General features: G+C 37.5%; 13 protein-coding genes, 2 long non-coding RNA genes and 1 other non-coding gene across 20 annotated transcripts; 9 read left to right on the top strand and 7 right to left on the bottom strand.

Annotated features, from left to right (window-relative positions):
• Nucleotides 1–4,685: 4,685 nt before the first annotated feature.
• LOC125187165 (protein SODIUM POTASSIUM ROOT DEFECTIVE 2-like) lies at nt 4,686–5,922 on the bottom strand. The gene is made up of 3 exons (XM_048083696.1): nt 5,361–5,922; nt 5,203–5,278; nt 4,686–5,112 (listed from the first exon to the last, which is right to left on the bottom strand). Exons 1-3 carry the CDS (start codon nt 5,856–5,858, stop codon nt 4,901–4,903), a joined length of 786 nt encoding a protein of 261 aa, XP_047939653.1. The 5' UTR covers nt 5,859–5,922; the 3' UTR covers nt 4,686–4,900.
• Nucleotides 5,923–11,073: 5,151 nt separating this feature from the next.
• LOC125190966 lies at nt 11,074–13,419 on the bottom strand. Its single transcript, XR_007171007.1, has 4 exons — nt 13,288–13,419; nt 13,126–13,208; nt 11,945–12,006; nt 11,074–11,480 (listed from the first exon to the last, which is right to left on the bottom strand). It is a non-coding gene; the product is annotated as an uncharacterized LOC125190966 (long non-coding RNA).
• Nucleotides 13,420–14,362: 943 nt separating this feature from the next.
• LOC125186530 (60S ribosomal protein L35-like) lies at nt 14,363–16,305 on the top strand. Its single transcript, XM_048082906.1, has 3 exons — nt 14,363–14,520; nt 14,615–14,907; nt 16,132–16,305. The coding sequence occupies exons 1-3, from the start codon at nt 14,517–14,519 to the stop codon at nt 16,204–16,206; spliced, it is 372 nt and encodes a 123-aa protein (XP_047938863.1). The 5' UTR covers nt 14,363–14,516; the 3' UTR covers nt 16,207–16,305.
• Nucleotides 16,306–28,544: 12,239 nt separating this feature from the next.
• On the top strand, nt 28,545–30,681 carry LOC125189005 (exocyst complex component EXO70H1). The gene has a single exon (XM_048086169.1). It carries the CDS (start codon nt 28,629–28,631, stop codon nt 30,522–30,524), a length of 1,896 nt encoding a protein of 631 aa, XP_047942126.1. The 5' UTR covers nt 28,545–28,628; the 3' UTR covers nt 30,525–30,681.
• Nucleotides 30,682–33,110: 2,429 nt separating this feature from the next.
• LOC125190630 (cytosolic enolase 3) lies at nt 33,111–39,933 on the top strand. 3 transcript variants are annotated; one of them, XR_007170945.1, is made up of 13 exons: nt 33,114–33,606; nt 35,011–35,185; nt 35,397–35,468; nt 35,545–35,661; nt 35,782–35,862; nt 36,375–36,451; nt 36,519–36,622; nt 37,122–37,220; nt 37,690–37,775; nt 38,296–38,382; nt 38,766–38,963; nt 39,432–39,640; nt 39,749–39,933. XR_007170945.1 is itself a non-coding variant. In XM_048087979.1 (12 exons), exons 1-12 carry the CDS (start codon nt 33,347–33,349, stop codon nt 39,498–39,500), a joined length of 1,425 nt encoding a protein of 474 aa, XP_047943936.1. In that variant the 5' UTR covers nt 33,114–33,346; the 3' UTR covers nt 39,501–39,933. The 3 variants fall into 3 exon arrangements, 2 of the variants coding, with proteins under 2 accessions (XP_047943937.1, XP_047943936.1); XM_048087979.1 differs by having other exon boundaries at nt 39,432–39,933; XM_048087980.1 differs by lacking the exons at nt 39,432–39,640; nt 39,749–39,933 and having other exon boundaries at nt 33,111–33,606; nt 38,761–38,927.
• Nucleotides 39,934–40,552: 619 nt separating this feature from the next.
• LOC125186875 (proliferating cell nuclear antigen) lies at nt 40,553–42,352 on the bottom strand. The gene is made up of 4 exons (XM_048083354.1): nt 41,965–42,352; nt 41,284–41,436; nt 41,087–41,184; nt 40,553–40,994 (listed from the first exon to the last, which is right to left on the bottom strand). The coding sequence occupies exons 1-4, from the start codon at nt 42,281–42,283 to the stop codon at nt 40,770–40,772; spliced, it is 795 nt and encodes a 264-aa protein (XP_047939311.1). The 5' UTR covers nt 42,284–42,352; the 3' UTR covers nt 40,553–40,769.
• A 12,562-nt stretch (nt 42,353–54,914) lies between these two features.
• On the top strand, nt 54,915–56,648 carry LOC125186497 (3-ketoacyl-CoA synthase 12-like). Its single transcript, XM_048082864.1, has one exon. It carries the CDS (start codon nt 55,035–55,037, stop codon nt 56,445–56,447), a length of 1,413 nt encoding a protein of 470 aa, XP_047938821.1. The 5' UTR covers nt 54,915–55,034; the 3' UTR covers nt 56,448–56,648.
• Nucleotides 56,649–63,584: 6,936 nt separating this feature from the next.
• LOC125190310 (E3 UFM1-protein ligase 1 homolog) lies at nt 63,585–72,196 on the top strand. The gene is made up of 20 exons (XM_048087582.1): nt 63,585–63,843; nt 63,957–64,268; nt 64,355–64,621; nt 64,910–64,957; nt 65,075–65,140; nt 65,277–65,380; nt 67,536–67,629; nt 67,714–67,770; nt 68,599–69,031; nt 69,102–69,256; nt 69,578–69,643; nt 69,718–69,786; nt 69,870–69,962; nt 70,036–70,101; nt 70,642–70,688; nt 70,783–70,846; nt 71,199–71,276; nt 71,379–71,441; nt 71,762–71,854; nt 71,982–72,196. The coding sequence occupies exons 1-20, from the start codon at nt 63,670–63,672 to the stop codon at nt 72,072–72,074; spliced, it is 2,442 nt and encodes an 813-aa protein (XP_047943539.1). The 5' UTR covers nt 63,585–63,669; the 3' UTR covers nt 72,075–72,196.
• A 206-nt stretch (nt 72,197–72,402) lies between these two features.
• Nucleotides 72,403–75,225, top strand: LOC125190312 (probable LRR receptor-like serine/threonine-protein kinase At1g05700). Its single transcript, XM_048087585.1, has 8 exons — nt 72,403–72,691; nt 72,771–73,308; nt 73,379–73,842; nt 73,923–74,055; nt 74,164–74,232; nt 74,305–74,376; nt 74,453–74,524; nt 74,597–75,225. Exons 1-8 carry the CDS (start codon nt 72,637–72,639, stop codon nt 75,057–75,059), a joined length of 1,866 nt encoding a protein of 621 aa, XP_047943542.1. The 5' UTR covers nt 72,403–72,636; the 3' UTR covers nt 75,060–75,225.
• Nucleotides 75,226–75,361: 136 nt separating this feature from the next.
• On the bottom strand, nt 75,362–81,465 carry LOC125190311 (probable NOT transcription complex subunit VIP2). 2 transcript variants are annotated; one of them, XM_048087584.1, is made up of 15 exons: nt 81,338–81,465; nt 80,519–80,655; nt 79,887–79,995; nt 79,632–79,810; nt 79,081–79,462; nt 78,513–78,523; nt 78,317–78,359; nt 78,132–78,227; nt 77,332–77,420; nt 77,052–77,237; nt 76,206–76,628; nt 76,073–76,125; nt 75,951–75,992; nt 75,672–75,816; nt 75,362–75,557 (listed from the first exon to the last, which is right to left on the bottom strand). In XM_048087584.1, the coding sequence occupies exons 2-15, from the start codon at nt 80,534–80,536 to the stop codon at nt 75,498–75,500; spliced, it is 1,836 nt and encodes a 611-aa protein (XP_047943541.1). In that variant the 5' UTR covers nt 80,537–80,655; nt 81,338–81,465; the 3' UTR covers nt 75,362–75,497. The 2 variants fall into 2 exon arrangements, with proteins under 2 accessions (XP_047943541.1, XP_047943540.1); XM_048087583.1 differs by having other exon boundaries at nt 78,317–78,523.
• Nucleotides 79,887–79,967, top strand: LOC125191454. The gene has a single exon (XR_007171137.1). It is a non-coding gene; the product is annotated as a small nucleolar RNA snoR35 (small nucleolar RNA).
• Nucleotides 81,466–93,068: 11,603 nt separating the features above from the next.
• On the bottom strand, nt 93,069–98,123 carry LOC125190314. 2 transcript variants are annotated; one of them, XR_007170898.1, is made up of 5 exons: nt 97,954–98,123; nt 97,806–97,877; nt 96,593–96,655; nt 95,316–96,135; nt 93,069–94,629 (listed from the first exon to the last, which is right to left on the bottom strand). It is a non-coding gene; the product is annotated as an uncharacterized LOC125190314 (long non-coding RNA). The 2 variants fall into 2 exon arrangements; XR_007170899.1 differs by having other exon boundaries at nt 95,316–95,816.
• A 245-nt stretch (nt 98,124–98,368) lies between these two features.
• Nucleotides 98,369–99,314, bottom strand: LOC125189689. The gene is made up of 2 exons (XM_048086942.1): nt 98,610–99,314; nt 98,369–98,446 (listed from the first exon to the last, which is right to left on the bottom strand). The coding sequence occupies exons 1-2, from the start codon at nt 99,312–99,314 to the stop codon at nt 98,369–98,371; spliced, it is 783 nt and encodes a 260-aa protein (XP_047942899.1).
• Nucleotides 99,315–102,640: 3,326 nt separating this feature from the next.
• Nucleotides 102,641–105,159, top strand: LOC125189688. Its single transcript, XM_048086941.1, has 3 exons — nt 102,641–103,085; nt 103,145–103,585; nt 103,670–105,159. The coding sequence occupies exons 1-3, from the start codon at nt 102,641–102,643 to the stop codon at nt 105,157–105,159; spliced, it is 2,376 nt and encodes a 791-aa protein (XP_047942898.1).
• An 8,222-nt stretch (nt 105,160–113,381) lies between these two features.
• LOC125190309 (receptor-like protein kinase HERK 1) lies at nt 113,382–116,088 on the top strand. The gene has a single exon (XM_048087581.1). It carries the CDS (start codon nt 113,518–113,520, stop codon nt 115,987–115,989), a length of 2,472 nt encoding a protein of 823 aa, XP_047943538.1. The 5' UTR covers nt 113,382–113,517; the 3' UTR covers nt 115,990–116,088.
• Nucleotides 116,089–116,149: 61 nt separating this feature from the next.
• On the bottom strand, nt 116,150–121,731 carry LOC125190308 (calcium-transporting ATPase 4, endoplasmic reticulum-type-like). Its single transcript, XM_048087580.1, has 9 exons — nt 121,508–121,731; nt 119,864–121,341; nt 119,458–119,530; nt 119,252–119,373; nt 118,862–119,143; nt 118,365–118,748; nt 118,005–118,114; nt 117,053–117,281; nt 116,150–116,970 (listed from the first exon to the last, which is right to left on the bottom strand). The coding sequence occupies exons 2-9, from the start codon at nt 121,289–121,291 to the stop codon at nt 116,389–116,391; spliced, it is 3,210 nt and encodes a 1,069-aa protein (XP_047943537.1). The 5' UTR covers nt 121,292–121,341; nt 121,508–121,731; the 3' UTR covers nt 116,150–116,388.
• Between the last annotated feature and the right edge of the window lie 12,320 nt (nt 121,732–134,051).

The following is a 134,051-nucleotide window of genomic DNA, read 5'->3' as shown; positions in this document are numbered from 1 at the left end:
AACTGTGATTATATTTTATAAAATAAAAATACCACTAGTTCTATTTTAAATTTTTTTTACTTTTTATTTTATTTCACTTAACACAAAGTAAAAATATACTGAACACCAGAAAAGGATTAATTATTACCCATAAGTAGGTTTGTGTTGTTGCTTTTGATGGTTCTTTGATTATTTGGTGTTTTGCGTTTAGCCTATCTGTTGATGTTTAACTGAGATATCATTATACTCTTCTGTTTTCGGTTTTTGCGGCTTGACATTGGGCCATTTGTCTTGAACCTTTGCTTGCTCGCTGCTTGCCGGCTCGAGCCTTTTTCAATTTATTAAAAAATAGTTCGGTAATAAACTAGCAGCAGCAGCAGCAACAACAATAATAATAATAATCACAAAAATAATAGTATAATAATAATAATAATAATAATAATAATAATAATAATAATAATAATAATGTTATTGTGTTTATTACTCCATTATTGAACAATAGAATCTTCTTGAACGCGGCCAATTCCTACCTTTTTTACCTGTAATTAGATTTTTATTTTGTTGAAAGGTTTGGTCAATGAAAACCAAAGCGGATACGATTAAATTATTCAAAAAGACTGTTTTGGATTAATGCTTTCATATTTTATGACTAAAGCAAAGAATTCGAGTTTCTCTATTGCTCTCCAGACCATATATACAGCTTTCCTAATGCTTGGCCTAATTTATTAATATACTTTATTTTCTGTCTTCCAATCACTCTTATTTCCCCGATAATAATATATAAAACATATTATATGTGAATATCATTTATGAGGATGACTTTTGTTTAGATCATATATTGATTTGTTATTTTATTTTATACGTTTAGTTTATTCTAATAGAAATTGATAGTACGTACCATCATTAATTTATATGATAATTTTAAAATTTAATAAAAAATTAAATAATAATAATAATAATAATAATTACTCCCTCCGTCCCCTATTAGGAGTCACTCTTTCACCGGGCACGGGTTTTAAGAAATGTAAAGAAAAATTGGTTGAAAAAGTTAGTGGAATGTGGGACCCATTTTTTTATATTGGTTTTATAATAAATGTGAGTGAATTGAGTTAGTGGAATGTGGGACCTACTTACTATTTATAGTAAAAATAAAGTGTGACTCTTAATTGGGGACGGACCGAAATAGAAAAATATGACTCTTAATGGGGGACGGAGGGAGTACATCATAAATATTTTTAAAATATAAAACAATACTAATTTTATAACAATATTATATAATTACACCACATGCAATCCATTAATCTAATAGATTCATTGTTTATATCAACCAAAATAACGACAAACATCAACGCTATTGAGCAAACATAATTGTTAATTTAGTTAAAAATTTAATGTATTTGATTTTAAAGTCATAGAGAAAAATAAACAAATCGATCTTTGATTTAATGTGATTTGTAAAATATTTTGAGGTACTTATATATAAGAGTAAAATAATGGATGAAACAAAACCAAAAAAATTGAATATAACCTAAATGAGAATTATACTTATGGATACTATTCATTTAATATATAGGATCAATATTCAACAAAATTTAAATGTATAACTATGACCAAATTTAAACCACATGATTTTTTTATTTAATAGTTAATAAGTTATCACAAAATAGGAGATAATATTTTAAAATAATAATAAAGGTAATAATAATAATAATATATCCATTCAATGCTACAAATTTGTAAAGGCAAAGTAGCTGGAACAACGTTGATGTTATTCGAATTTGTTTGACACTTACAGCGAAAAAATTGAACTATTTGATACAGTTAAAAAGAAAAACTGAAAACATAAAGTGACTCTTTGACACAAGCAAAAATTGTTAGTGAAAAATTGAAGTGGCTCTTAAACATAATAAAAACTACTTACATCAGCTGTTGGACATGAGTTAAAAATGTTTGAATTAGTTCATTGACACGAGTTAGAACTGTCACTGATGAATTGAAAAAGCTCATTGACATGAGTCTAAAATTAGACCGAAAATTGATGAACTCTTAAATATGAGTATAAATTATTTACTACTAATATTTAAGATTATAACAAGGTAAGTATAGGAATATCCGATACTCAACTTGAAAAGAGGAATATTAGAATGAAATAAAAATTGGTAATTGAAAGGTATGATTAAGATTACGATTAGAGTCTATTCAAGAAAGAAAGGAATAAATCAAGGTTACTCACATTGTTAATGTAGAATAAAGAATAAGAATGTAATAGAGTTTATATACAAGTACTGTCGGTACAATATACTTGTATGATAATCTATTACTATACGACTTCTTGTTTGTTGTCGGCTTGTATTTTATTTGTTGCTAAACGACTTACTTCTTTCTGATACTATCCTTACCATCTTTTGTGGTTGGAAGCATTTTACCTTATAATAAACTTATGAAAGTAAGCAACTTGAGTTCTAGAAATACCCTTGAAATTGCATCAGTTCAGGTTTATGATTAAAAAAGAAACTAACAAACAAAAGAAACCATTAATAAATCTTGAGGTGGGGTAGTACTATAATTATGAAATGTTAAGAACTTGATGCTACTAAAGAAATGCAGGTGTAGACCTTTAGTTTCATCTCAAACCTACAATTGTACGACCATACATGAAACATCTAACTCAAGACCAATTAGCAATATGCTTGTGTCCATATCATATCATTTCCTTTTTCATTACAAATCATATCATATTCTAACCACTCTGTACTACATATGAGCTACATTGAAAACTAATGGAGTTTAGATTTTGCTGAATGTTGGTAACAGTAAAGAGACATGTACACTTTCATGCTTGTTTATTTTAAGTGCTACGTGCTATGTGTGCTATTTATATTATCAAACAAAAATATTTATAAACAAGTTTGAATATTTATGTCCAGGAAACATAATCAGATTTTAACAAACAGTAAGAGAATATGATAATGCGCAGACTCTTGAGTAGCATGACACGAGCATGATCATTTTTTTTTATATTTCAAAACTGAAAAGTGAAATTAATTTGGCATATGGCACTTAAAAATTGAATTTATTGGTGTTGTAAAATGAAGCATTTTGAAAAAGAAATAATTGGGAAATTTAGAATGTGGGAAGAAGACACTATAATCAGAAACGTGGTAGACATATTTATTTCGTGAAGAATGTAATGTCTGCTTCAATAAAACTTAATAGTGGTGCGGTGCGGACCGCATGCGTCGCCTACTGCCACGTCTTATTATCCTCACACATTTCCCGCCGATTTTGGAGCACATATTTCATATTTGGCTAATTTTATATTAATACTATAATGCGCCGTAAACTTTTTTAGTACTAGTATTATTTTTCATCTCAACTTTTCCCTTTAATTTGTGTATTTAAATTTTAAGCTGTGGACTTCGTTTTGTTTTCTTTGTATTTTACAGTTTAATTCAATATTGTTGACAAAGGAAAGAAAAATAAATAACAATTACTGCTATATAACGTAGCTGTAAAGAGTGATATGAAACCGGAGTATTATATAGTAGTAAGTCTTGTGGATTACTCTTCTTATCAATAATTAATTGCAGGATAGAATATATGATTTTCTACGGTAATATTAGAATGGCTCGCCGAATTCGGACTAAATTTAATTGACTAAAAATAATATATCTAAATCAAAATTGCAAAATAAATGAACTTTAAATTTGGATCAATTTAATAAAAGGCTATGCCAATCAAATTAGAAAAAAAAAATTCTAACCCCTCCAAAATTCATTTAATGGGTTTAGGAATTGTGTTGGAAAATAAAAGAAAAATAAATTATTGCTCCAATATCTCAAATCAATAAAATAAAGAGTAGTAATACTATTTTAGTATGTCTAATTCTTTCTATCACCAATTAATTATAAGACAGAATCCTATTAGTTTCTCCTATCACTAATTAATATTAACATAAAATTTGTTAATTTGTATTCAGTTATTTCTATGTGATAAGCGTAAAATAATTAATTTACGCATCTTCTCGAAAAAGCTATATTTCTATATGATGAGCGATAAATATAGAATTTACACATCTTCTCGAGAAACAGCTTTTTAAAAGTATACTTACAAATTAGACCCTGTATGTTTGTCCTGACTAGCCTAATATATTTATCCCTTGAAAAATGGAGTATAAGAATTCAAATATACTCCGTATATATATTTCATAGTCGCTTTATTATGAAATCAACAATTACTACTCGCAGTTCTAGGTGCAATCGATAGAACCCTTTACTGCACTGTGTATTTAAACATTTATCATTTTAATTGCCGACACCAATATACATCCTTGAACCTTGTCATTTGATTATATAATAATGATTCCAACTACATCAACCAGCACAATTGATAATTAGATTTCTCTGTCTTGAGTAAGTCCCAAGACCAAGAGTAGAGTGTGTACATAGTAATTTAAATGATGGATTTAAAATCCGACACAAGAACCGTGATCCATCTGGAAAGCAATAAACAAACATTATTTCCCAGACATATAGCCCAGCCTTACCAAGTTTTTAGATTATTTAAACAAATCAAATTCGGATATACTCGTGTTTGTTCCCAATAAATATATAGCAAGGTCACGGGACACTAAAACAAACTAGTAGTAGTAGTACACTAATTTTTTACTACCAAGAAAAGGATACTGTTTGAACTTTGAACAAAAATAACCAAATTAAACCATGTGTCAATTGAAATGCAAATTAATAGGCAATCATAATTATTAAGCGTTTTGCTATACACAAACAGTCACTCACAACACACTACAACCCAAATTTAACATGTAATTCATTAAAACATCGAGTTATTTCAATGAAATAAAATATGATAGTCCAGAACATAAACCCTAATTCAGATTAATATTACTAATATTACTAGTAATCTATCTTGTGACACTGACTCTCGGAGACATGAGAGAAGTAACTCTCGGTGACGGCAATGGTGACTGCGAAGACGATGATGACGACGACGCCGGAGATGGCCAAAATTGGGCATTCTTCACCTTTGAAATGCTACTCAACACACCTAGAGGCGTCACCCTCCCAATTACCGTCACTTTTTTCGTCTCCAAATCTATGCTAAATGATGTCACTCCTGCATATATACACCAAAAGGATTATCACTATATTATAAAAAATTATTACTAAAAATTTTCAAAAATTACGTAAAATCTTGCTCAATTACCTTCCATTCTGGAGATATGTTTTCTGAGTTTTCCTTCACAGCCCTTGCAGTGGATCGATACCCTCAACTCAACAACCTGTGATTTAATTAAACCATAATCAGAAACCTTTATGAAATGATTAAATTAAATACACAGACGAAGCAGGATATGATGAAACCTGATGGCGATTTGATGGAGTGAGGGAAGATCTGTGAGCATTGAGATGATCGATGAGTTTCCCGGCGGCGGCGGAATCCGTGGAGGAAGGCCTAAACACGGGCGATTCGTGAGGGCGGGCGGAGAGAGACCGAAAGGACTCCAGATTCAAGCGCTTATCGCTGCTATCTCTGACGAGGGGCTGGCTAGGAACGATGGCGGTTTGAGAGTCGGAGATGAAATCCAGGAAAGGCTTGTTGCTGAGGAGGCGGCGGGAGGCTAAATCGTAGACGTCGGCGGAGCTCTTTCGCCGCGAAACATCGCCGTCTTTGGCGGACTTAGTGGAAGGTTCGAAGGGGAGATGAGAGGAGCAGGGAGCGGCGTTTGATCGTCTGCTTCGCGGCGTTTCTCCGAGGCGGTGGACCGATCTCATTCCGTGCCGGATTATGGTGCGGTGGTCCGTGCTCGAGCATATCGCTGTTGAAGCTGGGGAGGCGCAGAATACTTCTATGGATTTCATGCTTAGAGAGAGTGAGAGAGAATTAAGAAGAAGGGAATGATGAAATATCTTTGGAGATGAGGCCCTTCAATAAGGATATAAAGAGGAGAGGAGGGTGTTTGACGGTTAGGGAAACCAAGATATTGTAATTCATTCGTTCCAAATTACTACTCCCTCCATCCCCAATTAAGATTCACGCTTTGTCCGGACACGAGTTCTAAGAAATATAAAGAAAAGTTGGTTGAAAAAGTTAGTGAAATATGGTACCCATTTTTTTATATTGGTTTTATAATAAAATGTGAGTGAATTGAGTTAGTTGAATGTGAGACTTACTTACTATTTATGGTAAAAATAAAATGTGACTCTTAATTGGGGACGGATCAAAATGAAAAAGTGTGACTCTTAATCGGGGACAGAGGGAGTACTATTTAAGTTGTACTCCCTGCTACACCCCACTTTAAAAGTCTCGGTTATTCATTTTAGTTTCTCCTATTTTAAGAGTTTTAGTTAGAATATTTCATAATTAGTAATAGGTCCTATACTTTTTTCTAATTTTATTTATCTCACATTTTATTATAAATTAATACTGCATATAAAAGTGGACTCGCATTCTAGTATCTTTTTCACCAACTTTCCTTTACATTTATTAAAACACGTTTCAGACTCAAATGAAACTCTTAAAATAAGACGGAGGGAATATTTTATTTCGGAGTTGTCCAATAAAGTTTGACTGATTTCTATAAAGTAATATATACTCACTTCGTTTTAATTCAGTTGGGATAGTTGAGTCATTTCTTTTAAACACATAAATTAAGAAATTGTGTTAAATAGAATGAATAAAGGTATAATAAAATTGGAGAGATAATAAAGTAAAAAAGATAAGAAAGAATAAATTAGAGAAGATAAGAGAGAATAAAGAAAAGATAACGCACAATAAAATGATTAGATCTTTTGTTTTTGCTAAAAGTGAAATAACTCAATTAAGTAAAAAAAAATATGACTCAATTAAACTATGATAGACGAAACGTCTTTTATTTTATGCTTATTTTAAATTTATTTCTCTCTACTTAAATCGTTAAATGTCACATTTATAAATTGTGTCTAAAAGATGTGGGAGCGAAAGTCCTGCTAAAAATTTGTGAAAGGAAAATGGATGAATAAAAAATGTTATTTTAAGTAGCAAGGGAGGGAATGAATAAATTACGAGTGACTTTAGATAAAGTGGTCGATTTTTCAATGATTTTCTTCTGGTCTTTGGGTGGGTGAGACAAGTTGGTTAAAATAGACTTTTAATTTGTTCTTTGTGAGTGTATATGTGATGATTACGAGCACTATTAGCGGAAAAAAGTAGGGGAGAAATATTGTGAAAGTGTGTGTCCGCGAGCTTTCCTCTTATTATTGACGCATGATTACTATATACCGTTATTAAATATGAGGGGCTAAGATATAGAGTTAATTAGGAGCCGTAGACAGCCGAAAGTAGCCTTTTTTGTCCGTCCTCAGGTAAATATTGGTGAATAATCGACTTTTGCATGCTTGTTTTGATTCACATTCTACTTATGAAATTACTACTACTACTATTTAATTTAAGGTCTCATATATAATTCGAGTGAACATGCAAGAGAATATTTTAATTCATATATAAGTAGTACTGTGCGCAAAATAATTGTCCTATGAATTTAATTACATTTATTGAGTGTTATCAAAGTAAAAAGGTGGACAAAAATTCACTAAAATGATATAATAAGAAAATCAACATAGTTGGCATGGTGGTCCAACACCTCATCGCTTAAGTCAATACCTTGTTCGATTGTTCCTTAAGTATGAGGTTACAGGTTTGAATCCTGGCATGTGAATGAAGCAAACCATTTGGCCAGTCATTTACTGCTTAGTGCGCTGACTATTGGGACGAGGGTTAGTCATGAATAATTTTAAGATGCCTTAAAAAGCCATATTCAACGGAAAGATTGCCCATTTTATACAATTATCATGATGGGTAATTTAATTACATATTAGCTGTCCGTTTTATGTTTCAATGAATCATATTTACTCTTAATTGTACATTAAGGACCTAATTAAAAGTCTAATTTCACTCGAATTGTACATTAAGGGTCCAATTAAAAGTCAAATTTCAATCTAATGCACCTATACATGCAATCAATTTGTCTAGGTTATGGTTACTGCTTAGTTACAACTATAACACGATCATATACATTGATTTGCGGAACCGGGATTGTGATATTGTGGTCTAAGAAAATATTACTACTCCGTATAAATAAAATTAAACTTAAATTAAATTACAATGTTCAAAATAAAAGTTGAATAATATTCTGGACTCTGCAGATAGTATATCTATATATGGATGTGTATAGATATTGAATTATTGATGCTATAGTATATGCATAGATGGTCCATACCACTGAAAATAGGTAATATCACAATTCACCAACGATCCGGAAAGATATATATGCCTAGAACTTAAGACAAATTAACATAACAGAAATCATGAATTAGTCAAGTAAAACAAATTAGTACTCCTAATTTACACTGCAGCACCATGTGATATTATACATGTGGGGTACAATTATCAAGGTAACTCTTGTATGGTTTAATTTATTAATTATTTTAGTAGTATTAGAATTAATTACACATAGTATTAGGTTAAAGCAAACCGCGATCTGTTTCATATTGTTGTTATTGTTTCTGATCAGTAGACGTGATCGACAAATACCCGTGATCGACATGATGTTTTTCTCGTTTAGTTTATTAGCCTTTTCATGTGGTATAAATACAAATATAATTATATACTAATGGTTTTAATTAATTACTTAGTGAAGGAGAATTTATTTAATTATTAAAAATTGAGCGAATGCAAACAAATATTCCCTTATTGTTGCTGAAAAAGAGCCATTGAACATGGGACCTGACAACAATGAAGACTGGAATTCCTTGTTATTAATTTTTAGACGGAATAGTACTACTTAGATTAATTATGTATAGTTGAGATCCATCTCTTACTTGGCTAGCATGCGGTATATTTTTGTTTAGCTCATATATGAAAATTAACTTCTCCGATTTCATTTACGGCTAGATCTTGTTTAGCTCAATAGGAAAATTACCTTATCCTATTTTATTTACGGCTAGATCTATATATTGATCTTTATATTAATATATATCTAACCGACCATGCATATAATATGATAAAGTATGATATAATATCCTTTTGGCTATATGTGACTTGACTTGCTGATCATCATATGTAGAAATTTATCTATAATCACATTTTTTCTACAAACTATATATTTATATAGTTACCCAAATCAATCTTTATTTGTAATATAAGAGAACCTTGTCAATTTTTTTGTTTAAACCTTAAGTATGAAAATCAGTTAAATCAATCACCAAAATAATAGAACTACTAGTTTGAGGCAATTAAAACATTTTTAAGAGAAAAAAGAAAGAAAAACTCGAAAGAGATGGTCTTCCCATATTGCCTGCAAAATTGGAGCTTTCTTTTGGGAAGTGGTTCCGTGATTTGCTCACAATCACACTTAAAAAGTAAATAGTTTCATCTAATTATGACAGTAATATAAATAATAAAATGAATTCTTTACTCGCAATGGCTTATTTACTTTTGTATAAACAAAAATACTAGCATTTCAACGAATTGTCTATGAGTTTGCTCTTAATTGGCTTAGCTCATTTTTTCCACATTCAATCATGTTGATATATATTGATATTGGCAATGCAACTATCATTAATTTGAATTGCACCTTGAATAAAGTGTTACGGTTTTTTAAGTTTTTTATTAGAGAAAAGAGGAATCGTGAAATTTGAATCATTTCTCACTTTTAACGTGTCTGAATTACCACTAACCATTTATACATATCCAAAGGAAAATTAATATAATCATTTTGCTTGCTTTGATCTCATTATAAGCTCACGATATAGTAACAAATTAAATTTAAGATGAGGTTCGTAAAGAGAGACGATCGATCAAGTGTAATGCTAATTGTTTCATTAGGGTCTTCTATAGTTTGTAGATCAATTAATCAAGAACTTTTGGTAAAAAAAAAGCCCATTGAATATTTCATTACACACCTGAAAAATGTTGGATTCTTCATAGTATCAAATTGTATCGATGTTGACAAGGAGTATAATTTTTTTATAACAAGGCTAACCAATAGTTGTTATTTAGATCCATATATTAAATCTCATACTGTATTTTACAATAGCACGCGGGTCCCATAAATTTATATATTTCCCATCATTAAATATCACATATTGTCATTTTAGGATGTCCACTATTAAACATTGTATTTTATTGTTATTATTATTTTTAATCACATTACACTAACTCATTTTGCACACATTTTATCATTATAGGATGTCCACTATTAAACATCTTATTTTATTGTTACTATGTTTTTAATCAACTCATTCTACACACATTTTATCATATAATAATAGTACCCACATTATAATGATATTGTTTTTTCACTTTCCGTTACATTTCTTAAAATCGATATTGAGTCAAAATATATAGGACATTTATTCATAGATATACAGTGAGTAGTACTTTTTATATATGTATGCATATAATTATAGAATACTTTTTATATATGTATATGCATATAATTACATGTATATAATACTCCAATATCAGTTTTTATATAATGCATATTTGCAACATGAGAAAGGAATGCATTTTAATTTATTTATGTAGTTTTACACCTTCAAAACTAATACATTTTGTTGTCTCAAAAGATAAAGCTGGAGTATAACAATTTGTTTAATGGAAATCATAATTTTAACTTTATCAATTAAATTAAGGCCAATGCAAAGAAGTAAGGTTGTGTCTGTCTCAACCAAAGTATATATTTAATCACGCGATTAAAGGTGTGGGGTTGAGGTTAGTGAAAAAAGCTTAGTGATCTCCTTTCATATATTTCAAGGCTCATACTTTGTTCTGATCTTTCTTTTCTTCTTTATCCTATCACTCGATTATGATATGATTACTTTGCCTCCACACACACTCACACAGAAGCACAAATGTCATCTGACTTTGCTCATGTATATCACATCTTTGATTGTTATGAGTTTTGATTCCATCGGTAACGGAAAATATCGATTCACAAATAATGAATTGCAACTACATAATCATCCATCCCAAATTAAATTAGATGTGAAGATGGCACTAATTTCAGAAAATGTTATTTACTGTAGTAGTATCAAATAGAGAAAAAATGTGAATATATTGATGATACTTTATGTCACGCCCGTATTTTCTAAGGATAGAAAACACGGTTGATCGCGACTATGGGAGGATTAAAGAAGTGGGGAAGAAAGGGAGAAACACACACTTTCGACCAAAATATTTTAATAAGTGAAATAACTTAGAAATCAACGTAGTATCATTTCAACAAAGTACCAACTCTAAAGAAATAAAGACTAGAAAGTAAAAATTTTGAAAAGAGTTCGACTCTCAATGCTAAAAGAATTTTAAGGAAAAGACACACCACGGAAGCGTTCAAGACACGAAAAATGCCGAGTATGAAGACACGACATATCCAACGATACTAAGCAAGCCATAAATAATCCATGAATTCTGCTCAACATCCTCCCCGTCCGTCGCCGCTCAATCTACACATCAAGAAAAACAAATATGCAGGGCTGAGTACTTGATGCACTCAGTGGACACATCCCAAAACAGTTTGTCAAGCCATAGCGAGTGATAGCGAGTGATCTTGGGGGTTTTAATTGAAAAGAACCCAAGTCACTAAAAACAATTCACACAATATTTGGTTGCAACCATTTTCCATCCACATCCACCATCACCATATCTGAACATACATGACAAGGAACGTGGCCACGAACCAAGTCACTAGACCGGCCAACTCCAATGAGATAGCGCACGATCTACTGGGTGTACACCAGTCCGAGCAGGGTTTGCGGCCCTACTAGGACCCGAATTCGTTAACATACATGGCATAGCCACTTCAGATAGGTTCATTCAAACACAAAACATGGCAAGACAAACATTTTTCACCTCCTTTCACATAGTAAAAATATTTAGGACATAGTCCTTATTTAAAAGGAAAGCCCACCTCACACGCTTACTCCTCAATCACTTCTTATTCCAACTGCCAACAACGTGCACAAGCTCACCCTTTTCGAAATAATATCGTATACATAAATTAGACTTTGCATAATAAATTAATTTAACAACGATGCATGCATCCTGTGTGCGCTCAAATTATCTTCTTTCTTTCTTTCATAGAGAAAAACATATATATATGAAAATCTCGTACTTTTCATCTTTAATCCATTACTCAAAAATTTGCCCAACAACAATCAACTAAGCCCAACTAAAAACAAATAGGCCCAACAAAAGAATCAAAGTGGCCCATTTCTAAAGCATTACTTTGGCCAAACTTGCAAACAAAAAATAATAATGAACCAAGCATTATCAATTTACTAGCCATACAATTAAGTCCTAAAAGAAATACTTAATACTCCAACTGTCACTACACGTATATACTCCCTCAACACCACTTTATTTAACAACTCCCTCAACACTACACGTCAAACTCTCTATCACAAAAGAACTACAGAAAGCTTATTATAAAAAGAATTTAATGCAGAATACTCCCACATCTGCACACGTATATACTCCCCATTCCAACGCATTGCAAAACAAGATAAAGAAGTAAAATTAGTTTTGTGTGTACTGCCCATCCACCACATATATGTATGTATTAGTACATTCTCGACTCAACACATTTTTAATAAAAAGGATGGAAAGTAAAATACTTATGTTCCCTTCTCTGACTATCGAAAACAACTTCTCTCTACTGTAACTCACGCCTTCCCTCTCCCTCTCAGTCATCGTCCACCACTTACAAAACAAAAACCAAAACCAACTCCCATACGCATATCTCGGCTATAACTCTCTCTCCAGTTCTCCAAAATTTTCGTCCAAAATCACAAATAGGAGGTACCCATCTTTCTCTTCCAAAACTCACGTCTCTCATCCTTTTCCCAAATCTAAATCTTTCATTAAAAATTCATAGTTGTTCGTTTCAAATATTTATGGGCAGGCAGATGAATTCAGAAATTTGGAATTTAAGAGAAACACAAAATGACATTCTAAGCGTTAAATACCGAAGCTTTAGGAGGGAGCGTCATTCAACAATTTCAAGGATTTCAAAAGAATTTATTCTCGTGTGCAAATATGTGATGTACGTCATGGAATGATGATGAGATGATTTCAGATTAAAGGAGATACCTTTAGGAAGAATCAAACTTGTTAGAAAACTGGGGGATTTGAGATCACAGCTCTCTCGATTCAGAACTGCAATAGATTCAGAACTGCAATACGATGGAATTGACTACAAAATTAATATGATTATGCGAAGGTTTATTATTCAAGAGATTGAGGAGAATTTACCTCCGCGTGGAAGAGAAGAAAGAACTGCAGCACGTTTTTGAAAAGGATCGTGAATGTGTATTTTATAAGCAAAACTGATAGAGATATTCATGGATTTGGTGGTTGGAGAGATTTTAGGGGGTGGGGGTTTCTGTGAAGAGGAAAACGTGTAGAATATGATTAGAAGAAGGAATTGTATTTAACTACAGGAATTTAAATAGGGATTATGAATAAATGGCTATATCCCAATTGAATTAGGATAAAAGGTGTAGGAGAGAATAATAATAGACAAATGTGATAGGCGCAAAAATATATGAAATTTAGTGCTTAGATTTAATTGTGGTGTTTTATTATTTTAGTACTTTGGTGTTATTCCAAGTACTTAGACGAACGCCCAACTTTCCATCGACGATTCTCACAACAATCTCGTCAACTATTTTCACCACACAATTAATCAACAACAAAACAAGCATTCGAAAAAAATTCCATTCGCAACTAATCAAAACGAAGACGGTATTTTAATCAAGGTCTATCACTCGCTCGTTCTCAAAACAAAACTCATCGTGAAAAGGTACTAAAAAGACGGGTGTTACACTTTATTTTTAGAAAATAAAATATAGTAACATTTTTTGCGACACAAAAAAAAAACTATATAGTATAATATTACACACACAACACATTTTTAATTATTTTTTATAGCAAGTTCGTGAACCTATATATCTCGATCTACCACTTTATGCATTGGTTGCATTGGTGTAGGGTGGTTCACCTTGCACTCGTCTATATTTAACAGTAGTTGTTGTTAGCGAGCTAGAATTTTTGAAATCCAACCCTTTTAAATTGTAGCAGTAAACTCGTCGTACTAATATGTAAAAAATAAAACATGTGTTCAAGATTAAACAATTGACTAGACCCACCCAAGCTTTTCTGTGATTGTATAAATTTCATCTGAATGCATACTCTTTTAATTTTATTTTTTTTGTAGGGAAAAAGCAAATTCTCTTAAATTTCTAAACAGTGTTGAAATTTCGTGTAGCTTTATCTGGGCTTTTTTTCTCAAATTCAAATACTATTTGTATCCCTTGATTAAATTAAGCGTATCAGTAGTTAGCAATATACAAGCCCAATTACTACAAATTCAAAAATAACCCTAAGCCCAAAATCCTACATATATACACTGGGGTTTTTTTTTCGATTTAGCAGTTTTCTCCTCGCCCGCCACCCCCAATCCCTCGAGAAACGAAGGCGAAATGGGTATGCGACTCATCAATTTTGGCAGAAAATCGTGTTTTTTCAATCAATTTTCTGTGAATTCATAGATTTACATTGTCTATTCGATTAAATGCAGCGAGAATTAAGGTGCATGAGTTGAGGGAGAAGAACAAGGTGGATCTGCTGGCGCAGCTAAAGGATTTGAAGGCGGAGCTGGCCCTGCTACGGGTGGCGAAGGTGACTGGCGGTGCCCCTAACAAGCTCTCGAAGATCAAGGTTGTGAGGCTGTCGATTGCACAGGTACTCACCGTCATTTCGCAGAAGCAGAAATCCGCTCTCAGGGAAGCCTACAAGAACAAGAAGTATCTGCCTCTCGATCTCCGCCCTAAGAAGACTCGCGCCATCCGCCGCCGTTTAACCAAACACCAGGTATATCCCTTTTGCCGTTTTTATTCTGTTAAAATTTTGCCAAATTCAAATAGTTGAATTGTTGGTCTTTATCTCGAGTTATTGGTTCACTTTGTATCTGTTTATACGTTTTTCTTTAGCAATATATAATTATGAACTCGAATAAGCTTACTTGGATTTTATCTTTCTTCAGTAGTGTGAATTGTAGTACTATATGTTTAGTTTTACTAGTTACAAATTGGATTATTGCCCTTGCAATCGTTTTGATCAAACAGTGACATTATCTTGTCTAGGTTTAGTTTGATGTAACTCTACTAGGTTTTATTCTGTGTATTGGCTTGTAATGTTTGATATGATCCACAAGAATTCATCTCGGTTGCTATGGTACTATTACTTCAACTTTTAGCTACCATGGCCTATTACTGACAATGAGAAAATCCTGGAATTGTAAATCATACTCCATATTACTTTCGTTCTGCGTGGTTTTTTTGCCAAGATAATGAGAATTCCTTTTTCTTTGTGTTTTCCTCTTATAGCTTGACAACCATCTAGGTTAACCCCTTTGAAGTAATGCTAGAATTGTTGCTATGCAATCAATTTTCTTATTGACCTAAGGTGGTGTACGGTTGCCTAGATAAAATAGTAATTATATAATATAGGATATTAAGTTTGTAAGATTATTTTAGTTTGTGGGGTTTGGCTATGAGTCTATGACTAACCAAACATAATATCGCACGTTTATATTTAATCATGAGATATAATCCTGCAAACTGAACAGCCTCTAAAATGTTAATAGGTCTCTGATTTAGGTATTTTTATATTGTTATTGAAATGCATTTGTCTTTGTTTGTACTTCCTACTGTGACTGCTACTGCCTAAATTTCTAAATGTTATTTGCATAGTGTAAGTTGCAATATTAGTAGTACTTCCTCTGTCCCGAGAAAAATGACCCTTTTCATGGGTGGCATGAGATCTTATGCATCTTTATTTTGTTCTTAAGTGGAGAGAGGAAAGTAAGAGAGGAAATAAAGTAGAGATAAAGGTGTTCCAATTTTAGTTGGGTCATTTTGGTCTGGATAAACCAAAAAAAAAAGTGGGTCATCATCTTGGTTGCGTAACGCCATTGATTACTCATTTGTCAACTCTTGGTGTCTTTGATTATACGTTTGTGTGTTCTCTAGTTGATTCTTTTCTTTGCCCATCCTTTACTCACACATGGCTGCATTGCTGTGTTCTCTTTTGTAGGCATCGTTGAAGACAGAAAAACAGAAAAAGAAAGAGATGTACTTCCCCCTGAGAAAGTATGCCATTAAAGTTTAAACTAACTAGTTTATGGAAGATCATTTTTGTTACTTGTTGGAGTCTTTTTGATCTGTTAGAATATGCGATTCAGTTATATGCAGTTGCTATTTCTAGACATGAAATTTTAGCTACTTTTTTTATACAATGATTCCATTTGTGTTTCCATCAAAACGCAAGAAACTTTCTACTCAACTGATAATTATGTGTTGATTTTTAACAACAAAAGGGAAAGCAATGTAAATCCTCAAAATAAGAAAAGTAGTAGTACTAAAATATTCAAGATTCAAAGATTCTTAACTTGTATAGGTGCTCTAACAACATACTACCTTTAATTTATTTCAGTTGGTTAGCATTAGGTCAATTTAAGTTTATGATAGTTTCTGTGCTCCACTTTATTCAATGTTTTTTTCTTCGATTACAGCCCTAGTCGATTTAAATTGTGATTTGTGATTTGTGATTTGTGAAGGCTCTTGGGAATAATTGGAGCTTATGTAGGAGCCTTTAATATCACATACTCTTTAAATTATTATAGCAACATTCAAAATTATAAAATCATTTTAATACTCACACCGTCCCATATAAATAATGACACTTTCTTTTTCCGTCTTATAAAAATAGCTTATATTCATTTATGGAAAGTTCTTTCTAATTTATACTACTAGGTCCCATCATTAAACACTAATAATACCCACTTATATTATTTTAACTTTCATTCTCATCCTTTCTCTTATTTTACCATTTTCATGTCGTTTCAAATGTCTTTATTTTTTGGGACGGTGGAGTAATAATGAGCATCTTTCAAGAACTTGCATTGGGCCCGAATAATTTTGTCCAGTCCGTATATTTGTTTGTTATCAAACTAAAGTTTCATAAAATATATGTAAAGAAACACAATATTATTGCCTTCTTCTACTAAAATAAAATATATCTAACCAAACATATCGAACTTCATCTGATATAACTATTAATTAACCAATCTTATCATATAAATATAGTGTGAGGTTCTTCTTTTGGGATTGATGTGCCGTTCGGTCCCAACTATTCGAATAAACAAAAGATTAGGCAACACATTCAATCGAGTACCGAATCCACTCAATAAACTATAATTGCGTCCGCTTCCATTTTCTCTCTTGACTTGATCAGCAAATTATTAAGAAATCAATACAATTATTTTCCTGGGTATTTCAAAAGTGTGATGTTAGTAATAATTATTGTTTGTTAAACAAAATGGATTTAGTTTTAAAGTCGTAGTCAAGAGATTCCCTAGATTTTATTATATAGTTATATTGTTTTAAATATTTGGATTGGATGACTTCACGTGGGAGAGATAATAAATAGTCAGTACTGGAGTACATAATTAAACATAAAACATGGCACGATTTTCATATTCGGTGGACTTAAACTAATGTTCTTTAGCATCCAAACCTTTATTGTGAAGGAATAAATTATGGATATTCTGATTAATATATATAGCTCTAATACATTGTTTAATCTATAAAGGCGATTTCTTTTAATCTATTCAGAATTCCCCTTGTCTTGGGATGATCCCAATATCTGTTACTAAACAAAAGTAATGATTTTCAATAGTTCGTGAAGTACTATACAAGTTGTAATTAAGAAGCTTCACATACTTCATGTGCAGCGTATTCATCTAAATTTGCAAGTAGGGAATTAAGTTTCTAAGAGCATCTTAACGCAGGAGGGCCGGGCCGCAACTCGCGAGTCCCGGTCCGATTTTAGGGTTGGGGGGGAGATGCGTCACGGCTCGGGACGGTCCCGAGGACGCAGTTGCGTCCCTGGGCCTCTCCCGAGTCCCGTCCCGGCCCGACCCGGTGTTATACGTGCCCGTGCCGCACCCCCTGCGTCCCGTCCCGGCGTTAATTGCGTTCGGGCCGGGCCGCAAGTCCCCACGAATTTTCTTTTTTTTTTTTTCTTTTTGTTTTTCTATTTATACACTAGATTTGCTCCATTGTAATACTCTTCCACACAAACTCTTACTCTCAATCCTCTAGCATTTCAACACTTTTTGAGTTATATGGATTGGTTTAACAGCGACCAACGCCAGATGGACGATTTCGTCAACTCCCAGAACTGGCAATTGCCGCCGACACCCCATCCAAATGCAACGCCTAGTCCCGGGTTGCCTACCAATATGGACATGGAATCGCCAGTTAGCACTGATGATTACGAGATCAGCGATATGGAGCCCGCTCAAGGGAAGGGGCAAGAGCAAGGGCAAGGTTGCCGATGAGGATGGGCCGAAGAAGTATAGTCCGCAGGAGACAATGTGGCTGGCCAAGAACTTTGTCGACGTCTCCGAGGACGCTGTGGTCGGCAACCAGCAAATCGACAAAGCGTTCTGGCAGCGGATTGCAGAGAAGTACAACGCTGGTCGACCTGTAGGCTCGTTCGAGCGTACCTACGTGAAGCTACGCAAGCATTGGGGTCGGGTCCAGGCGGAGATGAACAAGTGGAATGGCAAGTGAACTAACGTAGTCCGGATGTTGCGAGCGGGCACAACGAGATGGACCTTGTGGACAAGGCCAAGGCAGATTACTTCGCTGACGGGAAGAAGCACTTCAAGTACTTCGACGTTTGGAAGCTTGTCGAGAAGAGCCCGAAGTACACCGGTGGGGCTGAAGCGGCGGCGAAGAGAACCAAAGTCGTCGCCGGACACTACACTTCGAGCGAAGGAGGTCAGCCAATCGACCTCAACGTGACAGGCGAGGACTTCTTCCTCTCATCTCCTGGTACTCAAAGCCGTCCGATGGGCACAAAGGCGGCAAAGAGGAAAGCAAAGGGGAAGGCAACTGCGAGCTACTCCGCTATGCCGCTGCCGCCGCCCAATCCTTCCCTGGACAAGATATCGGACTCTATGTCGGATATGAGTATTACGTTGCGGATGGGCTAGCTGACGGAGTTGACATCGAGGGATACCTCGAAAATGTCGGAGTACGAGCTCGAATTGCATCGTGAGATGATCGAATACCTTCGCGCACAAATGAAGAAAAAGTAGTTCTTTTTTCTAGGATTTGTAATTTTCTTTTTCTAGGATTTGTAATTTTCTTTTTCTCTTTTCTGATTGAACAATGAATTTTCCCGGTTTTAATTGTTGATTAAAATATGTTGTAGTTGTGAATAGTGCAAATGAATAGTTGTGGCCTAAGTTGTGGCCCGAGTTGTGGCCTGCGGGGTTAATGGAGTTGTGGCCAGGGTTCCCAAATTTAGGGGAATGATGACGTGGAGGGGACTTGCGGCCCAAATCCGGGATGGGGTTCCTAAGAGCATCGATAACGCGTAAATCGCGAGTCCCGGCCCGAGAACAGCGTTGGAGGGGAGAGCGGCACGGCTCGGGACGGTCCCGAGGACGCAGTTGCGTCCCTGGGCCGCTCCCGGGGTCCGGCCCGGCTCGGCGTTACACGGCGTGGGACGTGCCGCAATACGGCCCGGCCGGCGTTGGAGGTGAGCTATTTCCGTCCCGGGCCCCAATTTCAGGAGGAAGAAGAGGGAGGGGGGAGAGGAAGAAGAGGGAGGAAGAGGGCAATGGAGCCTCTCAATTTCTGATTTTTTTTGCATTTGGAATAGAAAGAAGAGGGATGGGGAGAGGAAGAAGAAGGGGGCGACGAGCCTCAATTTTTTATTTTCTTTGCATTTTTTTTTTTTTTTGCATTTTGAAGAAGAAGAGGGGCTAGAGGAAGATGACTAATAGTAAAAAAATTTGCATTTTTTTTGTTGTTCTACTTTTAAATTTTTTTTGTTTATAATTAATTAATTTTGAATTAAAAATGATTTTTTCGGTTTTAATTGTTCAACGTATTCTATTTTACGATTAAAATATATTGTGAAATGAATAGTTATGGCCTGAGTTGTGGCCCGAGTTGTGGCCTGCGGTGTTAATGGAATTGTGACTTGAAACCCTTAATTTGAGGGAATGATGACGTGGAAAGAACTTGTCGTCCAAATCCGGGCCAGGGTTATTCATGCTCTAAAGATACGTTTTGTACCCTTACTTCCTTCAATATAGATACGCCATCGTGGTGTAATTAGATATCTTTTTTATTGTTGAAATTGTTACAATATTCTAGATTGCAGCCTAGCTTTAATTTAAATATTCATTATCAAAAGACCGACCAATAGCTCTCTGTCGAACTCACAATTTGTCGCACTCCATATTATTCTAGAACTTACTTGCATCATAGGAGTACTAGTATATATTGATCGTGTTGTAATTTAAAGTATTCATTTTATAAACTGTACAATATACCTAAATTATTATCATAAGAAAAAAATCCCAAATCCCAAAAGAACAACCAACCATTGTTGAGCGACTCTAGACCCAACCCGACGTCGTCTCCTCCTTTGCCAACTCGGTCACCTCTCGCCACCGCCTCCCCCCAAGAAGCAACCATCGCATGCAACTACAACCTCCATTCAAGTACGACGTCACTCTAATAAATTGGTTGAATCCTATTCACGTTTAAATTTCCTAAAAGGTCATTCGGTACAACATAGGGCGCATTTACACTCTTGAACACTATCGACTAGCTTGATTACTTAAGTGGATTTTCTATTTGTTGTTATTTTTGAATATCCGATCTTTTGTGCATATGTTATTCGATTCTTCATGTACTTATGTTGTGTACTTTTTGTGCATGGTGAGGGGGCGCATCCCAGAGTGCTCCCCTACACATTAATTAATTTTATTAATCTAATTAATTACTACAACCAATTATAATTATCTCTTATTCGGTGGAGCGTTTGGTTTGCGCGGTGCATACCTAATGTTTTTTTCTTCATAAGAGGTGGTCTCCTCCCCATTGAGAAACACTCAAAACAGCATTGATTAAATTTATTAAATTTTACTCCCTCCGTCCACGATTAAAAGTCTTATTTTTAAATGGCGCAGGTTTTAAGAAATGTTAAGAAAAGTGGGTAGAAAAAAGTTAATGAAATAGGAGTCTCACTTGTATATATTAGTTTTAAATTATATGCAAGTGGAATGAGTTAGTGGAATGTGGGGTCTCTTTACCATTTATGGTAATTATGAACTGAGACTCTTATTCGTGGACGGACAAAAATGAAAAAACGGGACTCTTTTTCGTGGACGGAGGGAGTAATTAATTATCCGAAAATTCCCAAGTGTAGTAGTATTGCCTAAGTATGCACCACGTCATGGTCGATTATAATTTATAAAACTTGAATGAAATTATATAAACAATAAAAGTTTGATCATATATACGTAAAAGTAATATATTATAGTGGTGTTCGGTTTTCAAGATAAAATAATATCAAGATACAATCTAAGATTGAGTTGTGAGATTATTTTAGACATAGGAGGTTAGCTATGACCAATTATCCCATGATTATCCATCTAGGATTGTGTTGTATGGTTAAATCTCATAAACTAAACACACTATAAATTTAATTCTGAATAAAATCTTACAAACCGACCCCCCTTACATGTCTATATCTCTATCCGAGTCACATAGAAACTTCACCAGGACGGCAGGAATCGGACTATTTACAATTCTCAATGATTAAGCAACGTAGATTAACCTCCACCAAATAGCAATTGCTTTGATAAAGTCTAAAGTTGTTACTACAACATTTATTATACTTTAATACACAGTAGAAAGCGTCATAGATAATTACTCGTATCACTTGTTGACCCACAATTTGAATTGAATGAGTCTCAATCAATTATGCAATTCGTATAAACTTGCATGTAACAGAAACTTGGCACGCAATGAATGCGTGGGTGGGCGGAATGTTAGTATTTCGTATTTTCAAATTACAAGAATATTAGTATTAAAAATAAATTTCGCATTTTTTTATATAAAAATCAATTTCGTAATTAATAGAGTCGAGATGTAATTTTATTTAATGAGACTAAAGAAAATGTCAATATTTGCCTATATTACTTTATTGTTATCAGTATTAATTTGCAACCACAACGCGCAACCTTTAGAATCTTATTATGATTACAATTTACAACATAGTCTTGGTATTAATTATAGATTTAATAGCCCAAAATTTCAGCAATACAATGTCGTTTTAGAAAAATACTTGTTCGTCGACGAATTTTGCTAAAACACTTTCACGTAGCAAATAAAAAATGAAAACACTGAAAAGGGAATAAGAGGTTGGTCTTGATCAATAATGATATGTATCAAGTTTGCTTTTGATCTAAAAAGTTAAACGATCTTGTCTTTATAATAATGATACTGTATCAATTGAAATTGTTATTGAGTTTTGATTTTAATCTTTCAGAGGAATAATTTTTTATATTAAATTAAAAACGATGTTGGTCTTTTATAGCAATATTAATCATTCTAGTAAATATATATCACCAATACTAATTATAAATTCGAATCATTCAATAATATGGATTGACATAATCTGGATGCTCGATTTACAAACTAACGATTGCGCTACTAAAATCATCATTGACTAAGACCAAAATCATTTTCCCCCTTTTAGAGTATCAAATTACTTTGTCAACTATACTGCCCTTCAAGATCATTGCAATAATTACAGGCTAATTGCAATAAGATCTGCTCCTCCTTTATTGCCAACTGTGGTTCAAAGCTTCAAATTACTTTGTTATCATTGTAAAAGGACTTATCAACGATAGTGTTGCACTTATCTATATATTATAGTGTAATACAACTAAATTTCTATACGGTATGAAAAATATATATTTTTGAATGCAAAAATATTGTATATTTTTAACTAATACTATATTGTAAGAATATGTTTATGTTAAAAGAACAACACCTCTTAAAGTGATACCATGACATCACATTTCCAACAATATTATAAACACTATACAACAATATATAGATTGATGTATAGCGTGTTGAATATTGTTGGCCGAGAAAAAATTGTTGTATACAGTATTATATATTGCTGGCCGAGATTTTTACACCTGAGCATATATTTTTTTTATTGCCACATGACAGCTTATTATCCGTCCACGTGTACAAATGATTGACTAGGAATAGTGCTATGGTGTTATTTTAAGAGGTGTTGTCATTTTAACGCACCCCTATAAGAATATCAACTATATATAATCACATATACTAAAATTTAGTGTTTAAATATAATTAAATATGAATAAATGTAGATAAAATATATGAATTAATTCAAATTTAATGAATAATAAATACAATTTAGTTAATTATAGATAAATTATTAAATTTAATTAATTAAATATAGAAGATACAAATAAACACGAATTATTAATTAGTGTAGAATTATTTTTCTGATAAATTATAATTAATTCAAATTTAATGAATAATAAATATAAATTAATGAATTATAATTAAAATATTAAGATTATTGTTTATTTATAAGAATATATAATTAAATATAAATTATTATCTAGTGTAGAAGAAAAAAAGAATTAAAAATATAAACATAGTTAAAGATTATAGTAGTATTATTTACAAAAGAATTTGGGATAAAGTGTCCTTATTATATAACCTAAGGTCTACGATTAAGAGCATCCGCAATGCTGTCCTTCCCGTTGGAAGTCGGAGAGGCTTCGGGGAAGGGCGTGCGGGACGTCCAGCATTGGGGCGGCGAGGGGCAGACGCGGACGTCCCTTGCAGACACGGGAGGGGCGCGATCGTCGAGGGAAGGGCGTGCGGACGTCTGCCATTGCGGCGACTCGCGGACGTCTGGCGCGGACTTCCCAATTTTTTCATTTTTTTTTAAATTCTATATATACGGCTCGTTGAACTTGATTTCATTTGCATCACTTTAAATAATTCCATAATGTAAATGCATATTTGTGAATTTGTGAATTTTTTTTGTATTGCGGGAAGTCCTTGAGGATGTCCGTCATTGTGCAGTGGGAAGCCCTTATGACGTGGTAGGAGTTATGACGTGGTAGGAGGGTGGAATGGCGGATCTAGGGGGGGGGGGAGGGGGCAGTCGCCCCCTCCGTGTGACTAATTTTCTCTTATCCGGACGTAAAATTACCATGTCCGCCCCCTCCGTTTGTCCTGACATCGCCTGAAAATCGAAAAAAATTGTCATTTTTGCCCTAAACCAACCTACTAATGTATATTTCGCTCCCTCCGTTTATGAATCTTGGATCCGCGACTGGGTGGGAAGTCCTTATGACGTGACAAGAAGTGTTTTTGGGAAGTCCTTCGAAAAGAGCGATGGAAAGTCTGCAGCATTGCGGATGCTCTAAATCCCACCAAATATAAATTTCATGCATTTCTTTTGAAAAGTAATATAGAGACACAAATCGGAGAAGGCTTTGGTTCATAGACGAACCAGACAACCAGTTCGCTTTAAACATTGTGTTAAATCATAGTCAACGAAGTACTAACATATGAATAAATTCAGAGTATTATTATTAATGGAAACGTGGGGAAAAAGAATTAAGAAGAATTTTCTCTCTATAAGACATAAGATTGTCTTTTCTCATTAATTTATTCAGGCTAAATAATTGTAGAACCTTTTTCAAAATATTGATGCGGTCACAAATCACGAGGGGATTCGAAAATACAACTATAGTATAACACTCTAATTTGACTAATGTGTTAAGCTAAAATTTAAATAAATGTGTAATGCAAACATCATGAATTTAATCAATTTATAACAAATATTTAATGCGAAATAAAGATAAATAATATGTAAATCTTAATTTTATAAAAATGCTGTAAATTAAATAAATTCTGAAACAAAAGATGATGTAAAAAATATTAGTAATAAATTTCAATTACTAGATTCCACAAAAATTAGAAACGTTATTAATTTGAAAGTTTAAGTTGAGTTAAACATTAAATAGGTGCCGCACTTACTTTGTTATTAATTCGATGTGCCAATAAATCTCCATGTGGGTCATTCTACCTATAAGAATATGTAAAAAAATTAATGTTTAATCCATATTTCAAAGTCAATCTAAGGGCGTGATTAGACTATTATAAGTTTGAAAATTACTTTAAAACATTCATTCTAAAAACTCTATAGATTGAATATTTTTTAATTTCCTATAAATATTTTTAAATAAAATAAATAGTTTTGGCATGTGACATATGTATTATATTTATACCGAACATTAGAACAATATATAGGGTAGGTAATGAAAGGAACACTATTATTGAGCGAAATTCGAATTTGAATTCCGTATTTTGTCTACTATACTCGACCAAAAATATACTAACGGGCAAACATTAGAAGACAATGGACTTTTTCGTGATAGACATATTAAAAAAGTCGTAAGTCATAAACAATATTAGTACTACTACTCAACAATGGTTGACCGGTCCTACCTATGTAAGCACCTCATCAGGGTCAGAGCAATAGGCTGACTAATCTAGATTTTTCCTTTTTTAGAATAAAATGGTAAACTCTTCTTTGATCGCTTCACCAGCCAATTACTTGTAAGAAATAGTAGTACTCTAATTAAACACTTCAATACTCATACTACCATTTAATAATTAATAGGTTTAATTATTAATCAAATTATCGTATCGTAAAATAACTATTTCGTGTCTAGTGTTCAAGAAGCGAGCGCATGATTTTGGATTAATATTGAGTAGCTAGACTATTTTTACAAATTCATTCTCTTAGAATCAACCGAGATATTATGGATGGATCAGAATTAATTTAATAATAGCATTCTTCATTAGCAACTAAGCATCATAATTACCAAATAATTATAGCATGATATATTTTTTGGTAATAAAATATGTACATAAATTCTACATGATTGAACTTTTTGATATTTTACATCAAACATCGATTTTTAAGTATCAATTAATTTCATATAAAATTGCAATAATTTTGTAACAATCTAGGAAAATGTTAAAAATTTTAAATTAAAGATTTACATACTTAAGAAAAAATTAGTTTTTTTTATTGAGTATTGTATAATACTATAATTATTTCTAATCAAGCTCGAAATCATGTGAAAATTTGTGTTAAATTTTCCATATCATTTTTTTTATTATTGTAGAATAATTAAATAACAACACTAATTCATAACTAATTTATACTACTAGTTTATAGTTTGATATAATATATCAAACTTAAAATAGACAGAGTTTTGAAAAATATAGAATTGTAGTAAAAGAAAAAGTCTTGGACTATTATGGACACAATAATACAAACTGTCTATTATGGACAATAAATACGAAATGTCAGACCTTACAAAAAATGAGACTTGAGGGCCTAAATTTCGCTTCACCTTCATCCATAATAATTTCAAATATGAATATATGATATCTAAATAATTTAAATTGGTGGATGCTATAAAGTATAAACCAAGGCTCCATGGTGAAGTTGATGTGGTAGAATAGCAACTACGACGCTCGGAAAATGAGAGCACGAATGATGGCTGTTGAAGGCTTGAAGCCACGCTGTCGAGATCTATCCAACAATGATGTATGTGTACCAAGAGTATGGAATTGTTGTCAACCGATTTGTCATGGATTATTGTAAATTACGGAGTATTACAATTTTTTTGTATTTATTTATTGTAATTTTGAATTTTAATATTGGTTTTTAGTCTTTTATATCGATTTCATATATACACATATGTAAATTAATACTAAAATTACTAAATATAATTGATAAGTTGAGAAGCGGCTGAAGTTGTATTGGATGACATTGCCGCTAAATATAGAGTAGTTGTTGAATGAGGCTAGTTTAGGTTAATAGCGTGGCTATGCCGACAAAATATGTACTCACTCTGTCCCAAGGAAGTTTATTCATTCCTTTGACAGCACAAGATTTTATGCAATTTTATTTTGTATGTTAGATGAAGACACTAAAGTAAGAGAGAGAATAAAGTAAAGATAAAGAGATATTTATTTTTAGTAATAAGTCATCTCAGTGATAAAAAGAAAACTGAGTAATCTTTAGTGCGACGGAGGAATACAATTTTGTATGAGATAATATTTATAGCCTGCACATTGCAAGGCTAAAAATAGTAACTTGACTTGGAATAAATTGAGTTATTTTTGCTTACATGGGATTTATTAGATTTGGGGGTCAATGGTAAATCGATAACCATTGCTGGCCTAAGAGGGCTGGAAAAACACATTAACTTAGGCTTTAGGAGCTCTATTGATCTTGCGGTGCGTGCGTGATTCTGTCCCAACTTTCTAATCCTTTAAGGGTGGGATTTACTTCCATTTTTCGTTCGCCTTCTATTATTAGTGATAGTTATTGCGGACCATTGACTTTCCCCTCTCTTACTTTATTATCTCTTTATTTAATACTTTATAGTACATCATTTTTTTAATCTTCGTGCTAGAAAGAAATGTCTTCACTACTATGGAACTGAGAGAGTACTACTAATACGTGTCTATGTTGATTGTTGGATGCAACGGTTTGCTGGATTTAGCATTCCTCAACCACATAAACATGCTGATATTGACACCTTGATACGTTAATTAGGAATATTTGGTTTGGGAAATGCTACACGAGTGGTTTTCTAGTCTTCAGCTATAGGAAACTTCAGCAACTCTGATTAAGATACTCTAATTCTGCGATCCAGATTTCCTGGCTAATGCCTACTTACACTTCTATTTTCAAACCTTTGAGTTTACGTAGATAGTCATAGATATTTGAACTCGCTTTGGTTTTTAGTTTATTTCAACTTGGGCACATGAGTTTGTCCACATCAACACTAAAACTACCAATATTTTTCATTTTATTATTTAGTACTCCTATAATCTAATTCGAGTTATAGATAATACAGTATAATTCTAAAACAATCCAAGTATTCTGCGAGTAGGAGTATCTTGTTACTCGAGCTTTGGGATCTACTAACTCAACTGAATCTATATTTCTATCAAGCAAATTAGGCAATCATGTTCAAGTTGTTAATTTCACGCATTCATAAAATATTCCATTTAATAAAAGTTGGAAATTGTAAGTGAGTTTTTCCCTTATTCAATGTCAAAATGTCATGTATATACATTTTTATTTTCCAGTTTAGACATGGAATTTTCCTAGAAGATATATAGAGCCGTTGTAAATTTAACATCTTTATAAAGCATAAAGCAAATCACAATACATGAATCTTGAAACGAGTCAACGCGGATTGCATTTACAAATCCTAGCTTTTAGATGTTTCACCTCGGTTTTAATGTACAAACTGCACACATATGTATCAAATTTTACATGAGAGACGACCTGGTAACATCGTCCAAATGTATTCCCATGGTAATTAACGACGTTGACAACAACACGCCCACCAATCCCCTGCCCCCAAATTATTACTACCACTAGTATTGTTTTCAACGTTCAAACCATTAACACCCACACCGCGTAATCCTTTTCATCCCCTCTCTCTATATATACCCGCCCTTCCCCCTTTTGTAAACCAAATATTCTCTCTCGTCCAACAACAAAACATCACCAAAGCCTCTCAATTATTAAATATCTCTCTCACTATCAATCAAATTTTAAAAATGAAGGCTTCGATTTTTTCCAAGAGAGTTTCTTCTCCGTCGCGGCATTCTGGCTCTCCGTCCTCCACGCCGTCACGCTCCAGCCACCAGTCCTTCTCCGAGACGATGATGGAGGAGAATCTCGACCTCGCTGAGGTCATAATCACGGCGTCGGCCATCGATGCCCACAGACACCAGGAATTCTCATCGCTCTTCGTCGAGGACAGAAGAGAAGCCAGGAAATTCCTCGATACGGTGAGCAGCCTGCAGCACGCGATGCACTACTACGTCAAGCTCAGCTCCGCCTCCGATAGACTCGTCCGAGCTCAGAACTTGATGCAGATTGCCATCAAGAGATTGGAGAAGGAGTTCCACCTAATTTTATCTTCAAATAGAAAAAATCTCGACTCCGAATCGGTTTCCTGCCGCTCGTCCAGGGCTTCCGCCCGATCCAGCGTCTCCGACTACTACTACTACGAAGATGAAATTTCCGATGAAGGAGAGGAGAGCACTAGCACAACGCCGCCTCGAACTCCACCTCGCGGAGAGAACGCGGAGGCGGATCTCGCGATGGCGGATTTGAGGAATATCGCTGACTGTATGATTGCGTCTGGCTATGGCAGAGAATGCGTCAATATTTACAAACTCGTCAGGAAATCGATAATTGATGAGACTTTGTATTATCTCGGAGTTGAGAAATTGAGCCAACACCAGATGCAGAAAATGGAATGGAGTGCTCTGGAGCAGAAAATTAAGACCTGGCTGCACGCTGTGAAAATTGCCGTGAAAACCTTATTTTGCGGCGAGAGGATTCTCTGCGACATAGTCTTCTCCTCCTCGGAGAAGATCGCCGAATCGTGCTTTACCGAGATCTCGAAGGATGCGGCGGTGAGGCTCTTCAGTTTCCCGGAGGTCTTCGGGAGATGCAAGAAGATCCTTTCGCCGGAGAAGATGTTCCGCACCCTAGATCTATTCGAGGCGATTTCCGATCTGTGGCCAGATATTGAATCGATCTTCTCTCACGAATCGGCGGCGGCGGTGAGGATCGAGGCGGAGGCGGCGCTGGTAAAGCTCGGCGAATCGGTGAGGATTATACTGACGCAATTCGAGGCGGCGATTCAGAAGGACTCGTCGAAGACACCGGCCGGCGGCGGCGTCCACCCGCTCACGCGCTACGTAATGAACTACCTCGTCTTCCTGGCGGACTACAGCGGCGCGGTCTCCGTCATCATAGCCGACTGGTCAGTGGCGGCTGAGACGCCTCTGCCGCAGGCGTACTTCTCGAGCCCCACCTCCGCCTTGGCAGACGACCCCTGCGTGGCGGCGATCACCACCAGGCTAGCGTGGCTGATTCTGGTCCTCCTCTGCAAGCTCGACGGCAAGGCGGTGAAGTACAACGACGTCGCATTGTCCTACTTGTTCCTAGCCAACAACCTAAACTACGTGGTTTCGAAGGTCCGGAACTCCAAACTGGGGCTCCTGATGGGACCCGAATGGATATCCGAAAACAGAGCGAAAGTGAGCAAGTATCTCTCAAATTACCAGCGGATGGGATGGAGCAAAGTGATGGGTGCACTGCCTGAGGATCCGACGGCGGAGATTTCTCCCGAGCAAGTGACGGATTGTTTCCAACAGTTCAATGCTGCTTTCGAGGAGGCGTACAAGAAGCAGGCTTCGTGGCTCATACCCGACCCGAAACTGCGCGATGACATGAAGATATCCCTAGCGAAAAGGATCGTGCCGAGTTACCGGATGTTTTACAACAAGCACAGAGACGACTACGCGAGGAGATTCAGATTCGGAACGGACTCAATTGTGAGATATGTCCCTGAGGATTTGAGCAATTACTTGTCGGACTTGTTTTTTGCTGCGTCGTCTGATAACGACACATCAGTTACCTCATCGCGCGGCCGTTGATAACAATATTCAACGGACGGCTGCCGCCTCTACATGTACAGTTTGATAGCTCAATACTATTGTTTATCTTGTATTTTTGTGGATGAGAAACCAACGACAATTGTAATTTCTAGAAGGTGATAAATGATGAACTGACTCCTTGAGAAGGACTTATGTATATTACGAAGATACACGCTACTTTATTTGATAATTTTGCATTTGTATTATGCACATCGATGTTACACGAAATAACGACAAATAAAGGAAAAAATGTACATGTTGCCACAAAGATAATTAGATAATGAAACATGTTGTATTCTTGTTGTGATTGAAAAGTTTTCAAACTAATGGGTGAAATTCTTGAGAAAGACATACTCCTGCATGTGAAGACAAGTAATACTAGTTTTAAAACATCAATCAGGAAACACTATTACGCTCAACTGCTGGACCTTAAAAATCTACTGAATTGCTTAGTTTAATCATAACCACATCAGTCCAGTTAATCATCGTACTCCGCCAACTCCAAGACAATTGATTCAGCAAGCTGAACTCTAGCCTCATTCTTTTGAACTTTTGGTTCATCACCATTCTCTACCTCTGTTAAACATGTGATTGAACACTCAAGATAAAGCGATTCTTTTATTAAAATTCAACAAAAATTATATTTAAAATAAGAATAATAAGTTCATCCTAATATAAAGTGAATTCATTTACTAATTACTATGACCATAAACACTATGCAAAGTTATTTCCATCGAAACTAGCTAGATGTATGTATCATTCTTTATTGATAGGGTGTAATTTCCTAATCTTTCTTTGCAAGGATGCTTGTAACTGCAGACGTTTATGATGTGGTAGTACCTTGAAACGCCAACACAATGTTCAACCCATGAAGCTAGTAACATAATGATCGATAAAAGATTCATGAGACGATGATGGAATCAATATTTAAATTATGTAGGGCAAGATAAAATTTGTAATGATACTAGTAGAGCTAATACAACAAGGTAAGATCAACATATCTCATCTACCACATGAGAAAGCTTGTGAATCTTTAGACCATTCTTGGTTTGGTATGATGGAATGTTATGTGATTCCTTTGGTAAGATGGCATGTTATGTGATACCTGGTTCCATATTCATTTACTTGGTAAGATGAATTGAAGGAGAGAATTGGATGGAAATGCAATTAAATTCATTTCTATATTCATTTCATTTCCAATCTCATTCCATTTCACCCTTATTCCACTCCATTATACCAAGAATGGCCTAGAGATTTGTAAAAATATCAGTTGACATAATAGAGGTTATTTGTCGAAAAGGGAGACAATGCATTCAGACACACTAAACTGAATATAGTTGTTAATAAAAAAAATATAACTTGTATGAAAAAATACCTCATACACCAAGTAATCCAATAGAAGAACTACATAAAAAATTAAGATGTTTGCACAATTGCACTTAAGGCTGCAAAAATAGGTACATGCAGGTACCCGAAACCGAAAAACTCTAAACTATAACTCATGTGATTTCGGGACCCTAAAACCCAATGTAGGTACATGAAAATCCAAATTAGTTTTTTTTTTTTTTTTTCATTTTCTTCTATTTATATAGTAGTAGATTATACTGTGATGAGTATAAAAGTTATGAAAACTAACAAAATACTTATGGTTCAAACTTCAACTTTAGTGTTTTAATTTTCTCAAATGTATGTTACTCCTCCATCGTAAATAAATATTACTAACAAGCACTACGTAATTTACAATTTAGAGCATTTGTTATGATTATGTACCGATTAATTAGACTTGGACATGAAAAAAATACAAGCTTCCACCATTATCGGAAAAAACTGAACGAAACAATCATTCGTCCCAAAACAATAAACAAGAAAATATCCACTGCAATGCACGTGTAAAAATCGGCCATCAATCTATCTAACATAGCAGGAAACACGAGAAAGAGTTAAGAGAGTGTAGGTGGTGGTGAATAGGGATAGTTGTGAAGAAAACTTCAGTTGAAGAGTTATAGACATTACTCTATTAAAATTAAGAGAGATTATATAAAATATCTACCCTATATTAAAAAACACAATCCCATAATCGGATAGTACTACTCGGATACCTGAAAATCTTCAAATTACGAGTATTGTGCAGCCCTATTTGCAATCTTAAGTTGACTTCATTTATAATAGCCTTTCTTCCACTTCTTTGAAACTCTTGGGCTTCAATCTGAAGATTTAACTCTTTTGGGCCTTATTGGGTATACCAAAAGTTTTAATCACACTTATCTATTAGTATCATCATATGCTGACTCAAAGCATAATGTGGATTTGGATGGATTTATTTTGGGGAGGTAAATACATAGTAAAAGCAAAATACGTAATCAAATACAAATTCTAAATATCGTATAAACTTCAATAAAAGTAACCAAAAATGTCAATACACTATTAACGATTGATGTTATGTTAATATTGTATTGACATCTTTTATTGCTATGATTTTGTATCTGTTGATTTTTTTAATAATCCATATTCTAATTTGAAGTTTGCAGAAGATGAATTTGCATTTGATCAGTGCATATAAAATAAAAATAAGGATATTAATCCTAAAAAAATATTGAATCACCGCAAATTACTGTGAGTTTGGAAGCAGGAACAGTTTTCTTGCTTAAAACCCCATTTCTGATTTCTTCCTCGATCAATTTCCGATCAATTATAATTTGTTCCCCCTTCCAATTCATATTCATATTCATATTCATATTCCAATCGCCGATCTTGAGCTGGCAGTAGCTGCAGCAGAAGCGGGAGAGGAAGAAATTTGAAAGCTGAAACCAATTCAGAGGATAATGTCGGTGCAGGAGTATCTGGACAAGCATACGCTCTCCCGGAAGATTGAGGACGCCGTCAATGCCGCAGTTAGGGCAAAGACGCCGGATCCCGTGCTCTTCATCTCCAATCACTTGAAGAAATCCGTCCCCTCCGTCATCACCAACCTTAAAGCCAGGCAAATCCTCGATAGCAGAGGGATTCCCACTGTCGAAGTCGATTTGCACACCAATAAAGGCGTCTTTCGCGCTTCCGCCCCCAGCGGCTCCACCTCTGGAATGTAAGCGCTGCTTTCTCTCTCTATTCTCCATCTCAATGCCCTGTTGTGCCTTAGTTTTTGTTAAGATGGGGATGCCATTGCCACGAATTCACGCTAGTTGCGTTAAGTTAAGGTCCTTACATGATTTCTATGGGCTTGGTTTACTGTGTTATGCGCTGACCTTTGATAGCTTGTGTTCAGTGATTGTGAAACAATGTGGAGTGTGTAGCTAGTCAAGGTCAACATGTTTCAAACACTATTTTTGTAGTTTGAAAATACATGTTGAGCTTGATAAATGGAGTATTTGCAATATGTTTTTGCATTTTCCGCACTTACTTTGAAATCTTTCAGTTTTAGGATAGAAATAGTTTTGCCTTGCTGGAGTGACTTATCTTCTTGGGCTTCCACAAACTTTGAGTTATCTCCGTCGCTCCAATTAGTCAACTCTTTAGCCCATATTTACCATAGTTATAGGAAGGATTCATCAACCTAAATATATTAAAACAAAACCATCCAGCATAATAGTATAATATTCCAAATTGTAGGGAAGGTGATTAATAAATATGGCCAGTGCTGGAGTTGGAACGTTTAGTGTTCTGCAAATTGTAGGGCCTGTCCAGGTATTTTGGTGTTTGGCGACTGATTCGAAAGGGCAAGAATGAGAGAAAATAACTTTCTGAATAACAAGGTTCAGTACACAACTCGAACTAGCATTCAGTTATATTGCGTCCATTTATTTTCAGTATTGAGAATTTAGGAGAATTACTGTCGTTTATTTATGTGGTCTAGCCATTTACAAATAGAGAAGCTGAAGCAGCATATTAATATTCAAGGTAGGTAATCAGATGACTTCTCCTTTCTTGATAACTGACCGAGTTTCAGTTCTCATCCCTCTTTGTGGAAGGTAGCCATCTAGTGAGTTATCCAGGGGTTTTGAGGTATAAAATATTTCTGTTAGGATGCTCCATTCCTATATTTACTCATTCTAAAGGATCTTCCACCAGCATCTGCTTTTGAAGCTTGTCATTTAGCAGAGATTTGGATGTTGCAAGGAAGTGTCAGAAGAATATAATAGCCTGTTTTGTTACCTTTTGTGGCTCTACCAATTCCTCTGATCAACTTTATTAGACTTTGGATGATTTGATGCTTGTATTGACTTGAATCTAGTTTACCATTTATATTTGCACTAATTCTTTATAGAAATGTCTGGAATGAGATTTGGGACCTTCTTATATGCATTGTTCATCTGAATTATTTATTATTTCCAGTATAAGGTATACCACACTGGGTTGCATCTATCCATGTACGTTTTATCTGTGCTCATCATTTACCATCTTCTTTACATGGGTAAAGATGCAGCGTCTTATGAGTTACCCCATTCAGAAATTAGGCTCTTGTGAATTTATTATTTCCTTTTATATGCAGGTATGAAGCTGTTGAGTTGCGAGATGGAGACAAGGGAATGTATCTTGGTAATGGTGTAAGTAGAGCTGTCAAGAATGTTAATGAGAAAATATCTGAAGCTTTAATTGGTATGGATCCAACTCTCCAAGCCCAAATTGATCAAGCCATGATAGACTTGGACAAAACAGATAAAAAGGTAGCTTCATTTCAATTTTCAGTTATCTAGTTTGTCTAATATTCTTATTTGTTTTTTCTTGGAGAGGCTCAGAATCATGTGATGTCTGCTTTACACATTCTCACTTTTTATTGCATTCTCCTGCCATTTTTTTGAAGTAGTCTCCAGCCATTTCTAAGACATGCTAATTTGTTTATATGCTAAATGGAGCTCATTGTATTCTATTTGATAGGGTGAACTTGGGGCGAATGCTATTCTAGCAGTCTCGATGGCTGCTTGCAGAGCAGGGGCAGCTGAAAAAGAGGCATAATTCTTGACTCATGTAGCAGCTCAATCTTACAAAACAAAGATCTCATTTTGATTCAAAAATTTCTGTGCAGGTCCCATTATACAAGCATATTGCTGATCTAGCTGGCAAAACAAGTTATCACCTTCCTGTCCCAGCTTTCACCCTCATAGGTGGCGGAAACCATGCTGGGAACAATCTTGCCATTCAGGTAATATAATCTTTCATTTAGTTAATGCACGTCATGGATGCTTACATACTTATTTGAACTAATCTTTATCAAAACTCCCACCTTATTAAGAGCATTAACCCCTTTTGTAATTGTGATCAGGAAATCATGATCCTTCCTGTAGGGGCAAAAAAATTTGAGGAGGCTCTGCAGATGGGAGCTGAGACTTATCATCATCTAAAGGTTAATCCTCCCAGAAACAAAGATGTCTTCACAACTTTGTATTATATCTGGTGAATTCTATGTTCTACAAAAATGCACATTTATATGATGAAATCCTTATTGTTCTCTGTTTTTCCATTCATACTCTACAGTTTAAGCTGTATGCCTATCTGTTTCCATTTCACAAACTTAAAATGAATTTCAAAAGGACTCCCATTTGTGGTTAATTTGAATGTTGAAATGTCACGGATGGAGTTCCTTTACTACACTAGTCGGATGCAAGTAGATTTTATATTCCGGTATACTTGATGTTGTATATGTGTGTATACCTCAAGGATATAGTTTCTGGTGTGTGTACAATTGATGTAACCTTTCACTATGTGGATCATCCAGAATAGTGGAAATTTTCAAGAAACTCTTGTCTATGTTTATGTTTCACAAAATATGCATTTACCTTGTTCGATTATTTTGTTACTGATTTCCTCGTAGTTGTTTCCATTATATATATACAACTTCTCCTCCTGCTTGTTCAGGCTGTGATCACAGAAAAATATGGTTCACACGGATGTAACGTTGGAGAAGATGGTGGTTTTGCTCCCGATATATCCAGGCAAGTTTCCCCATTTGGTATCATCTGCAGATCTGAATCTAGGTATCTTATGTTTTTGTGCCTGCAGCTTGAAAGAAGGCTTGGATTTTGTAAAGGAAGCCATTGGAAGAACGGGATACAACGAGAAAATAAAGATAGCAATTGGTGTTGGGGCTACTGAATTTTGCATAGGTGATATTCTTCTTTCCATAAAGTGACATCTTGACTTTAATAGGAAAATGTATTCTTGCTGTACTAAACTACTAATGGAGGAATAAAAATCCCATACGTAGGAATTCCCTTACCAGATTATCTGAGGAGTTTTGGTGTCATATGATCCACCTATTCTTTCACCAGCACAATCAAAATCTTGCTCGTGAAACTAACTTGGAGCGAATGGGCTTATGATGTCAGTGGCAGTATCCAAGATTTGCAATATAGAGATAAATTACTCTTTGCTCTAGTTTAGCTTGTTTAATTTGAAAAAGAATGTAAAAAATTGTCTAAACACTGTAGAAAACCCTGAAAATATGTGCATGAGACCATATGGTACAATGGTGCCTTGAAATTTGTTAGTAGTCTTGTGATGATTAAAACTGAAACCTGTCCTGCATCATCTAAGCATTGTATCTTTGGTTGATCTGCTTATATAGGTAATGACATGATTTATTTTCTCTGGTTTCTTATTTAGGTACCAAGTATGATTTGGATTACAAAACACCAAATAGATCTGGTCAAAACTTTAAATCTGGGGAGGACATGATCGATATGTATAAAGAACTTTGTGCAGGTATCTTCATCTCAAGTCCCAACATTGATTTCTGTTTGAGTATTTTTATTACTGTTTGTGTTCTTTTATTTGCTACCCCTTCCGTCCCCCAATAATTGTCCACTTTGTTTCCGGCACGGTTTTAACAAATGTAAAGGAAATTGAATTAAAAAAGTTAGTGAAATATGAGTCCCACTTTTATATATTAGTTTTATTACAAAATGTGAGTGGAATGTGGGGCCTATTTACCGTTTATTTATGGTCAAAAATGAAAGTGGACAATTAATATGGACGGACGAAAATGGCAAAAGTGGACAAATAATTGGGGACGGAGCCACGTAGGGAGTATTTATATAGAACTTTCTAAAGATCTTTTAATTGCAGTTTATGTTTCTATTCTAAAACTTTTGACTGTAGCTGTTTAGCAGTCTAAGTAGGCTTCTATCATGTCGTCACTCTTCCTCTAAAACATATAATGGTTCTCTCTCAGCCTACCCTATTGTATCAATTGAAGATCCATTTGATAAGGAAGACTGGGAGCACTCGAAATATTTCTCTAGTCTTGGGATTTGCCAGGTTTGTTTCTCATATTTACTGAACTTGGTTTAATATTTATCCTTCTGAAGTTGTTCGAATAGACAGCATACAAACATAGCCTGAATTCTATGAAATTAGAGCTTCAGCTGTTAGTACTTCTGTTTCGTTATCTACATCTTCTTGTTCTTAATATCCACATAATTCACTTCATTGACCCACCAGCACAAAGAAACCACTTTGCTGAACACTTGTCATCTAGTACTTGAGGCAATTCTGCAATTCTACTTCGAATTACTGTGAAAAAGATTGTGTTTCACTTGGGCAGTAGATTTAGCTGTCTACAATTGTTCAGTCAATCTTGAGAAAAACTGAATTGAGTCCCTCCAATTTAAATATTGTTGTTCAAGTAACCATATCCTTCTGGATGATTTTGTTAAAAATTGAAGTTGTGTCTATAAGGTTGGTTATTGCAGGGTGTGATCGCAATTTATAAAGTATATATCCATGCTTGTTAATGTGCATGGTATCCTCTCAGATCTGGAGTGGCTTTCCATTTCAGGTTGTAGGTGATGACTTGTTGATGTCAAATCCAAAACGAATTGAGAGGGCTGTACAGGAGACAGCTTGCAACGCTCTTCTCCTTAAGGTAACTTCTAATAAATAATTAAAGGCTCACAATATACGAAAATTGTTGTTATTCAACCTTCAAATTTAAATTCTCGTCTGCATTTTCACTTTGCACTATAAGCAAAAGATCAACATAGGAAGCATTTAGACCATGAAGTGGAATGTTATGCCTTTACTTGAGATTTTCTTTTCGAAAGGAAGTTATAGCACAGTTGAATATAAGCTTGTCCAGTCTGATGATGCAGATGGAGATTTTTATTTAGGTTGTCAAGGGCTGTCAATGATGTTGATTTCATGGTTTCCAGTTGTCATTTTTAATTGATCACTACTTAATTATTACACATTTATATTCTATGACAATGTGTTCCTCACTGCTCTTTTCTGCTCTCACTTCAAGTTCAGGTCAACCAGGTGGGAACTGTAACTGAGGCCATTGAAGCAGTCAAGTTAGCTAAGGATGCCAATTGGGGAGTGGTGATTTCTCAGAGGAGTGGGGAAAGTGAAGATTCTTTCTTAGCTGATATAGCTGTTGGTCTTGCTACTGGCCAAATTAAGGCAGGAGCGCCTTGCCGTGGGGAAAGACTAGCGAAGTATAATCAGGTTAAGATCTACTCCCTCCGTCTCCCAATAAGTGTCCACTTTTGCCATTTCCGTCCATCCCCATTAAGTGTCCACTCTCACTTTTACTATAAATGGTAAGTAGGTCCCACATTCTACTAACTCATTTCAGTGACCTCTCATTATAAAACAAATATATAAAGGTGAGACCCATATTCCACTAATGTTTTCAACCCACTTTCTTTTACATTTCTTAAAACCCGAACCGAGTAAAAAGTGGAACACTTAATGTGAGACAGAGGGAGTAGTGTTTTATCCTTTGTTTGTTTGCCCTTCCCTCATCTAAGATCGAAGGGTGGACACCGACTTACTCCAATAATGTTGCTTAGTTCACATCCAAGAGTCTGATACCTTCTCAGTTTCTTATGAATAAGCTGCTTAGTTGAAGTTTCTTATGGATGCATGTTTAGGTTATACTAATATAACTAAATTGTTCATCTGTATCTGCAGCTGGTCAGAATTGAGGAAGAGTTAGGTGATCAAGCAATATATGCTGGTGATGACTGGAAGCATTTTTAACAATATCCGCAGTTTCTTTATTCACCAAGATATTCCTTGAGCTAATGCAAGCTCCTCTTAGTCCCTCCTGTTGCTCAACACATGAGGTAGGGGAATAGCTCGGATATAAGAAAAGCTCCAGCCACCTTCCTGTGATGGAGGTCTGTGATTGTTGTTTTTGTGATATTTGAACAGTTTCACCTGAGCACTATTTCATGAAATCCAAGTGCCTCAGACAACGCTTTCGAGTTGTATTGTTTCTCATGCAGTGGCTGCTTAAGATTTGGAGACAAACACGAATCACACCCGATGAAGATTTCAGGATTTGCATCTCTCATATGTGGTTAAGTTTAACTGGTTTAGAATGTGAGTGAAGTAGTAGCAACATATTGTTATGGTTTATGAAACTCCAAGATCATTTTACTTTGCTTCCAAATTAAATCCTTTTTCTTCATCGGTGACATAATTTAAACCATTTTTTGGATGACCAATTGTGACTATAATGATTGCCGGTATAAGAATCCTTTTGCACTTCAAAGTTCCAGAATAATGACAATTTATCCAATTCAGATGTATATAGGAATGTTTTCAATTTTGAGTTAAAAATATTCCAAAAAAAAGTTTGAGGACGAAAATTCTCTCGAGTATTAGAGTTTAGGGTATTATTTCGACAAAATCTTGTTTCAGTTTTATCTGAAATACTTCCACTAGTACTACATTTTTAACCACCTTTTTGCTTTACTAAAACAATGTTAGAAGATCAAATTTTTATCTTATGAAATTTATAATTTGTACATGAGCAGCGCTAAGCAATTTATAATATGTATCCAATAATAGTTGTAATCTGTAATTAGCTGAACACAGTATCAATTATTAGCACGTAGTTAAGTGAAGGTGTATCAAGGCTTCATAAAGTTCTAATCACCCTAAACAAGTCGAACAAGAGCTTTATGCATGATTGAATTGACCAGAATCTAGACTTCAGAATTTTCTCACCAAAATTGGCCTTCAAAAATTTGACTCAGACTGCTAAATTGGCCTCGACATATTTCTCCACTGGAGTGGCAAACTGGTAATCAACCACAAAAAGTGGTGCAAACTTCTAACCATTAACAATGATAAGAAAATCAGAATACGTGCGACTTTGGAGTGCAGCACATTGAAAATTAAGTAACAACATCCAACGCAATATGAGTAGCAAAATCTGGAACAGAAAGCACCAAAACCATGTACACTAACTCATGCTTGTGGATTATCTTTCAACATTATCAAAGCCATTTTGTAATCAGATCAAGGCTTCATCTCTTCCTCATCCTCCTCAATCTTGGGAGCCAAGTAGAATCGTATGTAGCCCATCTCTGCAATCTTGTACTCGACCACAACAGGAAGCTCCGAGGACAAACTTAAGGTGACAGTGCTAGACAATGGGGTCGCCTTAGTGAAGGAGTTGAGATACCTAAGAGCAAATGTGAGAGATACTGGCTCATTCATCTCAATTACAGTGGCATCTTCTGGCTGCAGAACATAACAAAAGAAGAGCATATCAGTCATCATCCATTTACGACAACTAATATATAATGTCCTTACTAAAGATCAGAAGAATCAACCTTGTCAACAGTGGTGTTCTGCCTACATACGATATTTGCAGTTCCAATATCACCTCTGGATGAGAACTTCACACCTTCCTTTGTAACAGAGATGACAACTGCAAGAAACAGAGGCAGGGGTGAGGCTTGTAGCATTAACAGTAACTCACTACTATATCTCAACACACCAAATATGTTCAAATATGTTGGCACTTCACCTGTGTCACCAATGCTACTAAGATCTTTACAGATCCTAGAAAACTCAGCAGATGGCATGCGAACTATAGCATGGTACTCAGCTTCTGGGATTCCTAGATGCTCACTGTCAATGTCCATGAGCTTCATCTCAAAATCTGAGATCTTATCTTGTGCTGTAAAACATCAGAATTTGACAAAAGCAGACTCAGCAATACATTCAAACATGAAAAAAAATCAGATTCTATTATACATATCAAATCCAGACTAGATTTTAATACATGTGCCAAATCACCAACAAACTCGTGCATTCATGGCTATACACACCAAGTAATAACCATACTTCCATTACCAAATTACCAACAACTCGTGCTATATGAAACTACATTCACCTGGCGTCATATATGCAAATCAAAGTCAGGATAAAATCATCAACATAATCATTCATCAACTAAATCACATCATTTTTGCGATTACACTAAAAGCAAATTCGCCGAAAATAAGGGAAACGGCTCATTTTTCATTAAGGTAGAATCACTCATTTTCAACATATGGTGATAAAACAAACTCATACATACTACAACACATACTTGAGCATCTAATTTAGGGCATATGTACTCTAATCTGGAGATAGGAAATAAATAGCTAGAAATTATCATAAACAACATCAATAATACAAATGGAATGAAGAAAACGAAACGTACTGGGGCTTTCGAACATGAAGGTGACAGTGTCGCTGCCGTCGTCGGCCTTCAAAGTGATGATATCGTCATTTCCAGCGCACTTGAGCATTTTAGCCATGTTGTTGAGATTCATCCCCATGGAGATGTTTCGGTCGCAGCGGTAGTGCTCGAATCCCTCCGAACGGAGCAGCAGCGCCACCAGCGCCACGTGGCTGGAATCCATAGCCTGCAGAGAGAAACCGGTGGCGGAGCAGTCGAAGTTGGCATCGGTTACTAGCTCCTTGATCGATTCCAGAACCTTCTTCAACAGACTACCCTGCACCAACCGTAGCTCCAGCATCTTCGCCCGATTCGTAGAAAATTGGGGAAATTTCGGGGCTTTGGAGGGAAAGTTTGGAGATCAGGGTTTGAGCAGAAATTATTGGGGGCAGTGGAGGGGTTGGGTTTATATAGGAAGCCTTTTTGACTGGCGGGAGATTTGGGGTCGAAATGCAAATATTTTTAATTCCCGCCATAAAAGTATGATGGGCCGTCCGGGCCAACAAATCGTAGCCTCACAGAAAATGGGCTTCAGTTGAAATAAAGAAGTAGGAAGCCCAATGTCAATTATATTGATTGATCATAAGAAGCAATTTCAATGGTCGATCAAGTCACAATTATTCGGAACACAAGGGAGGACACGGCCCAATCGCAAGAACATTGGAGTATAATTTTATATTTTATTTAATTTTTTTTTTAAAATATATAATGTAGAAAATTAATTTTTGCATCGATTCTCATATCACAATCGCATAACTCTTCATCTAGTTCACAATATGTGGTGGCCCATCGTCGACCCATCAGCAAAACCACACCTCATATTTTGTCGTCCTCTAAGCGCTGCCCTTCGTCATGCCATATCTAAACAACACTCTGCCATGTTGTGCCCTAACCAACTAATAAATTTTGTATCACCATTAGTTTTGGTTATGCGCTCTATTAAGTATTGAGTTTATTTTATTGAATTTTATAAGATGGTCTATAACGATTTCTCATCTATCCGACGGTATCCGTACCTTAGACATAATATACTCTATCTTTTATTCAAACTCATTATCTGGTAACGTTATTGTAACAGCCCGTCATTCTAGGATATAATAAATACGGCGACTGCTACTTAGGTGAACTTAAAGGCAACAAGAACGTATACTAGTGTTTCATTTAAAGAGATTTGACCAAGTGTTTCCTGAACTATCAAGGCAATAAGTCAACGGCTAAATCACGAAAATCAAGATTTAATAGATAACATAGGCTAAGCTCAAAAGTCAAGGGTTTATTGTAAAAATCCAACAAAATGCAATATTTCACAATATTCCAATTCAAAGAAATAAGTTCAAATCAACCAAAGATAATAAGTTTCAAAAATTCAGCGGAAGCAATCCAAGAGAAAGCGAAGCCATGTATGAAGACACGACTACACTCAAAGTTCCAAACAACCATTTTATTCGATTCAACTATCTCAACACCACCGACCGCCCGTCGCCGCTCAACCTGAGCATAGGGAAAACACATGCAGGACTGAGTATTTTAAACATACCCAGTGGACTCATGCCAAAACATTTTATAGTTATGCCACCCTTACCATAGTCAACTCGAGATTTAGCATTTATTTAAAGAATAGCATCGAGTATCACAAAAATTATTTCATGGACTGGCCAGTCAAACAATACCTCTCATTTTCTCATCAATCAACAATATCATGGTGCGACGAAGTGTGGCCACACTTTCGCCCACGAGACCGGCCGACTAGCAAGGACGGCTCCCGATCTCCCGTGTACACTAGCCTAATAGGGTTTGCGGCCCTACTCAGACCCGAATTCGTTTATATAGCCCTTTAGCCTAATGGAGCGCACTCGCAAACTAGGCATCAGGCACACACAATATCCAAAATAATCATAGGCATGGCATAAACCCTTATTGCTCCACTATCATAATTTGCAACATAAGAGAGAGTTAAGAATAAAGCCCACCTCGATTCCTAGATTTCAAGCACGTTCTTCTTCTTGTTATCACACCGAGAACACGAGCTATCACCTTTAATTTATATATATGACAAATAAGTCTCCATCATGGATCAAAATCATGCATGTTCTCACGTTTCCCTTCTTCCCATCGATTATTCTCAATATCACCATTTAAAATCAAAGTACGATTGTCATAATGCTTTTATTCGCACAACAACTCCAGATTTATCATCAAATCGTGCCACGCATGAGTGTTTCAAAATACACCCACACACACACACAAACACACGCACCAACACACACACCCACACGGTTTCACACACACACACACATGTGCATCCCATTCATCAATTAATTTCCCCTTCACTCATTCTAAATGCATGTGGACTCAAGAACACCGATTGATCGGTAGAGGAAGAAAAGATCAAATAAAAATACCATTTCGATAGAATGAACGGTAAAAACAAAGTAGTAGCCTTGATTCTCCAACAAATTCTTGAATTTCAACTTCAATTCCTCACACAAGATGAAGAAATAATGGAGAAAGTAGAAGAAAATTTTGAGAGAGAGAGTGGGAGAGAGATCGACGAGAGTGAGGGAGAGATGGGGCGGTTTTTTTTGTGATGCTAGGGTTTTGATTCTCCCTCTTATATTTATAGAGTGCAAGATATAACCCAATAATTAAATAAATAAAGATTTAGAGGAGATTTGGTGGTTGTAGTGGAGTTAAAAAGGTTGAGAGAATAGGGGATTTCGAAATTTAGGCCTTTTAATTAGCCTATGATTTAATTGGAATATTCCACGGAGTAGAATAAAATATCACGGAGCAAAATAAAATAATAATTCTCCCCAATTAAAAGGAAATAGGCGTGATTTTCATTCCTCCCACAACGAATTTAATTAAAATCCTAATTTAAATAGGATATGACAAGATATGCTAGGATATTTGAATTTATTTATGGAAGAGAATAAATAAGGGATCAAAAAATATAACAATAAAATTCCTTCTCCCATAAAATTAGGAGATTTCGAAAATCTCCATAGTATGATAGGGGTTTCGAAAATTTAATGGAATAAATAGGAATATTCGGACTTTGGATTTAATTCGGATAATATATCCCAAGCAATAATTAAATCCAAGAAAAATAGGATTTATTTCCAATAAATAGGAGGGGTCGAAAATTCCACTTAATTAAATAATGCTCATATTAAATTCTCACTTATCCCTTAGGAAAATAATTCACCACAATATTATTTCCCCCGCATCAAAATATTCACATATTCGCATCACCAAATCCACCATTCAATTTTTACCGCTACGTCACTTTTTCAACGACTTTGACCATTCCACAGCCACGTCATATATTCAATAAGTTTGACTATTCAACTCAAACACAACTCCATATCGCAATTAGGTCACAAAGAATATTGCAATAAATCACTCATCATTTAATCCACATATATCATAGCTTTAAAAGCATTTAATGCAAAAATTTCACGTCTAAAAAATTAGGGTTCAAAAAGGTGGGATGTTACAATTATATTATGCCAAACATATTTTGCGAACTTTATATTACGATTAACATATTTTATGTTAAATCACATATTCTTTTTAGTTTTTACTCTAATTCGAAGATATCAGCCAAGTCATGCTGCATCAAATCAGGTTCTTCCTCAACAGTGAAAAGAAGGCCAAAACGAGATCACAATAATTTCAGTCAATAATAGTAATGGTTGGTTGGATGTGCCATCAACTATAAACAAACGAATAATTAGATAAGTTGGTTGGAAATTAAACTGTGAATGGAATTGCTTACCTAATTTGTCAACTACACTAAACTAGTCAAGCAAATACTGATCTGATTCTGATGGGAGTCAACCATCCAATTTCAACTTGTCAACCAGCTGTTTATAAATCTTGTCATATTAATTCTGATAAATATGATTATCTTAAGTAAACTTATCAATATCTCAAGTTGTAACATTTTAACTCATTTTCCTATTTGCTGCAATGGATGCAAAAATTGGGAATTTGGGATGTCAGCTAAATATGTTGGATTTTGTCAATTAAGTGGGCGGTGCATGTTTTTAGCTATTTGTATAGTACTATTATTTTCTATCTTAATAAAACAGTTCTTAAATGCTTGCATGTGCTTCTCTTTATAGTTTAATAGTAGTACTATATTTTAAAAAAAGCTTAATACTAGTCATTCTGAAATTTCTTTCCACTATATATTCAACTTTAGTTAGCGTATAAATTTAAGTTAGTGATGGTGACATAGTGAAGATCAGAATTAAAACAAACTCCTTCGCTTTACTGGAAACATTCATATTGTATTAATATTAAGGCGGCCATTAATTAATGATTAGGACTTGTTAGCCAGATTCACTATTTCCTCCAATATTCAACAAGATTAGTTGGTTATAAACCACATCAACTTATCGTGGTGTCTATATGATGACTTCAATTTATAGTATTACCATATTGCCATTTTAAAAAAATTTAAAATTCAAAAAAAAATTAATTATTAATTGATTATTGACTATGCATCGAATGGTCATTGATCAGGGCCAGGGTGGAGTTATAGTGAGAGCGTAAGTCCTACTCCCTCCGTTCTATAGTAATGAAAGCGTTTCTTTTCGGTACGGAGATTAAGAAAAATTATATAAAATTGTGTTAGGTGAGTTAAGAGCATCCACAATGGGTGCCCGACGACGCCCGAGCCCGGTCTCGGGCGATCGGGCGTGAGATCGGGCACTCATTGTGGATGCTCTTAACTCACCTAACTCTCCCGAGACCGGGCTCGGGCGTCGTCGAGCACCCACTGCAGGCGTCGGGCGCGCCCGACAACGACCGAGAGATCGGTCGTCCCAATCTCGAGCCCGATCGGGCATCCACTGCAGGTAAGCGCCCGAGCCCAATCCATGCATTTTTTGCTTTTTTTAAAAAAAAATCTTGAAACCCTAATTAAACCCAATACAAAATTAAGTTCTAAAACAGAAACATGTCATAGCGCCGGGTTCAAGGCATACTAATAGTAGTTTTTTTAGCTAAGTATGATGTAGTTTTTTTTAATTAAGTAATGTAGTTTTTTTTTTGGCATTTGTGGTGTTTAATACTCCATCCGTCCCAGATAATTCGTCCCAGTTCATTTTTCACACTCATTTTATAAAAATAATAATAAATAGGTGAAGTTGAGAGAAAGTAAAATAAGAGAAACAATAATGTAGATAAAACTATTCTCTACATTATTCTCTCTTTTACTTTACTTTCTCTCCACTTTAACTATTTATTATTATTTTTGCAAAATGAGTGTAAAAAAGGAACTGGGACGAATTATCTGGGACGGAGGGAGTATAATATATTTTGGTATTGTAGTAATTAAAAATAAAATTTTAAAAAAAATATTAAAAAATTGAAATGAAAAATGGATAATAGATAGGGCATTCACTGGGGCTCCACCATTGCAAAAAGATAGGGCGTGCTGATGTGGCAACCACTAGGACATTCACTAGGACTTCCACTAGGGCATCCATTGTGGATACTCTAAGTAAACGGAGAATATAGTGGAAAATGAAAAAAGTGAAGAGATGAAGAGAGAATAAAGTAGGATGGAAAAATGTGTTCGACTTACTAAAAAAGAAAATGACTCTATTATTATTAAACATATTAAAATAACTAAAATGACAAAATGACTCTATTAATATGAGACGATTGAAGTAATTTTTATGTGTCAATTGGTTGTCCAGATATTTTCTAATTAAATTATGTATAACCTGGTTGATGATCATCGTTATCTTGGTTTTTTAAATTTCCAACATCGATAAAAGGAAATTTTCAGTTTTGTTGTATTACACAAAAATAAAGAATACTCAGCATTTGCTATTCAAGTACTAGTAGATGATACCTATGAGGATGTGACATTGGATATAGATTTATATGTACATGATTGACATATTTGTCAACATATGACGTGTCTTCATTAATACGTCGTTGAAATCTTACACGTATTAATACAACTTGCTGCGAATCAATGTATATCTTCATGGGTTAGCAATCTCTCCGTTCTATAATAATGAAGACATTTTTTTTTCAGCATGGAGATTAAGAAAAATTGTGTTATGTGAGTTAAGTAAAGGGAGAATAAAGTGGAAAATGAAAAAGGTGAGAAGAAGAGAGAAAAAAGTAAGAGAGAGTAAAGTAGGTGTGGAAAAATATGTTGACATTTACAAAAAAGGAAATGACTCTATTACTATGGAACGTACCAAAATGGCAAAATGACTCTATTACTATGGAACGGAGGGAGTACTATATTAATGTTATGAAAGACTAAATACGAAAACTAATAAGCCTAAAAGACTAGTCTGTTAAGAGAAAAAACCTACTTAGTTTATATACGTCATACCACTTGTTCTCATAACCAATGTAAGAATTAAATCTGTAACATGTTAAATGTAAGTTACGGCGACACAATTTTTACACCATAACGTCGTGAAATTAGAACTGAAGTGATCGCGAAAAACTAGTTTTTTCAGTCGCAAAGTTGTGAGTTTGCAAGGAATTTGGCGAGCACAATGATATTTACTAAAATATAGCAAGCGCAATGATATTTACTAAAATATCTAGTAATATAAACTTATACACATATACGTAAACACTTTTTGAGCATTTATATGCTCATTAAACAATCTTAACTACAATTAGTACCATAAAATATGTTGAATTCAACAAATCAATTACAAAACCTACACAATATATGGCCATGTAAAAAAGTAGTAAGAGGCAAAAGCACGATATTAAATTAAATTAAGAAACTTAAAATTCTAGTATAATACTCTCTTTGTCCCATAATAGATGTCACACTTTCCTATTTAGTTTATCTCATAAAAGATGTCACATTTCTATTTCTAAAAAAAGCTCTCTCTCGTGTTCATATAAATATATTATTTCCTCTCACCACCTAACACATAAAATAACATCTCCTAAAATCTTGTGTCACTCCTCAAGTATGCCATCTATTATGGGACGGATGGAGTATATAAGAGCATACGCAATACATGCCCATTAGCCCATTCCACGAGAAACGAGAAGGTTGCGAGTTGCGGTGCAGAGAGGCAGTGAGATGAGGTCTACTCGCCAAACTTTCGCATCATGACTTAGACGTTATTTTGTGCTAGCTAAAAGTAGTGAGTACACATGCGTATGTACTGGAAAAAAAACTTACGCATGCGTATATACTGAAAATTAGTTGGGGCCAATCCATGTCATGCATTTTTCTCATGTTAATTTGTTCAATTAAAATGATAAAAACTTAGAAGTTTAGAGTCATGTGTACGTTACGCAAGTTTCTGTACAGCAAATCTCATTAAACTTTTGTATTTATTATTGTATTACAAATGTGATTTATACTAAGCATATTTTCTATTTTCATTTGGGTAACTTGCAATTTTTATACATGAAGTAAGTATGGTAAACCCTTTCTCTGGTACAATAATAGCCAATCTAATAAAAATTACCAATTATCAAACCACTAACAAATCACATAATTAAAAAAGGCTTAGAGCATTTAATGAATCTCATTATAAAAAAAAAAAAAATTAAAGCCCGGGAAGAATATAAACCCTCTCTCTAAATTAGATTTCCAAATCATTGATCATATTTACATGATGGAACTCAAAATTGGCAAGAAAAAATATGTATGAATTAAATGAAAATCCGTTCATGATTATTGTGGACCGAAGAACTAATTATATAGTTGTAGAAAATTTAACTAAATAATTTAGAGTTAATATATTGTGGGGCCCATTGTTAAAACCGTGGGTGTGTGGTGTGGTGACATGCAAAATAGACAAGATGAAATAAATATGTGGATAACGGAATAAGGTCAAGCTCAATGAAGTAGTTGGAGAGATGGACCATTATTATGAACAATTATAGTCACAAGCTCACATTTTGTCCATATTAATCTTTGTTTCTCCGAAATTAACTAAAACAGATAATAAATCAATCATGATCGCGGCCTTTGTTATTTATTGCGCGCCCTTAGAAAATTAAATTTATTTGCGTCAAATTGTTCGATTGTTTATTCAACTCCTTTCTCGACAAGCGTTCGATTTGGAGTATAATGAATTGATATGCACGTTGGTTTGTCACTTCAATAATTTGATGGTCATTTTTAGGGACTGATTTTATTCGTATTAAAAGTAAAATAAAATCATTATCAACATTGATGTTTAAACTGTTTAAAGAGCTGTGATCGACAATAAAGCGGCTGGGGCATTAAAGCACCCGTCGGGGTGCTATCCCATCACGCTGGGAGGAGACACCGACGGGTTGCTGTTGTGGGTGTCTCGTACCAGAGGGCATCCTGTGCTGAGGGGTTGAGCTCTTATTTGCAGGAAATGCACAAGGGCCATGTGGCCGTTCCCTGGTCGTGTGGTGACGCTGACGCCCCCTCGTCGCTTTGGCCATTTAAAATTTATTTTTTTTTTAAATGGAAAAAAATTAAAATTAACTAAAATTTTCTCACTTCCCCAAATATTACTCCATATTGTTTTTCTCCTTTTTTTTACCTTTACATTTTTTTATCATCCAATTCACCTCAAAATCATCTACAAATACCTCATTATCGCATAATTTTTTTCACAACTACTATCTTCTTCCCTAAAAAAAGTAGAAAACCTTTTCTTTTTGGTCCGTCCCCTAAAAGTAGAAACTTTCTACTTCATGAAATTTTTTTCTCTCAAATGAGGTGGGACTCATTTTTCTTTAACACACTTTTCTTTCTATCCCTATCTTACTTTACCAATTTTGCATTAAAATTCGTGTCATTTCAAAAGTTCCTATTTTTAGGAGTCGGAGGGAGTATTTCTCACTCATTTTCTAACTAAAAAATTTCTTTGCATTTTCATTTTAACTACTTATGATTTTGAATTATGTACTCCTAATTTTTAATTTTTAGTGTAATTTTAATTTTTAGGATTTCAACAAGTATATAATTTTTCATTTTTAGGAATTTAATTTTGTAATATTTTATTTTTAAAATTTTGTAAGGTAATTTTTTATTTTTAATGAAATTTTATTAATAAAATGTTGTTTTATTAATTGCATTTAAAATTGTATTGTAGTAGAATTGAAATAGTGAGATTCATGAACAATGAAAAGAAGGGTGGTAAGGGATGAATGGTTAAAGGGGTTAATTATCTCTTAAATAAGGACAATATAAACAGTGAGCAGTAACCCATCAATATTTAAAGGACAATATGATTAAGTGACGGCAGTTGTGGATGCTCTTATTGCATCCGCAATGCGGGCTTTTTGTTTCGTCCAGGGGGGGACACGATGGGGGAGGGATGAGTTGCAAGCGTCCCATCCCCCCACATGTAGCTTCGCCGAGGGACGAAGGGGGGTTATCCCTCCCAGCGTCCACCCCTCCTCGTTAAATCAGATGGTTGTGTGAAGCCCAGTCATGGGCCGTGTTTGTAATTTGATTTTTTATTAAATTGAAAAATATTATTTCATTCAATTTTTTATTCATTATTAAAAATATATTTGTTCCACGACAACTTTACCTAATTTTTGTTTGTTTTCTCATTTTTAATCATACACTACTTTATAAACTCATACTACCTCGTTCAATATATAAATAACACTCACTTACTCTCTCCTGCACTTATTTGAATTCAATTTTGCTTTCACTTTAAAGTATGGATCCCAACGATGGGTTTAACAGGATATACGACTACACGAGTATCTTCAGCAAACTCGAGACTATTATGTGAACCCCCCTGCGGATCCTGCACCAAGAACTTGTTAGTATGCCTATCAACACTAAGAACTTGTTGCAGAAAGACTCGTTGAGGACTACTATACTGAGCAACCGTGATAGGGGCCAAACATGTCCAACGTTGTTTCGTATGCGTCAGGAGTTACTCTTTCGCATAGCAGATACATTCAAATTTATAATATGTATTTTACCCCTTCCAATAAAATGTAATCTAGGATTTCAATAATATATAATCATACTCTTAATAAAATATATTTTTTGACTTGTGGGTATTGTATTTTAAATAAAGAATGTACAGAGTATTAAAAAGTGGAGTGGGCTATTTTTAACTAAGCTATTAAAGTGACTTGTGGGTTGTTAGTTGTTAGTTGTTACCGCGTTTAACTAACCCTTTATTCTGTAGTACTACATACGATACTCCGTTTCATAAAATGCACCCTATAAATTATACATATAATGCGAATTAATAATGGCAATAAAAATAAAAGGCATATCATATCATATGAATTAGTTTGTGTCGCAGAAATTAGCAGACACATCATATGCACATCCATCAGTTGTATTAATTGCACACACATATATATAAACCATCAATATTATCATCGCTACTCATAATTTCATGCAAATTAATAGCTGCCACAAGTTCGTAGACCATTGCCAGCCAACTAATATTTCCCTACCACTTTAATTTCTCCAACACCTGTCAAATATATTTATACAGCTTTTGTTGTATCCTCGCGCACTTTTTTAATAGTAATCTCACATGAATCAAGGTTCTATCAATTGGTAAGAATTGGTACATAAGGATATGATCAAATGAGAACCTATTCTAACATAAACAAATACTAAGAACTAATATAAACCCATTCATCCCCCAAATCCAATTGTCTATGTTTTGACGTGTCTTTATTTTTAAATTAAATTTTAATATAAATGTTATCATAGTGTTTTAATTAAACGTGGTTATTGAACATTATAAAACGGTTATATATCCCAACCAAGTATCGTTGTCTAAACTAGAGTTTTTTTTTCAGATTTTCCTACCAACTTATTGTTTTAAACAATTCACTACACAACATGTTTAAATCGCAAAAAATATACGTATCCAAAAAAATTACAAAAAAAAAAGGTAAATATATAATAGCCAGTTAAAAAATCAAGAAAATAATAGCACAAGAAAGGATAAATCAAGCAAATAAGTGTACAATGATTTAGTGTATTACAAGTTAATAAATGGATCATATTAGAGGACAAAATAAGTAATGCCATATTAATTTAAGGTATTGATTGTGAGCCGCAGATATTATTAATCTTTGCGTTTACTTTTGTTGAGGGTTTAATTTCCTACTTTCAACACACATGGAGTATAATGGTTTTTAGTATATTACTCCTACTAATTAATAACGACGATATGATGACGTTAAATCTAAAGTTTACATCAAGCTTTTTAGACCAGGAACTAGATAGCTAGCCCCATCTATAAATGTTGCAAATAACTCAATATTTATTGTGAATTCATGTATATACAATCAGAGCACCATTTGTGTTTAGTTCGTCTAAGTATTTTATAATAAAATGCAGAAAAATCAAATTAAATCATCATTTATGCTTATTGTTCATGTATTCATAGCTGTTTTTTTATAAGGAGAAATGCTCAAGCCACAAGAATGGCCATCAGAGAATACATCAAAAAAAGGTCAAGCTAACAAAGGCTTAGTAAAAACAAAAGCTACCAACATCAATTACATGTTCTGGTAATTAACTTTTATCTTTAGAGTTATAGTACTACTCATTAGGATGGTTTCTACGTCCGTCCACCAAAATTTGTCCCATTTTTCCATTTCCGTCCGTCCCCAAAATTTGTCTCATTTTACTTTTACCATTTTTGGTAGTGGACCTCATGTTCCACTAACTCATTACTACTCATATTTTATTATAAAATTAATATATAAAAGTAGGATCCATAATCCACTAACTTTTTCAATTCACTTTCCATTACATTTTTTAAAACATGTGCCGGGTCAAAGTGGGACAAATTTTGGTGGATGGAGGTAGTACTCCATCCGTCCACGAATAAGAGTCCCGGTTCATAATTACCATAAATGGTAAAGAGACCCCACATTCCACTAACTCATTCCACTCACATATCATTTAAAACTAATATATACAAGTGAGACCTCTATTCCACCAACTTTCTTCCACTCACTTTTCTTAACATTTCTTAAAACCCGCGCCATTTAGAAATGAGACTCTTAATCGTGGACGGAGGGAGTAATATTTAAGAATTAATTGTTGGTAATAAAGTGTTGATTTGAGTTTAGAGTAATAAATTTGATAGTTATGCACAAATCAGTGGTGAAAGTAAATATCCTAATTTCAAACAGCATACATGTGTGAATATAATAAAATGAATACAATAAATAAACGAATCAAACTAAATGCATACGTGTGGACTTAATTATTTCCCCACACACCACACACTAACACACAAATAAAACAGAAAGGAAAGAAAGAGAATTAAATAGTAAGTCGACTGGTCAATCAGAACAACAATCTTGAATATGATTCATTGAAAACTATAACTGTCAATCAGAAAAATAAGATGATGGTTCAAGGCACTGCACTACTAATCCGTCCGTTATAGTATTCGATAGTACTCTTATTACAATGGTGGCTTCGAGCCCCATGTGAGTACGGGGGATGAGTGTCGGGCTATGTGCACTATGGATTTTGAACTTAACAATTGGTCTTTGTATTGTTTTTGGGGGGTCTGGTCGGTATATTTTCTTGAACCCATCTTAATACTTTTGTACCACATTAAAAAAAAAACTATGTAACACACTAAAATAACATCCGTCAATTTAGAGCGAGAGGAAATTTTCTAGTCATCCTACGACGGCACTAGGGTGTAAATGTAAATTTGTACGCAACATAAACTAATAGTATATGTAAATGGCAGTAATCAATCAAGTTGATTTCGTGACGGAGCATTCCCTAAGAGCTGATGGAAAACAAGTATATCCGCACGTAATTAATTCATTGATTCACAAATCACTGAGCCCTAATGCCCTAATTCTTAAACAATTTATGCATGATATAAAGGGAAAGTCACGCACATAAACAAGTTGGTGGAAGTTGAGGGATACAATTATGTTTCTAAGACCGCAGTCACATGTTTTTTCCATATATTATCTCCCCCTTCCCTTTTTCCATTTACAAAATTTCAAAAACAAAAAACACAATAGATTTGCAATAAATCATCCACGATCTCTCCCTATATAGTAGGTAAAAGAATTCAAAGATGAATCTGGCCGTCGCAATGTTCTTCTACTCCCTCTCTCTCCTCTCTCTCCTCTACTTGATATGGCGATTCTTCGACGCCAGGAGGCACCGCAACTGCTACATCCTCGACTACGAGTGCTACAAGCCCACCGACGACCGCCGCCTCAGCACGAAATTCTCCGGCGAGGTCATCCGCCGCAACAAGCACCTCGGCCTCAACGAGTACAAGTTCCTCCTCAAGGCCATCGTGAGCTCCGGCATCGGCGAGGAGACGTACGCCCCGAAGATGGTGTTCGAGGGGCGCGAGGCCTCCCCGACCCTCCGCGACGGCCTGGTCGAGATGGACGAGTTCTTCCACGACAGCATCGACAAGCTCCTCACCCGCACCGCCATCCACCCGGCCGACATCGACGTCCTCGTCGTCAACATCTCCATGCTCGCCACCGTCCCCTCCCTCTCCTCCCGCATCATCAATCAATACAAGATGCGGGAGGATGTAAAGGTGTACAACCTCACCGGCATGGGCTGCAGCGCCAGCTTGATCTCTGTGAACATCATCCAGAATGTCATGAAAACTCGGAGGAACACTACTGCCATGGTTGTGACTTCAGAGTCGCTCAGCCTCGGCTGGTACACAGGGAACGACCGTTCGATGATCCTCGCCAACTGCCTGTTTCGATCAGGCGGCTGCGCGATGATCCTCACTAATAAACCCTCACTGAAGGATAAGGCCATGTTCAAGCTGAGGACGCTGGTGCGGACGCACCACGGAGCCAGAGATGAATCCTACGACTGCTGCGTTCAGAAGGAAGACGAGAAAGGGTTTATAGGGTTTCATTTGGGGAAAAATCTGCCAAAGGCCGCGACACGCGCTTTTGTTGACAATCTGAAGGTCATGGCGCCGAAAATCCTCCCGATCCGTGAGCTGGCCCGGTTCACAGCGCTGCTGGTGGCGCGGAAGGTGCGGCAGAAGTGGAGCAAGGCGGGAGGCGGAGGGGCGAGGCCGCTGATCAACTTCAAAACAGGGGTGGATCACTTCTGCCTGCACACGGGAGGGAAAGCGGTGATCGATGCGATCGCGCAGAATCTGGATCTGAGCGAGTACGACGTGGAGCCGGCGCGGATGACGCTGCATAGGTTCGGGAACACGTCCGCGAGCAGCTTGTGGTACGTGCTGGCGTATATGGAGGCGAAGAAGCGGCTGAAGAAGGGGGATAAGGTGTTCATGATCAGCTTCGGGGCGGGTTTCAAGTGCAACAGCTGTTTGTGGGAAGTGATGAGGGATTTGGATGGGAGGAATGTGTGGAGTGAGTTTATTGATAAGTATCCGTTGAAGAATCTGGCTAATCCTTTCTTGGAGAAGTTTGGATGGCTGCATAATGAGGATCCTGATACCTTCTTCGTCCCCGATGATTACGAAATACCCGATTAATTAATTGCTTCTTCTGTTTTACTTTCTGTATGTGTGTGCGCGCGCGTTTCGTGATTCTTCCATAATTAATTTTGTTTTGTTTGTTTTCTCTATCTTGGGGGTTTTAGACATCCGATTTAGAGATACAATTGTTGTTTACACCTCAAAATTATTGTATCCTGTTTCAAAATGTTATGTATACGATTAAGAATGCAAAATGCATGCTACATGTCTCACTTTATATATATATATATATACACACACACATCACTCTCCATCTCCATCTTGGAATGATGGTTAATTACTTTCTAAATTGGTCATTACAGTATCTATCTAGTACATTTGTATAAGGTGAACAAGTGATGATAGATGTTTTGGCGTGTGGGGTAAGGATGAAAACAATCTGGATTGGTGTTTTTTGTATGATCAAGATTGGTATAGTAGTAAAAGCATCACCTATAGGAGATGAGGGCGCAGTAGAAAATTAATGATGAGGGTCGTTGGATCTAACTCCAAAAGAATGAATGCACAAAGGAATTAATTGCCCGGTGCCACGTCTTGCTAGCTAGCTGGCTCCTTATGGATAATAAACATACTACTAGTATTTGAAATAAAAGCCACTTATATTATCAGAAAATGACATTTTTCATTTGGTGCCCTTTTTACCCTACTACTACCTCCGTCCCCCAAAATTTGCTATACTTTGATCCGACACGGGTTTTAAGAAATGTAATGTAAAGTGAGTTGAAAAAGTTGATGGGATGTGGGTCCTACTTTTAAAGTATTAGTTTTATAATAAAATGTGAGTAGGAATGAGTTAGTGGAATATGAGGTCCACTACCAAAAATGATAAAAGTGAAGTGTATCAAATTTTCAGGGACGGACCGAAATGGTAATATGTATCAAATTTTCAGGGACAGAGTATTTATTACGCCCACTAATGCATGTCCAGTACAATACAATACAATACAAAGTGGCTGTAACGCTAGCATTATATAATGTTGTTTTTTCATTAGGTCTACTCATATTCACACAACTTTCTTATAGGTCTTGTCATATTTTCGTTTGGTTTGGTTGATCCTCATTAGTAGCCTGTATGCAACATTTTTGCTGGATTTGATCCTACCTCAAAATTAAGGTGATTTTATCTTAATTAGTTGAAAGTCTCTTTCATGTGTGCTCAGCCATTTCATGTGGGCAAGAGGAAATCATGTACTATTAATTACTCTACTTAATAGATAATTAATAATATTAATATATAACCACTATAATTAATATACCATAAATACTAGTAGTATAAAGAACTAAGAGGGTTGTATTGAATAAAAAATTCAATGAACTAGACATATTGTAGCGTCCATACTATATGAACAAATTTTGACTTTAGACAAAAAGTGGACCAGATTAATATACGAAATACTTTTGAATGATCTAACTATCTCTGTGATTTTTATATTTTTGCAAACTACTACTACTACTACTAAAAGTCTAAAACTTTCGTAATTTAATAGATTTACACATGGGGCATGTTGTTTTAGTCCCCCCCTTATCCATAAATATTCATATATCTTCCATAATCTCTACATGTAATCAATGTAGCATATTCGATAATATCCGTATTTAGTCGATAATGCATGATGAATAAGGATGTACAAAATAAAATAATAGTGACATAATTGGGGGTAGATTGAAATTATTGTATATATTGGGATGTAAATGCGAGGGCATGTAATGATCAACTACTACTAGTGCTCGAAATCAATAAATGTGGTGACAGACATCCGACATGGCTCGCCAGCTTTCACATGATTAACATTTTGTTTGGAAGCATTACTCCTCGTCTCCTCCCATGTACATGGAGGAAAATGATCTCATATACACTATAGCTTAATTTCATATTGCTAGACAATGCTTAACTATTTAACTATGCTAGTCTTGTCACTGTCTTATTGTTATTATTTCAATGTATATAGTATCTATTTCTGTGCTAACCTTGTTTGGTATCAATTTGCAGGAATTTACTGCATCTCCCTAGCTATTTACAATTCTTATTACTCCCTCCGTCCGTCATTAGGAGTCTCATTCATAGAATCATAGGTGACATGTGTTTTAAGAAATGTTATGAAAAGTGAGTGAAAAAATGTTAGTGGAATTAGGGTCCCACTTGTATATATTAGTTTTAAATGAAATGTGAGTGAAATGAGTTAGTGGAAGGTGAGACCCTATTACCATTTATGGTAAAAGTGAACCGGGACTCTTATTTGCGGACGGACTAAAATGGAAAAACGGAACTCTTATTCGCGGACGGAGGGAGTATTTACTATTCGAGATGTTTCAAATGGACTGTAATATGACGTAGAATATGGAGGTCCAAATTCACTTACCAATCTCTTTTGAGGGGTGCTGAGCCTAGAAAAGAGAGATGTATATGGTTGATTGGGAAGATACATGGAAATTTTGCATCGTTCGGAACAAGGGTATCAAAAATTGATAGTATGTTGTAGCTAAAAAGAGATGATCGATAGTTTCTGATTCCTATTTGCACATAACGTATTAAATTTATGTCCAAATTCTTGAAATATGTTATTTATGTTGTCACTAAAATAAAATAAATATTTTTTAATGGAATATGAAAAAGTTAAGTCAAAATTGAGAAGGGAGACAATTTTGACCATGTATATAATATTGAGAGTTTAAGATCTAATTTAAGTATTTTTTATCCTATACATAAGTATATATACTTCATTTGTTCCGTACAAATATTATTTGAATGGTGACAGATGGGGTATTATTTGGATGGTAAATCGAGAAAAAGTTGTGTTATTTGTATTATAAAAAGAGAAATATTATTAAAAATTGTTAGTTAAATTCAATTAAGATTATCAAACTATACAATATTTTGTCGTATGTTAGAACTCTGTTACTTATTAGTATTATGATATGCAAGCTGAGAGCACAGTACATATCAGGGTATTTCAAAACTTTTAGGTCAAGAGAGTTCACTAAATCATTGGGGCTAGGAGATCTCAAACCAGAGAAGATTATGGTTGTAGGGCTCATTCTCAGTCAGCTATCAATAAAAATCTTAACCCACTACACTAGAAATTAGTATAGAAAAGTAAAGGGTCGATCCCACAGATAGGAATGAGGTGAAAGTAAGAGTTAAGAGGACTTGGAAATGGGGTTGGCTGCTGCCACGCAAACTTGGGTTAAGAATTTTAACTACTAGACTTGGGAAATGTAAACTTATCTAACAGCTAGACCTTGGAAACGGAAAATATGATGCAAGCATTCATGATGAAACAGAAAGTGAACAGAGAGTAAAACCGAACAACTGAAATTTACTAGACCTAGTGAGCAAACTTCCTAAAAACAGCTAGACAAAGGAAAGGCATGCAGTGGGGACCATTTTCCCAAAACAGAAATAGTACGGATGAAAAGCTGCAATAACGAAAATCTGACTCTAACTAACAACGATCTTCTTCTCCTTCAACAATCTAAACGTAAACATGTACTCCCTCCGTCCCTAATAATTCGTCACCATTTGACCCGGCACGGATTTTAAAAAATGTAAAAGAAAGTGGGTTGAAAAAGTTAATGGTATGTGGGTCGTATTTTTATATATTAGGTTTATAATAAAATGTGAGCGTGAATGAGTTAGTGGAATGTAGGGGCCACTACTAAAAATGTTAAAAGTGAAAGGTGACAAATTTTTAGGGGGACGAAAAAGGAAATAGGTGACAAATTTTCAGGGACAGAGGGAGTAGAAAATAGAGCAATAAACCAGATCGAAACAGAGCATGCTAGATCGGACGTTAAAACTACGATTAACCGGAAAATAAAGCAGATCTACAACTACTAGACGAGGTAAACGAAGAAACGGAAGCTAAACATCATATCCATGCAGAAATTCAACAGATCCAAGCGTCAGATGCTTAATCCACTCCGGATCCAAGCCATCCGAAACCAACAACAGCAAAATCCATCTCCAACTACTCCGATTCGAACGACTTGCTCCGATCAACTACAATCAAATCACAATCCAACTTTAACCCAACAGATCAAGTGCGAAAAGCATTCAGAGTAAATAAGTAACAACAATCAACGTAAATCAGAAATGAAAACAGAAAATAAACTTCCATAACCAAATATCCAGCAATTCAACAGCAATTCAACGATCGCCGAGCTTCGAACAGCGAAGTCTCGGCAGAACGGCAACAAAAACAGAAATTAAAGACAATTGTTTCTTCGCCCTTCGCAAGGACGGTGGTACGCAAGATAAAAACCAACTATCAAGACGTGAACCTCCCAGAATTATCCCATTGTGCAGTGTGTGTAGAGAAATTATAAGAAGTGAGCTAGGAACTAAGAGCTGGAGCGTAAAAAGAGTCCTCTTAATTGATGTGTGCTTCCAGTATTTATAGACGGGTTGGCTTCTAGATCCTTCCTTGAATTCTTCGTTTTGCCCATCCTCTTTGAAGCTTCCTCCGTCTGGTAAATTTTGTGCTCCTTTGCTTCCTTTCCCGCTTCTTCCTCCGTCTGGCAAATTTCTTCCTTGTTTCTCTACACAACATAGCTTAAAACATGTGTTAGACCCATGAAATCATTGAATTTATCCCATAACCGATACGTGAAATTGACCTTATCATACTACATATAGTACGTAATTTTTTATTTACAAATGTTGCTTCATTTGTTAACCTCTATAATGCAGCTAATATTCAATCTTGCTTTGCGGGGACAAATTTCAATCCTCTATGGGAAAATGATTTCTCACTCTTTTAGGAGGTACATCAGCTATTTAAAAACAAGAACTTTGAAATTTAACTTCTACGTTGTGATGTCCCCATCACAAGACCACTAAAATCTCTAATTCCAATATATATTTCTATTTCAATTTTTTTTTAATTGTGAATTCCCAACAAGTTGCACATTATAGCCACTTTTTGGGACCTCAACAAGTAGTAGCACATAATTAATCAAGTCCCTGTCGATTTAGATGATTTCACATATCTCATCTTCAGTGTTTGAAAGTTGTTTTGTTCAAGGAAAGAAGACCAAAGAAAGTTAAAAAGAAAAGAAATAACGAAATTAAAAAAATAATTGGAATTTATATCGCAGACTGAGTAAATGATCTATTGGTTAACCGGTGAGTAAAATAATACACCTACTAATTTCATCAAAAGTGGCTCAAGATATACATTAAAACCTTGTAAAGAAGCTGAAATGACAAAAACAATATAATGTATTCAAGCTTTGCTCATTTCCTTTGTGAAGTAAACTTGTCAACCAAAAGAATTAATTGATCTAAAAAGTTACTACTATAAGAGATCAAACAGATTGAGAATAAGGCAGCAGATGATATACTTAGACAAAAGGGTCAATTTCTCAGGAAATGTTTCACAACATTATTTATGGTTAATTCTATTTTTCACAATCAACATTTATTATGCAATTTAAGCATTATATAGGCTACTGGGCATAGGGGTGTATTTAAAAAATAACTGAAATTAGAATTACAGTATCCTTCCAACCATATGCTGCCACGTGACACTAATAAATAACAAAATAACATTATTAAGCAACAAAATTAGTGGATGACATTGATGGATTGCATAAAAGACTATTTATGTTGTATTAAATAATGCAAAATAAACTGTATTTAATACAACATAAATAGTCTTTTATGCGATTTGCGGAAATCCGTCAATGTCATTCATTAATTTTGTTGCTTAATAACATTGTTTTGTTGCTTATAAGTGCCACGTGGCAGCATATGGTTGGAAGGATGTGATCTAAGGGTGAAAAAACACTAGTGTTCCCCGCATTATATAGGCTACTGGGAATATTTTTTATCTTTTAAAATCACGTTCTTTCAAATTCAATATTTAGACACCAATTATAAATTTCAATCTTATACAATTATCATAACACTTTTTGTGAGAGCATCCACATCCATGCATGCTCTTTGGCAAGAGCATGGATGTGGGCCCAGATCCACTTTTATTCATTTTTCACTCCTTGTTTTTCCGCAAGAGCACAACACTCACATCCATGTTCTTCCGCAAGAGCATGCTCAAGGGCCTCACCATTCTATTATTCAATTTAAATATTTCAATTACTAAAAAAATTTCTACAATATTAAAATGCATTAACAATATCCGAAATACTATTACAAATTACTAAAAAATTAAAAATTATATAATTAAAAAAATTTAAAAATTACATAATTAAAATTCTAAAAATTGAAGTTGAGAGAGTTGTTTGGTATAGTGTGATTTTTTGTGTTGAAGTGAAGGTATTTATAGATAAAAGTGTGAATTTTGGGATAAAAATAATTAAAAAATAAATAAAAGTGTGAAAAAATGGATCTATTTTATTGGGAAGTGGGAAAATATTTTTTTTATTAAATCTGATTTTTTTCAGATTTTTTCGAATTACAAAACAAAAAAAATGATAAATCAACGGTCAATCAGAGCATGTCACGTTGACTTCTCGTGCTCTTGCCGTCGGCACGACGATGCTCTTAGTTAAAAGCAGAACCGTGGCAAGAGCACAACGGCGCCGTCGACACAGCGCCTGCTCTTAGCCAAAAGCACCGATGCAGATGCTCTAATGTTGTTCATTAGCAATTATTCTCTCTTCTTAAAAAATGACGTTAACTGAATAATTACGAAAATCCTTTTCAAATTTACATTTTAGTTTTATCCATTCAATTTATATAAACATGGCTGATCAGTAATCTGTAATCAGTAATCAATCTATTAGATCCTATTTTCCCTAATTTTTTGTCGTCCTCAATCTCACTATTTTATAGAAAGATTAAAATTATTATTACTCCATATCGTAAGTAATAATTTATATTTATCACTTAAATTAAATTTGTAAAAATTTAAATATCCTAGTTATTGATTTATAAACCAAATAAACAATTATCAATTTAAAAATTTTTTTAATGTGAAAAATAATTATGAAATGTTATTAAGTTACTATAGTTTACTTAATGATAAAAAAGAAATAAAATTTGAAGAGTTCATTAATTAAAAAGCAATGGTAATAAAACTTATTTTCCTTTTTTTCTATAGTAAAAAAATAATTATTTGTTTTTAAAATAAGAAGAAAAGCAAAATACGTTATTTTTATTTGGAGAAACTGAAGTGAATAGCATAAGCACATTTCCTCCGGTATTCGCCCAACGATCACCACCACCGGAAGTCAAGACTCACACACCTCCGCCGCTGCCATGGATGACGAACTTCTGGAACTGCAGAGGCAATTCGAGTTCGCACAGCAGGCGAAATCGAGCATCCGTTTGTCCGAACGAAACGTCGTCGAATTGGTCCAGAAACTCCAGCAGCTCGAAATCATCGACTTCGAACTTCTCCACACCTCATCCGGCAAAGAATACATCACTCAGGTGATTAATTTAAGTTATCATTTATAATTAAATAGGTTTAGTCCTTGATTCTGCTCTATCCAAGGTGTGTTTTACTGATTTGATCTGCATGTCTGGGGTTTTGGCCTCAATAGGGGCAATTGAGGAGTGAAATTGTTTCTGAAATAAATAATAGAGGTCGAGTATCCTTGATTGATTTGGCGGATTCCATAGGCGTAGATTTGTACCATGTCGAAAAGCAATCGGAATACGTTGTGTCCAATGACTCTACGCTTATGTTGATTAATGGCGAGATAGTTTCCAGTTCTTATTGGGACACAGTTTCCGAGGAAATCAATGAAAGGCTCCAGGAATGCAGCCAAATTTCGTTGGCGGAGATTGCGGCACAGCTGCAAGTGGGATCAGAACTGATCGTCTCTGTTCTAGAAACTCGTATTGGGACATTGGTATTGTACTTGTATAAGCTTTTGGCTTAAAATTTTACCTGTTAGGGGAATTGCTGACTTGTTTAATTGGACTGTGCTTTGAATAGATCAAAGGTCGGCTTGAGGCTGGACAACTGTATACACCGGCATATGTTGCACGTTTGAATGCAATGGTGCGCGGAGCAGCAAGAGGGATTGCTGTTCCTATGAATATGTCGGCATGGTGGAGCTCATTGCAGGCTCTTTTGCAAGATATGGATGGGTTTAGTGGAGTGGCGGTTGAGAGTAGTTTTTTCCAGTCATTGTTTAATAGTTTGGTTAAAGGCGGAGAGATTCTTGGCTCACTTCGCGCTGGAGTTCACTGGACACCTTCTGTATGTGAGATGATTCTTTATTATAAATAATCATATTCTTTAACTTTGGTAATAAAATGTTGAATGTTGATCATGGTTTTGTTTGTTTGTTGATTATGTGCTATAAATATGACTTCGTTTACTGAAACTTCTGATGTGTTTATTGTTGTCTTTATTTAAACGTGTTGACTCAATTCCCCTGTACATAATTCGTCCAACATTTTTCAGTTATGGATTAATTTGTTTATATGCACTGGTTAAGTAGTTCCATTCTTGTAAATATTGCTTGTCATGTCTCCTATTTGACAGGTTTTCGCCACAGCTCAAAAAGAATGTGTGGATTCTTTCTTTTCGCAGGTCGAGAACTTCTCCTTTAGTTTTCTCTTTAAATCAGGTGCTTTAATCAAGAAAAGTAGTACTATAAGACTTGAACAATTAATTGGGTGTTGCACACCACTGTTCTTTGTGATGCAGAATTCCTTCATAAGCTATGAAACTCTTCGCAAACTTGGAATACCACAACCTATTCAGTTTTTGCAGGTATCTTAATCTATTTTGGTTTTTCTCTCTCTTCTCTGTTTTTTCGTGACTCAAATAAAATATCATATAATATGGGTACTCAATTTTAATCCTTTTGGTGAACTTTTTCTAATTTTTTTGTGAATAATCAATATAGTCCAGATATCCTGAAGGCAAGGCTCTTGATACTGTCTTTGTTCATAATTCGCTGATTGAAATGTTGGACGCATCTGTGGATGATGCTGTTGAATGTGGCAGCTGGTGAGTTCTATTTTTCCCCTTCAGTTACTACTGAATGTTGTGGTGGGCCCAGATTTATTACAGTGAAAAAATGTAGACGCATTTGCTTGCTAATCAAATAATAAGTCCATTGCTCTGGTCATGATTAAAACATTGTTTAAAACAGGGAGATCCTTGTTGGGAGCGAGCTTAAGCAAGCAAAATCTTGTTAATATTGTATGATACTCTGGCTAGATGAAATAGGCAGACCTGAACTAGTATGGCTGCTAGTTTTGTGTTTTTTTACGGATTAGGTTTCACTTAACTAGAAACAGTTGCATTGTGCAATTACTAGTAAGTCCAAGTTCTTTGCAAAGCTAAACCAACCTTGAGCAAGCTAAGCTCAAATGTAATAAGTTCACTCACTTCACTATAGAGAAATGTAGTGCAGGGGTTATAAATGGACATATGAACATGCTACTCGTGTCAATAAATGTTCTCCTTAACCAAATCCGCAGTTGAATTGGTGCTTCATGAAATGATTAGCGAGATGCTATGTATGGAACTACTGAACTACCATCTAAAATTCTTAAATTCCATCTTAACTTCATAGAGGCTCCCAATACTTAAGTAACACAATAATTTTCCTTTTATTTCCTTGTGCGTGCATTGTCTCATGTGCTCATTAATGAGGGTGGATGATCTTGGAGGAAACTGTAGGGATAGAAATGTTAACTCTCTAAAATAAAGTTGAAACTTAGATGTTCTATTCTTCCCATCATTGGTTAGTATAGGATTTCACCTAAAGTTAAGTTCTACTTATTCGACTTTAGTTTACTGTTGGTTTTGATTTTAACTGCTTTAGATGTACACCATGATTAGACTTGTGTGTGAAATAATGAATCAAGAACTTCCCCTTCTTCCTATCCACCTTCCATGTCATTGGAAATATGACTCCATACCAATGGATGATAGATGTGGATCAAAAACTTCAAATTTAAATAGTACTGTTCTTTAGATCATGGATAAAGTTGAAACTCTACCTCAACTGACGTTTTAGTAAATATAAAATTTATGCCTTTTCAGAATAGATATCCTTTTTGGCATTCCTCTAATCTTTGTCTTTGGATGCAAGACAATTAGCATATAGCACCTTGCATTCCATGTTCAAATGGCTCTATAGACTCTAGCAATAAGGTTTCTTAGACTTCCCCAGAATAATGGCTACATATCAAGTTAGAGCATCAAAAGAAGCCTCCATTATGAAACTAGTGCTTATGAAAGTTGGAAACTGGAGCTACTAGAAACACAATCCACGTCGATGCTACCTGCATCACAACCACATGTGACAAGAAACTCTATTTATTAAGTTGCAATTTCTTGCACCCCATATTGTAAGACTCGGCACTTTTGATACATAGATTGCAGCTATCCCTTTGTAAGAAGCTTGATTAGTTACGGATTTTGCACAATTTTATCTTCCTTTCATGGTATGGTTTAGGGTATAAACTGGTTATTATATACTATAAGAACCACAGATTTATTTTTGCAGCTATCTGAAGATTTTGTCAGGGTTCATTATCTATGCAGATGATCAGAACCCACAGCCCATAGAATATACTGTTCAAGAAAAAAAATGTGGTGATTTAAGTTTTTATTATTATTTTAAATAAATTGCTAATAAATTGAGAAATTGTGACAATTACCAATTTCTTCATGAAAACATGCCATGAGGTGTGGAAGGGATGAACCGTTCTAAATTTCTTTTCTGTACTACTCCCTCCTTCCCACAAAAGATGTCACACTTTCCTTTTTAGTTTGTCCCACAAAAGATGTCACATTTCCCTTTTTGGAAAATTTTTTCTCTCACATGAATATAAAAATTATATTTTATCTCTCCATTTAACACACAATACAAAACCTCCTAAAATCCCGTGCTGTCCCACAAGTGTGACATCTTTTGTGGGCCGGAGGGAGTATTTGAGTGCCTAATCAGAGTTATATTAATGAATATTCATAAATTATTACTTCAAGTGATTCATTAAAAAGGGATCATGTCCATGTGCTGGTACTTTTACGTTCAATATGTCATTTGATTATCCTTTTCTTTTTCTTTAGCTTCTCTAGTGCGTGTTCTTACCTCCCCATCCAGTTCGGACTATGCTAATTTCTGCTCCCTCTTCCCCACACCTTGCAGGATCGTTTCGCTTACAATTTTACCCACATCCTTTACCTCCCAAGATGCATCTAAGGTTCTTTCATTTTGTCCAACTGTTCAAAGAGCTCTGAAGGTGAGCTATTGCTACACATTAACTAGTATACTCTTGGTGATTGATTTTATTCTACTTCTCTGATGAACTTGTCTTCTCAATCAGTCTGGAAAAGCACATATTTTGGGGGAATCATATATTTTGAGTGATACTTTTGTGAAGGTAAGTATTTAAAATTCCTCAGAATATGTCTAATCAATAGTCAAAATTAAAGTTCTCAAAGAATTCTGTAGGTTCTTATGCAATTCTTACAATAGCTTTTCTGTTGGGTACCCATAGAATATTATTGCAACCAACTGAATGTTCTTGGGGCCTTGGGCACGGTTGCCTCAATCACTTATGTTTCCTGCTGATAAATAATTTTAAATCTTCCCAGAATTGGCATCTCAAGATGACCTCGATTACAACTATTGTAGTGCCCCTCATAATCTTTTGATGCAAAAAAATGAAGGCACTTATTTGCTTAGCCTCTTATTAGTGGGCTTATACACGTAATGTTATGCAATAGTATGTATTACATGCATTAAATAGAACATCAGATAACATTAGTATGATCTATCCTGTTTGTGAATCTTCGGGTTAGACTAGGTTATTGATATGGACTTGTTTACTCAAGAAATTGTTTATATTAGGTATTCATACTTAATACTACCACGAGTTTGCACCTTATAGGATCTGAGATGGAACTGAAAAGAAAAAAAATAATCTCTGCCTCTGGATCTTTATTCTTTGCTTTCACTTTATTCTTAAAAATCAGAAACATAAATAGACTTGGACAAATTCTTACAGTGTTTCGTGAAATGTCCCTTTACTATTCCTTTATGTACGCTTTAAAGTGATTATACATTTTTCAAAACTCCCATTCTCATATGAATACTGAATAATATGTTAGGTGATGCCATGAGGAATCAGGGAAGATCATACTGTAGCATCATTATTGTCACTCCAGTGATACCTATTAACTTCATACTTTTATCCCAATGATTGCAGCATTTGTTTGATAGTATTCAGAAAGAGATGGAGAACATTAGTCTTGCTGAACATACTGCTGTTGGGCCATCTGATGTTTCACATCTCATCAAAGATGCCAGGCAGGGAAATGATGACAGCAGCAACCTAACTGACCAAGATGAATATGGTAACCAAAATGGCATAGGTAAATCAGCTTCAGAAAAAGGTTCTAAAAAGAAAAAAGGAAAAGCAGCTGGGAATGTGAAAGCCGGGAGTGCTGAAAGTGGTACAGAGTTACACGAATCAACTAAGAAAAAGCAGAAAAAGGGAAAGGTTAACCCAGGTGCACAAGTTTCAGATCCAAAGTCAGGTGCCAAAAAAGATACTGAGAGGTTGGATCAACCAAGCTTTCTATCAGAAAAATCATTAATTCAGAAGATAATGTCAATGATCCCAGATTTGGAGGAACAAGGTGATTTCATCTTGGTCTATTCCAATTTGAATTATTTATTTTGTTTTAGGTTATCTAACATTTTATGTAGGTTTGGATGATCCTGAGACCGTTCTTGCACCTCTGGCCCACTATTTGAGACCTATGCTTCTAAAGTCATGGATGGAAAGAAGAAAGGCTGCTTTTACGGAGAATGCTCAGCAAATGAAACAGCTGCATGATGATTTACAGCGTATGCTTGATGAGGTAGTGACACTATACCTTTTATTTCTTTGGATCCATGACATATATGAACCTTGTATATTCTCTGCAGTGTCTGGATATAGGACGATAATGTTGTGTTTCCATGATAGCATCCAGAATTCATGCTTCCAGGATTTACCATTTGCTACCAAAATGTCTTGTTGATCTGATGAAATGTTCCTGAAGTTTGCATGATATATACAGTATCAATATGCTATTCTTCATTTGTGTTGATTTTCTATTGCTGAAAACTTATAATCTGATTGAAGGTACACTGTTTCTGGATTGTTTTTAAACAATAACATGTTTCATCCTTTGCTCCAGGCATTCTTAAATATCCAATTATATGAAAAAGCACTAGATTTGTTCGAAGATGACCCGCCAAATGCTGTAAGTTCTCTTCTCAATTTTAATGGTAATCAAATACTGCAGGGACACATAAAACAATATTTTCCCTCTGTCAGGTTCTCTTGCATAAACACTTGTTACGAACTGCAGCCACCCCAATTGTGGACACTCTCTTAGTTCATTTGGTAATGCATACTGTTTCCTGTTTTAATCTTTGGAGCATGAAACAGTTGTCACATGGGCTTTAATACTCGAGATGGGTATGCAGGACAAGTACGAGAAACTGAAGAGTGGACTTCAACTTGAGGGATCCCAAATTCCTGAACCTGTAGTAATGAGCTCTGCAGATAGAATTGCTCTGGTAAATCTCTTTGAGCAAACTAAGCTATAATTTTCAAACACCCAGCATCTAATTCTTTTGATTTTGTTCACAGGCGAAGGGTTTGCCTGGGTCTTTATCAGCCAAAGCCCTTGAGCTGGTTGAAACTTTAGAGGGGAAGGTTAGTAATTTATATGTGCCCCTAATAGATCACCCGCAGAGGCGGACCTACTAAGGGGTTTGGGGGTCCCATGGAACCCCTAACAATTTCACTATTTATACTACATATAGTCATAGTTTACCAAAATTTGCTCATCAGCTCAAGTGGCTAATCACTAGGCTTGGTAGTTTCCTTGTCTGAGTTCGATTCCCTTTGTCTTTTTGCTATTTTTTTTGTATTGTTTTTTTTATTTTTCTTACAGCTATTAGGCACAAAAAAGTTTATGTTTTGCGCTCCTCCTTCATGACTAACTTATTTAAAAAATTATTCATAATTAATAATAATAAATGCATAAATTTCTCTAGTTTCCATATCATTTAATTATTTTTATCTCATTACTCATCTTCTTCGCATCTTTATAATGTCGAAACTTTTGGCAACACCGATGTTTAAAAAATATCTTAGAATTGGACCCCCCAACGTCAAAATCCCGCGTCCGCCACTGATCACCCGTAAAGTAATGAGTTCTTTAACTAATGTATATGATTTTTATAACAACAGCTGGTGGAAGCATTCTTAAGTGCAGCAAGAGAATTAACAGAGGAAAGGTAAAGAAGATGATTATGCATTGTTGGTTTTCGTTTTTAAGTATGAGTAGCAATAGCATGATTCAAAAAATTATTTTCTTCCTATATTCTGCAGTGGTTTAGTATTCAAGAAACTTGATAAGAAGTTGGAGAGGACTCTTCTGCATTCCTACAAAAAGGTTTGACCACATGTCTATGATTTTTTTTGAGAGCTCTGCCTATAACTAATTTTTTCTCCAAAGTTCTAGGAGGGTGTGTGTCTGTGACTGAACACGCGTTCTGATGCTGAGTGTTCTTAGACTGAAAATCCAAGCATATAAGTGAATTATTCTGTGCTTTATCGTTGGATTTGTTTCTGAGATTAAGTTCTAGAGAAAATCGAGATATGTTGGTAAAATATCCGCGTGTATTTCATAAGGACTAGATGAGCACCATTATGGGATTCTTGTGAATAGTTGGACAATTGGTTGCTGTATATTTCTTTCTGTTCTGTTCTATTTAAAAACGACCCTATTTTTGTGAGATTCTCAGGATTTAACGTCTCAAGTTTCTGCTGAATCTGATCCTGTCGCTCTTCTGGCGAAAGTTGTTTCTTTACTATATGTTCAGGTCAGTTTTATTTTTCACTTGAGTACAGGTGGATAAGTGGACTAGCTTTGACATCACTATTCTCTGCATCCTGAAATTTGAATCGTCACTAATGCAATGCAGATACATGGAAAAGCTCTTCAAGCTCCTGGCAGAGCAATTTCAGTCGCTGTGGCTCGATTGAAGGTGAGAGATCATTTCAATTCCATAATATCATAATCTTTCAATTAGTTAAACAAATGATGGATTTTGCATGTCAGATTTGGAGGTAGCAGTATGCAGTATATAAGGAATTAGTCATATGATTATTTAGAGATTGAAAAAAACATCAAACACAAAGCATCCATCACACTAATAGTTTAAATATCCTCATGTGTTCCACCATCATATCTAACAGCAGTGAAGGCTATATTACTCAAACTTGATTTACTCTACGGAATACTTTTCATGGCATGATTTGTAAAATGGAGATCTCATGCCTTACTGTATTGCTTCAATCTTTATAGGATAAACTGGATGATTTAGCATTCAAGACCTTACAAGATTATCAAAAGGCAGCGGTGACCCTTCTATCTCTGATGTCCTCAGCAACTGGCAACGTGAGTTCAGTCCTTCTGTAATTGTTTCCTCTTTTTTCATACACTTGCATACAGGGCCAATATTAGACATTGGCGATGCCTCAGTTTGGTTCATTCATATATTGAGTGGTACATCTTCACTCTTCAGGAAGAAGACTGTACGTCAGACAGAATATTGAGCCAGAGGGAGCTCCTTGAGGGTTTGATGCCTGCGTTGAAGAGCTTAGTTACGAAATCCTGACTGGCGTAGGTTCAGTTTTCTTACATAAATCTTACAGGAAAAATGCTGGTTTCCCCTGTTGGTTCTTTGTAGTATTTCAGAGATATTACTTGAAGTGGAAAGTATAATAGTTTTTCACTGAAGAGTAGTTTGGGTATATCACAAACTTGCTCGCTTATTTTACATGAAAAAATGTTGTCATTTTACATTTTATTGTAAATGCGATAAGTGAGAAAATTTCGATTAACGTTAAGAAATTAATTTATTTCATAAAATTAGTTATAGTGTTAACTTATATGTTTGTCAGATGGTTATATGAGGCAAAGCTAATTTTGTAGGACTCGTTTGTTTTACTTGGGATAACATTTTGGCCGAATACCATATGATTGACACTTTATAATTCTTGTAACGCTCACAATATCTTTCCTTGTTTGTTTTACTTGGTTTAACCCAGGCTGTCATTGCCACAAAAAACGAATTTCCTTGTTGCTGGCTATTTCAGTCACTCATAAATCTTAATGTCCCTAGTGAAGAATGTATAGACTACAGTATTTTGCTTCCAATTGAACATAATCAAACTTCAATGCACAAGTCAGTAATCCCTTTTGCTCTCTTCAATTTCATACTCTATTCACAAGGTAATAACTTTTCCCTATTCTTATAAGATTCTTGCAACCAAAACGAGTGATGATCAAACAATCCAACTCCGATTTTCAGGTCAACCAGATTCATGGATAGGGATAGATTGTGGCTCCAACAAAAGCACTGCTACTTTCGACCTCATCTGGGACACCGATGAGGCCTACATCAAGTTGGGGACGAATCATCTCGTCCCCGACAGCACCCTCATCAGCTTAGTCATTTTCCAAACCCTCCGCGTCTTCACTGACCAGAACAAGAACTGCTACACATTGCCAAAAACCAGCAGCTACGGATACTTCATCAGAGCAGCGTTTCTGTACGCAAACTACGATGGACAGTCCAGGCCTCCCACTTTCGATCTCGAGATTGATGGGAATAAATGGACGACTGTTGTCACTACACCCACAGACTACACTTTCTATGAGATTCTGTATTGGTCTCAAAAGCGTAACATCAGCGTGTGCTTAGCAACAACAAACAAAGACGAGATCCCCTTCATTTCCTCACTCGAAGCATGGCCTATTTATTATACTATGTACACAGGACTGAGCCGGGACATGGCCTGGCTCACCACGTATCGCTACGACTATGGCTCTAGCAACGGTGTTTTGGGGTGAGTGAGATGCCTAACTTGAGTCATGCAAATGATATGATATACATAGTTTTGATGTTGCATATCTCAGGTACGCAGAGGGAGACGAGTTCAACAGGATATGGGAGCCGATTGCTGTAGCAGGTGCCGTCAACACAAGTGGCGGTAGTGTGTCCTCTTGCGATGAAAATGCTCCAGAAACTGCCGTTGAAGATGCCATAGAATCTCAAGACAATGCAACCTCACTCTTCCTATCATTCGGGCCAATGAAGACTGCCACTCCTATCTTCATCGAGGCCTATTTCACACAAATGGGGGCGGGACCCTTAGACACCAGATCCTTCGAAATGTACGTATCTGAAAATGACATGGGCACCATCACCACAACCTACTATACCTGTTCTACAAAATCATTGTTTATACAGATGGCAAGCAACAACATCACTATTGAGCTGCACCCCACGCCAGAGTCCACGCTCCCGCCCATCATCAGTGCCATTGAGATATATACCGCCACTGATCCCCTTATTACAAACGGAACTAACCAAAGTGACTGTAAGAGAAACAACCTAGGTACTCATAACATCCCTTGACATGAATCATTTTTCATGGTTTTTGTTCACATTTTGGAGCAGTGAATGGGCTGATGAGCTTCACCAACGCATACTCTCGACTCAACGGATGGAGCGGGGAGCCGTGTCTCCCCACCGACACCGTCTGGCAATGGTTGGGCTGCTCCGCCACTGTTCCACCCAGAGTCACTTCTTTGTATGTTCTCTGCCAAATTTATAAGTGGATATGACAAATACTATAAAACTTCCCAAACTGGGTGAATGTTGTGGCAATTAACACATTTGTCTACATTTTGTGTTGCAGATATCTTTCAGGATACCAACTCAATGGCGGTCTTACTAATTTCCAACAAATGCAAGCTCTTGTTGACATGTAATTCTTGACAACATTTATTCGTATTATTGTATGTGATTCTTTCTTCACTATATAAGTGGTTTGCTGCAGAGATTTGAGCAATAACAGTCTTAGTGGGAAAATCCCAGATTTCCTTGGACAACTACCAAATTTGAGGAAACTGTAAGTTAATTTGCACCCAAAATGGGCACTATATCGGCCTTTATTGCATTCATATTTCATACGTGCTTGTCTACAGTAACCTGTCACACAACGATTTCTCCGGGGAGGTCCCAACCACAATCCGCCACAACAAAAGGCTTACATACGAGTATGTACACCGTCTTTGTCATTATAACTCGATTTCTTACCTACTCATCCTTAACAATAATGTCACAAACAGTGTATCTGGAAACCCGAATCTTGACCTTAAAGATGGTGGTAGCTCGAAAACAGCCTTGATCGTAGGCCTAGCTGTGGGCATACCACTGCTTGTTATAGCAGTGTTGCTTATCGTATTCTGGCTAAGACGAGTAAGAAAAACAGAAAATGGGAGCACAAATCCACAAGAACATACTCCGCCCACTGCACCTCCAGCAGATGATCAACAAGACTACATTGATTTAAAAAAAGATGAAACAATGGCTCCAGATATGAACTTGGATGAACTTGAGGTAGTGATTGATAAGTATGAAAATGGTGGAGATCATGCTCATGCTCTGCTACCGTCTGATGATGATGACGATTGTGTTGCCGTCCCTGGAGATGCAAGTAACGATGAATCCATGGTCCCAGATTTGGATTTGGATGAGCTTCATGAGATCATTCAGCAAAAAAAGGAAGAGGCTGGTGCGCAGGGGAGATAGTTCAAACACAGATTGTTGATGTAAACCCAAACTTTTATCATTCGCACAAGAAACTTGTTCGCAGTATATCTATAAAAACATGCATACAAGTGCTTTGCAGTTGATTCTATACGAAAATGAATACGACGACTCACTTATGGTGGGACTGATGGAGTATAATTTTTCACATAGTTTAGTTTTTCGATTACTTATATGCCAGCATACATCCTTTAAATAGTATAGAACTATGAGTTTGGAAAGAAAATGTATAGCAATTGATCTAAGTTATTGATGCTTAATTTAATGGAAAAGATAGATGGAAATTACAACAAGCAAGCAATAAGATATCATTGCTGCAATGATTGCTTACAATGGGTCAGATAAGAGAATAATTTAAAGCAAGCTTGCTTCTATCCTAAAGAACAGGAGGAACATGAAAATATACAACAAGCATGTTTGTCAATGTTGAGGCAGAGCTGGTCTCTTTTCCAACATGTCATAATGAAGAACAAAATTATCCTGCACCAATTTTACAGCTCAATCAGTACATCATCAATCAAATTTATTAAAATAACAGGCATGATTCAGCAAGCAGCTAGATAGCAGATTGAAAATGTAGAAATGGCAACAGACCTTTCGAATTGTCTCCCATGTGTTTGGATCAAAACAGATATAAGAACCTCTCTCGTAAGCACTTGTCTTCACAAGAGGCTCCATGTTGCTAACTCTTGTAAACCAATAGTGTATCTCCCGATGATAGAACCAGGCTCTATTATATCTGAAATATTACATGTAAAATGGTTTAATCAACTATGCAACTAACCAGAATTAGATTCAACCATGAGAGTAGCAGCACTCGTAATGAGCAGGCATCACAAAGACACAGTATCACAAAAGGTGAAGATAACATACAACTCATTTGCCGCATACAATTGAGCTTCATCCTTTGGCATACTGCATAAAAACGATATCAAGTATGTTACATTAAAAGTAATATATTGGACGTAATAGTTGTTGTATAACACAAGGCTTACCTATAAAAAATGTAGAACAGCGTGTCTAATTGGAACTTTGAGAAGTATGCTTGCTGCAGCCAATGGCAACATGTTTTAGCAAAAAAAAGAGTTAAAATGAAAGCAGGTTATAAATAGGTTAGTGAAAGCTCACACTTAAAGGTGGTGGTTGTTTGGCATAATAACATTGTGGCACAGCATATTCAGTATCACCCTTTGCAGGCTCGTCTGACCATGGGGAACCAAACGTTTTATGAAGATTTTCCGTAGAATTCAAGTTCAATCCAAGTGTAGTTAGGTCAATTCCAAGTGCAAGAGATGACAAATCAGGATCACTCATTCTTATCACACTTAATAAACCACGCAAGCCAAATGGATCCGAAGCTGTCTGGGCAGCCTGCATAGGCTTTGCTCCTTGATCCCTAAAAGGATGACCAACAGCAGACATTGGTTGAAGGCGGAATTGGGATTGATTGGGATGCTGCTGATATTGTTGTAGGTGTTCATACGACCCCATACCAGATACTGAACTTGGACTATTCAGAGGCCGCAATCCAATTCCCGGGGGTCCACTGCTCTGGATCATTTAAAAAGAAAAACAAAACATACAATAATTAGACGAATAAAATAATGTAAAACGACTGCAGGAATCTATTGATCATTATATGAACAATAACGATGTGACTCTATCAATAAGCTCACATAGCAATACTTCACAATCTGCTGGTTCTAAATTGGTTTCTCAATCTAGTACGTGACTCTTATATCTAATCCACATCTGTAACAAGTGTAGTGGCATGGACACAAAATTTTTAGCTTGTGCTGAAAAATTCTATTCAGGTACTAGCTACTAACCAACCACAACAAGCTGGATGAAAGTGATGTTTTTGTTGTCTCTTATACGCTTAGGTTACCATTTTAGCTTTTATTCTCCACTTTATATTCCACCTTGCAAGAATGCAAAAAAGTTGAAAAACAATTGAAATGTGTCGCAGAAAACCTGTGAATGATAGTTCGAATGTGATGGTGGAAACAACTCCGAACTATGTACATGGAGCAGATCTTGATTATTTACATTAGAAAAGGGCCCACCACTACCACTTGCTGATTGAGTATGTTGCTGCTGCTGTTGTGGCCGATGGGGTGAATAAGTTGCACCCAAGTTGAAACCAGAAGAGCGTCCCATCTGCATTACAAATAAAAGAGACATGAGTTAAAACTGATGTTCCAGGGAGAAATAGATGATGCGCTTGGATGGCGAGATGGCGAATCCCCCTTACAGAAAAATTTTGGGGCTGCATCATGGAAACAGAGGTATCATGAATTTGTTCTTTCTGATGCATGTCCATTGAGTAATCTATGTTGCCACCTGCAAGGATTATCATACTGTAGCGTAAGGGGAAATTCCTAACAGAAAAAAAAACAAAAACAAAAAAAGCCTAGGTTATTTCAGCAGACACGCTAGGTTCTATCTTTAAGAACAATAGATAAGATTAATCTTGACATAGATTAAAAAAGTTACTATTATCACTTTAAAAGAATGACTAAATCAGCATCTTTCAAAACTAACCATGTCACGTCATATGAACAAGCATGACGCCATATGATAAACTCAGCAGATGAACTAAACATGACCTAGATGAATAAGTTGCCAAAAAGAAAACTAATGACTATTAAGTTGGAAAAACCTAACAGCAGGCATGCCTGTAGCATTGCCGTCAAAATTAAAACATAAAAAAGGTATCTCCTCCAATAGATTAACTCCAAAAGTACCTGTAACATGAGTGTTAACAGAATTCATAAATTCTAAATATGGACACAATCTCTTCACCCTTAATCTCAAGGATACTAAAAAATTCATGAGCAGTGAGCAGTAATAACCATAATTGACAAAGCAACACAACATATGATTGGCTGATGTTATAAAAGGCCCCCTTATTAATTAAAACTGCCAGAGTAAGAATAACCTGAGGTAGAAAGTTGTAGCACAAAGATCTTAATGAGAAACACAACATGAACAAGGGGAATAATCACAAATACAACATAACTTTGACTATAAATGCATAGGCAGAATAAATACCCTTAAATCCAGGTAAGGCTGGAAAATCTTCATTTTGGATACTGAACTCCTGATTTTGTTGAACAATAGGACTAAGGCCTTGCTTTCGTAAAGAACCTGCAATGTTTCGAGATATTACACAACTATCAGCACGAATGAATGTACTTACAGCAGTTTTAGAGAAAAATAATCTGACTGGTGATTACCTATTTGCCCTTGGCCTCCAGATGAACTGGGACGACTATTCAGCTGAGGGAAATCATTAATATCAAAAGGAGCACCATCATTGGAATTCATGTCACCAAACATGCTCATACCCGTAAGATTATTTACGGACTGAACATGGTTTTGAGATAGAGGACCACCAGCAGAAGGATAGGAATTGCCAAACATTGACAGTACCTGTGGAGAAGCTGAAAAACAGAAAAGCAAACACAATGTACTAACATATATGAATCATCTCTGTCTCAAAAATATAATTATATAACACATTGACAATAACTCTAGAATCAGTATGAAAATAGCAGCTCAGAGAATAATTGTGGATCAGAAAGGACATGGGTACAATCACGATCTGATACTACCTAAATAATTTTCAAGTTTCAAATTAGATACTTTATCCATTCAATTATTGCAATAAATGGTGTTTTCAGGATCCTCATATTTTAATTCACACTCTTTAAGTCTTAAACACACACCACAGTCCACATGCATAAGTTTAACTGACCAACTAACAAGATTGCAAGACTTCTATCCTCATCTATGTGAAACTGGGCCATAACGTACATGAATTTAGTGTTATATCTATTTAAAAATCAGGCAAACACCACAGGAAAGCATCTGAAAGCTAAAGTACAAATACTGTAAATGACCTGATGTATATTTGCATAGCAAGCTGAAGTTAAATTTCAACACAAAACATTGGTATGCAGTGACTCTGGTAGAGAAATATTATAGGATGGAATATTACCTTGTTGAAGTACACCACTCATCAGCCTATTTTGTCCTTGCACGTTTAGATTTCCGGAACCGCTGTTGGCTGATAAATTCAATCGAGAAGTAAGCCCAGGCATAGATAGCCCTCCACCTGAGCTAATATTCCGGCCAATATTGCCCCCACCAACTATACTACCCATTGAACTTGCCATTCGTTGCCCTGCATTTCCTAGGACCGGAGATATACCAAGACCGGAAACAGATGTCCGATTGCTAATTGCAGCAGATGTTGGTAGGATCCCTGGGATAGAACCACCAACTCCATTAGTGCTGCTACTATATCCTTGGTTTCCTATGACACTCATACCACCCCTACTTGCCATCCCTGAATGAACATGCGTATTGCTGTGAGATATCTGCAAACACAAGAAATAAGCAGCAAGCAGTTCAGCAGACACAGATCACCAATGCATACACATTATAGAAGGTTCAACACACCAAAGCAATTCAGAGCATCCTACTTATAAGATTTCAAAATGTAAAGCAAGATATCCACATAATGCAAATTACACCAGAAAATATCACCTGAGAAAGGGCAACTGGAAGGTTGTTGGAAGAAAAACGGCCAGTAGAAAGGTTGCCAGAAGCTTGTTGCAACCCACTTGAAGCAATGTTATTCATAGTTGTACTTCTTGATCCAAGCGCACCCGGCATGTTTGGAACATTGAAGTTTCCATGAAGATTATGCAGTCCCTGGATATTTCCTGCAAAACAGTGCTAGTTATTATCACAGATATTTTAAACAAGAATCAACTTAGACCATTCCACCAGACAACCTACCAGCATGATGATAAACAGGAGAACCAGCACCGGACTGTACAGAAAATGATGATGTGTATGAACGCCCTGTGCTGTCAGGAAGACTTGAAGTAGAACCGTTCAGTGATGACTGCAGCGAGTGTGTGAATGAATTAATAAACACCATTACGGATTTTGTGTACAGATCAAGCCTATTTATCTCTATCAAGTCATTCATGATCCAAAATTGAAGACGAGAAAACACAAATGTAATCATGACACCAAGGTATGAATCTGATGAATAATAAATAATAACATTCTCTGATAAAAGGGAAGTGTTAAAAGGTTGTCTTTAGTTGTTTTTTGCAAAAGCATAACAAGATAAGAAAAACACCTTAATGCAATAAATTACAAAGTGTAAGAGTGTTGGATGTATTCAGTATCTCCTAAGAGACTAAAAGTGTAATCCCTACATATAATGAGCATTCATCTCAGTGACTCCTGACCCTGATTATATCTCAAGGATTTACGTACCATCTAACAAAGTCAAGCTTCATATAGGAACATACTTATCGATACTCTCCACAGCATAAGAAAATAGGTGTTCCATTATTTAATGCTATGTGGTATCAATGCAATGCAGTCAATAAAATTTGCAGAGGATGAGCTAGTACATTGAGCAACCCTGACATTATTAAAATGTCAAAAGGTCATGAAGGGATCTTTTCCTCAACCAGTGTATTTCCTTTTTCCTTCTAAGTCAGAAGGCTCTTCAAACGCCTTCAGAGCTTCCCTTGTGATCCAATAAAATCTGAAAAGTATAAAGCATAAAGAAGCCAATTACAAATATGCTGCAAAAGAAGACGATAAAAAGCTAGATACAATAACATAGACTAGATGACCAAAGAATGAAATTCAACTAAATGATAAGTAGATGAAAGGGGGGATCATAAGCAGGTAAATGCATCAACTCCAAAAACCAGGTCCTCTAACTACACTCCACAAGATCGTCAATTGCAGCTGTAATGAGTTAAATATATCTTTGGAGGCGTACACAATCTCAAAACCAAAAGACGTCCCATGATATGACGCATAACCAAACGAGATTATTTCACTAGCATGTCCACATAACCAGAGGAGCAAGAGTGAGAGTAAGGAACTATGTCACCAAAAAAAACTAAACCTGTAGGATTCAATTTCAGAAAGGGGGAAAAGGGCCAATTGCAAAAAGAGCATCTTGCGCAGATAAGAACTCAATCTCAAAGGGCATTTAAGCGCCCAATAAACACTAAAATTGCACGAACCAGAAGGAATTGAAGATAGCACGCAAGAAGGATAAATAACCCCTTAAACTCGACTCCCCAAGCAAAAAAAGAAAAATTGAATCGGCTCCCAGTCCACGAGAGTCCCCATAGAACATACAAACAAGTAAAAACACAAATAGATGCTCCATAGATGCATAAACAAAGAGAAAAGGGAGAAAAAATGTTGACCTAGAGCAGGAGATAGATGCGCGGGAGGGAGTGAAGAGATAGAAACGGAGAGACGATAGAGAAAGGGATATGAGAGAGTGGGGAAAAGAGAACAAAAGCCCTATCAAATTATTCACACTATAAATTAGCGCACAACTTATGCTCTCCTCCAAATTTCGAATGTCATTATTAATTTATTTGCTACATTACTAATAATACTAACTATACCAATTAAATACATTAAATTACAACTGCCATTCATATGGAGTAATTTTCTTTCATTAATTATAAACGATTATTAGTGGCTAAAGACGCACTCCTCTCAATGTAATCCAGTCTTGTCTGAAAGTTTCAATTATTCGTCTTCAATATTACTAGAAAATAAGTTGGCAATTAATTAAACTAGTATCGTAACTTGTGCGATGCACAGATTAATATATTTTAAAATATTAATATTAGATCGTAAATTAATTAATAGATTTAAAAATAATATTATTATATCAAAATTGTTAACAAAATAACTGAATTATACAATTAAACATATATACAATAAATTTAGAATAGTTAATAATAAATTATAAAAATTTGGAGACCTCTAATTAACAATACATGAATGGGAGACATTTGAAACATCGTCTGATTAAGCTCTAAGAAAAAAAAAAGGAATCAAATGGAAATAAGAGACAAATTTTCAGGGACGGAGTGAGTATCATATTGAGGTCAAAACTCACCTTTTATATAGATGTATAGATATATAGATTAATTCATAATGCCATTAATTATATAATACCACAAAACTCACCTTTTATATATGTATAGATAGATAGATTAATATATAATGCCATTAATTATATAATACCATTAATTTATAGTGCCACAGATTATATAACTGCCAAATATTCAACAAATATTCAAAAGGTCCATAACTAATGAATTTTAATGTCTTGTCCAAAATTTATAAATATTTAAAATAATAGCCAAAACTCGCCTTTTATATATTTATAGATTTAGAAGTTTCAATAATTAAGATATCACCTTTTATAAATGCAAAACAGAAATAACAAATGGTTAAACTAGGGTTAATATATACTTATTAAATTGATAACTAAGATTTAATTTGTCTCAAAATAAATACAGTCTTAAATTTATACTCTATTTGTTTTTTAAAATTAAAAAAAAAAATTCAATGGACGCGAGTTTTAATGCGTGAGCAAAGTTATAGAGATTACGAAAAAAAATGATTGGAGTATAAAATGGGTCCAACTTTATTTATTATAAAGAAAGAGTTTTGTAAAATATAAATTGTACTAGTATAATTTTTTTTAAATAATAAAAAAAATATAAATTGTACCACTTCCAGCCCGTTTTAGTTTTATTTTCTTTCTGTTCTTTCCGAGGATTCATACATAATTGAATCATATTCATTTTTTTAGTTTTCCTATTATAATTGGATCAGTTATTTTTTAGCAAAAATAATATTTCTTACTCGCGCTAGGTTGAATTTCTTCACTTTGACATTCAGAGCACCGGGCAGAAATCACATTGCGTTAGCATCCTCAGGGACCTTCGCAATGCTTTGTTTTAATTAAACAGCCCTCAACCTATTCTCAAACTTTAAATAGGTAGGACGGCGCCGCTGCTTCGTTGAGCCGACCCGGCCAGTTAAGACCAGGAGTGCATCTTCGGCAGAAGGGACGAGCCGACCGGTGCACACCGTGAGGCGGACCGGCCGACCCAACCCAAAGTCGCGGTACTTGTTCGCTATCGGTCTCTCGCCCGTATTTAGCCTTGAACGGAATTTACCGCCCGATTGGGGCTGCATTCCCAAACAACCCGACTTACCCGAGTGATCGAGCATAACGTTGCGGGTCGTCAACCCGAATGCGGTGCGGCCGTTGGTGCGGATCTTGGTGGTAGTAGCAAATATTCAAATGAGAACTTTGAAGGCCGAAGAGGGGAAAGGTTCCATGTGAACTCGAGCAGTTCGCCGGCAGCTGACGGGTTCAGAACTGGGACCCCCGTGCCCAGTCCTCAGGGCCAATCCCCGCCTCGTTCGGCCGCTCCACCTGGGGAGTGGGCTCATGATAGATTGGTAATTGAGGGCTCAAAACATGGCTTTAAAGGCTCTTATTTGGATTCTAATTAAACATCTAATCTAAGGCCCGGACCATGAACACAATCCTTTACAGCTTCGCGTGCGTACCGTTATCGCTCACTTCGCTCGCTCACTACAGTACTAAAGTACCTTCTCTTCTCGTTGCTGCTCTCCTTCCAGCTGCCCGGGAGTTCGGCATACTAACGTTGCCTCTTCGTTTCGAACGAATACATCCCTTCGGTCCTCTTCTTTCTCAGTCGCCCTCCGAATACCTTCGTTTCCCTCGGTGTCCGTCGGCTGGTGTTGTATGACAACACTTGTCCCCTTTCGTGCTGCTGTCAGGAGAGCATCCCCGACACGATCCGGTACTTTAGTACCTCCGTTCGCTCACTCGTTCGCTTGCTCGCTTCATCCGTTCACCCTCCCCGACTGGGGATGGCTCACTGGTGCGGCTTGAGAAAAACAACATGTAACTCTCTTACTTAAGAAAATCCTTGTGCGCGTGAGCAGTTGTTGGATGGATTTCCCAGCTGTTGTAGAGCTACTCCTAGTGCGAATCAACAAACAAGGAAGAGAAGAGCAACAAGAGAACTCATAACTTAGAGCTACACTACATAGGAACTCGTAGCTACATAGCTCATAGCTTCCAAGAAGTTCCACAATAAGAGCCTTGTTTAGTTTGAGCACGAATATTAGAAAATGCAAAAAAAAAGTTGGTTGAATAAGTTAGTGGGATCTGGATCTTACTTTTATATATATATATATATATATATATATATATATATAGTTTAAATATAAAATATAAGTGGAATAAGTTGGTTGAATGTAGGGTTGCTTACAATTTATGGTAAAAGTGAAATAAAACTCTTATTGTGGGACAGACAAATTTGACAGAATAAGTCTCTTATTATGGGACAGAGGGAGTACATCTCTATCTTAGTTTATTTTCATCTTTATCTTTCTACTTATTTTATTTCCTACTTTATTTTCTCTCCATTTACCACAATTATCTTAAATCTCGTGCCCAAAGAAATATCTCTATTAAAGAGGGGCGATTGAAGTGGAGTACTACTTTTCTACATCGATATTCCTAATGGTGGTGTTCGTTTTGATAGATAAAATAGTACCAAGCTATAATATAGGATTAAGTTGTTAGATTATTTTAGTTTGAGGGGGTTGGTCATGAGTAATTATCGCATGATTAGCAATCTAGGATTGAGTTGGAGGATAGAATCTTTCTTTAGCCAAACACAGTACATATTTAATTCCGATATACAATCTTGCAAACCGAGCCGCCTTTATAAATACATGTTGCATTAAAGTTTTTCCACGTTGTTATGAAATCATCAAATTATATTCTAAGAGAAACTCGCAAAAATTAGCAACAATTAACTATTTTGAGATTCATTTGCGTACATCTTCCAAATTTTCAAATTATACACCTAATTGCAAAGTTATTGTAGGGATCGGATCACTCGGGATTCGCTAATTACCGGGACCTCTTTTATTGTAATTAGTCTGAGATAGCTAATCTCAGGGTTACAAGCCAAGATACAAAGTGTATTACCGAACTATACAATCTACAAGTGCTACAAGATACAAAAAGAATCCTAGCACTAATCAGAATCCATGACCGGTTCTGATTCCATATATGGCTAAATTCTCTCCAATCTTGACCTGCACACTCAAGTAGAACAGTTAGTAACACAAGAGATCAGATCCTAAAGGATCTGTAACAAGAAATGACAAACAAGATAGAAACCGCGTGACTATGGCTCAGGTTGCACCAGCAACTTCACACAGGCCAAGAACCTCCTCTATCTTCACCAAAGATCACAAGGGAGCACAGTGAGATAAACCAGACCCCAAAAACCCTAGGAGTCTACCGATTGCTACTTCGCACCGGCCGCCTCTCACACAAGTGTCACACACAACTCAGAACAGTCACCAATCGAACCAGAGATCACAGGTCTTCTCAAAACACAAGGAACCGCCCGAGTTTCTTCACCCAACCGCCAGATTTGAACTCTACCGTTCAATCAATGGCTAACCGATCTATCAACACAGAAGTTGAAGGATCTACACTCTTCACTCACAGATGCAGAGAGAAGAAGTCACCAGAGAAGAAGATCGGCGAAGAACAAAGATGAGAGAGGGAGAGAATTCTGGAGAGCTTGATGAGAGAGAGAGAGAGTTGAAATCAGAATGAATGTGAGAAGTCTCAAGAGGCTTCTCACATAACAAGCACACCTACCAGATCAACGGCCCAGGAGCAGGATCCTCGTGGAGTTGCCACGCGACAACAATCGGTTCTCCCAGGTAGGTAACGGGCCCTAATAACAATTGGGCCATTGCACAAGTTCTGGGCCTAGAATTAAATTAGCCCAAAGCATTTAATTCACCAAGCCCAAACATTCCATTGGGGTCCATTTATCTCACATACTCCACCTTGGACCACATTGGGTAAATGGAGAAGAGTCTTGGTCCACATGTATTTTCATCACAGCCTACAAGGTAGATCCAAGACACCAAAGAATAAGGTTCATTAGTCAAGGAAATACCAGGTTGCCTCAAAGGCACCAAAGGACCAAGGTCCATTAGCCAAAGAGGTCTTTTGACCCACGGACACTTAGAGAATTAGATTCTCAAGTCTGGGTCATATCATCCGAGGGACATGCAATGTTAACCACAATCAAAGTGCAATTTTTTGATGCAAGAAAGCAATTTTTCAACAGATAGACACTTAGTGCCCATATCTGCTGGGTTTTGATCAGTGTGAATTTTATGCAATGCAATCTCACCCTTTTCAACAACATCTCTAATAAAATGAAACCTAACATCTATATGCTTGGTTCTATCATGAAAGACTGGGTTTTTGCACAACTGAATAGCTGATTGGCTGTCAGAATATACAACAGGCAAGGACTTAATGAATTTCAGTTCAGAGAGCACTCCCTTGAGCCAAATGGCTTCTTTCATGGCTTCTGTTGTAGCAATCTATTCAGACTTAGTTGTTGATAGAGCCACAATGTGTTGGAGTTGGGACTTCCAGCTGATACAAGATCTGCACACAGTAAAAGCATAGGAATTAGTGGACTTGCTCTTATCCCTATCATTAGCATAGTTAGAATCCACATAGCCACACAACTCAACACCATCATCACGTTTGAGTAACACAGACCATACTTAGAAGTATGTTTCAAGTATCTCAACAACCATTTCAATGCTTCCCAATGCACATGGTCTGGATTTGACATATATCTACTAAGCACAGAGACAACATAAGCAATATCAGGTCTGGTACTGACCATTAAGTACATCACAGAACCAATAGCATTTGCATAGGGAATCTTTTTCATGGCAGCAATATCATCATCAGACTTAGGACAAGATCTTTACTCAGTAAAAAATGTGCAGCTAAAGGAACATAAGCAGTTTTAGCAGCAGCCATATTAAACTTTTGAAGAATCTTGTGCACATAAGGCTCTTGGTGAAGCACCAGGATAGACTTCTTTCTATCCCTAAAAATATTTATCTCCAATATTTTCTGAGCATCACCAAGGTCCTTCATGTCAAAGTTCTCACACAGAGCAGTTTGCACAGACTTGATAGACTTTAAATATGGTCCCATAATCAGCATATCATCCACATAAAACAACAAAAACACAGGAACACTACCAAGGTTTTTAACATATAAGCATGCATCAAAGGTGCTCATAACAAAGCCTAGCTTCTGCATACAAGTGTTAAATTTGATGTTCCACTGTCTGGGAGACTGCTTCAAACTATACATAGCCTTTTTCAACAAGCAAACATGATTGGAAAACTTGGGGTAAACAAAACCTTCAGGTTGTTTCATGTAAATTGGTTTATCAAGGTCACCATGAAGGAAAACAGTTTCAACATCCATCTGTTTCATTTCCCAATTAAAGTGAGCACACAAGGCTAATATAAGTCTGACTATGGTAAATTTTACAACATGAGCAAAGATCTCAGTGTAATCCACCCCCTCTTGCTGAGTAAACCCTTTGGCCACTAACCTGGCCTTGTACCTAATACCATCAATTTCATTTTTAAGTTTATAAAGCCACCTGCAGTCAACTACAGAAGCACCAACAGGCAAGGTACAAGAATCCAAGTATGGTTTATCAACAAGGAATGCATTTCATTTTTCACAGCCTTAAGCCACAAATTCCAGGCCTTAGACTTCTGAGCCTGCTTATAAGTCTGGGGTTCATCCCCATCAGATTCAAAAACATTGAAAGCAAGAGCAAGCAAGTTCATCAAACCAGTATACCTATCAGGGGGGTTATGAGGCCTTCTTACCCTATCCCTAGTTAACATATAATCATGCAAGTTTGGCTCATCAACCACATCACTATCTTGGACAACAGTTGAATCAGGGGGTGCATCAATATGATCTACATCTACTGGGTCCTCAGCATGGTCACCTTTAGGTACAGGAGTTGGATCAGTGATCCAAACCTACTCCACCTCACTTGAGGCACCAGTAGGAATCTCCACCTCACTTTGAATGTGGGTAGGAGACTCACTGAATAGAGCAGACTCCCCAAAGGGTTTAAGGCAAGGGAATTCAGTTTCATTAAAGACAACATCCCTGCTAATTATAACCCTGAACCCTGGTTCATCCCTCAGCCATACCCTATACCCTTTAACACCATCAGGGTATCCCAGAAAAACACCTTTCCTAGACCTAGGATCAAGTTTATGAACCTTCTGATGAGTAAAGGCAGGGCAACCAAAGACTCTTAGATGAGAAAAATCAATTCTTTTACCAGAAAAAACAGACTCGGGAAATTTTCCTTTCAAAGGTACAGAGGGTGATCTATTCACCAAATAGCAAGCAGTAAGAAGAGCTTCTCCCCAAAACTTTTTAGAAGACCACTTTTAGAAAGAAGGCACCTGACTTTTTCAAGCAGGGTCCTATTCATCCTCTCAGCTACTCCATTTTGCTGAAGGGTATAAGGAACAATTTTGTGTCTCTTAATACCATAAGAGACACAAAGACTATCCATCTGAGCATTACAGAACTCCAACCCATTGTCAGTTTTGATAGCCTTGATGGACTATCCAGTTTGGTTTTCAATCAAGCATTTCCAATTTTTAAAAGTGTCAAAAACATCAGACTTTTGCTTTAAAAGAAAACACCAGACCTTTCTAGAAAAGTCATCTATCACAGATAAAAAATAGACAGATCGTGAATGGGTAGTCACAGAAGCTGGTCCCCACACATCCATATGTAGGTACTCAAGAACTCCTTTACTGATACATTCAATAACAGGAGAGGGAAAAGACACTCTATGCTGCTTACCTAACACACAAGTATCACAGAAAGGAAGATCATTTTGAAAATCTTTTGAGAGAAGCTCATCCTTTTTCAAAATTTTCAAACCATTATCACTCATGTGTCCAAGCCTATTGTGCCATAATAAAGTCTTATAATCATTTACCACATTTGCAGAACTATTATAATCACATAGGGACTGAGCAGAACACACATACAAGTTATACTTTTTGAAAGCTTTGAAAACACATAAAGACCCCTTAAAGATTTTCATAACCCCATGCCCCTATTTTCCCTCAAAACCATCTTTTTCAAGAGAAGTACATGAAAGCAGGTTATAGCAAAGATCAGGAACATACTTCACATTGTCCAACTTCAAAGTAAAAACATTTTCAAATTTCAAACACACAGTCCCAACCCCAAGAATTTGACACTTTTTATCATTTGTCATGGAGACAAAAGAGTCAGCAACAGGTTTGAAATCAGAGTACAAATTTTTGAAAGAAGAAATGTGAAAAGTACATCCAGAATCAATCAACCAGTCAGTTTGGGCAAAAGAACAAGCAAAGGCAAAATTCACTGAGAACATGTCATGATTCATAAAACAAACTCCTTCAGAATCATCATTCTTAGCAAGATTGGCAAGAACATCCTCATTATAATTATAAAACTTTGCCTTTTTAGGCTTAGTAAATTCTCTCTTATAATGGCCAAGTTCACCACAGTTAAAGCACTTCCTGTTGTTCTTATTGGGATTCCTATTCTTAGACCTAGACTTTCCACTGTTTGACTTTTTCCCATCATTATTTTGCTTCCCATTGTTATCCCCCTTGAATCTAGATCTACCTCTAACAGTCAGAGCCTTATTCTGACTGGTTTTACCCTCATTATTCTCCCTAAGTTCAAATTCTTTAGACTTAAGAGAGCTAATGATCAAATCAATGGGAGCGCAGAATCCCTCCCATACTTAATATCAGCCTTCACATCACTGTATGAGTCAGGGATAGCATTCATTAAAGCCATGCTAGTATATTCATCAATAGTTTTATCACCAGCACGTTTAATGTCTTGAACAAGCTTTTGAAACCTGTCCACATTGTCATTAATGTCCTTTGTAAAATCAAGCTTAAATTTGAAAAATTTTTCCAACAAATACATCCTACTGGACATGGAAGTTTCAGTATACAAGGTTTCAAGAGTTTTCCACAATTCAGAAGCACAATCAATAGTTCCAACCTTCCTTATGACAGAGTCACTTAGGTTGAGGATAATAGTTGACCTTGCCAACTCATTCATCTCAGCTTTCTTTTCCTCAGATTCTGTTTCAAGAATAGTATTTTCAACAGCTTTGAAAACTTTTTGATGTATCAAAATGCACTTGGTCTTTTGCTTCCAAATGCTAAAATCATTTTTACCATTGAAGGGAGTAATCCCAACAACTGGAGCAGCCATTTTGAAAACAAAAGGGTTTTTGGCAACACACACAGAAAAAAGAAAAGAAACACACAAGGCACAACACACAACCCTGCACAGACAAGATTGGTGACCTAAAAGCCACAGAGACACAGAGACTCACCAAGAAAACAAAGAATGCAGGGATTTGCTAATCTAGGACTCCACACAAGAGCAAGTAATCAGTCAAGATCACACACAAGCATGCGCACACAGGTGGTTAGCTCAAAATGTGTTCAAGAATGTACACAGCTCAATAACAGAGATCCTCCCTATCTGTCACGAGTACCCTGGCTAGAGGATTTCCCAGTTCGTAAGAACTCACTGAATGAGGGCGTAGGTCCTGCACTATTTTTTAGCACTACATAAACCTGCAAGTATACAGAGTATATATAGTATAGCCAAAGGCCAGTACCGGGATATTGAACACGGGGAAGGCAAACACAGAGGTCTATCCTCTACTAAGACTCAATTACTATTTGGACGAACGAAAGATTTTTGAAAACTTTTGAAAATAGAAAATATTTGAAAACAGTTAACAACTAAATGCAAGCAAAACACAGAGACAATCGATAGAGATAAGGGAATTCCAGGGATGTGCGTTCACAGTTATGGTTATACAAATTTGAAACTACAATACCCTAGCACAGTTATTACTTTGATAGGACGAGTCACCTAGCTTATGCTCATGCGATGCAAACGTTGATTACAAGATTAGGGTTGTCAATCCTAACACGTAACTCCATAAAGCTCCTAAGATCCTTGAAAAGTCTCTCAATTAACAGTGTCGTTTTAAGGGAAGCTAACTGTAGCGTCTACTAAGTGGATCTAACTCGTTAGAACTCTGTCACAGTTATGAAGCAAATTATATTAAATCATACACAATTGTGTCACTCAATCATGTAGCATCAAGACTAACTTAGGGAATAAACAAAGTAAAAACAAAACGGATATTAAATAGAAAATTGGAATTGTATAACCAAAGTCGTTACTAAAGAATCCTATGAGTTTAGTTACACATAATGAAATAAGTTAAACACATAGATTGAAGGGAAGACAATTTGAACGTAAAACTAAAACAAATAAAACCCGTAGGTTGAATCCTTGTCGTTCTTGATGTTCTTGAAATCCTTCTCCAACTCCTTGCACAAGTGAAGTACTCTAGCTCTTGATCTCTATGAATTATTTTACAAGTAGAAGCTCTCTTTTTGATGAAGCTTGAGGTCTTATTTATAGGGGAAAGCCAATCCTTATTGTAGAAGGAAAGGATCTTCAAAATATGGTAAATCTTGGAACAAATCTAGGGCATCTCGGATTCGCCGCCTTTCTCCGCCGGGCCGCCGGGCGAGACTTCTCTTCCAAGCGTATTTTTCCGAGGCGGACCGCTGCATTCATCTGCCTGCCGGGTGCCGGCGGTCGACGTACACATTCGCGGCGGTCGCCGGTCGCCGTTTGACTCCAGATTTCCAGACTTTGCGTTTTGGCTCCCTTTTTCGGCTCAATTATGCACATTTTTCACAAAACACGTCAAAATACCAAAATAGACAAAATATGCAAATAATGGACGTGTAGAGTGACTTTGACATAAAAAACGGACCAAATAACGGCCTTAAAATAGTGCAAAATTCGAGCATATCAACTTCCCCAAACTTACATTTTTTTTTTGTCCTCGAACAAAACAATAAAGACACAAGAATAGGCGCACGGAATGCACAAGGACTAGACGTCATAATTGCCTCAAAAGATGAAAGAACAGATTAAGCATGTATTAACGCAATCAAATCAAGCAAGGCTTATTAGTGCACTTTCATTACTAACTCGTGGAACACCTTGAATTCATGCACTCACATGTGGCAAACTTCCAAAGATGGGAAGTGTTCTCTCACTCTCAAAGTGTATAAAGGAATGTGTATATAAGCACTCAAATCATGCATCATGCAAAGTTTACCATAAGCTTGCTCAAAGTCTAATCCTTCCTCTACTAGATGTGATTAAGCATCAAAAGTCCGAAAGGTCTTTATCTTTGGTTGTAATGTAGGCTCTTTGGTAGATGAGGAATATTTGGCTAAAAAGTGACTCAAAAATAAAAATATCCCAAGTAGAGTAAAATTGACTCCACTTTCCTAAACCCAAGACACTTTTAACACTTCATTTTTCTCCTTCAACTCACTTTCCAATCCTTTGAAAAAAAAAATTCTTTTCACAACCTTTTACATTTTTTTTCATAGGCATCCTCTCTAAGATTAAGCACATACTTGGAATTTTTCTATTTCACAACTTGTACTCTTCTTTATATTAAGCACACTACTTTTTATACTTTCTTCCTTACTAATCCAATTCCTTTACAAAATAAAATAGCAAAAACTAACTAACCAAAGGAATTGTCCCCATTATGTTGGCTTCCAAAGAAAAGGTTTAAAGGCTCAAAATTGGCTCCAAAGGGAAATTTTTTTAAAAATTTGAGAGGGTCAAAAATTTGGATAAAAGTAGGCTAAGAAAAGATAGTCAATCATCCTCCTAAATCAACTTAAACACTATGTAAACTTAGGCAAGACTATGAACAATTCACTAATTATGCACCTTTTCACCAAACCATCAAATCAAGACGTTAAGCCACACTTAAACATAGATGGAATATATTATCATTGACAACTCAGTCTAAAGTGTGTCCCTAAGCATGCGTGTTTCTAAGTTCTTCATGTTAAGTTCACGACATGGATTCAAGAAAATATTTTTTTTAAGAACACAAAATTCACCTACGGGGTTTTTGAAAAAAAATAAAAGCAAAAACTTTAAAACAAAAAGAAAAACCCTAAAACAAAAACCTAAACTCACGGTCCACCATTTCATTTCCCCAAACTTATTTACAACAAAGTGTAAAATAAGTTTGTAGAGTTGGTAGGGACGTGAGTAAACTACTTAAAAAAAACGTACCTTGAAAAATTTCGCGTCGAGGCTTGACGGGGCGAAATTTCAAAAAAATTCAAAAAATCGCGCTGGAAATTGCGCCCAGGTGGCGGCCCGCCGCGGCATGTCCGGCGGTCGCCGCGCAGCAACAGATTGTTCCAGCGAGCAGGTGGCGGACCGCCGCAGCACATGCGGCGGTTGCCACGATGAGATCAGAACCTACGAAAAATTTTCAACGCACAAAAATTAAACTAAAACCAAAAATACTTAAAATTAAAGCAAAAATTGTCAAAAACATAAAAAGAAATTGTCTTAAAAATATCCAAAAACATGGTACAAATGCTCATTTAAAGTCACTGAGCTTGACTTCTTCAATCTTGAGGAGAAGGAGGGAAACGGGCGTTGAGGTCGTCGAATGCACCAATAAGATAGGCGATGTCGCCAATCATGGTTTGGCACTCTTATCGAGCCTCGGCGGCCATCCTATGGAGCTCTTTAATTTCTTGACGGCGATGCACGTCTTCTAGCCTTTGTTGCTCCCAAAATTGTTGCTTCGCCGTGCGCCAATCGCCTTGAGCCGTCCATCCTTGGCAGTTGTAGGCGTTCTCCCTTTGTTGCTCCGCCCAACGGGTGTCCCAAGTGTTGGACACGTTTTGCATGTAGGAGTAGATATCTCCTAGTTGGGCGGAGGTGTTTGTTTAAAACTCCTCATCGGGGTTCGGCCTTGTAGGAAAAATCCTTGACCCCAATAGTCGGTCTTCAATAGCCCCACCGAAAAGAGCACCGCATAGGTGATAAAGCGCTCCCCGCCATCCTCCGTCAATCCGGCGAAGGATATGTCCAAGTACTCGGCAATCGGCGTGATCAAGCTCCCACAACAAATAACGCCGTCATCCTTCTTCGTGATCCGGTCCACATAGATAGTAAAAAGGGTTCCATAATCGAATCCCTTCTTGTTGAGGAGGCACCATATCACATTCAACTCCGTTTGGGAGACACTCCCCCCATCGACCCTAGCAAACATAAGTTGGGTCATAGCGCTGTGAAGGTACCTCAAAACCAGGTTGCGAATCGAAGAAGACTTAGCATAGCCCGCGGCATGCTCGTACTCATTCGTCATCGCACCCTAAACCTCGTCAAAGTCATAGTCATTATCGGTCTCGGGGTTGGGGTCGAAGCAATGGAAGATTCCGCAAAGTTCCTCCATGGTGAGCGAGTGCCATTGGTTGCCTAGGAGGAAGTCGATGCTAAGCGGGATGTTTTGCCGGCGGTCCTTGGTGACCTTCAACGAGCTTAGGAACTCAAGAGTATACTTCCGGAAGACGGCCACTTCCTCTCGAACATGTAGTGGAGCCCATTCCCATCGCCCACGTCACACAACGCCCAAAAGTCCTCCGCGATCCCCAAAGTTTGGAGAGGGAAATCGTGGGGGTACCTCGAGGGCGCCGTCTCTCGCGCCGACAACTTCTTCCACATGGCCTTTTGCTCATCCGAGGCAAGGATAATACCATAGTTCTTCGCGTTTTCGGGCGCTTTCCCTTTGATCCCATTATCCTACAAAAGAAGAACATAATACTTTAAAAGGTATACCAACAATGGGCAATCAAAGGTTCCCCCAAACTTGCACTCTTATAAGCAATAGCAAAGAATCAACAATTAGTTGCAAGTTTGTGTTTCATAACATCCTAGATGGTAGCATGTAAACATGTAGAGCATAATCATCCAAACTAGGACACAAAAATCCACCCCCCAACGTGAATTCATCCCCCATGCAGAGACGTATCAATAATAAATCAATACATATCAACAATCTCTTAGAAATTCTCAAGTATTGCAATTCATGGAAGTAATAATAGCTTCACAATGCTATGAACATGATTGCAACATATAAACAAGAAGGAATCACTATTCACAAAGCTTCAAATCATCACCAAAACACAATTTCACCATGGAAATCCAAAAATAAGCACACACAACCATCCCCCATCGTAAAATAAGAGTCTCTACCGAACAATTCATCCTAAACATGCCCAAATCCATGAATGAATTGAAACAAAGCTCATAAATTGAGTTAAGATTCATACCCTGTGTTGATTGAGAATTGGAGGAGAAGAACTCTAAATTTGGAGAGAATTGAAAGAATGATAGTGTGGGTGTGTGAATTTGGTGATTTATAAAGGTGGGGGTTGTGTGCAAGGAAGGAATTTGAGAAGGAATGAGAAAAGGAATAGGAAACATACCTTAAATAGGCCATTCTCGTTTCTGGACTGCGCGCGGCAGTCGCCGCGTGATGTGTGGCGGGCTACCGCATGGGACGTTTAAAACTGCGTTTCCTGGCATGCCGCCGCGGCCCGTCCAGCGATTTCTCTGGCCCGCCCTATCCTGCACATGTGAACACACGTGTGGCGACCGCCGTGTTAAGTGCGGCGACCGCCACTCGCAAATTAATTTATTTTTTTAATAAAAAAAAAAATAAAGAAAAGACCTAAATTAAAGAAATTGGGTTGCCTCCCAACAAGAGCTTTTGTTTTTAGTCGTTAGCTCGACTTGAAGTGGCCCACTAATTGGGCGGATCAGCGACCCGAGTATTGAAAATTGGCATAGGGAGCAACTTGGTCCCTAGCTTCTTCCACACTTGTACTTCCCCTTATTGGTCTTGATAACGTAAATCTCGGGGTCCTCCTTGGGTGCTTTCTTCCTCTTTTGCTTCTTTTTTTGGGGGATTGTCACGCCCACATTTTCTAAGGATAGAAAACACGGTTGATCGGAACTAAGGGAGGGTTAAAGAAGCGAGAAAGAAAAAGGGAACAACGAAATATACACGACCAAAACAAAAGATTAACTAAGGACTTAAAACAAACTCAAATATTGTCTCCACAAAACTAACTTCGAATAATAAGACCCAATGATGAAACAGTCCAAAGAAAATTTAGAATTTTAGCGGAAGCGTCAAGACATGGAAAAATGCCGAGTATGAAGACCTGACAAATCCAACAACCAAACAAGATATAATTTTCCAATAACTTTGCTCAACATCCTCCACGTCTATCGTCGCTCAATCTGCACATTAAGAAAAACAATATGCAGGGCTGAGTACTTGATGCACTCAGTGGACGCATGCCAAAATACAGTTTGTCAAGCCATAAACGAGTGATCTTGGGGTTTTATTTAAAAGAACCCAAGTACACTAAAAACATATTTTCCGTAAAGTTCGGTTGCGCAACCACTTTCCATCCACATCCACCATCACCATATCTGAACTACATGACAAGGAACGTGGCCACGAAGCAAGTCACTAGACCGGCCAACTCCAATGAGATAGCGCACAATCTACTGGGTGTACACCAGTCCGAGCAGGGTTTGCGGCCCTACTGGGACCCGAATTCGTTAACATACATGGCATAGCCACTTCAGATAGGTTCATTCAAACACAAAACATGGCAAGACAAACATTTTTCACCTCCTTTCACATAACAAAATATTTAGGACATAGTCCTTATTTAAAACGAAAGCCCACCTCAATCGCTTAACTCCTCAATCAACTTTCTTCTCCAATCACAAACGACGTGCAAGAGTTCACCTTTGTTCAAAATAATATAATATGCAAGAATAAGACTTTGCAAAATAAATTAATTTAAAACAATGCATGCACCCTACTTGCGTGTGCGCTCAAAATATCCTCTAACATTTTGTCAAAATAAAAGTCCTCGTATTTTTTTTGATTTAGCTCACCACTAAGGAAACTGCCCAGCACTATTTAGTTAGACCCAAACTAAACAAATACTGAACCAGCCCAAACCAAATAATTGAGGTAGCCAAACTAAAAGAAATAAAGTGTCCTGAATTATAATTCTCACAAAAGAAAAGGAAATTAATTATACTCCCAATTACTACACCATACGTGTGTATACCTGTCCTCTAAACCCAAAATACACAATATATCAATTCCCCATTTTAAAACTACAAATTAAAAGAATTTATACTATATGCTCCCAAGTCACCCATGTCTCTCTAACATCTCTCTCTCCATTTTTATCTCAAAAGAACACATCAATTTTTAATAAAAATACTCCAGCTCCTCACAGACCTTAAGAAGGCAAAAGCAAATCTAATAACCTCAGCACTACTTTATTTAAAACATGTACTCCCTCAACACACGTACACAGCCATTCCAGTTCTACTAAATAAAACAGACACAAAATAATATAGGGGACGTAAAGAAAAGAATTATATATTCCCTTCTCTAAACTGTCGAATATTTCCTCTCTCTCTACTGTCATCATCTGCAATTTACAAACCAGAAACAATTCCAACTCCCTCTCTTCTTCCTCTCTTTCCTATCACACTCTGAAACACATATCTCGGCTCCCACCAAAGCTATCTCTCTAAAACTCACTCCACAGAAGCACAAAATCCTTCCCACAGTCAGCGCCCATCACCGGCGATGCCTCTCCCATCAGATTCGTCCCTCTTCTCTTTTTCCCCATCCCAAAACCTTTATTAAGATTTTAATTATTTACTATCAACTATTAATGGGCAGGCAGCAGGTTTTCAAGAATGGAGATTGAAGAGGAAACAAGAGATTAAAGCTTGCAAATTTTATCGAGAATGAATCATTCACAATTTCCAGAAAATTCAACAAGAGTCTAAGTTCGATTTCGTGAACACTTTGATTATGTGAACAATGTCATGGAATTGAATGCAGAGACTTTCAGAAATTATGTATATACCTTCCGGAAGAGGCAAAACTTGCAGAAGAGAAAGTATTGAAAAATCACAACTCTCTTGGTTTTTCCTTCGAGCTGTGATGTTGAGAATTTGTGTTATGGAATCAAAAGTATGGAGATTTTCGTATTCAATAGAATGAGGAGAAATTACCTTGTGGAGGAAGAGAAGAAAATAACGGCAGATTGGATGCTGAACTCACGGTATTCGCAAGTTTCTTTTTCTCAGATTTTGGATGAAAGAATGTGTGAGGAAGAGATGGCAGCGTGCGTTTAAATAAGGAGGAGAAGAAAAGATTTAATTAGTTGGAGATTTTCAGGGAAGATGGGAGATATGGGAGAAAACCGTGTAGAATGAAATTAGGAGTGCACAAAGTGCATATTTTTAAATAAGGCTTGGGAATAATTAGTTGAAATAAAAGTAGCCCAAGAATTAGATAAATGGACTAAAATAAGACAAATAAAAGTGATAGGCCCAAATATTTGATTTAGAATATTAATTAAATTGTGGTGTTTTATTTCAGTATTTTGGTATTATCTCAAGTACTCGTAAACCAACGTCCAATTTTTCAATCGACGAATCTCACGTCAATTTCGTCGACTACTTTCACCACACGATTAACCAACATCAAGCATTCACTACTTCCCTTCGCCACCAATCAAAACAAATGCAGTATTTTTATTCACGGTCTATCACTCGCTTGTACTCAAAACAATATTTTAACATAAAAAAAAAGTAACAATAAAAGCGGGTATTACAGGGATAGAGGTAGAGGAATTAGTATCGTTCTTTTTGGGAGAACGTCTTACCTCGTTTACAATGTAGATAGTGGAGGCAGAAGGGTCCTCCATTTCAAAGGGGTCTTGGGGTTTGGTCGAATCTGTGACCATGACTGCCTTACACTGCCGTTCCATCTTCGCCCGCTTTGCCTCCTCAAACTTGAGCATTTCGCTCTCGATCTTATAGGTGGATTGGCTATAGTTATCACTAATTGTGATCTCCCCACGACCTACATCAATCAAAGCTTTGCAAGTAGCAAGAAAATCTCTCCCTAAGATTAGAGGGACGTTCTTGTCTACCTTCATGTCAAGCACAATAAAATCGGCGGGGAAAATGAAATCATCGACTTTAACTAAGACGTCCTCAGTCATACCTACAGTTTTTATGGACGAGTTATTGGCCAACCTTAGTGTTACGTCTGAAGTTTTGAGTGGCCCAATGTTGAGCTTTTTGTAATACTTCAGTGGCATGAGATTGATGGAAGATCCTAGATCACATAGGGCCTTATCAACCTTTCTCTCTCCAATCTGGCATCTGATAATGAATTGGCCCGGATCTCTCTGCTTTACTGCCTTTTCCTTTTGGATGATCTCGCTGCAATGATGCGGTAGCTTAAGGTCGACTTTTGTTGGCTTTTTCTTCCTCATCACCGCCTCCCTTAGTAGCTTCGCATATTTAGGTATTTCCTGCAACGATTCAACTAGAGGAATGTCAGTATGAACCTTACAAAACATGTTCAAAAAATGTTCGAACTGCTCTTCGAGCTTAAACTTCCTATTTGGTTGGAAAGGTAGCACAATCCCATTGTGCCGCACGAGTCCTTGCTGAGTGGGCGCTTCTGTCTTGTATGTTGCGGCCCGCCGCAGGTGTGCGGCGGTTCGCCGGCGGCTGGGTACACTCCATTCGGTACTCCAGCGGCGGCCCGCTGTGGTGGTTGCGGCGGTCCGCCGGCGACTTGGCAGTCCCCAGTTTTCTGCTTTGCCACCCACTTCTTGTTGATGTCATCCACTCGTGCAGCTGCCTTTGCCCTATCCTCATCCAACTTCTTTTAGATTTGTTCCATTTGAGTGTTGATGTTGGCTATGGCAGTTGAGATCGTGTTCATTCCTTGCTCGAGGTTGTTTATTCTAGCTTCAACCACTCCGATATTGGTGTCATTAACCTTCCTGTCTTGTGTGATTACTTCCAAGATCCTTGTGATCCCTTGGTCATACTTTTCCTCCTTCTTGGTTGGCTCAACTACTCCTCCCTTGCTAACATTAAATCCTGTGGGGGGTTGCAAGTAATTATTGTTAGAATAAGAAATATTAGGGTGAGGTCGGTTTCCATTATAATTATTGAAATTACCGCCCCCCTGATTAGGGCGATAATTGTTGTTGTAATTTCTGTTGGAACCGCCCCCCTGATTAGGGCGATAATTTCTGTTGAAATTACAACAAGGAGTGGCTTTCCCCTATAAATAAGACCTCAAGCTTCATCAAAAAGAGAGAACTTCTACTTGCAAATACTTCATAGAGATCAAGACCTCGAGTACTTCATTTGTGCAAGGAGTTGGAGAAGGATTTCAAGAACATCAAGAACGACAAGGATTCAACATACGGGTTTTATTTGCTTTAGTTTTATGTTCAAATTGTCTTCCCTTCAATCTATGTTTTTAGCTTATTCAATTATGTGTAACTAAACTCATAGGATTCTAGGGATGTGTTAGTAACGACTTTGGTTATACAAATTCTTTTTTCTATTTAATATCCGTTTTGTTTTTACTTTGTTTCTTCCCTAAGTATTTTGATGCTGCATGATTGAGTGACACAATCGTGTATTATTTAATATAACATGCTTCATAACTGTGACAGAGTTCTAGCAAGTTAGATTCACTTAGTAGACACTACAGTTAGCTTCTCTTAAAACGGCACTGTTAATTGAGAGTGAGGACTTTTCAAGGGTCTTAGGAGCTTTTTGGAGTTACGTGTTAGGATTGACAACCCTAATCTTGTAATCAACATTTGTATCGCATAAGAATAAGTTAGGTGACTCGTCCTTTCAAAGTATAAACTGTGCTAGGGTATTGTAGTTGGAATTTTGTATAACCATAACTGTGAACACACATCCCTGGGATGCTAGGGATTGGTGCCCATGCACAGCGGAAGTCATGCATAAACAAATAAATCATGCATCCAGATCTATTTGACCGATTATGGGATTAATTATCTACATGTTAAACAATCAAATTGCATTCAAGGACACAAATAATTCATGTAAAAGGAACTAAAACCCTAATTCATGAATTTCCTACGGTTTAGAATTACCGATCTGATTCTCCAAAGAATCGACGATTGCTTGCGCCTTCTCCACGTGATGTTCTTCGTACTCAACCAAGAATCTTCTAATATGTATCCCGAACTCATATAATGACCTTTGGGTGGTCAAAGCTTGTCAGAATCGAAAAGGGCTTCATTAGAAAGAAGACAGAACTTCAGTTCTATGAAGAACTGAGAAAACCGTTCACTCCAGAGAGGGGAGAACGAAATTTATGTGTTAAATCACATTAAATCTCCTTTCTAATCTCCTTTTATATTGAGTTATGATGGGCCAAATTAGGGATCCATGGAGGTTGGACTTGGGCCAAACCTGTTGGACTTTTACTAATTAAATTGAGCCCCAATTTAATACAAGTCCAAACAGAATATTATTATCATCCACTATAGTATAATAATATTGACTGCCCGTCCAATCCCAAATTACGAGTAATCCGAGCTTTACCTCTTTAATTTATTATCTCCCGTGTTTAAGATATAAATACCCATTATTTAATTTAAGTCTGCTATTTGACTTTAATTAATTAATTAATATCTTTTTCCAAGAATTGTCTAGTTCAAAATCTTTATTTATTATTCTGGAATAAATTCCAACCTGCCGAGTTTCTGAATAATAAAACCTTTTTCGAACACCTCTTGAGGATATTATCAAACTGGACTCACCCAGCACACGATTCATTGCAATAACAATATTAGCACCTCTAGACATTGATCACCACTACCCAAGATATCAGGATTCTTGGATTGCGAAAATCCGCACCATTTGATAAATCAAAGTAGTGCATAATCAATATCTTATGCTCAATGTTATGTCAACTATGATTAAGAAATAACAATCACCGAGACCTCGTCTTTCGGTAAATAGCAAGAAAGACTTATCTCAACTGTTAGATCCTTTAGTGTTATACCACACCAGTGTCGTTTATTTCCTAAGGTAAGGAAACATGCGGACTGACACTGCAACCTTTCACGATAGGTAGCCAAAGCCTATCTAGGTTGTGAAATTCTATTTTTCTTCTACAAAGAACCGACTGTGTCACCTTCTGTGAACGTCGTTCACGACCAGTCTACTATGTAGAAGAATTAGACTTATTTGCTTCTTATACATTTAAATGTTTGAGAAACATCTTATAAATGCACAAGCAAACATCAATGCGATAAAATTACTTCTTCTCGCCTTGGGTTAAAAGTGGATTGTAGAATTTATTGTATACAAGCAATTCTATCCATGCAACATGCTCGAAATATGCTTTTCAGTATACCAATCCTAACATGGGATTCCCTTATCTCTATCATCTTTCTCCGTGTTTTATTCGCTTTTAGTTGGTCTATGCTTTCTATTGTTTTCAATTTTTCAAAAGTTTTCAAAACCCAATTGTTTTTCCAGATAGTATTTGAGTCTTAGTAGAGGATAGACACTTTGTGTTCGTCTTCCCCGTGTTCGATATCCGGTACTAACCTTTAGCTATACTATATATACTCTGTATACTTGCAGGTTTATTTAGTGCTAATAAAAAGTGCATCAAGTTTTTGGCGCCGTTGCCGGGGAAGACAATTCACTTTGGAGTGATATCTTCAAACGGATAATTTTACTACTTTGGATTTTACTGCGTTCATTTTTTATTTTATTTTTATTTTCGTTCTTATTTTTAATTTTAATTTTAATTTTATTTTTCTTTTTCTTTTTCTTTTTTTTTTAGTTTCTGCAGGTTGTGCAGATTTGCGTGTCTTGTGGAGATAATAAGATGGCGGAGCCTACCAACCACGATCTTATCATCGCCCTCCGAAAGGAGGTGGAAGAGATGCGAGAAGAGAGAGCTCGGGCAAAAGCTGAAAAAGAAAAACGAGCAAGGGAGGTAGTTCCAGTCTTGAATATGTTTAGTCATGGTAACATTGTGGACATTCCTGCAGGTCCGCAGATAGAGGCCAACAACTTCAAGTTGGGGATACCCTTAATCAATAGGGTTGAACAAAATGCCTTCGCAGGAAGAGACACCGAGGACGCAAATCGACATCTCACCAAGTTCGTGGAAATAGCTAATACAATCAAGATCAATGGTGTTGATGATGATATTGTGAGGGTAAGACTTTTTCCCTTTTCCTTAACTGATGCTGCTAAAGAATGGTATGATTGTCTGCCTGCAGATAAAACCACCAATTGGAAGGATCTAGTGGTCTCTTTCTCGACAAGTACTACCCGCCTGGCACCATCCTAAAGCTTAAGTGTGAGATCTTTCAATTCATGCAAGGATCCGATGAGCCTCTATATGAAGCTCTCGCACGTTTCAAAGCTCTTCTCCGCAAGTGCCCAAACCATGGTTTTGGAATAGACCATCAGGTAGGAATCCTTTATAATGGGTTTAACGAAAAAATCTCTAGTTTGTTGGATTCAGGGGCGAATGGGGGATTCTTGAGGAAAGGAGGAGTTGCTGCTATGGAGGTAATAGAGGAATTAGCCACAAACAGTCAAGGTTGGTCCAAGGAAAAACACAAAGCTGAAAGGCTAGATGCAGTGAAGAAACCATGTGGGAATGAGACATCCCAAGAATTGGCATTCATCAGAGCAAGACTTGAAAAATTAGAAGCTCCAGGCAAAGAGGGGAATGTCATCAAAGATGTCAAATATGTCCAAAATGGGGGTGATCCCAACAGGCTTTATAATAATAATTATCGCCCTAATCAGGGGGGTGGTAATTTTAATAATTATAATGGAAATCACCCACATCCACATGTATCTCATGCTAATAATCATAATTTTGTCCAATCTCATGCAGGGTTCAATCTAGGCAAAGAAAAAGGAGTGGAGCCACCTACCAAGGAAGACAAATATGAGGCTGGCATCCAAAAGATCTTGGAGCTAATGTTAGAGGATAGAAAGAACAACGAGACCAAGATGGGAGTTGTAGAGGAAAGACTGACCAAGCTTGAATCTGGGTTAAACACTGTTGTCTCCACTATGTCCATCATTAAGTTACAAATGGATCAATTCCAAAAGAAGGTAGTGGAGGATAAAGGCAAGGCTGTTGCCAAGGTTGTCGGTATCAACAAGGATGAAGCCAGCACCTCCGGAACGAGTTTTGGGGACTGTCCGACACCCAGCGGACCACCGCATACGTTGCAGCGGGCCGCCACTGGGGCACAGTTTGGATCCTGCCCAACGCCTGGCGGACCGCCGCAAACCCCACAATGGCCCGCCACTGAAGAGGCAGAGGCGCCCGCCAAGAAGGAACTCGTGCGGCACAATGGGATTGTACTCCCCTTCCAGCCGAGGAAGCCGTTCAAGCTTGAAGAGCAATTCCGACAATTCTTAAATATGTTCTGTAAATGTCATACTAACCTCCCTCTTGTTGATGCATTGCAGGAAATACCTAGGTATGCCAAGCTCTTGAGAGAGGCGGTGATGAAAAAGCAAAAGCTCCAGAAATCTGATCTAAAGCTACCTCTTCACTGTAGTGATATCATCCAAAAGCAAAGGACTGTCAAGCAGAGGGACCCTGGCCAATTCATCATTCGCTGTTCCATTGGGAATGGTAAGGTAGACAAGGCTCTTTGTGATCTTGGAGCTAGCGTCAACATAATGCCATTGGAGTACTACGAGAAGCTCAACATCGGGCCGCTCAAATCCACAGATACCTGCTTAAGGATGGCCGATAACACTGCGGTAAATGCGGTAGGGGTAATTGAGGATGTGTTAGTAAAGGTTGATGACTTCATATTCCCTGCCGATTTCTTTGTTTTAGACATGAAAGTTGATAAACAAGTTCCTCTAATTTTAGGCAGAAATTTTCTAGCCACATGCAAAGCTCTTATTGATGTAGGTAGAGGAGAAATCACGATAAGTGACCATGGAGGAAAGTCGACCTACAACATCGAAAGCGCGATGCTTAAGTATGAAGAGGCGAAACAAGCTAAGATGGAGCATGATTGCAGGGAGGTCATGGTGACCGATTTGTCTAAGCCTTATGATCCATTTGGAGGGGAAGATCTTTCTAACCCTACTATTTTCATTGTTAACACTTTACCTCAAGCTCCTAAAAAGGGCGAGCCTAATCCTACTAAGCCTACCTTGCAGGAAAAGCCCAAGAGAAAGAAGAGGAAGAAGACTCCACCTCAAGATGACCCCGAAATCTACGTGATCAAAACCTCGAATGGAAAATTCAAATGGTGGAAGAAAGTTCTCAACAAGTTGGTTCCATTCGCGGTGGCAGAGACTAAGATTGTTGGTACAAAGGCATCCCAAAGGAATCCTCACGATGGGGGATAACTCATGAACTTCAAAGAACGTCAAGCTAAAGACGAAAAATAAGCGCTTGTTGGGAGGCAACCCAACCTTGTTTTTGACAATTTTTGCTTTAATTTAAGTATTTTTGGTTTTGGTTTAATTTTGTGCATTGAAATTTTTTTCGCAGGCTCTGACCTCTACGTGGCGACCGCCGCATGTGCTGCGGCGGTCCGCCACCTGCTCGCTGGAACATTCTGTTGTTGCGCGGCGACCGCCGGACATGCTGCGGCGGGCCGCCGCCTGGGCGTATTTTTCCAGCGCGATTTTTCCAAAGTTTCTCAACTTTCGCCCGGTCAAGCCTCGACGCGAAATTTTTCAAGGTACGTTTTTTTTTAGTAGTTCACTCACGTCCCTACCGACTCTACAAACTTATTTTACACTTTGTTGTAAATAAGTTTGGGGGGATGAAGTGGTGGACCGTGAGTTTAGGTTTTTCTTTTTGCTTTAAGTTTTTTGTTTTTGTTTTGTTTTTAAAAACCCCGTAGGTGAATTTTGTGTTCTAAAAATGTTTTCTTGAATCCATGTCGTGAACTTAACATGAAGAACTTAGAAACACGCATGCTTAGGGACACACTTTAGATCGAGTTGCCAATGATATTACATTCCATCTATGTTTAAGTGTGGCTTAACGTTTTGATTTGATGGTTTGGTGAAAAGGTGCATAATTAGTGAATTGCTTGTTCGCCTTGAATCATGCTTATACCTTGTGAGGATTTGAGCCTAAATTTCATTCTTGTGTGATTTATCTGCATTCATGTATTTGTTTCTAGAACTTGCTCCTAGTCTTGCCTAAGTTTACATAGTGTTTAAGTTGATTTAGGAGGATGATTGGCCATCTTTTCTTAGCCTACTTTTATCCAAAAGTTATGACCCTCTCAAAAATTTCAAATAATTTTTCCCTTTGGAGCCAATTTTGAGCCTTTAAGCCTTTTCTTTGGAAGCCAACATAATGGGGACAATTCCTTGGGTTAGTTAGTTTTTGCTATCTTATTTTGTAAAGGAATTGGAGAGATAAGGAGGAAAGTATAAAAAGTAGTGTGCTTAATATAAAGAAAGTACAAGTTGTGAAATTGAGAAAAATTCCAAATATGTGCTTGATCTTAGAAAAAATGAAAGGGATGTGTAAGAAAGAAAAAGAAAAAAAAAGAAAAAAAAAAATGTGTGAAAGGTTGTGAAAAGAAAAGAAAATCAAAGGATTGGAAAGTGAGTTGAAGGAGAAATAAATAAAGTGTTAAAAGTGTCTTGGGTTTAGAAAAGTGGAGTTATCTTTACTCTACTTGGGATATTTTTATTTTTAAGTCACTTTTTAGCCAAATATTCCTCACCTACCAAAGAGCCTACATTACAACCAAAGATAAAGACCTTTCGGACTTTTGAAGCTTAATCACATTTAGTAGAGGAGGGAGTAGACTTTGAGCAAGCCTATGGTAAACTTTGCATGATGCATGATTTGAGTGCTTATTTACACATTATCCTTATACACTTTGAGAGTGAGAGAACACTTCCCATCTTTGGAAGTTTGTCACATGCGAGGGCTTGAATTCAAGGTGTTCCACGAGTTAGTAATGAAAGTGCACTAATAAGCCTTGCTTGATTTGATTGCGTTAATACATGTTTAAACTATTCTTCCATCTTTTGAGGCAATTATGACATCTAGTCCTTGTGCATTCCGTGCGTCTATTCTTGTGTCTTTATTGTTTTGTTCGAGGACAAACAAAAACGTAAGTTTGGGGGAGTTGATACGCTCGGATTTTGCACTGTTTTAAGACCATTATTTGGTCCGTTTTTAATGTCAAAGTCACTCTACACGTCCATTATTTGCATATTTTGTCTATTTTGGTATTTTGACGTGTTTTGTGAGAAATGTGCATAATTGAGCCGAAAAAAGGGAGCCAAAACGCCAAGTTTGGAAATCTGGAGTCAGACGGCGACCGGCGACCGCCGCGGATGTGTGCGGCGACCACCGGCGCCCGGCGGGCAGATCAATGCAGCGGTCCGCTTCGAAACAATGTGCTTGGAAGAGAAGTCTCGTCCGGCAACCGCCGGAAGACGTGCGGCGGTCCGCCGCCGATGGAACAGACTCTCTGGACTCCAACGCGACGACCGCCGGCCAAGGTGCGGCGGCCCGCCGGAGAAAGGCGGCGAATTCGAGAAGCCCTAGATTTGCGCCCAGATTTACCATATTTTGGAGATCTTTTCCTTTTACAACAAGGAGTGGCTTTCCCCTATAAATAAGACCTCAAGCTTCATCAAAAAGAGAGAACTTCTACTTGCAAAATACTTCATAGAGATCAAGACCTAGAGTACTTCATTTGTGCAAGGAGTTGGAGAAGGATTTCAAGAACATCAAGAACGACAAGGATTCAACCTACGGGTTTTATTTGCTTTAGTTTTATGTTCAAATTGTCTTCCCTTCAATCTATGTTTTTAGCTTATTCAATTATGTGTAACTAAACTCATAGGATTCTAGGGATGTGTTAGTAACGACTTTGGTTATACAATTTTCTTTTTCTATTTAATATCCGTTTTGTTTTTACTTTGTTTCTTCCCTAAGTAGTTTTGATGCTGCATGATTGAGTGACACAATCGTGTATGATTTAATATAACTTGCTTCATAACTGTGACATAGTTCTAGCGAGTTAGATTCACTTAGTAGACACTACAGTTAGCTTCCCTTAAAACGACACTGTTAATTGAGAGTGAGGACTTTTCAAGGGTCTTAGGAGCTTTTTGGAGTTACGTGTTAGGATTGACAACACAAATCTTGTAATCAACATTTGTATCGCATGAGCATAAGTTAGGTGACTCGTCCTTTCAAAGTATAAACTGTGGTAGGGTATTGTAGTTGGAATTTTGTATAACTATAACTGTGAACACACATCCCTGGGATTCCCTTATCTCTATCGTCTTTCTCCGTGTTTTATTCGCTTTTAGTTGGTCTATGCTTTCTATTGTTTTTAGTTTTTCAAAAGTTTTCAAATCCCAATTGTTTTTCCAGATAGTATTTGAGTCTTAGTAGAGGATAGACACTTTGTGTTCGTCTTCCCCGTGTTCGATATCCGGTACTAACCTTTGGCTATACTATATATACTCTGTATACTTGCAGGTTTATTTAGTGCTAATAAAAAGTGCATCACCTACCTGCAAAAGGAGTTTGCTCGACCCTTTGGATAAGGGGCATGCGTAACTCGAAATTGTTAGCATCAATACGAGGTCCCTCGGGAAAAGTAATCATATTCCCATGATTGAACATGTTCATCACGGGTTGTATTTCCTTGTTCTTCTTTCCCAAAGCCTCGCGGGCTGCCCTCTCCGCATCTCTCTCGTCCATTAACAGCTTCACCATTTCTTGCAGCTTCTCGATGTCTGTTCGGTCACCCATTGTTCCTGATCCTTTTTCACTTCTTATTTTCCTACGAGTTCTTTCAAGTTCTAGATCGAGCGGTTCTAGGCTGTACTTCCCAGAACGCATTCGCATACACAACCTGCAAGAACCAAAAACAAGAACAAATTAAAAAAACTAAAATTAAAACTGAAAGCGATCAAAATCCAAAGTAGCAAAGTTATCCGTTTGACGATATCACTCTAAAGTGAATTATCTTCCCCGGCAACGGCGCCAAAAACTTGATGCACTATTTTTTAGCACTACATAAACCTGCAAGTATACAGAGTATATATAATATAGCCAAAGGTCAGTACCGGGATATCGAACATGGGGAAGGCAAACACAAAGTGTCTATCCTCTACTAAGACTCAATTACTATTTGTAAGAACGGAAGCTTTTTGAAAACTTTTGAAAACAGTTAACAACTAAATGCAAGCAAAACACAGAGACAATCGATAGAGATAAGGGAATTCCGGGGATGTGTGTTCACAGTTATGGTTATACAAATTCCAAACTACAATACCCTAGCACAGTTATTACTTTGATAGGACGAATGACCTAGCTTATGCTCATGCGATGCAAACGTTGATTACAAGATTAGGGTTGTCAATCCTAACACGTAACTCCAACAAGCTCCTAAGACCCTTGAAAAGTCCTCACTCTCAATTAACGGTGTCGTTTTAAGGGAAGCTAACTGTAGTGTCTACTAAGTGAATCTAACTCGCTAGAACTCTGTCACAGTTATGAAGCAAGTTATATTAAATCATACACGATTGTGTCACTCAATCATGCAGCATCAAAACTACTTAGGGAAGAAACAAAGTAAAAACAAAACGGATATTAAATAGAAAAAGAAAATTGTATAACCAAAGTCATTACTAACACATCCCTAGAATCTTATGAGTTTAGTTACACATAATGAAATAAGCTAAACACATATATTGAAGGGAAGACAATTTGAACGTAAAACTAAAGCAAATAAAACCCGTAGGTTGAATCCTTGTCGTTCTTGATGTTCTTGAAATCCTTCTCCAAGTCCTTGCACAAGTGAAGTACTCTAGCTCTTGATCTCTATGAATTATTTTTCAAGTAGAAGCTCTCTCTTTTGATGAAGCTTGAGGTCTTATTTATAAGGGAAAGCCAATCCTTGTTGTAGAAGGAAAAGATCTTCAAAATATGGTAAATCTTGGAGCAAATCTAGGGCATCTCGGATTCGCCGCCTTTCTCCGGCGGACCGCCGCACCTTGGCGGCGGTCGCCGCGTTGGAGTCCAGAGAGTCTGTTTCCCCGGCGGCGGACCGCCGCATGACTTCCGGCGGTCGTCGGACGAGACTTATCTTCCAAGCGTTTTTTTCCGAGGCGGACCGCTGCATTGATCTGCACTTTTGCCGGGTGCCGGCGCTCGCCGTACATATCGCTTGCTGTCGCCGTCTGACTCCAGATTTCCAGACTTTTCGTTTTGGCTCCCTTTTTCGGCTCAATTATGCACATTTCTCACAAAACACGTCAAAATACCAAAATAGACAAAATATGCAAATAATGGACGTGTAGAGTGAGTTTGACATCAAAAACGGACAAATAACGGCCTTAAAATAGTGCAAAATCCGAGCTTATCAGCAGGGGTTCACTCTAGGCAGTTTGGAATAGCACTTGGTGGATAGGTAATTTTCTCTTACAAGCAGTACAAAATCCAGAACACACAAGTTGCAAACACTTAAAACACACCAAAGCACACAACAACGGAAGACAAAAGGAAAGCAGTAAGTCCTAGAAGACCTATACAAGAAAACAAGAGCAGATAACCTAAAGTCGCTGCAAGCGACTACTACCAGTAACAACTGCCCACCCCTAAAATTAGAAAGCAGTAAAAGTTTTAGGGTTTAGCCAATTTACCAGAGCGAGTATCATTCGTTAAAGAATACTCGTCTTACCTCAGGGCCTATACCGGAGGCCGAGCTTTACTCTGAAGAGCCCACCTCCTTAATTTGCGACCCGACGCGCCCAAGTGATCCCCCTGTGGCTCTGATACCACTGTAGAGATCAGATCACTGGGGATTCGTTAATTACCGGGACCTCTTTTATTGCAATTAGTCTGAGATGGCTAATCTCAGGGTTACAAGCCAAGATACAAAGTTTATTACCGAACTATACAATCTACAAGTGCTACAAGATACAAAAAGAACCCTAGCACTAATCAGAATCCTTGACCGGTTCTGATTCCATATATGGCTAAATTCTCCAATCTTGACCTGCACACTCAAGTAGAACAGTTAGTAACACAAGAGATCAGATCCTAAAGGATCTGTAACAAGAAATGACAAACAAGATAGAAACCGCGGGACTATGGCTCAGGTTGCACCAGCAACTTCACACAGGCCAAGAACCTCTATCTTCACCAAAGATCACAAGGGAGCATAGTGAGACAAACCAGACCCCAAAAACCCTAGGAGTCTACCGATTGCTACTTCGCACCGGCCACCTCTCACACAAGTGTCACACACAACTCAGAACAGTCACCAATCGAACCAGATCTCACAGGTCTTCTCAAAACACAAGGAATCGCCCGTGTTTCTTCACCCAACCGCCAGATTCGAACTCTACCGTTCAATCAATGGCTAACCGATCTATCAACACAGAAGTTGAAGGATCTACACTCTTCACTCACAGAATCAGAGAGAAGAAGTCATCGAAGAAGAAGATCGGCGAAGAACAGAGATGAGAGAGAGAGAGAATTCTGGAGAGCGTTGATGAGAGAGAGAGAAAGAGAGAGAGAGTTGAAATCAGAATGAATGTGAGAAGTCTCAAGAGGCTTCTCACATAACAAGCACACCTACCAGATCAACGGCTCAGGAGCAGGATCCTCGTGTAGTTGCCACGCGGCAGCAATCGGTTCTCCCAGGTAAGTAACGGACCCTAATAACAATTGGGCCATTGCACAAGTTCTGGGCCTAGAATTAAATCAACCCAAAGCATTTAATTCACCAAGTCCAAACATTCCATTGGGGTCCATTTATCTCACAGTTATGTTGTAAAACAAATTGTTGAAGTTGCTATCAACAAAATGGGACACGCGTAAATAAACAACTTGGTGGCGTGTTGTTAAAACTTGACAACAATTTGGATGGCTTTTAAAATGCCCTAATCAATTTACAATTAGCATTTAGCATATTATCAACACGCAATTTGTCCACTCCAACTTACTCTTTTTTTTTACTGTTATTATTATTTATTTCATTTATAGAGGCGTTAGTTACATTTTATATAATTACAAGTTTTTCTAGCAAAATAATAATTGTAAAATTGTCCATTAGAGAAATAAATGTTACCCTCAATCATGGTTGCCTATTTATTTGAAGGCGATTTTTGGATGCTAGTTCAGTTATTATGCTGCGATTGTTATTTTCACCATTTCAACTACTTTGCTATTAGTAGTAGTGTAAGAATTGATGGCACTACCAAAAACGTTTATTCTATCAAATCTTATCTATTATTGCTGAAAGTCGACGAGTTGTAATAAAACTTTGAATTGACAGGGTAATATAGTTTCCATCTATTTACCTCCGACATAAAATTAAATAAATTGAAGTGCAAACAAACTCGTGTATATTTTTTCTTTCAAATTGCAACCCTTAAATTCAATTTGATTTTGCTCAGGTCAAATCAATTATCCACCCGCGGCGCTCTAAATTTATTCCCCATATATTGTTACATATATTGAATATAATAAATAAATTGCAGTCTTGTAGAAGACATCATGATGTCAACAAGGAGATTGATTCATTTGGATATGAATGAATAATGATCCTAGCTATGTATCTATCTATAAGCTCAAAATTATAATCTTTTAAGTGACGAAAGCGTCACTATTATCCATTAGCACCCGTGCACGCATACATAATCAGTTAAAATTATTTAAATGGAAAATAATCTTCCCAAACAATCTCAATTTTTTTTTTTTAAAGGATCGCAAAATTAATTATTCATTTCAGGTCATCTCCAACCATTTACGCCAAATTCAAAACCATTTTTTAGTATATGTCACACCAAAAAGTAGTTTTACTCCAACCATTTACACCATCTTTAAGTTTACACCATTTTTGAGTATTTCTTTAACAAAATTTTGGAGTAAACACCATATTTGGTGTTACTTCATTAAAAAACTCAAAAATGGGTTTGAGTTTGGTGTATAGTTGGAGAAATTATCTACACTAAAAATGAATTTTGGCGTACGATTGGAGATGGTCTAACTGATACGGCTGTTTTCAATTTCTTTCTTTTTCAACACATTTAGGGTCTGTTTGATGCTATAGAATAGCCCAGAAAAACTCTTTAATCTGGTCAAAGTCTGATGTTTGATACACATGAATATTTTCAAGCCAGCCTGGGAAAATAATCGCGGCCCGCAGAAGCCCATGAATGTATTCTGGCGTACGCCCTTTAGCTTTTCGGCCAATTTTCACCCGAAAATATTCATGTTTGTCCAGAATAGATCTTTTTCCCATTAATACCCTCCCCTCCACTACACTCATTTGCCGTTAATTTATCCATTTCTACTCCCAGATTATAGATTATATATTCTGCATATTTCTGGTCAAAATTCTGGATTATTTTCTTGGTACCCATTTTCTTGACCTGAGTATCAAACACACCCTTAAAGTTTAAAAAAATAGAAAGAGTTATAGATTAGTCTCCTTTCTAAATCCCATTTTCATAGTATAGTTACAAATATGCATGAATAATCATGTTAAGGATAATCTCACAACAATTTGAATCAAATTATATCTGGGACATGCTTCGCTATCTTTTTGTTGTTGAGCGCCACCAACTTTGAAACTTTTGTCCGTTTGTTTCCTTCTAAAACATTCATTTGCTTTTCTCTCTCTTCAATCTAATTAAACCTCTCTATCCTTCTCCCACCTTCTCCTACCTCAAAGTTGCAATCTTTATGCTTATATTATGATGATGGCTTGTGGGGTGTTGAGATTTCTACTCTTCCAATTCTTGATTTTGAACTTCGTATGTTCTTGCATAGGATTCGATCCTAAAGATAAGTACTACATAAATTGTGGATCATCAACTGATGTTGCAGTAGGAAGCATCACTTACATAGCTGATAAATCATCTTCAAAATTTCTATCAACTCCAGAAGATATCTTAGCCAACACCACTTCCAATTCCATCGCATCATCCGACGATTCTCTGTTGTTTCGAACTGCTAGAATCTTCACCAAACCTTCTACATACACCTTCCCTCTTAGGCAGAGTGGTAGGCATTGGATTCGCCTCCGTTTCTATCCATTTCATTACCAGAATCTTGACATGAAATCAGCTACTTTCTCTGTTTTTTCATCCCATAAAGAAACTAGGCTGCTTAGTGATTTCAGCCCCCAAAATGCTACTATCAAAGAATACTTACTAAACATGACTAGTGGCAACACAATGATCATCTTTTCCCCTTCAAGAAACTCATTTGCATATGTTAACTCTGTGGAAGTTGTCTCTGCTCCTGATAGCCTCATCATTGATGATGCCTCACTTATAAATCCGATCATGTCTTATAGTGGCCTAGTTGATCAAGCTCTAGAGACTGTTGTTAGGGTGAATATGGGTGGCCCTTTCGTGTCATTGGTGAACGACACTTTGGGGCGAAGTTGGGTCCCGGATTGGCCCTTCTTGCTGCACCCTGACCTAGCCACCAATGCCTCGAACATTGGTGGTGTTAGGTATCCGGGAGGCAGTGCAACACAAGATATTGCACCTCCCACTGTGTATGGAACTTGCACAAAGATGAACTCTCAGAGTGATCCCAATAGCAACTTCAATGTGACATGGAATTTTGGAGTGGATGCTGGCTTTCAGTACTTGATCAGGTTGCATTTCTGTGACATTGTGAGCAAGGCGGCTAATCAGCTTGTGTTTGATGTGTACATTGGTGGATTTCTTGTTGATCGTGATCTCGAGCTGAGTTCTGTGAGTCAGGGGCGTTTGGCCACCGCGTATTTTAAAGACTTTGTCACCCCATTGATGGAAAAAGATAGTTTGAGGGTGAGTATTGGTCCTTCCAAATTGAGTTATTACCCCGACGCCCTTCTCAACGGATTGGAGGTTATGAAGATAAGCAAGAAGGGAAGCTTTTCCATAGGTGGATCTAGTTTAGCCCCATTATCGAGATCCAAGAATAAGTTGGCTGTGATTGTAGGTGTGAGTGTTGGAGTGCCTTTTCTTTCTTTGATTGTGGTAGGGATTCTTGTTTTTGCGCAGAGGAGAAAGAAGAAGAAGCAAGAAGTTAGCCACTCGAAAACATGGATTCATATACCAGTTGATGGTGGAGCTTCTCACTCTCACACCATGGATGCCAACTTCAGCTACTGCATCCCATTTGCTGTGGTTGAAGAAGCAACCAACAGCTTCGATGAGGGCCGCGTGGTAGGGGTTGGTGGCTTTGGAAAAGTTTACAAAGGCGTTCTTGGAGATGGGACTAAGTTAGCTGTCAAGAGAGGCAATCCGAGTTCCCCACAAGGCCTAGCAGAGTTCAGAACTGAAATCGAGATGCTTTCAAGGTTCCGCCATCGCCATCTGGTTTCTTTACTTGGCTACTGTGATGAGAAGAACGAGATGATTCTTGTCTACGAGTACATGGAAAATGGTACTCTCAAGAGTCATCTATACGGCTCGAATAACCCCAGTTTAGGGTGGAAGGAGAGGCTCCAAATATGCATTGGGGCAGCAAGGGGTTTACATTATCTTCACACTGGCTATACGAAAGCTGTCATACACCGTGATGTGAAATCTGCAAACATATTGCTGGATGAGAATCTCATGGCTAAGGTAGCAGATTTCGGGCTGTCCAAAACCGGGCCTGACATAGATAAGACGCATGTCAGCACAGCTGTCAAGGGCAGCTTCGGGTACCTTGATCCCGAGTACTTTAGAAGGCAGCAGCTGACGGAGAAATCAGATGTTTACTCATTTGGTGTGGTGATGTTTGAAGTTTTGTGCGCGAGGCCTGTGATTGATCCATCCCTGCCTAGGGAGATGGTGAACTTAGGGGAATGGGCGATCAAGTGGCAAAAGAAGGGGGAGCTGGATCAGATAATCGACCACAGACTCGTTGGTAGGATAAAGCCTGACTCCCTCAGGAAATATGGTGAAACAGCGGAAAAATGCCTGGCTGAGTTCGGGGTGGACAGGCCCTCCATGGGAGATGTGCTGTGGAACTTGGAGTATGCACTGCAGCTTCAAGAGGCAGTGGTGAGAGATGATCCTGAGGAAAGCAGTAGCAATTATATACATGAGATTTCTCCACACTTCATCGATGTCGATACAAGCAATTCGTTTGGCCAGTTTGAAAGATCGAGTGGTGATGATCTCTCTGATGCTTCTGTTAGTAAAGTCTTCTCTCAGCTCATCAGATCTGAGGGTAGATGATTTGCATAGCTGCTGCATTTTTTTAAAATTTGTGTTTGTCTCTTGTTAAGTTGCTAAATACATTTATAGTAGTATGAAATTTTATTTCCAGCTCTCTAACAGCCATTCTATATGGCCAGCCTTCTTCATTTATGATATGCCAAAAACATTTCTAAGAGGGTAAAAGAAAAGAGAAGATTAAATTAAGTGTTTCGCCCCAAATGTCTGTAACAAGTTTGCCCAAAATTACAAGGCAAGTCACTGGGTTAAAGCTAGTTAAAAAAACCTATATCTCAAGTAATGCAATGTCTAATCAATCTCCAGCAAAACTAGTGCATTATTTCTATATCAAGGGCGGAAGAGACGGTGTTTATCATCATTTCAGCTCGAGTTTCAGCCTTAAAACCGTAGTTTGCATCCTCATTCAGTCTTACGCTTGGAAGATCGTCTTGCATCTGATCTCCTGACACCACTTGTACATCTGCCCACGAACTTCAGAACCTCGTCTATTAATATCACCGGTAAAGCCACAACCAACACCAGCAACCACTCATTTATGCTTAGAGGCACAATGCCAAATATTTGAGCAAGGAAAGGCACATACAAAATCAGGAAGTGCAACCCAAATGATATTGACATAGCTATGAGAAGCCACGGGTTGACCCATGGAGGCATTGTCATGAGGCTTCCATCCTCGGATAGAGCATTCAACGAGTTGAACATCTCGATAGCAACCAGCACTGACAAGGAGAGAGTCATAGCCTTTATTTTCCCTGTCTGGAAGTAGTCGCATGGATTCTCAAATTTGAACACTTGATCCCCAGCTGTGAAAGGTGAGGCTGTAAAGTTCTGCCAGGTTTGGCACTGTCCCCAGTGACTAAGCTGAGAGTATGTCACGAGGCTGTGCCCATCTCCACTGAGATCAATGCCAAGGAAAGATGATTGGGTATACCAGATTATAAATACTCCCACAGTAGCTAAACCGACATAAGATCCAATGACCTGTATTAACATGAGAGAACAAATATATGAATGTGCATCTTGCACGAGAGAAGATGGATTTAAAGGCAATGAAGGTACATACCAAGTAACGGAACAAAATCCATGGACTGATCAACGAATCATCACTTCTTCTAGGTGGTTTCTTCATTATATCCTTGTCAGGTGGATTAAATCCTAAAGCAGTAGCTGGTGGTCCATCAGTTACCAAGTTAACCCACAGAAGCTGCACTGGTATCAGGCCCTCCGGAATGCCTATGGCAGCAGTGAGAAATATTGAAGCCACCTCGCCAATATTTGAGGAGATCATGTATCTGCAACAAATGAAACAATTAAGTATGAGCATATCAAGCAGCATGTCATCATTAAAGTCAAAAGTTAAAAACAGAACAGTATTTCTGCTTTTCCTTTGGCAATCTTTGAATTGGCATACCTACAATTACTGCACTTGATAATCGGAAAGTGGAATCTAGAAACTTCCAAATCAACTTGAGAATGATAAATTAAATAATTTGGAATAAATTGAACCCATAAATTCTTAGAAATGAAATTTTTTATTGCACAAGACTCATCCATATATGGGAAAGTACCAGTCAAGTTAAGTTGGACGATACATATTAATTACTGTTATGCAATAATTACGAGCCCATCCCTCTCGAAGAATAGTCAACAATGAATCAAACCAGTTTCCATAGCAATCCTCAGATAAGAGACATTATCTATCAAATCATGACTAGACCAACGGACTCATCAATTACCAGAGAGCTATAAAGGCAACATGTCACAGAGCTGTAAAAAGAATTACAAATGGCAGTCTAGTCTTAACGGGTCTATATTTGAACCATTAGCATCATCTTTGCAAAATCCTCCAACTATTCACAATCTAACTAACAAGAGAGTGAGAGACTGAAACGTTCAGAATAAATAGTTGATAGTAAAATGGATCCTATCATGGGAGGAAATTTAAGAGGGCTAACATTTACTAATGAATAAAAGCTATCAAACCAAATAAATAGAAGTATGGGATGTATTTTTACCTGATGAAGGCTTTCATGTTATTGTAAATGGATCTGCCTTCACCAACAGCTGCAACTATTGTGCTGAAATTATCATCAGCTAAGACCATGTCAGAAGCTTCCTTTGCAACCTACAGGAAGGAGAAGAATGACTGGTTAGAAAGGATTGAATAATTTGTTTCTTGCATATGAAGCACAATGACTGAACAGAAAAGGTATGAACTTGTTTGGATCAATAAAATTACAAAACAGTATCGAGAGATATTTCTAGGTAGTGGTGCAAAACAGCTCATTGCAACACAAGATGCAAGTTGCAGAAATATATAAGAGTCTGTTCATAAATAGCATGCATAATAGGGAATTTTATTAGAAAGTTATCACCTCTGTCCCGGCAATTCCCATTGCAATTCCAATATCTGCCAATTTCAGTGCAGGTGCGTCATTCACTCCATCCCCAGTCATTGCTACAACTTCACCAGAATCCTTGAGCAACCTCACTATATCTTGTTTATGCCTTGGTTCAGCCCTTGAGAAAAGAAGCCCTCCACTTTGACTTAAATGTGATTGTTTGTCACGGCTTGAGAGTTCCATGAACTCTTTTCCTGTTAAGCTCCTCGAAGTGATATTCTCATGGCGACCAAAAACACCTATATCACGACAAATTGCCTCTGCTGTTTCTTTGTTATCTCCTGTAATAACCATAACCCTGATTCCAGCTGTTCTGCAGTCGTCAATTGCTTCAGGGACTTCTTTCCTCGGAGGATCCTTAAACAACATGCAGAAAATCACGCTGTTAATCCCAAGTCTTATAATGACATGCCGGGTAGAGCTAATTGCTAAAGAAAGAAAAGTTCAAAAATAATGAGAAACCAACTCACTCTTAAACCAGCCAAACCAACAAAGACTAATCTGCTCTCAATTGAGGAATAATTGGCAGGGTTCAATAAGAGCTGATGAGATGGGTGGTCTTCATCACCATTATATGTAGCGAATTCGGGAAGATCATCCTTGTATGCAAAACCCAGAACTCGTAATGCGCTGCTTGACATTTGATGCAGACTTTTCAATATAACTTCCTTAAATTCTTTATCCAGTTCTACTATAGAGCCATCAAGCAATTGAACAAATGAACTTCTATCCAATAGTGTCTCCACTGCACCCTGCAAATGTGGAAGCCGTGCAGTGCAAGATTCAGCAACACATCTAAATTAAGTTTTATATGAAGCATGATTCGATAACTTGAGAAGTCAATGTGGAGGAAAACCAACCTTTACAAGTAGCGTCTTTTTTCCACTGCGAGATTTCACAATAACACCCATGGATTTCCTGTCACGGTCAAACTCAAGGGTAGCAATTCGGTGCTCGAGTTTATTCCATGTGTAGGAGCACCCTAGTGATTCAATTTAAAATTGCAAATGAGTCAATTCTCTACTAATTGCAGATTTATTCTTCTAGCACAAAAAATATAACTTACGTAGAACACCATCATATCCCGCAGACGGTCCAGAAGCTATTTCATTAGGGAGGCCCATTTTCTCAACCATAACCTGATAACATAATCGAGTCAAGCAATGTTATACATCAAGGTATGAATCTGGAGTAACTTCCCAGTTAGTAGCAAGAAGCAAAGTCAATAATGCTACCAAGGTAAATTAGAAACATTCACAAATGAAATTACAAGATACAGAAATTTTCCAAAAGGAAATTTAACTTTCAGCAAAATCAACAGCCCAAACTTGGAGACGTTATTTGAGCTGTATGTCACTAATTGTGCCCCAGAAAGGACAGTTTGAAAAACATTGTTATATGCTAGTAATTAATTAGATGGAAGAAAGTGTTGTCAAATATAGAGCAGAAGAAATATTCAGATAAATAAATACCTTGAGTGCAGCTTCAGTTGGCATTCCATTGGCCACATAATGTCCAGATTTTTCTTGGCTAGCCTTTTCCACATCAGCATCATTACAGATAGCAGCAATCTTTGCTATCATTTGAAGATTAGAATCTAATTGACCTACTGGCCAGTTCTGTATTTTCCCATCAAATGGATCATAACTATTCCCTTGCACATCAAAGGAACGTACATCATTGGGCTTGGAACTCATAGCAAAGAGCTTAGACACTGCCATCTGATTGGTGGTCAGAGTCCCAGTCTTATCAGAGCAAATCACTGTGGTGCAGCCAAGGGTTTCAACACTAGGCAACTTGCGAACCAGAGCATTCTTAGCAGCCATCTTACGTGTTCCGAGCGCCAAGCAAGTTGTGATTACTGCAGGCAAACCTTCGGGAATAGCAGCAACTGCCAATGCTACAGCGATCTCAAAGTAATAAGTGCACTTCTCAAATGAGAACTTAAAGTTCCTTGGCCAACCATCAACAATCTCCCAGGAAAGGAAGTACTTGACATTAATCAGCCAAACCAAAGTGCAGATCACCCCAATGATGGCAGTTAAAACTTCTCCAAACTCATTCAGCTTCTTCTTCAAGGGCGTATCATCCTCACTCTGAGATGCCTCTTGAATCTGAGAGTGCACCTTCCCTATCTCTGTATTCATTCCAATTTGAGTCACCAAACATATACAGTTCCCATTCACCACAGTAGTCCCAGCAAACACCATACATTTCTTCCCCTGAATGTCGACGTCCTCTGCAACAGCCTTGGTAGTCTTACTCACTGCCTCACTCTCACCAGTCAATGACCCCTGTTCAACTCGGAGGGTTGAGCTGATCAAGCTCAAAACCCTCATATCTGCAGGAACTTTATCCCCAACTCTCAACTCCACGATGTCTCCAGGAACAAGCTCCTTCGCTGGCAAACTTGCAATCTTTTTACCATCTCGAATAACAGTGGCATGCTCTGACTGGATTTCCTTCAACGCGTCAAGTGCTTTCTCCGCATTGTTCTCCTGCCAAACACCAACGATGGCATTCACTATCAATATTAAAAATATCACGAGAGGCTCCACAAAGGCCGTGATCTCCATCTCCCCGCCTTCGTCGCCATCATACCACGCCAGAACAAAAGAAACCACCGCCGCAACCAATAAAATTCTTACTAACGTGTCATTGAACTGATCCAGAATCAACCTGAAAATTGAAGGCCCGTCGTGTTTCTCCAGCTCATTAAGACCGTAGATCTGCCTCCTCTTTTCAACATCATCACCCAACAACCCATAGTCCTTCCTCACTTGAAACTTCTCCTCACACTCTCTTACATCTTTCGACCACGCAGCGTAATGATCCCCTTTCGACTCCTTACCAGCACCCAAATTCTCACTCTTGCCGTAATTTTGCCCTCCTTTCCCCATGAGGCCACAAAATTAATTCACCCGATTCACCAAACCCGTCGAAATATAACCTGAAAACGGGAAATCAAGCATAAACATCACGATACAAATCCGATGAAATTATTAAATACCGAATAATTTTCTACAGTAAATCGAGATCCTTCACTGGACGATCTACATCAAATCACAAAAATAAACCACAAATATGAAACAAATAGCAATAACAATGCGACTCACCACCTCGGCGGCTGCCCGATTGGGGTCAAAATCGCAGCTTTTAACGCATACAGTAGTGAATAATGGTGGAGAATTGGAGAATGGGGGAGTGATGGATGGTTAGCGCATGGTTTGAAGTTTCTGCGTCTCTAGGAAGTGTATAAATGATGGGATGCGATTGGTATTTAGGGGGAAGAATTCCAGTGTGTGAGAGGGATGGGGGATGAGAGAGAAAGGCAGAGATGCGGCTGTGATACGGTACCCTTTGTTATAGGACAAGCTACAACACTACAACAACAAATCTACAAATTAAGAATGCGTGCATAAAAATGCGTACAACTCTACGTACCTTCCTTCCTACTACTAGAATTATATGGAGTATTTCAATATTATCTGAACTAATAATTTATCAGTTTTCTAAAAATATAAATTTTTAAAATAAACATGAATTTTAAATAGAAACATAATGGATAAAATAAGAAAAATAAAGAAAAAAAACAGTAAAATAAAAAAGAGGAAAAGAAAAATACTGAAATAGTGGTTAGTGGATTGAGAAGTCCATTTTCTAGGATGAAAAGTTTCTACTTATTTCTAAAAAAAGGACAAAGAAAGAAAGAGCGTTATTTTTAGGAAACAATGTAGTATCTCCTTCCCTTATCTTTAAATAAATACTTATAATTTAATTCTTTTCTAATAAAATACTTCTTGAGTCCCAAAGTAGTTATCATATTTGTGAAATGATTAATTTAGGAAATCCTGTATTTTTAATATTAGCATTAAATCGAAGTATAAAAATTAATTAAATAGAGTAGAAAATAATAATTGAAGAAATAATGAAAATAAAAGATATTATTGGATTTATCAATAAGTTTTTTTTTTTAATTACCAAGAGTGTCCATCGGCAGGATAAGTGATTATTCCCCACCCTAATTTGTAGGCAATGAAGAAAGAAACAATGATCTCGTTTTGTACGCACTATTTCATTTTGTACACAAAAATTTCAAATAGAATGAATAAAACTATCTGCATTTTTTGTTTTTCACAATTACATACCCAAAAAATCTTTTTGATATCCACGGTTGCAGAGCATGTATTGTTACAATTAAATTTGTAGGTAGATTAAAAATAAACTTATTGATAGATAACATAGATTTTAATTCAAAGGTGATGTCGATAAAGTGAATAAATTAGGTGAGAGAAAGAGAAAATATGGATAAATTAGGTGAGAGATGAAAATTGAGTAATAAATAAGTTTCTATTTTTAGTATTGTGCAAACAAAACAAAATAAGATTATTTTTCATAGACGAAAGCAATATGTAGAATGTATGTTTATATAACACAAAGTGAGAGATAAGAGACAGAGTACGTAGAATATCTATCTCGGGTAGAGATATCAATCGAGTCAGCCCCGTAAGTTTCGAACCAACCCTACTTGAGTTGCGGGCTAACCGGACTAACACTTTATCGAGTTAAAATTTTACGGCCCCTGTCCTAAACATTTGGATTTTGAATTAGCCCAACGGACTAATCAGGCTACAAACTATTATTTATAATTATCTTATTTATTTATTAATAGTAAAGATTCTATACTTATAATATTATACACATCTACATCCTTAACAAAATCAATATTATGAATAAAAATAAATTTAACACAAATTAAAAAAAGAAAATAAAAATATAAGGCGGATATAAGAAAAAAATATCAAATTCATAATAATACAAGGAAATATAATTAATTCGTAAGCATCTATTTATATTAAAAAAATAGAAAATTCGTATTTTTCTCTTTTCTTTATAGTTGGGAACAGTTATAAACTTTCGTTTATCTTTTACATAAGAACATATTATTTTTCAGAAATATATTGATTTTGGAGGATTGGTTGGTGTGACGCATGATAAATAAAAAATAAGTAAAAAATCTCATTTTTGTGCTGTCGGAATGGGCTAGTCTAAATAGCATGCTTTCTTAATTTGGTTGTAATTTTTTCAGCTCCAACCTTCTAATTTTAGCATGCTAATTGGGTCAATTGCTCGGATTCGGATTGAACTAACATCTCTAATATCGAGTATGACTCGCACATTGGGCAATTTGATGGACCCAAACGATTGGCTTCGGTCCTTAAGCCCCTCGACCGCGCGAAAAAAGTGTTATGGGTATTTTGCCTCCTTATTGTGCTTTCATCTCCTTTTGTTACCCTGTCATATAAATAGACTTTTTTTACTTCACTTCCACAATCTTGAATGATGTAAAAACACTATAACTCCTTTGTGAGCTTCTCTTCAACATTGGATTAGCATTTAGCAACAACTATCTTGGTGCTTAATGTGTTTAACCATCAAGGTAGTGCTTTCTAACTTGTTTTGTTACTAGTTTTGTGAAACCAATTTAAATTATTTGTTTGGTTAAAGAAGCTATTGAGTTGCCTTCACTTTTGTAGGGATCAGATCACTCGGGATTCACTAATTACCGGGACCTCTTTTTATTGATTGATCTGAGATGGCTAATCTCAGAAGTTACAAGCCAAGTACAAAGGTTGTTACAAGATTACAAGTAATCTAGAACACTGAGATATTTAACTATTACATGTCGAAGCCCTAATTGGAACCCTAACTATTTCCAGATTTCAACCAACCTGGAATCCAAGTCCTTGCCCAATTAGTACCTGCACACTAAAGTAGATAGATCAGTAAACCAACACAAGACTCAAAGAGTCTAAATCGAACAGAATAGGAGACAAGAAATCAGAGATTTGCGGATATGGCTCATGTCACAATGTGACTATGCTCTGGGCCAAGGACCTCCTCAATCACACTGATTTATCCAAAGGAGCGTAGTGAAACCGTCTGAATTAGAGATCTACCAAGACCTCACTGATTGCTACCAACGTTACCGTCTCAACACGCACAACCACCTTTTCACCGAGAGAAACTCTCTAACACTCACGAACTCACAGATCCTCACAAGAAGACAATGAAATCGCCTCCAGCTTTGCAGATCCAACAAACAAGTTAGACCTAGCGCTGGACTTCGCAAGGCAACCGAAGGGGTAACCTCTGCTAGTGATTTCACTGGTTGAAACACTCTGAAAGGCTCAGAGAAACACTCGAAGAGAAGATCTCAGACGAAGAAAGTAGGAAACCCTAGAAATCGCCTGAGAGAGAAAGAGCTGAAGAGAGAGAGAGAGTCAAGTGTAGAATAGAGAGAAAGCCAAAGAGACTCATCAGATATCTCTCACACAGCTAACACACTCAGCATCCAACGGTGAGGAGTGGCGATCCGCGTGGAGTTGCAATGTGGCAGCAATCCAGCAGCACCAGAGAGTAAGGCATCAACCAACCGGGCCAAACACTTGTGCCCCGAATTAATAAGTCATTGGGCTGAGAACAACCAAGCCCAAGACACCATTAAATCAGATATGGTCCATAATGTCTCACAACTTTTTTAAAGGAGGTTCAAAGGTCCCAAGTAGGGATACGAACAAATACCGAAATACTATTGATTTATAGTATTTATAAAAATACCAATAATAAAATATTTACGGTACAATATGATATACTCCCTACGTCCGTCATCAGGAGTTCCATTTCGTAACCGCACGAGTTTTAAGAAATGTCAAGAAAAGTAGGTGGAAATGGGTCTGAAAGGGGTCTCTTGTTATGGTCTATGAGTCGGTTTTCATATGTAATTTGGAGTGTATCCAACTGATCAGGAAGAGATTCCCGACCCAGCTGAGTCGTTGGTACGACAACCGAGACCTGGCTTCAAACAATTTTCCTCAACCCACTTCTACTGATTAGTATAGTGGAGGTAAGGGTCGAATCCCACAAGGATGGACACGTTTAGATAACTGCGGTGACTTTCCTGTTAGCTACCACGCTTGGGTTGAGATTTTACCTAGGCAAGAAATAAAGGAGGCACTCTACTGACTAGTGGTTGTGAAAATAACAGGCATGTGGTGGTGTTCGTGGAAATAGGGGACAAAGTGTCTCAGGGGCATATGAAAAGTAGACAGCTACTAAAAGAGGAAATTTAAACTACAAGGCATATCTGGTGGCTGGGTGGCTCTCTGATAGGTCTGGACAGTACAACTGAAAAGTGGGGAACAAAAGCAAAAGTAACTTAAAAGTAAAGTGGTCCAAACTAAAGTTGATTTTGACGTTTTCTTCTTCACCAAGCATTAACAAAAATCAGATAAACACAAACACCATAACTGAACTTCAGATTCATAACCTCAAACTCAAGATCCATTGATTAAAATGCTCAAACTTAAAGTAAACGATGAAACTGCAATTTTACTTCTACTGACTGACATGCAAGGTGGTGATCACGGCGCAGAACAGAAACTCATGCATGATTGTTGGCCACTCCGGGCGATGATACTGCTATACTACTACGGCAACTGGCTGGAACGGTGGATCGATGACTTCTCCGGCAGACTCTTGGACGTCAAGTGACCATAGCTGTGGCGAGGAACGAGAGGTTGGACAATGCTGAAGGAACTGATCTTCTAGAGAGAATTCTACTAAGTGTATTTTAGAACCGAGAACCAAGGGCCGAACTCTAAAAGCGAACTCCTCTCTCTCTCCAAGTGGCTTCTTTTATAGGGAGACTTGCCCTTGCTTTTAGGGTAGACTTCCTTCAAGTTTTGACTTTTATGCCCTTGTTAATGATCATCCCAGCTATCCTTCTTCTCCATCTCGAACCTTTTCTCTGGCATGCATCCCGGTCAGTATTGCACCCTTCTAGCGCCCTTTTCACTTGCGTCACCCGAATCGTCTCCTACTGACTTGGATCCTTTAATCCCGCACACTTGAGCAACTGTTTTGCAGATTATACATGCATTTCACGACATACCGACCAGTAACCAAGGCTCGAATACGACTTATCAAACTGCTCACACTTACCACTTGCTTGTCCTCAAGCATGAAGACAAACAAAAAGAAATAAGTCGAATTCGAGCCTGGTTACTCCCCCTGACCGACTCTACCTAACTAGACTCAAGACTCTGACGCAAAGGAAAAGAAAACAAACAACGACACAAACACATAGAACATATAGTTAACTTAAACACATAGAATAGGCTATATTTTCAATCACCCTTTCCCTCGAGATCAGGTGCAATCCGGCCTTAGGCAACCTTGAACTTCCGCCGCCCCCACTTTTCTTCCCCAGTCAGTATATCTGCTTGTCAGGAGCACCCAATCCTAGGCCAAACATTGGGTTCACTTAGTCACTCATTCCTCACAGGGGATGTTAGGACTGTTTTCACGTGCAGCTCCCGAAGGTCTTTAAGGCTTGTAACGGGGCTATTGGTTTGTAATGTTTGGGGCAGTTGTCCCTAAGGCTCTAGGGTTCAAAAACTCACTACTTATTTGATGAGGGAGAACTGTGTGCATTCGGCCTTCTGGCTAAGGCTTCTTCTTCGGCTGGACAATTTCTGACATTGGCTTCCAACTGGTCAGTAGCTTCCTTGTGGCTTTGCCACCCTTATTCCTTCTTCCTCCTTTCTCTTTTGTGGTCAAGTATGCGACCATTTTCTTCGGTTTTCTTCCTATGGCTTTGCCACCCTTATACCTTCTTCTATTTTTTTGGATCTGGAATTTTTTCAGATCGCTTTTCTCCTTCTTTCTTTGTCTTTCTTTTCTTCAGCTGGTTTCTTTTGTATGTCCTCCTGGGCAGTTGCCTCCTTGCCTTATGCCTTGCACGCACACAGTTCCAGTGGCTGATGGGTTATTTCTGGGCATAGATCAGGCTAGAAAATGGGGTTCTAAAGGTAGAGTTTTTTTTTGGGGGGGGGGAGGGGGGTTTCCTACTGCCTTCACGGTTTGCTACACGCGGTCACTTTGCCCTAGACATCATGTGGTAGCCTCTCTTCTTTTTTTCAGTGTTTAGTGGAAAGCAGTTCCACTTTGGGGCTTCTAACTCACCTTTTAAGAGGGCTTTCGTGTCTGACCTAAGGGATGGGTTTTTCCTTCATACTTACATCATTTATACTGACTAGGGGTTACTGGAGGGGGTGGTTTCTGTTTTCCGGCATGCCTTATCTCCCTCAATTCCCCTCACCGTCAGTTCGAGGCGGTTGAGTTTTAAGCCCATTCATAAAAACAACATAACACATAATTCTTAGACCTAAACAGAACCCTAAAAAAAACTAACATGCACTGACTCAAATAACACATATATACATTTCATACTGGCCATTTGCTCCCCCCTCTCACTTCACAAGTGTCTGCCCCAGATACGGGCTATGAAGTGAAAATTGGGAATGGCTAGTATGACAGACACACATTTACAACAAACATATATTATATCTAAAAACTTCTCACACTTAGACTATGCAATAGGCTAAGTGGGAGAGTTTCAGATATATACCTAGATTTATAAAACAAAGCAGAATATTTTACAAACATGTTATATAAACATATAAACTCCTCACACTTAGACTACGCAGTAGGCTAAGTGTGAGTTAACATGCTTATGACACAACACAAAAACATAATAAAAAAAACACATGCACCGAAGTAGCAAACCCTTTACTTCTCACACTTAGACTATTAAATAGGCTAAGTGTTATGAATGGGGTTTGCTCACAATTAATACACATAATTCTACCTATTTAACAAAAGTAAGAAAACAGAACTAAAAGAAAAACTTAAAAAAATTAAAAAGAAAACTAACTGGTCAGTTTGGGAGGGTCGATCAGACGTTCCTCCTGCTCCTCCTTGGCGCAGGGGTCTGTGCAGGTGGGTCCTTTGGTTCTTCTTCAGTGGGTTCCGGTTGGTTGTCATCTTCCTCCTGTTGTCCATCACCTTCTTCTTCCTCAGGTCCGGTGGGTTCTTCTTCCTGTCCTCCATGTCCGCTTGTTCCAGCTCCAGTGCTTGCCTTTCCTCTTGCCAATTCCTTTAGGATGCTCTCCATTAGGGTTGTCAGCTTCGCCATCTCTGCCCGTGATTGTCTATTCTCCTCAGCCAGCTCAGTCACTGCCCTCTCCAGATTTTCTTGCCTCAGCCTTTGCGCTTGGTCGATCTGCCCAGCTTGCCCCTCCTGGCCTTGTTGTGCCCTTCCCCCAGGGGCTTCTCCCATTGGGTAGAACTGGGGTACTCCTTCTCTGTAGTATACCAAGTTGGTGCGGACGAAGAAGGGTATATCGAACAGGCCAGGAGCGTCGACCATGTACATCGGAGATAGGTCTTCTGCCTCTGTGATGATGATGTTGTTGCGCACGAAAGCTCCTAGTATGTGGCAGAGAGACAAGTTTCTGGCTGGGTAGGTGGCTATCAGGTGGCATTGGTAGGCTGTCCAAAATCCTAAATGCAGTTTTCTTCCACGATTAGTGCACCATACCAAGTACAATTCGGTCATGGACGTTCTGGCAGCTGAATTACTCTGCCCCAGCAGGTTATAGCCTAAGTAGAGTTGCACCAATCTCAGCATGGAATTGTTGAAGTGGGTGGATCTGGATTTAGTGGAGGCGAACTGGCCAGCATCGGGGTGGGTTAGCTCCTCCCAGGCTTCCTGGGGCTCAAATTCTATGTGTCTCCTCGGTACCCCCCTCTCACGGCTTCTCCAGTCTGGTCCTATTGCCTCCTCCAGGCTACACATACCCAGTCGCACAGTCCACTCTATCAGACTCATGGACAGTTCTCCTCCGAATATTCTAAAGGAAATTGACACCTCGTCTAGGTCCGTAGTGACTTGGAACCTAAACGTGGTGAAGAACTCCTTTGCTAATCTCACAGATATCTCCGGGTCCCTATTCTCTAACAGCCATTCAAAACCCAATGCTTCCATACTGGCCAGGAAGGAATCACGAACAGATAACTCATCCAAAGAGGGTATGTGGAGTACCTTTCCGCATTTGACCTGCTTGCTACTGTCTTCCTTGTCGTCAAATGCGTCTTGAAGCTTTTTGGTGTCGTAGTGCTTCATGTCCTCCATCAGCTCATCAGTGAGCTCTACCCTCCACCGTCGGTACACGATCCTCTCTACCGGAGGGTGGACTAGTTCAAGGTGGTTGTCGGGGAGCTGCTGCTCATGGTATTCTTCTCCCTCTAGAGAGATATCACTCTCCGAGTCAGACTCCTCGCTGGAAGTGTAGTCGCTGTCGCTTACTCTCCCTCTCTCTTCCGGCTCTCTGATCACTATGCTGGCATTGGCAGTGCGCTGTTTCTTTACGGCTTGTTTCTTCTTGACAGGGGCTTTCCCCTTTCTTTTTCTTTCCTGGATGTACTTAGCTTCTTCGATTTCCATTGCCTCTGCTTCTTCGTCGGCTTTTGTTGAAACGTCCTCCTGGGTGGTAGGTTCGGTCACCGCACGGGTACTAGTATCACTTCTCGTCGCCTCCTCCCGACCTACTGACTCGATGCGAGGTCCAGACCCTCAGCCACCTTGTCGTATTCTCCTTCTGGTCGGTTGGCGTTGATGATACTGCCCTTGTTGCCATTTGGGTGTCCTCCTGGCTAGCTTTCGAGGGCTCCTCCCCAGGTTTTGTAGGAGTAGTCTTCTCGTCTTCGCTCGAAACCTCCACTGCATCTGCTGCTGTGTTTGCTCCTGCCTTGTTGGACTTCCACTTTCCTAAGCATCTCTGTGACACTCTTTGGGGTTTCTGCCTCTCTGCCTTGGGGTCGTTTTTCAACACTAGCCTCCTCTTTACTGGCTTGGGTTTAGTTACCACTGAGGCTTCCTCTTGATGTGTGTCTGGCTCTTGCCTCTCCTCCTCAGGTTGTTCAGCCTTTTCCGGTTGTTCGTCTGTCCTCTCCTCCACTGATTGGTGGACTACGCCTTCCGACTCTTCTGCTTCCGTGGTTGTTTCCCCCTTCCCTACTGCCTGGGATGCGAGGTCCAGTACCTCAGCCACCCCTTCATTGTTTACCACGATCCTATCTCCCTTGCCCAAAACCGCTTGGAATTCATCATCCGTCATCAACCCTTGCTTTCTGGCCATTTCGTTCAGGTCTATCTCCTCCCGCTCTGCTTCATCGGTTGTGGCTTCAGTGGCCGTTATCTCCTCTGCTTCACCTTTCTCGCTCTCGCTTGCTCTCCCTCCACTCTCCTTTTCCTCTGTTTCTCCCCAGTTGGGATCTTGATAGGCGGAAAGAGGGCTAACGTCGAGCGGTTCTGCTTGTGCAGTTACTGTTGGGGAGGTCTTTTCGGATGTCGGATGTGAGGTTTTTGGGGTGGTGGTGGGTGGGGTTACTGTGGTTGCTGTTGGGGTAGGGTTTGGTATCGCCGGCATTCCTCCGGTCAGGCTAAATCCGGCCAGGGTCGCTGTCCAATCTTTGTTGGGGTCTTGTTGCCTTAGATACGCTGCCAGTGCGTCTAAAGGAACCATTGCCGGGATTTGTGTCGTCGGCGTTGGTTGTGATCGTTGTGGACTTGGCGGCTGCGATTCATCTGCCGTTCGGACTTCTGACGGGACTTCGCCGGTGGTAGATGCTGGGTTGTTGGTTGCCTTTCTCTTTGCCATGGCTGTACCGGTGGTGGTTCTCTTTTTCCGGTAGTGGTTCACGGTGGTTTTCGTAGTGGGTGGTAGTTTTCGGAGTGGGATGGCGGTTGTGGGTGAGAGAATGCAGGTAAGGGTTTGTAAAGTGAAGGGGAGTAGGCGGTTGGGTGTTTTATAGAGGGGTGGGTAGTTGAGGGTTTTGACCGGTGGTAGGCGGTTGCCAGGTTGCGACGCTTCGTGTGGAAGGCGGTTGGGAGTTCTCGCATCTGATTGGACGTCTCCTGTCACGTCCCTGCTCCACGCGCCCTCCCAGTCTCTGCACTCGCCTGCAAAGCTGCAACACGCACCAAAATTCAAATTTTACTCATCTCCCCCTTCTCAATTAGCTAGAAATAGAAATAAAGCAAATAAATGGCTCTTTAATATAATTCAGAGTTTCACCCAAGTGGTATCCTCGTGGTCAGTACGAACTCCAAATTAATATTTAAGATCCGAAAAATCTTTTTGGGGTTTTTCTTTCTTAACTTAAGTTAAATTACTAGTTATTCACAATATTTACATCATTACTAAGGGTATTTAAAGTTTTACCTGGTCAATAAGCGCAAATCATATTACGTTGACCAGGTGGAACTCTAAACCCCTTTTCTACTGGTCATTTAGACGCTATTAAAGTGTAGTGGAATTTCTTCCACTACACACATCTCTTCATTTTCCCTATATATTTTTAATCTATGTCCATTAACGACAAAAGGTTCGGAGTTAGGGATACTCCCTGAAATCTCGACCGCTCCATTAGCACGTAGTGCAGTGATAATGTAAGGTCCTGCCCATTTGGACTTGAGCTTCCCAGGCATTAGCTTCAATCTTGACTGGAAGAGTAGTACTTTCTGACCAACTTGGAGATCCTTGGTTCTCAGATTTTTGTCGTGCCACATCTTTGTTTTCTCCTTGTACCACATGGCTGAGTCGAACGACTCCAATCTGAGCTCTTCCAGCTCTTGTAGTTGTAGCTTCCTTTCCTCTTCACAGGCCTTAGCATCCACGTTAACCTGCTGAACTGCCCAGTATGCTCGGTGTTCAATTCCTACTGGCAAGTGACACATCTTCCCAAAGACGATGCGATAGGGGGACATCCCGATAGGAGTTTTGTAGGCTGTGCGATATGCCCACAGAGCATCCTCCAACCTTGTGCTCCAATCTTTTCTGGAGGGGTTGACTGTCTTCTCTAAAATGCTCTTTATTTCCCTGTTTGAGATCTCTGCTTGCCCGTTGGCTTGAGGGTGGTAAGGACTGGATAGGCGGTGATGAACTCCGTACTTCTTCATCAATGCTTCGACCGTTCGGTTGCAGAAGTGAGTCCCTTGATCGGAGATAATTGCCCTTGGTACCCCAAATCGGCTGAATATATGACTCTTGAGGAACTTGGTGACTTCTTTAGATTCACAAGTGCTTGTGGCTTTGGCTTCTATCCACTTTGATACGTAGTCAACTGCCACCAGGATGTAGGAGTTCCCATAAGATGAGGGAAAAGGACCCATGAAGTCCATACCCCAGATGTCGAACACCTCACAAACAATTACTGGAACTTGCGGCATTTCGTCCCTAGCGGAGATCCCACCGGTCAGTTGGCAACGGTCACAGCCCTTGCAGAACTCGTATGCATCTCTATTCAGGGTTGGCCAGTAAAATCCGCTATCTAGCACCTTCCTGGCAGTCTTCCTTGGCCCGAAATGTCCTCCACATGCCAAGGAGTGGCAGTGTGTTAGTACATCCCGTTGCTCCCAGTCAGGAACACATCTCCTAATGACCTGGTCGGTTCCTGCCTTCCATAAGTATGGGTCGTCCCAGAAATAATACTTTGCTTCGCTCTTGATCTTCATCCTCTGAGCCTTTGTCACGTTTGGCACCATCGGTAGCTCTCCCGTTACTAGGTAGTTGGCCAAGTCCGCATACCAGGGTTCCTGTCCTACTTTCTCCTTGCCCTTGGTTGTTACGTCCTGCCCAGTAAGTCTCATCACTTCTTCCCAATCGATCTTCCTTGCGGAGAAAATCACTTCACACAAATGTTCTTCCGGGAATCGATCTCTCACATCCTCACTGTTCCCTTCTTGTATTATTCTGCTCAAGTGGTCCGCCACTTTGTTTTCAACCCCCTTTTTGTCTTCTACCTCCCAATCGAATTCTTGTAAAAGCAGCACCCATCTGATCAGTCGGGGTTTTGACTCCTTCTTCGCAATGAGATACTTAATCGCCGCATGATCAGTATAGACGATGACTCTGGATCCCAGTAGGTACTGCCTGAACTTTTCGAATGAATAGACAACCGCCAACATCTCCTTCTCGGTGGTGTCATAATTCCGTTGGGCTTGATTCAAGGTCTTAGATGCATAGAATATCACGTACCTTTTCCCATTGATCTTCTGACCCAGTACGACCCCCACTGTGTAGTCACTAGCATCGCACATCACCTCGAAGGGTTGATCCCAGTTAGGAGCCTGAATAATCGGTGCAGAAATCAATTTTTCCTTAAGGAGGTTGAAAGCAGCCTTGCAATGCTCGTCGAAAACGAACTCCACCTCGTTCTGGAGAAGTCTGGTAAGGGGTTGGGCAATCTTGGCGAAATCCTTGATAAATCTCCGATAAAATCCAGCATGGCCAAGAAAACCTCTTATTCCTTTCTGATCGGTAGGGAAGGGTAGTTTGGATATGTAAGACAATTCCTTCTGTAACCATAAAGTGATATTTCTCAAAATTTAAAACCAGACTCTTTGTTTGGCCCTTTCTAGTACCACATCCAAATGTTGCAAGCACGAGTCGAAAGAGTCTCCATAGACAGTGAAATCATCCATAAAGATCTCTATACAATCTTCAATCAAATCGCGAGAATATGCTCATCATGCACCGTTGGAAAGTACCGGGGGCATTGCATAGGCCAAATGGCATACGCCTATACGCATAGGTTCCAAACGGACAGGTGAACGTGGTCTTATCCTGGTCCTCCGGATTCACGTAAATTGAAAGTAGCCACTGTACCCATCCAAAAAGTTAGAAGTACTTCATCCCAGCCAGTCACTCCAAAGCATTTGATCGATGAATGGCAGAGGGAAAATGGTCCTTC

Source organism: Salvia hispanica, chromosome 5, assembly GCF_023119035.1.
Source record: "Salvia hispanica cultivar TCC Black 2014 chromosome 5, UniMelb_Shisp_WGS_1.0, whole genome shotgun sequence".
Classification (NCBI taxonomy): Eukaryota; Viridiplantae; Streptophyta; class Magnoliopsida; order Lamiales; family Lamiaceae; genus Salvia; species Salvia hispanica.
This window is presented reverse-complemented; position numbering and strand designations above follow the sequence as displayed.

Excerpts from the sequence above, each read along its gene's own strand:
- LOC125187165 (XM_048083696.1), bottom strand. The coding sequence starts at position 5,858 with ATGAAATCCATAGAAGTATTCTGCGCCTCCCCAGCTTCAACAGCGATA. Across the intron at positions 5,279-5,360 it reads CTCCATCAAATCGCCATCAG|GTTGTTGAGTTGAGGGTATC; the intron begins GTTTCATCATAT and ends ATTAAATCACAG. Across the intron at positions 5,113-5,202 it reads ACATATCTCCAGAATGGAAG|GAGTGACATCATTTAGCATA; the intron begins GTAATTGAGCAA and ends GTATATATGCAG.
- LOC125186530 (XM_048082906.1), top strand. Across the intron at positions 14,908-16,131 it reads GCCGTTTAACCAAACACCAG|GCATCGTTGAAGACAGAAAA; the intron begins GTATATCCCTTT and ends TCTCTTTTGTAG.
- LOC125189005 (XM_048086169.1), top strand. The coding sequence starts at position 28,629 with ATGAAGGCTTCGATTTTTTCCAAGAGAGTTTCTTCTCCGTCGCGGCAT.
- LOC125190630 (XM_048087979.1), top strand. The coding sequence starts at position 33,347 with ATGTCGGTGCAGGAGTATCTGGACAAGCATACGCTCTCCCGGAAGATT. Across the intron at positions 35,662-35,781 it reads GGAACAATCTTGCCATTCAG|GAAATCATGATCCTTCCTGT; the intron begins GTAATATAATCT and ends AATTGTGATCAG. Across the intron at positions 36,623-37,121 it reads GGCTACTGAATTTTGCATAG|GTACCAAGTATGATTTGGAT; the intron begins GTGATATTCTTC and ends TTTCTTATTTAG.
- LOC125186875 (XM_048083354.1), bottom strand. The coding sequence starts at position 42,283 with ATGCTGGAGCTACGGTTGGTGCAGGGTAGTCTGTTGAAGAAGGTTCTG. Across the intron at positions 41,437-41,964 it reads CTTCATGTTCGAAAGCCCCA|CACAAGATAAGATCTCAGAT; the intron begins GTACGTTTCGTT and ends GATGTTTTACAG. Across the intron at positions 40,995-41,086 it reads AGAACACCACTGTTGACAAG|CCAGAAGATGCCACTGTAAT; the intron begins GTTGATTCTTCT and ends TATGTTCTGCAG.
- LOC125186497 (XM_048082864.1), top strand. The coding sequence starts at position 55,035 with ATGAATCTGGCCGTCGCAATGTTCTTCTACTCCCTCTCTCTCCTCTCT.
- LOC125190310 (XM_048087582.1), top strand. The coding sequence starts at position 63,670 with ATGGATGACGAACTTCTGGAACTGCAGAGGCAATTCGAGTTCGCACAG. Across the intron at positions 70,102-70,641 it reads TTGAAACTTTAGAGGGGAAG|CTGGTGGAAGCATTCTTAAG; the intron begins GTTAGTAATTTA and ends TTATAACAACAG. Across the intron at positions 70,847-71,198 it reads TTCTGCATTCCTACAAAAAG|GATTTAACGTCTCAAGTTTC; the intron begins GTTTGACCACAT and ends TGAGATTCTCAG.
- LOC125190312 (XM_048087585.1), top strand. The coding sequence starts at position 72,637 with ATGCACAAGTCAGTAATCCCTTTTGCTCTCTTCAATTTCATACTCTAT. Across the intron at positions 74,056-74,163 it reads CCACCCAGAGTCACTTCTTT|ATATCTTTCAGGATACCAAC; the intron begins GTATGTTCTCTG and ends TTTGTGTTGCAG. Across the intron at positions 74,525-74,596 it reads AACAAAAGGCTTACATACGA|TGTATCTGGAAACCCGAATC; the intron begins GTATGTACACCG and ends TGTCACAAACAG.
- LOC125190311 (XM_048087583.1), bottom strand. Across the intron at positions 79,811-79,886 it reads TCCTGTTTATCATCATGCTG|GAAATATCCAGGGACTGCAT; the intron begins GTAGGTTGTCTG and ends ACTGTTTTGCAG. Across the intron at positions 75,817-75,950 it reads TTGTATGCGGCAAATGAGTT|ATATAATAGAGCCTGGTTCT; the intron begins GTATGTTATCTT and ends GTAATATTTCAG.
- LOC125189689 (XM_048086942.1), bottom strand. The coding sequence starts at position 99,314 with ATGTTTTGTAAGGTTCATACTGACATTCCTCTAGTTGAATCGTTGCAG. Across the intron at positions 98,447-98,609 it reads CTATCTACATTGTAAACGAG|GGAAGTAGTGAATGCTTGAT; the intron begins GTAAGACGTTCT and ends TTGGTGGCGAAG.
- LOC125189688 (XM_048086941.1), top strand. The coding sequence starts at position 102,641 with ATGGCGGAGCCTACCAACCACGATCTTATCATCGCCCTCCGAAAGGAG. Across the intron at positions 103,086-103,144 it reads AGTGGTCTCTTTCTCGACAA|GATCCGATGAGCCTCTATAT; the intron begins GTACTACCCGCC and ends AATTCATGCAAG. Across the intron at positions 103,586-103,669 it reads TCGCCCTAATCAGGGGGGTG|GGTTCAATCTAGGCAAAGAA; the intron begins GTAATTTTAATA and ends AATCTCATGCAG.
- LOC125190309 (XM_048087581.1), top strand. The coding sequence starts at position 113,518 with ATGATGATGGCTTGTGGGGTGTTGAGATTTCTACTCTTCCAATTCTTG.
- LOC125190308 (XM_048087580.1), bottom strand. The coding sequence starts at position 121,291 with ATGGGGAAAGGAGGGCAAAATTACGGCAAGAGTGAGAATTTGGGTGCT. Across the intron at positions 119,374-119,457 it reads GGGATATGATGGTGTTCTAC|GGTGCTCCTACACATGGAAT; the intron begins GTAAGTTATATT and ends TTGAATCACTAG. Across the intron at positions 119,144-119,251 it reads AAAAGACGCTACTTGTAAAG|GGTGCAGTGGAGACACTATT; the intron begins GTTGGTTTTCCT and ends CCACATTTGCAG.